General features: G+C 37.6%; 9 protein-coding genes and 1 long non-coding RNA gene across 19 annotated transcripts; 3 read left to right on the forward strand and 7 right to left on the reverse strand.

The window, feature by feature from the left end:
• Window positions 1-3,179: 3,179 nt before the first annotated feature.
• loxl3b (lysyl oxidase-like 3b) lies at window positions 3,180-19,755 on the reverse strand. Of its 5 annotated transcripts, XM_089116869.1 has the most exons (17): window positions 19,644-19,755; window positions 16,336-16,669; window positions 16,086-16,249; window positions 15,564-15,781; window positions 14,431-14,487; window positions 13,622-13,696; window positions 12,025-12,232; window positions 11,734-11,914; window positions 11,052-11,206; window positions 9,787-9,957; window positions 8,737-8,892; window positions 7,884-8,043; window positions 6,363-6,606; window positions 4,821-4,936; window positions 4,594-4,730; window positions 4,381-4,492; window positions 3,180-3,910 (listed from the first exon to the last, which is right to left on the reverse strand). In XM_089116869.1, the coding sequence occupies exons 2-17, from the start codon at window positions 16,661-16,663 to the stop codon at window positions 3,837-3,839; spliced, it is 2,556 nt and encodes an 851-aa protein (XP_088972995.1). In that variant the 5' UTR covers window positions 16,664-16,669; window positions 19,644-19,755; the 3' UTR covers window positions 3,180-3,836. The 5 variants fall into 5 exon arrangements, with proteins under 5 accessions (XP_088972995.1, XP_088972994.1, XP_088972993.1 ...); XM_089116868.1 differs by lacking the exon at window positions 8,737-8,892; XM_089116867.1 differs by lacking the exon at window positions 8,737-8,892 and having other exon boundaries at window positions 19,542-19,755.
• A 1,251-nt stretch (window positions 19,756-21,006) lies between these two features.
• On the reverse strand, window positions 21,007-27,078 carry pank2 (pantothenate kinase 2). Its single transcript, XM_039672711.2, has 8 exons — window positions 26,983-27,078; window positions 26,633-26,885; window positions 24,408-24,760; window positions 24,065-24,318; window positions 23,767-23,943; window positions 22,421-22,544; window positions 22,083-22,208; window positions 21,007-21,998 (listed from the first exon to the last, which is right to left on the reverse strand). The coding sequence occupies exons 2-8, from the start codon at window positions 26,862-26,864 to the stop codon at window positions 21,948-21,950; spliced, it is 1,317 nt and encodes a 438-aa protein (XP_039528645.2). The 5' UTR covers window positions 26,865-26,885; window positions 26,983-27,078; the 3' UTR covers window positions 21,007-21,947.
• Window positions 27,079-27,184: 106 nt separating this feature from the next.
• mavs (mitochondrial antiviral signaling protein) lies at window positions 27,185-36,265 on the reverse strand. Of its 3 annotated transcripts, XM_039672708.2 has the most exons (7): window positions 35,809-36,264; window positions 32,852-32,943; window positions 32,705-32,770; window positions 32,482-32,611; window positions 32,210-32,390; window positions 31,423-32,120; window positions 27,185-29,710 (listed from the first exon to the last, which is right to left on the reverse strand). In XM_039672708.2, the coding sequence occupies exons 4-7, from the start codon at window positions 32,602-32,604 to the stop codon at window positions 28,946-28,948; spliced, it is 1,767 nt and encodes a 588-aa protein (XP_039528642.2). In that variant the 5' UTR covers window positions 32,605-32,611; window positions 32,705-32,770; window positions 32,852-32,943; window positions 35,809-36,264; the 3' UTR covers window positions 27,185-28,945. The 3 variants fall into 3 exon arrangements, with proteins under 3 accessions (XP_039528642.2, XP_039528644.2, XP_039528641.2); XM_039672710.2 differs by lacking the exon at window positions 32,852-32,943 and having other exon boundaries at window positions 31,423-32,111; window positions 35,809-36,265; XM_039672707.2 differs by lacking the exon at window positions 32,852-32,943.
• A 3,610-nt stretch (window positions 36,266-39,875) lies between these two features.
• On the reverse strand, window positions 39,876-41,042 carry LOC120479634 (G protein-coupled receptor 151 protein). The gene has a single exon (XM_039672313.2). It carries the CDS (start codon window positions 41,040-41,042, stop codon window positions 39,876-39,878), a length of 1,167 nt encoding a protein of 388 aa, XP_039528247.2.
• A 12,374-nt stretch (window positions 41,043-53,416) lies between these two features.
• rab11fip5a (RAB11 family interacting protein 5a (class I)) lies at window positions 53,417-76,416 on the forward strand. 3 transcript variants are annotated; one of them, XM_039672520.2, is made up of 6 exons: window positions 53,417-54,315; window positions 60,125-60,636; window positions 62,941-63,676; window positions 66,257-69,100; window positions 70,394-70,523; window positions 73,409-76,416. In XM_039672520.2, the coding sequence occupies exons 1-6, from the start codon at window positions 53,939-53,941 to the stop codon at window positions 73,664-73,666; spliced, it is 4,857 nt and encodes a 1,618-aa protein (XP_039528454.2). In that variant the 5' UTR covers window positions 53,417-53,938; the 3' UTR covers window positions 73,667-76,416. The 3 variants fall into 3 exon arrangements, with proteins under 3 accessions (XP_039528454.2, XP_039528455.2, XP_088972996.1); XM_039672521.2 differs by having other exon boundaries at window positions 53,418-54,315; window positions 66,473-69,100; XM_089116870.1 differs by lacking the exon at window positions 53,417-54,315 and adding an exon at window positions 59,818-59,947.
• An 890-nt stretch (window positions 76,417-77,306) lies between these two features.
• sfxn5a (sideroflexin 5a) lies at window positions 77,307-96,613 on the forward strand. Of its 2 annotated transcripts, none has more exons than XM_039672741.2 (14): window positions 77,307-77,461; window positions 80,605-80,673; window positions 80,756-80,833; window positions 81,231-81,257; window positions 81,511-81,565; window positions 83,311-83,336; window positions 83,433-83,486; window positions 83,579-83,635; window positions 84,709-84,774; window positions 86,157-86,247; window positions 89,917-90,032; window positions 90,106-90,191; window positions 93,468-93,585; window positions 96,180-96,613. In XM_039672741.2, exons 1-14 carry the CDS (start codon window positions 77,405-77,407, stop codon window positions 96,276-96,278), a joined length of 999 nt encoding a protein of 332 aa, XP_039528675.2. In that variant the 5' UTR covers window positions 77,307-77,404; the 3' UTR covers window positions 96,279-96,613. The 2 variants fall into 2 exon arrangements, with proteins under 2 accessions (XP_039528675.2, XP_039528676.2); XM_039672742.2 differs by lacking the exon at window positions 96,180-96,613 and adding an exon at window positions 94,435-95,065.
• Window positions 96,614-98,264: 1,651 nt separating this feature from the next.
• emx1 (empty spiracles homeobox 1) lies at window positions 98,265-103,448 on the reverse strand. The gene is made up of 3 exons (XM_039672616.2): window positions 102,826-103,448; window positions 100,808-100,992; window positions 98,265-99,208 (listed from the first exon to the last, which is right to left on the reverse strand). Exons 1-3 carry the CDS (start codon window positions 103,166-103,168, stop codon window positions 99,041-99,043), a joined length of 696 nt encoding a protein of 231 aa, XP_039528550.2. The 5' UTR covers window positions 103,169-103,448; the 3' UTR covers window positions 98,265-99,040.
• On the forward strand, window positions 99,145-108,390 carry LOC120479831 (uncharacterized). Its single transcript, XR_005622975.2, has 3 exons — window positions 99,145-99,252; window positions 107,623-107,725; window positions 108,036-108,390. It is a non-coding gene; the product is annotated as an uncharacterized LOC120479831 (long non-coding RNA).
• On the reverse strand, window positions 107,432-110,071 carry LOC148977130 (uncharacterized). The gene is made up of 5 exons (XM_089116871.1): window positions 109,786-110,071; window positions 109,654-109,683; window positions 109,209-109,247; window positions 108,985-109,065; window positions 107,432-107,709 (listed from the first exon to the last, which is right to left on the reverse strand). Exons 1-5 carry the CDS (start codon window positions 110,032-110,034, stop codon window positions 107,584-107,586), a joined length of 525 nt encoding a protein of 174 aa, XP_088972997.1. The 5' UTR covers window positions 110,035-110,071; the 3' UTR covers window positions 107,432-107,583.
• An 8,114-nt stretch (window positions 110,072-118,185) lies between these two features.
• On the reverse strand, window positions 118,186-120,115 carry noto (notochord homeobox). Its single transcript, XM_039672615.2, has 3 exons — window positions 119,146-120,115; window positions 118,845-119,032; window positions 118,186-118,595 (listed from the first exon to the last, which is right to left on the reverse strand). Exons 1-3 carry the CDS (start codon window positions 119,495-119,497, stop codon window positions 118,401-118,403), a joined length of 735 nt encoding a protein of 244 aa, XP_039528549.2. The 5' UTR covers window positions 119,498-120,115; the 3' UTR covers window positions 118,186-118,400.
• Window positions 120,116-122,712: the final 2,597 nt, after the last annotated feature.

The raw sequence follows: 122,712 nt of genomic DNA on the forward strand, positions 1-122,712 counted from the left end.
CACAACTTGGGTGGATGAAGCCATGAGACCCTGCATCCTGAGACATGTGCGATATTGCACTTTCGCCCCTTCTCTGAACTGTGAAAGACAGCTCATAGAGAGCGAACGCGCTCTAGAGAGAGACGCGCTCGCATGGCAACCGAGTTCAACTCCAAACCCAGGAAATTGACATTCTGACTGGGCGTGAGATTGCTCTTGCCCACGTTCACTTGGAACCCGAGCGATGTGATGTGCGCGAGCACACGGCCGGTGTCCTGCAACACCTTCTCCTTCGATTCGGCTATGATGAGCCAATCGTCTATGTAAGTCAGGATTCTCAGACCTGTTATTCTCAGAGGCGTTAAGCCCGCCTCCGCGCACAGACAGAAAGACCGGGGACTCAAACTGAGTCCAAACAGAAGAACTGTGAATTCGCAACATATGCCCTGGTAGGCAAAACGAAGAAAATTCCTGTGCGGAGGATAAATGCTTATGTGAAAGAAAGCATCTTTCAGATCGACTGATGTGAACCAGTCGTTCTGTTTTATGGCACGGGCGAGAGCGCCCTGTGTCAGCATTCTGAAGGTGTATTTCCTCAAATGTTTGTTCAACACTCGAAGGTCCAAGATAGGGCGGAGAGAGCCGCCTTTCTTTGGAACCAGAAAATACCGGGAATAAAAACCCTGGTTCATCAGATTGGGGGGGTCCACCTGAATCGCTCCCTTGTTTAAGAGAGATGAATTTTCCTCTTCCAGAATGTGAGAAGCTTTCTCTTCCGTGTGAGAAAAGAGAATGCCGTTGAAATGAGAGGGTTTTACTGCGAGTTGCAATCTGTAACCCTGCATTATTGTACGCATAACCCACTCGGGAGCCGAACGGTTCGCCAAGCCGCTTCGTGACTCGCGAGTGTCCCCGCTCGGGACAGAGCAGAGCTGTGTCTTGAGACCAACAGAATTATTTGTGATGCAATGGCGCCATCTCGTGGGCACACTAGAGGCGACATGCGGGGGTTCGGAGGGGTTTCCTCTCTCTGCGGAAAGAGGTTTTTCCTCCGAAACGAATTTGTTAGATTCGTTATTATTTGTGTTTGTGTGTTTTGTGTTGGGCAAACACTGCGTGAACTGGGCAAACATAGTGTGGTGTACACTGTGCTAAACTTTACCCACAAGGAGCCCCTTGAAATTGGGGGGAAAAACACACATCTCCTGAACACATGAACTGGGCAGTCTCAAGTGCAGGCAGAAAATACTATCCATTTTTAAGGATATATAAGAATAGTTTGTTTAAACGTGTATTTAGTTATGTGTTGGGAAACACAATGACCAAGCCTTCCACACACACAAAGTGCACTAGAAACACATGGCTTGCAGCCGCAACTGAGCTGTGCGAGCCCAGCTGGTTGATTTGTGAGGCAATGGCGCCATCTTGAGGGTAGACTCGGGGCGACATGCAAGGGATCAGAGAGATTTGCTCTCTATGTTGACACAGATATAAAAATCTGCACGAATTCATTTGATTCGTTTAATAATAGTTTGTGTTTTGTGTTGGGAAATACTGGGGCAAGCCTTTAATAACTGGGTGAGGGAACCAAGTGTGTGCGGTGTGGTAACACTGCTTATGTACTTTCCCTCACAACAGCCCCCCTGTGGCTTGGTAGCCACGAGACGGGATTACCCGACCGTCCGAGGGAGACCCCGTGTCTTTCGGACAAGGGTTCCGGGACCGGGAGAATACGGAGGGCTCGTGGCCCGTGAACGCGGGCTGGAGGCTCTCATGGTGGAACAGCAGGCGGGCTGCTAGCGTTCAGGGCCGCCTTCCTACTCATCAAGGCCCGTGAGACAGTGTTAACAGTCTAGCGGGAGGCTCTAGGCGCGCTTGAGAGCTTCGCGAACACTGGAAAAAACGTTGAAGAGTTGTTTCCTCAGGCTGGGCGGTGGTACCCGCGTTTACCCGTCGTAAATATTCCTATCCTGGTCGGTGGCGCTCTATGGAGCTGGCCACACAATGTTGAGACGAACGGCCGCTCGCTCACAAACTTCCAGGAGGATCGACTGAGGCAAAACCGCGTGAGCGCTAGCTTAGGGTAACGTTAGAAAGACCGCGTCATCCTCGTCGCCGGAACCGTACCGGTTCGTCAACGAGAGTGAGGTTTTCCCGCGAAGATGTCCTCTTCAGGGAATGCGGATTGGGCTGAATACCGCTCAAATATTTTATTTGTGGCGCTCCGGGAGTCCCCCGGTAGCGCGTCATCATCACCGTGTCCCCCATCCGAGTAAGAAATGCCAAGCACAGTGCGCTGGATAGTGCAACTAAAGCCGGCTTTGTAAAAAGCTACATGGGCAGCAATTACAATGACCGCAATTCTCCGGGTTCTCCAAAGCTTCTTGAGCGTGCTAAGCCCAAGCGGACCGCGCAGAACGAGAGGGTCCTTAGCGGCGATGAGAGCACCACACGCGGCCGGGCAGGCTCGTCGTGATGGACTGTTCCCCAGGGGAAGCGGCTGTTTAGACGGTCACATAGCCATGGGTGGGCCAGCGGTGAAGAACTCGGAAAATACGTGGCGGGCAGCCATGTAAGGAGGAGCAGGTGAAGGACAGCGAGAGCTCGGCGGCTCCGGATGCAAAAAACACAGCGGATAGGCTGAAGAAAAACGACTGTCACTCACGTCTGGCGGAGGCTGATCTGGCGATATGTCCTCCTGTAGACTCGAAAGTGGACAGCGTAACGTTAATCCAACCGAACTGTGTCAGTGCAGAGTACAGAGGTCGCGAGAAGCGAATGTCAACTGAGGAATAGCAGCGCGCCCAGATGTTATATGCCCGTGGGTGAGGGGTGTGGCCTCATCGGGCACTGGCCGCGCGCTTCTGTCTGTCTAGCCAGACTTGGTGCAATTGGATGCTTCTGCAGAGGTCAGGTACGGATGCCCTTCCCATAGGTGGATCTCGAACACGAGATGATGAAAGAGAACTGGAAACGTGTCATCACAATGCTGTTCAGATTTTCACTCTACACAACTGTCATCGCCGATGTCGATGAGTTCCAGTCAAAACACATTTCAGAATTCTGAGATAAACCTCAGAAAAAGTCAGAATTGTCAGATTAAAGTCACAATTATAAGCTTCCGCACGTTTGTACAGTAAAAAAAAAAAAAAAAAAAAGACAATTTATGTATACTGGCAAAATATTTGTATTACAAATTGTTACACTTCAAATACTTTATTTGTCATAAAAGTTGCCTATGACAAAAAAGGGTTCATTTGACTGTATCTGAACACATGAATGCATAAACAGGACAATGTGGGGGAAAAAATGTCACTGAAGCTTTAACAAGTCATACATAAAAGACCATTTAAAACAGGATCCTACATTGAGTCAGAGCTTTGAAGCTTAACATACATTCACACTTAGCAACAGCTTTTAAACACGAATGCTCATCTGGAATACGAAACATTCAAGTACTTTAACTCACAGAGACTGCAGCACATTGGCTGTGCATCACCAAGGCTTTTTATAAACCTTTAAGAAAATAAGCACCTGGTTGCGCTGTAAACACACAGAGCAGGCTGTACCTGTGCCACCGCACGCCTGAGGCAAATGTTCATTTGCATCGAATCTTCACACTACTTAAGCCAGACTCAGTGGCCCAGAGTGTCTTTTGGAGTTCTGTTTTTGGTAATGTCAATACAATTGTACTCTGTGTTAAAACACTGGATATTGTAGCTTTTAGGGTAACTTGCAATGTGAGACGATAATTAGTTTATGGCTGGTTTGAATGAATAAATATTTTACTCTGGACTGGAGTAACCTACAATGTCAGAGTGTCTCAATATGCTAATTAGTTCAATCTGGTGACATGATTACGAGATCTGGTTGTTGAGTTGTCCTGGGTATTTCTCAAACTTCTTCTCAGCCTCCTCACTGAAAGCATCACCTTAAATGAAGACATGGAAAAAGAAATCTTTCAGTATTTGACATTCAATGGGAACACTTTGACAATAATCAGAATATCATACTACCATATTCTCTTACTATCTTCAGTGTGTTATTTATATTGCTACAACAACAGAGTACACACTAGAACTGGAATTGATATCAACCACAATCTTTTGTTTGAATCATTATTTCATTAGACTGCCAAGAAAGTTTGTCAAAATGCGAAATAACGGTTTAATTCCAAGATTATAATATGACAACACTCTCTGAATTACATACGATGTTATTGCATCACGTGAGGTCACATGACGACACCACTGTATAAAAAGGTAGCATAATTCTGTTTCTTATCCTACTTTTAAAAGTATATATTGAAAAGAATTCAGTATGTAGCAGGAGACAGTAGTATACTCTTCCAAACAGACATTTTCGAGTAATTTTGAGGCTTTGTTTGTATTCATTTCTCACCAATATGGCAATTATGGACCCAGATCCTGTGGCCGTCATATTTGCAGTTACATTTCATGGCATTGTTTGTGAAATCACTCTCAGCAACCTCATAGTTAGGATTTATAACAACCTAGGAGAAAAAAAAGCAGGTAAAAACAAGTCTGGATACTCTTGGATCAATAAAAGATGAGTTTTGGGGATTGGGACAATGATCTGCACCCATTTTCTGACCTGAAGGATATAATTTCCTGGTTTGACATCAGTGATGTCGATCCACTGGCAATCAATGTCATGGCGATACAAATCCCAGCATCCCACGGTGATGCCCTGCTCACCAAAGTTAGCACACTCGTACCTCTTGGAAACGCCTAGAATTAACACAGATTTGTTATCGCTGGTAATTTGTCTAAGTAAACAGAGCTGACTGTAAATGGTGTTTTTGGACGAGTGTGATTTACCCTCTTCACAATCAGAGTCCTCCAGGCAGAAGCTGGCTTTGTGTCCTTCTGCTACTTTTGTGCCATTGGCAGACATCAGGTCATAGTGTGTGAAGATGTCCATACTGTGATAATGCCTGTGGAGTAAAATATATAAACTTGTATATCCTTATCCCAAGCAGTGGATTTTGTGTTGTCGGTCAATTTAACCTACGCTTGATTGTTAAACTGCTTGAAACACTTAATAAACAATTTGTTTTTGGTGAAACATTAAATGCAAAGTCAAATAGTAAATTAGCTGTTTCTTCATCTAATTGATTTGCCAAAAAGTCTGTGAAATTATGTTTTTGGTTATTTTTATTTTATTTTTTTGGATCACAATTACTAGTCTGTTGCAGTGCTTAAAAGAAGTGTGATAAACCCATTTTACTCTCAAAATGGTTTGAGAACCAGGCATAAAAAGGCATAGACTATTTACACCAATTACAAATAGCCTATATTACACTAAATACAAATGTTAGATACTATTTATACTTAGTTGTAACACATCTGTGCAAATAGTCACCACAAGTAAACATAAAATAAAAACATCAAGGAAATAATTTCAACTTGTGTCTGCAGCTAATTTTGAACAAAAAATATGTAGGTAAAACTTAGCCCAAACTCAAAGGGAGGATTTTTTTTTTAACACAGTAGGAGTTTATAATTTCTCATTTGTGATATTTTTAATCTCTGACATGTTATAATAGTGGTTTTCTGTTTTTCCATGAATCCTTAGTTCTTTTTTTTGGTAGTGTTGATTTAGGCATTTATGGAAGCTTGTTTCTGCCACGGAATTAAAAATAAAAAAGGTAATAGCAATTTTTATTTCACAATATAGATATATACGGAAGCGTATTGCATTCACTTGAAGAAAAAAATCGACTCCCCTTTTCTGAATTAATGAGTTAATTATCTCAGAATTACGAGATAATTTTTACAGATAAGTTACAAGATAATTTTTCATTGATTGTTTTTTTTTTTTTTTGCTGTTTTTCTGAATTAATGACTTGATTATCTCAAAAACTCAGAAATTCAGAAAAACAGAGCAAAAACTTTTTTCCATGAAAAATTCTCTTGTAATTCTGAGATAATTAACTCAATAATTCAGGAAAAAAAGAGCAAAAACTTTTTTCCATGAAAAATTCTCTCGTAATTCTGATAATTAACTCATTAATTCAGAAAAAGAGAGTAGATTTTGTTTCCTCAAGTGAATGCAATACGCTTCCGTATATATATCCTCTCAATTGTGAGAGAAAAGTCAGAATTGCATGTTTATTTCTAGCAATTCTGAGGTATTATTATGAAATTGCAAGTTAAAGTCAGAATTGTGAAATCAAAAGTCACAATTACCCTTTTTATTATTGTATTCTGTGGCAGAAACAATCTTTCATACAAATTGTATGGAAACCAATGGGGGGTCAGTTTGACCCGCAACACAAAAGGCGTACCCAGATGTTCAACACAACATGAATAACAGTTCATTTACTCTATTGATTAAATAAAGTTTAGCAGTACGGTTACCCGTGACAAGCGTGCCACACCCACGAGTGACGACCAGCTTTGGGCCTGAAGTCAGCTCGTCCGATGTTGTGTATCTGAGAGGAGAAGCGAAGCAGGCGGCGGTGACCGTAAGGCCAGTTAGCTTCAGCAGCGCTCTTGGACAGACAGTCCTCCTCTGCCGCACAGTACAGCATGTGTAACGGCCGGTCCTCTATATACGTCGTCTGCTGCACTAATGGTGCGTTCAGCACTAGATCTGATGCAGCTGGGGAAATAAACGTGTCCATGTCAAGATCAAGCTAAAACATGAAAACTCTGTAACGGCATACTGGCAATTTAAAACGAAAGTCCAAAGATGAAAATAAATATATATATTTGGTCCAGGAATTTGATTTAGAGTTTTGTTTCTATTTTTATGGCATAGCAAGTTGGAAACTGAACTGGATTTCTGAGGTTTTAATGTCTGAACAAACAGTTTAGCTCAAAGTACAACAGTTAAGAAAATGATATGTTGTCTCATTTGTATACATAATCCAGACAGGTGTAAGTCATTTGAAGTCAAGCCTTTGCCATATGAGGTTCACTAACTACAGCCTAGTGCTCAGAGAAAGATAAACAAGACTGACCACGGCTTTAGGTCTGGCATCAGCAGCAGACTGACCGACTGAGAGGTGAGAATTCCAGTCACCCATAAAAAATATAATGACTGAATGTACTACTCGGTACTAGATTCTGAATATGACATTGCTTTTATACAACAGTTCCAGAAACTAGAAGTTTATACTGAGTAACCTACATTTTACTATTTTTTTGCATTTCCGTGCAACGCGCAGTAGTGGTGTTTCGATCCCATAATGTATCAGGGTTTTTAAACAAATCAGTTGAGGAATGATTCAGTGACTCACTCAAAATGACATACTATGCAAAATCGCATACTAAGTAGGTACTACATTTAAATAGGAACATACTTGGAGGCTGTTAATAAAAGTATGTTTTATGTACTATGAATGAACTCTGGATGTACTACATCAAGTTACTTTTTAGTTGTGTTGCTTCATTGCTATTCATAAATCATCTCCCATGGCCTCATGGGATAGTAAATTGTCCATAAGAGGCGCACTATAGAATCTTGCCAGTAGTCAGTCATCCGGGTACTTTTCGCCTATGAATGAATTCGGACATACTACTGTTTTCATGTACTCTCGTCCCCCTATTATAGAGTAGGGAAGTAGGTATATTCTGACGCATTATTCAGTGTTTTTGAATGAACCAGTTGAATAAATGAATCATGACTCGCTTATAAAGACAGTCACTTACTGGTTTAACAATGTAACCTGCAGAAAGAGTTACTCAAAAATACTATCCCACACCAAACAAAGACAGTCCTGTAAATCACACAGTTTAAGAGCTAAAATCAGTAAAAATACCAGTGCATTTGGTCTAAATACTACTACTAATAATAATATCAGCTGCTCAGCCAATCAAATTCAAAGACCTTTTAAATGGGTCACTTTGTTTCCATGTGTGCATGTGATTACTCACTTTCTGAGCAGATAACTCCTGCTGAGAATCGTGCAGTTGCTTTCTGGCAGTTGACCGTTCTGTGGTGTTGGCACTGGCTTAGAGACATCTCATCTCCTGTACATTTCACTCCGCTCATAACCATCTCTGTCACGTTACTGCTATCCCAATACCATGTTTCCTTAGCAAACACGCATCAAAACAAACACAGACAGACAGTGATAAGTAGTTTACTACGAAGAGAATGACAATCCAAAACAGACCTACATGGTAAACATGCCATTTTCAAATACCATTTTCATAACTATTTGTAGGTTGTACTGTTGAGTCCTGTACCTTTTATAATCAAGAAAAAAATGACAACAACTGTGAAAATAATGTCACAATGCAAAAAATATATTGGTCCTTAAATATTATTTCTGTAATTTCCTTATTTCAGGGAAAAACATGATTAGGTCATTCTTCCTTCTAAAATAAAAAAAGAAAGAAAAATGATCATTTAAAAAATATTATTTATTTTTTGCATTACGGTAATGTTAATTTGTGGCGTGGAGGGGATGGGGTTGTGGAATAAGTTATGAAAATAAATGTCACGGAGCAAAAAATATAGGTCCTAAAATTTTTTAATAATGTCTTTCATTTGGGGTAAAATATGACCCAGACAAAAACAGGGCAAAGCATCCAAACCGTCAAAGGTTGTTCTAGTCTATACAGTTGTCATAAAAGTTCAACTCATTTTCCTGAAAAAAATAAAATAAAAATAATACAAGAAGAAACATATTATTCTTAATCATTTATGTTGCCTAAAACCAACATTCCTGGTGAAGGAAAACAGCTGCTTCTGCGTCAGCATGTGTGTATGTCATGTACTCACTGTAATAGCATGCATGCTGAACCCCAGCCCTAGCTGCCTGCATGCCACCATGGCCTCTTTGGTGGTCCAGCCCTCACTGCATACACTGCCCCAACGCTGCCCCACCCGCACCTCCACTCGCCCTTCATATTGTGAGCGCCCACCCGACAGACGCACCTGAAATCACAACCTACGCAACGTCAAACACACTCATTTCTTACCACGCTCACCAATCTGGCTCCTGCCATTCAATGCTAACTCCCATACCAAAGACAGACGCCCCTGCTGAGAAGACCAAGAGCCTCATTTATAAAACACAGAATTTCATCTGAACCCAAATTTCAGGGATTTCACCCCTTCAAATCTGAGGAACAAATTGGAATTTATAAAGGCAACGGGGAAAAAAATCCTTATGCATATGTATATACCAGTAATTAAAATAATTCAACAATCACAATATGCATTAATTAATTAAGTAAATCTCTCTTTCTATAGTCTTTCTACAAATGCTTGCTCATTCCCAATCATGAGCGGACATGCCCCCTATTGCTGATTGGCTGCAAGAGTATTTTAGTGTTCTGTGGATTGGTTCGATCCACTTTGTTTTTTTCCTCCTATTTACACAGCCAGGGCTATGTACAAGTGTTTATTAAAATTTTCAACAGCGTTTCTCAGAAATAACTTATTGCCCCTTTAATGATAATTTTTGGGTCTCTGTGTTCATAAATCCTTCATAGGAACATTTCGGAAATTGTAGTTCCTTCACATTTAGTCATTCTATGCATGTTTTTATAAAGGAGGCCTAGTATTGAACAGCATGGCTGGTTAGTACTAGTTTGGTGCTGGTCTAGCTGTTCATTAGCAAACTGTGGCTAGAGCTGACTGATCTTTTCAGCAGGGTTTTTCCTTCTATCTTTGTACAACATGCACTGACTCTGTGTTTTCATGTGGTTTTCAAAGTTCAAGGCTTTGAATATGAATGAGGGAGTGTGTAAGCCAGCACCATCTGATTATTTTCGATGGTAGCAGGTAGCATGCAAGTGTGTGTTGCTGTTACTGTTAGCATCCTACTTGTAGACCATGGTTGGCGTACCCGAGGCCCAGCTGCCTGCACACAACCATGGCCTCCTCAGTGCCCCAGCCTTCTCCACAGATCAGGCCCCAGCGCAACGTCCCGTTGGGCTCAGTATATAACACCTCCACACGGCCCTCATAGCGAGTTCGGCCCCCTAAGATGCGCACCTAAGCAGGGCACAACCAGGGACAAGCAGTAAGAGGGAGTTCAATTAGATTTTAGGTGAGACCGGGGATAATTGTCACACTTCTTACTCAGGTTGTACTTTTGTTTGTTTTTAAATTTAATTTTCGCTACAATTTTTTTTCAGCAGCCATTACTCCAGTCTTTAATGTCACATGATCCTTCAGAAATCATTGTAATACGCTGATTTGCTGCTCAAGACACATTTATTATTATCAAAGTTTAAAATAGTGCTGCTTAATATTTTTGAAGAAACCATGATACCTTTTTTTAGTATTTTTTTAATGAATAAAAAGTTCAAAAGGACAGAATTTATATGAAGTAGATATGTGTTGTAACTTTAGAAATTTCTTTACTGTCACTTTTGATCAATTGTATTGATCAATCTGCTTGCTGAATGAAAGTATTAACTAAAGTGTATATATATATATATATATATATATATATATGTGGTTCCAAATTTTTTTAATGAAAAAATTAATCTGAATATCTGATATATGAATTTTGATTTGACAGACATAATTCTTTTTTTCTTCTTTTTTTGTGCTGTTGGACCATATATATATAAGATAAATTAGTTGAGTGAATGATTCAGTGACTCCCTCATGAAGACGTACTATCGGAAACAACATACTAAGTATATTTATAGTGTGACAACTATCCCCGGTGACCATACATGCATAAAGGAGGTTTTCTAGCAGTAAGTGCATAATTGTTAAGGTGTGTTGATCATCTGTTGAGATCATAATCACAAATCGCAAAACAGATGAGTAATTACAGTAATTGTCTCTTGATACAGACAATGATACCCAACACCCCAGTCATCCATTTTGAGTCAAAATGAATATTAAGCAGAACATCATTCATTTATTTGATCGTTGCTGTGTTCTCCTTGAATTGAGAAACAAGCATCATCAAAACATCAGAATGACAGACACATGATCTACACATGTGTTAAAATGCCATAAAATTAAGCATGTGTAAATCATGTGTTCAAATACATTATTTGAATTTGGTAAAACAAATAACAAACTAAAAGAAGAAAGGTTATGAGTATGAGTATATGTGTTGCTCTGACCGTCTTCTCATTGCCCATATATGGGACATTACAGCGGACTGAAGCATCTTCAGTGTGTTTGCAGTCCTCAGCAGTGATGTTTTTATAGCGGCAGTTCCACAGAGATCGCTCATGACCTGTGCACTGCACCTCATTCATATGGATAGGCCCCAACCCTGAGAGAAAACAGAAGAATATCTATAGTAAGATGTCAAATTCATACTGACACAGTTAAAACAAATATAAAAGTGTGTAGCTAATAACTTTACCCACGTAAACAGTGGCCCTAAAAAGTATTAGAACACAGGCCACAATTAAAAATGGATGAATGTCACTACAATGCAAAATAAATTTCCAAATGAAAGACTGGACAAAATGGATGTCCACAAAAAATCAATGCGCTTTTAAGCTGTTGCGTCCAGGGCAGATTAAAGAAATCAATGTTTTAGTTACATGATATAAAACTTGCAAAGCTATACAGGAGAATGGTTTGCCAGGGATGACGGGCAGTTATAGTTTCCTGGTCATTATCAGATCGTACCAACTGACCAAGGCAATCAGAATGAAATATTTCAGACAGTGGGGTAATAAATGAGGGCATTTATATTATTCAGTGATGGGTTGTTATCTCTGATGAGTCCAAGGCGCAGCAGCCACAAAAAAAGCCTGTGTATTACATTTGGTTACTCCTTTGGATTCTTACCTTGTCCCATGCGAGCACCTGTGAGGGCTTCTTTAGCAGAGCCGAAGCCCAATTCTCTGCATACGACGCTGGCAGAGAGCAGGTTCCAGCGATCATCGCAAACCGTCCCCCATTCACTGCCCTTCAACACCTCGACACGGCCCTCACCATGTTTCGCTCCACCCTTCAGGCGTATAGTAGACTGATGAGAAAGAGAGGAAGAAAGTTTAAAATAATTAGTATCCACAGCGCTAATGAAATGCATGTAAAAGTGAGTCTTTTGCATGTATCAAACACAAGAACACACTTTACCTGCATCTTGAGTTTCTTCCTCATGGCAGTGCTCTGAGCGTACAGTGGACCAGGTACACAGCTGACCACAGCAGGCATTCCTCCAGGGCACGACTCTGTGGCATTGCCATCGTTAAACTCTAGAGGACATGCAGCCAAGTGCACTTCTGTGCCTAAGCATGCCACTGAATGAACCAGGAAGCGGCTCTTCTGCCGCTCAGCATACAGCCTGAGAGAGAAGTGAAGGACATACTTACCATTTTTACATGCACATTCTTTTTAGATTAAGGTCCATAATAAGGTTAGGTCTGATAAAGATGTTTACACACTCAACACAATATTCTAGAGTAAATGTAATCAGCATAATTTCTAAAGTCACATATTTTCTCTGATTTTTTTTTTAATTGAAAGATGCTTTTCTTGCTGCATTTTGTTAATTTTGGACAGTGTATTTAATGAACTCATCTTATTCTCATTCAAGTCCTTAACAATGACATACAACAGCACAACAAAATTGCATAATGTACAGTATGATTCAATGGTTTGGAGTCGGTATAATTTTTTTCTGCTAACCAAGGCTGCATTTATTTGATCAAAATAGTGCAGTAAAAACAGTAATATTGTGGAATATTATTATAATTTATAACAAGTTTTCTATGTGAATATATTTAAAAATATTTTTTATTCCTGAATCTTCAGTGTCACACAATCCTTCTGAAATCATTATAATTTGCTGATTTGGAGCTCAAGGAACATTTATTATTATTATTATCAAATTGAAAAGGAGCAATTAAAAAATCAAATTTCAAAAGAGCCGTATTTAATTTAAATGCAAATCTTTTGTAACTTTATAAATATATTTAATGGCATTTTTGATCAATTTAAAGGAGCTATATGTAGAATTCAGAAACCTTTGTTATTAGCGACACCAGTGGCTATTAAGTGAACTCCAGCCAGCAACTTACGGCTCATGCTATGCCCACTGCGATATACTTACGGCAAAGTACTTTTTCACTCTTTGCTTATAAGTAAAAAGAAGTTGGAAATACCTTTGTAGTCAAATACTATAAAATACAAAATACAAATACACAACAAAAATGACAGTTTTGAGAAAACAGCAGGCAGTTAAGAAAGTATCTTATCACAGCAATCTGAATGTTTCTACTATCTCTGCCTCTGAATCATGTCAACAGATGAGGTAATTAAAATGACTGTAATGATAGTTTGGGCCTATATTTGAGACTATATTTGGTTATGTGAGACTATAGTCTTTGCATTAAACAGTGACATTACAGTACAGAATAGCTCTTTCGGCATTTAGACAACCTAGGAAGTCAGGGAATGTCTCTTTAAAAAGTTCACTGTTCACACTTTAATGTGTAATTTCTGAAATATATCTTTGACTCCAATGCTTTGAATAGCAATGTATGTCTACATATTTTTTTATTCCATTATTCCTTTTTATTCTCTATCTTTTAACCAATTTCTAAAATAGTAGTAGTAATGCAGCCTTTAGTGCCAACACATTTAGATTTAGAGAACAAAAGAAAAGGTTAGAAAGGTCTGAGACATGAAGGCATTGTAGTACTGTATGTTTTCACCTTTTTACCAAGGTTACCTTTTATCCACAGCTGATTTGCCCGGTTTAGGCTTAGAGCTAGTTTTAGTGATAGCCTTAGCTTTGGGCCCCTGCCTGTAATGCAAACATCCATTAAGCATTCACTAAAATGTCCACTGCAACATCCAGGATGCATATGGACACATATACATACCAGCTGCATGGAAAAGAGTGCAATGAGATTTAAGGTTTTTTTTTTTTTTAAAGATTTAACAAGATTTAACAGTGTATCACAGGTTATTTGGTATATAATAATTATGTTATGTGACAGAAACAGAAACTTTGTAAAATGAGAACTACAAAATATTTTGTTTACAAAAATATTGTTAGAGGTGATTTAACTTTCCCATGCCTGTTATATACACATTGAAACAAGCACATTAGAAGCGCACATATCTGAAGTGAATGTGCAGTAAGCAAGAAGAAGGGGTTTGTGTTAGTATTATTATAAGGGATTCTGTTTCAAGATATCTCCCTCGAAAGCTTTAACTCTTACACAAGCACAGCCTCATTTCAAAACTATGTGAGTAAAACTAACAGATGGTAATAAGTTCTTCATGGGGAAATCTTACGTCCACCACTCTCTCAGATATACACTCACTCACTCACACACACACACTTCACTGAGAGAGCAAATCAACACAACTCAATCACAAAAGGATAATTTACTAAAGCACGCATTAGACTGAAGTTAGTTAGAGGATTACAAACACTAATAGTGCTGCGTTTAAGATCACTACTAAAGCCACGATATGTGCTTCAGTCTTCTAGGGAAAGAACACTACTGGTTACTTTCCCTCAGAGGGTACCTGGTGGCTGTTACTTTAACTTTAGCTTTTGTCTCAGCAGATCTCTTTCTGAGATGCCTGTTGAAAACAGGGAAATGGGGTCAAGCACTCATACACACTGACTACTGCATCTTTATTTTTCTTTGTCCACTTCAGGACAGTTCATGCTGTTTGAGATAGGAAAGGTTGTGTAGCATCTGGATCACCATAACACTTACTTGATATAAATGATCATACTATTGTAAAAAAAAAAAAAGTCGCTTATTTGTATTGAATGTGCATTTGTAGTGTGCTTAAAAGTGTAGAATTAAAAAATGTACTTGCAGATAATATAATATTAATTAAATAAAAGGTCACTTATGTGTACTTAGAAAGAGTAAACGTTCACTGTTTCTTAATGCACTTTTAAAAATTGCACTTTGTAATGGCTAAATTAAAAGTTCGAAATCATTAAGTTTTAATAATCTTTTGTCATGCTTTAAATATGTCAACTTATGACATTTTTTCAGATTTCCTGAGGTTATGGAAACCTCATCAGTCACAGTGTGCAATTGATCCAGGAATGTGGGTCGGTAATGGTGCGTACGTGCCGTAGGGAGACAGATTGAGAAATGAAACCTTCATGTAGTCTATAAAACAACACATGGGAATTAAATGCAGACAGGCATAAGCACACAGACATCCACTAAGCTCATTATCAAATCTTTACTAATTGTCTTGTCTAAGTCTGGAAACTTTACAAAGGCCTTATTCCTGTAAGTGGAACATTCTTGTAACATTCCACTGGATTTGGGGGATGAGACCCCAGTGTGCTTTCTACTAATTAGTCTGCATGAATGTCGTGCACCTACGCAATAGTTTCCTTCTTCAGGTGTTTGTCTGTGGTTTAAACTGTGTGTATGCTGCTAGGGCGAAACTGCATTTCACGGATGACTGAGAAAGTAAACATAACTTCCTCTCACATTGGCTAAACAGCCACAGTATAGTGAAATGCCACACACACAAGACATATGAATACACATATGCTCAAATCAGACTATTAAGTCTAAAAAGAGCTGTGTAAAAATGGTTTTAGTGGGGGCGGGTTTTTGTAACAATGCTTCCATGGCCAATTACCATTCCCGCCCCATCTTCAACATGTAATCAACACTCACTTGTAGAAGCTCTTGTTGACCTTCTTCTCGTGGGGGAATCCCATCATGCCACAAACCACTCGAGAATTTTTGGGCGTCCAACCATTATCGCAGATCTGAGCCCACCCGTCCTTATTCTTGACTTCCACCACTCCCTCAGTGACCGGCATCCGTTTAGTTGCCCCGGTAAACACAGCACGCAAACGGACCTCCTCCACTTTTTTCTCATCTACCCGCACCTGAGAGAAACGCACAACGCAAAGAATAGAATCTATGTGGACCGTTAAACGAGCAGAAAGTGAAGAAGCATGTGCGAAAGCAGTGCTTGAAGTGCTTCCTGCATGTTAGATCAGGTTATTATTGTTTATTAAACCTAAATCTAAAGCAAAAAAAAAAAAAAAAAAAGATTGAAATGAAGCTGAAATAAAATAAAATACAACTATTAGACGATAAACTTCAAATTTGAAATGTTGCCTTGGCAACTAACTGAAATAAGTTAAAGTTGAAGCTCTCACATTTAAACACTGGTGTAGGGTCATTTACCTCTATAACGTTGGAGTCCACGTATCCCGGCAGTCTCTCATCTTTACAAATCACTCCAGCGTCCTCATCATGAGTGCAGTCACTGTTGCCCCAGCCACGAGATTTACACACCGACACACTCCTTTCACTGCCACTGCACTGCACATTGTCAAGCCAAATCTTCCCTGAAACAAACACAAACTCTCTGAGCACATACCAGGAATGCAGATATCGCTTTATATCTGGTCTGAGTGAATGTGGTCACATTTACCTGTGCCCTTCCCATACTTGGCGCTGTGTGCCCAGCCCGTGGCGGACACGAAGCCAAGCTGGCGACAGAGGACATGGGCATTGGCCAGTGAAAAGTCATCATCACAGATGGTCCCCCACTCGCCTTTGTAAAACACCTCAATTCGCCCCTCGTTGTGTTTCCTGGGGAAACCAGACAGACGGAACTTCAGAGTCTCTGGGCCCTGTGCCGTCAGAGGGGTCGGTGTGGGGCTTGAGCGTACTGGCGCTGGGGTTTGGGCAAAGCATGATTGAATCCAAGCATTATGTACGACGACAACAATGTGTAGCAACCACTGACACGGCTCCATGTGTGGCTGTACAGCAGGGAATAGAAACAAAGCGGGGAAACACGGTTACTGTTGTGTGAGTGCGAATGTTGTTTTGATTTGTGTGTGCAAAAGTGCTCACAGAACATGCTCCAGCTCACTGTTAAATTTATATTGCATGTTGGTCACTTCTACAGCAAATTCAATGAGATAGGATGAAGCTAATTAAATATGTCATGAGTCACATTTCACTGCAAAATTGGTTAAAGACAATTTAAGTCACCATGAAATCATAATGATTCGTAATAACTTATTTTTTAAATGAATATTGCTGTATTTATTGATATATTCATGCACATCTTCATTTTTTCAATTCATTTTCCCTCGCAATCTTTAACCAAAATAACTTTCCCTTCCACTTGCAACATCTCTTCTCTGATGACGCATTTAAAGGCGCATGGGCACTTGTCACTCACATGACATCACAGCAACCATCCAATTAATTCCTGATGGACAAAATCAAGTCCTGAACTACATTTTTTCTTGTTCGAGAAGCTGTTTCACGTTTAGTTAATACACGTCAAAATAGGGAAGAAAAAACTATTACACAACTTCTGATTTCTGCAGAAATTAAGCCTATTTTTAAGGGGGGTTTCTTTGCCATAACATAATTTAACATAACGTGACATAACTTTTAAGATAATTAAGCACAACCCACCCTAAATTCTCTTTATCGTGAAATTATTTCTAATTACTGTTAAAAAAAAAGACTGCACAGAAAAAAAAAAACTGGTGTAGGATTTACTGCGAAACAATTTTCATTCAGAAACTGCTAGTAAATTTTGCAAAGAAATGGCAAGTAACACACTGAATTAAATATGAAATAGAAAGACTAGGAATTTTCTTGTAAAATATACTCCATTAATAATTGTTTTATTAAAAAAAAAATATGGTGGATGGCAAAATGAGTCTCAGATGTGATTTCTTGAGATTTACCCACAGATCAAAGGTTTATGCATGTCTCCTAGATTCCCAACACACCCTGGGGTACCCGCGTATTGTAGTAAAAGTGGGTAGGAAACTGACAACTACTGATGAGGATGATAATATAACAGCCCCTCACCAGTGCGGTTATGGGATTTCACTAATGTAACAACAGCTTAACAGACAAGTCATTCTGGAGCCATGTAGGCCACAAAGGAATGTAAATCTTACAGACCCGTTACCCAAACACGTGGCCTTCAACTGTCAGCTTTGGGACTAGTCAGCATCTTTGCATTACCTTCATTTGAATATAGCCATAACAAACTTAAATCCATATAAAAACTTCACTAACCCTGCAGATCCTCATATAAGGGTGATTCCCTAATATTTCCTTTAAATATAGCCACTTTTGGCCCAGTGAACTTTAAGAAAATAGACTTTTAAAACTCACTTTTCAAATAGCTTTACATAATTTGGGCACACTTTATATTAGGTGGCCTTAACTTAACTATGTAGCTACATGTTGATGCATTGTAATTACATACTTGCATTTAATTATTAATGTCAGTGTACTGTATGAATGAGTGAATGGGTGAGGCATTATGTAAAGCGCTTTGATGGCCATTGGGTCTGGGAAAGCACTATATAAATGCAATCCATTTACCATTTATTTAATTAGCATTTGTAGATATACTTTACCTCTTACTGTAACTCAACTATTACCCCAATATTACACTCTAACCCTATACCTTTACTCCCATTATAACCATACATCAAACCCATGTATGTAAAAAAGTAAATGTGGGAATTTTCCAGAACAACGTGTAGTAATCCACAGTCTTGTAGGTCTTTATTGTTAGTACATAGTTAAGGCCACCTCATATAAAGTGAAATGTCAAAATTTGGGGGAATAAAATGGCAAACTCATTTGTTTTGCAAAGGGAATTTCATAGCATTGATATATGGTAAATACACACACTAAAATGTTCATACTTGCATAATTTGTCAACATGAAAGGTTGACTTGCTATGAATTACAAATAAACTATTCTGTTCACAAGAGATATTTAGAGATATCAATGTCTCATATTTCCTTTGTCACTTTTGTACTAATGCTGATCAAAATAGGCCAATTAAATCTTCATAAGACAAGTCATATTAGTAATTTCAAGAATGTTACATGTGCAAAACGTGTCAAAGTTGAATAGACAAACGACTTTTTTCCTTCCGTGGATGGATCCAATTATACAAGGTAGTAAAGAGACTGGCGCGCAATTGAAAACAGATTTTCGGTAGCTCAGGAACACATTCCCAAGCACACGCAATGATAATGGTATTTCAATCATATTTAAACCAAACTGACAGCATTAAGTACACAATTTTAAATCATGTCATCTGCAAACATAAAGTTGAAATGCTTAAATAAACAAATGTGCTGAGTTAACGGCGAGACTCGGCTAGATCTGGATCCCATGGTATGAGGAGATTATATGGGTAAGTTAGTGGACCAATTTACTATTTAACATAAAGTTCATAAAGTAAACATGTGACGGCGAAATACAAATGTTTATATATTTATTTACAGTGACTCCAAATCTAGTTCAGGTCTTAACGTAACGTTAACGTTACGCAAAGAAAGGACCGTTGAACACATCCTTAAGAAATACAAGCGGGTGAGGAGAAAATGAACTTCCGTAACAGTTTTCTTTAAAACACATATAAGTACGCATAGCCTACAGTTAAAAAATGCGTTGATATCTTTTATTGACAAAAATTAGATATATAATCTATAGGCTAACGTTACCTGGCGCCCAGCTGCTTTCTCAGACGATCAAAGCCTATTTGACACTTTTTTAGCCTACTTTTTCAACAAAAGAGTAAACTTTTGTGAGTCGTAGACGAATATAAAAGGCAGATCATTTTTATTTTCCCCTTACCTTTAGTTGTTAGTCGGTTACTTCCCACACAATCTTAGCACAGTTTCATGCGGTTTGTATTTATGCACAGACCTGAAAAGCATCCAGAAAAGAATGGGATACCTGTTTCAGGAGACCTGCGAGACCCTGTATGAAGCAAAGAAAGGCACCTAATGAGCGGTGATAATGACTGTAATGGGAGTGAATTGCCAGCTGGACAGTCGTGCGGGTGGGAGAGAGAGAGATGGGAAAGACGGGGGACGGGGGGAGAGGTGGAGCTGACATGTGGACGACTTCACTCGAATGAAAAAGGGGCAGGATTTATTTGAGGAAAAACACACATAGCCCTTTCACAGTTCAGGAAAAGATTTTCCTACTGTTCACATAACGGAACGTTCTTCTGGTCAGTCACGTTTTACGTTTGTAAAATTGCATGAAGGGGTTTTGAAAAAAACACGTTGCTAGTGATACAAGATTTTACAATAACGTTTCATTTGATAACATTATTTAACTATATGAACGTTATATAAGCATTCATTAATCTTAGTTAAAAAGTCAGCTTTTACTAATACATTATAAAATCAAAAGTTGAAGGGAGACTAGTAGGGACAGTGTCAACAGGTCTTATTCCTCCAATCAGAAAGTGATGACACTCATACTGCACATGCACTGTTAGATCCTCCCCCCACCAAGAAGACAGAAGACACATTCAACATCTGCATTTATTGAACACAACTAGTTTTGGAAGTATGAGAGTATGGTTAATGGTTAAAGGTTAGAGTGTATAGCTAGCACATAATGTTCTGTCTTGGTCATAGACTGTAAAAAAATGAATAGCATCTGTAACACCTGCACACTGAATCTATGTAGGCCTATGTTCTACTCATAAACAAAACAAAACTCAGTAACTGTTATTTGATAAATATGACTAAATAATACAATAATATTATTTTATAAATAAATTATAATATTATATTATAATAAAACAGTTAATATTTTCAGAATTAGTCTTTGAGGCAAAAAGCTAAAGTTAATTAGTGAAATTTAAGGTATTTTTAACATGTTGCAATGGTCCCCTGGGCTGGGGTCAGTTGCAACATCTGGCTTCTTCGATTTGGACATTATTTGGCTGCTAGATATGTGATATGTATTCATCTTTAAATGGTATGGGTAATTAGCAGGGAGATGCAAGTTTAATATATACAAATTTGGTTGGTCTAGTCCAAATAACCAATGAGTAAGAGTAACTCAACCATACCCAGTCTCCCTATCTGTAAATATTATTTGATGGACATGAGCTAACATGAACTAAAATTAACAGTTCATTTTTAGCTAACGTTAACAAATGAATACTGTATTGCTCACTGTAAAGTGTTACCAGTTATAAATTCGATTTAAATGTTTCTGCCCGACTGCCTGCCAAAAGCATGAGGAAGCCTAATTATATTGTGATTTACCCAAGTAAACCCAGAAAAGTGCTATATAATAAATTCACAAATTATTTTTATTTACATCTTTTATTACAAAGAAAATGTAGTCATTTGTATTAAAAATGTACATTTTGTTGTAGAACACAATACGCAAGGCATAATATTTACTAGTGTAGGAACAAACTGCCTATTACTAGTACAGACATGAGCAATCAAGCAAGTAATATACAAAAGACTACGAGAAGATGGTAACAGAGCACATGTTGGTTTTGTGAATGTTACAGAAACAGGGACACCAAAATTATTCCAAAGGTAAAAAACAAAACAAAAACAAAACGATATGACAGGCTCTCATCTTTGAAGAGGAGTATCCATATTGTAATATTTTTTGTTCACCTCCCTAATAATAGGTCAAAGTTTTGCTTGGTCCCTTTCTCTCTAATAGTTTTTTTTAATGCAAAATGCTGTCAAGCAACACAACACTTGTTTTCCACAGACCTCTACAGCATTTACGTTGCATCAGTTAAATAAATAATATGGGGGGGGGGGGGGAGTGCTTGAATAACATCTGTATGCTTTTGAGTAAACGGCTGCTTGATGCAAAATCAATCCAGAACCATTTACAGTATAAGATGATAGCTGACACATTTCAGTAAAGTATGTATGTGTTGTGAGTGTAAGCTATAGACCAGATCTTATTGCTTTATTCTCATATCAGCTGTTGATTATGATATACCTTAATAGAAGACGTTGAAACAGTTTAAATGGTTTAACATTTTTAAAGCTTTCAGCAATTCCTAAAACTAGGATTGCCATGTGGTTTATCCTAGATTTTTTTACCTGAATGTATAATATTATTATAGTGACTATAATATCTTTGGTATGTGGTGGTAGATGACAGGGCTTGGTCTTTATAGTTGAGGGCATGGTCTGATATTTGAAGGCAACTTTGGTCTGTTTGCATAAATATGTCTTTTGGTAAAGATTGGTTAGTAGATCAAGATCTATTTGTTAATTCCAAAAGTGCACCAACCGCACCAAAATATCCCTGAAAAACACAAATAAAATGGTTATGAGTGATTTGTTTAGATATTGTTTGAGCTTTGGATGTATTATACAGACTCACACACACCTCATGTCGAAGGAAAAGGGCTTTGAGTTGTCCTTTGCTCCAGTAGTCCAAAGCATAAGCAAGCAACTTCATGGATAACGTGTTCACTCGCAGAAAGTTCCCAACAAACACCACTCTTTCAATGTTCTAAAATAGAACAAACTCATGATAAGCATTCATCCTGAAAATGCTATTTTTTTTTAAAGAGAACTTTCCAAGGAGTTGATTGGCCCCTGGTCTCTCATAGCCCTGTACAATGCTGCTTGATCCAGATTTCACAAGGCAGCACCGTAAAGAGGCTGACAGACAAGGGCTAGGACAACATAATAGCGATTTATAGTGTGGGTGTACATGTGTACCTCGTTAAGTGCACACATGCGCGTGATTGAGCCAATGTTGTTTGTGATGGTGATAAGTGTTGCTCTAGCCAGATCCGCCTTTGAGACAGAGTCTCTCTTCTCCTTACACATCATGTTTCCAAAGCTTCAAAAAAACATACATACACATTATATTGATTATGTGTGTCATAACAGAAACATTTTAAAATGATAAGAGTATCCTATAATGAATAACGGACTGCGTGTTCCTGGGGGCAAGGTATATGTAGATTTTAGGGTTGATGATGTCACTAACCCGGGAGGAATGTTGTGTAGTCCCTACCAGCTGTTTGTTGTAGCCCTTAAAACTATTTCTTTAAAAGCAAATATCTTCCTTTGCTTTGAACTTTAAGTGTTGTTTCTAAATTTAAGTTAGAAAAGTGAAATCATAATCAACCCCCCCTTTAGCATCCATGGAACCTTTCCATTGTACAAACAGTTCTATATAGTGGAAACATTTTCTGTTTATTAAAATATTATTCACACTAAGAAAAACATGGGATCACTGCGAAATGCTCCTTTTGGAACCTTTATTTTTAGGAGTGTACCATTCAAAAGTTTGGAGTAAATAAGATTTTTTTGGAAAGAAGTTAATACAAAAAAAAAAAAAAAAAACATTTTTTAATGCTACAAAATTTTCTTTTTTAAATAAATATTAAAAAAAATATATATATATATATATATATTAATCAAAAAAATATTAAGCAGGATAAGTGTTTTTAACATTGACAATGCTAAGAAATGTTTCTTGAGCACCAAATCAACATATCATGTGAAAGTGAAGACTATTGGAGTGAAGAGTATTGGCTGTTGAAAATTTTGCTTATTTTGAATTGTAAGCCGGTTATTATAGAATAATAATAATATATAAATATATATAAATATCATATATATTATTATTCAATATTTTTTACAAATAGATGCAGCCCATTAAAGGGTTAGTTCACCCAAAAATTCTGCTATCATTTACTCACCATCATCCAAACCCGTAAGACAATCATTCATCTTCAAAACACAAAAAAAGATACTAATTTGGAAATTAACCGCTCAATTCATATAGATTAGTTTTACAATATCTTTATGAACTTCATAAAGCAACAAAGTTGCGTAGCTGTCAATGGAGGGACAGAAATCTCTCAGATTTCATTGAAAATATTTCTTCTTTTTTGTGTTTTGAGATGAACGAAAGTCTTACAGGTTTGGAACAACATGAGGGTGAGTAATTGATGACATTTTTTTTTTTTAAATTTTGGGTGAACTAACTTTTAAACATAAAAAAACATAACAAATGCCCTCAAATGTTTGAACTGTAGTGTATATGCCTGTACCTGGAGGCAACAGCCCATCCTGGCAAGCCAAATCGCTCATAGTCACCACCGTAGATGTCCCTGACTAGTTTATCTACACGTGTACTTTCCCCTTCAGTGGCCATTGCCAATGCCTCCTCAAAGGTGGAGCATCCAGTCAACAGGCAACACAGCCCTAGAAATGTACCACCACCAAGACTGGAGGGGAGATTGAGGAAAAAATTACCATAGCTTTACAGTAAAATCCATTTTTATTTTGTTAAAGTGTTTTGTTAAACCTATTAGGAAATTAATGCAAAATTATAAAGCCATGACCGACCTGGTTCCAGTGACACGCTTGTAGTTGTCTTTGGAGTATACAGCCAGTATGCTGACACCTGAGCCAATGTTGACCAGCAGCAAAGGATAGGGGTTCTCCAGGTTGTATGCCCTCTGCTCGCAACAGTCAGGTTCTGTTGGGTTCTCAAAATAGTAACATTCGGATAGACCACTTGAGACCACCGAGTCAATGTACAGAACCCCCTTTATCAGACAGTCCAGCTCATCTAGCTTCAACAGCTGCAGATTGGCTATCTAAGAGAAGAGAGACAGCACAGTGAGCCATTGAGTTTAACAGATTGCATAGAGGAGGTCAAAGTGAAACAACGTGAGCTTGGACATACTGTACGGAAGTTATTCTCGTATTTAAATGCACCGCCTCCAGTGGCACAGAGGGTGGTGTGCAGACTGGAGAAGTGCTTGTCTCGGCCCATCTGCAGGAAGGTAGGCAGCTCGTGCGTAGGGAAACGAATGAAGTGCAGGCTGCCCTTGCGACCCCAAAGGGATAGGTCAGTCAGCTCCAGGTGGACATCTCGAATACCTGTTTTGCCGTAGGCGGTGTGTGAGGTGAGGTAGTGTCGGATGCTTTTCAGACTCTCCACCTCCTCCTGCTCTTCTTCTGCTGTAATGTCTTTGGGCTCAAAGTAGACCAGCTTCACCAATGTGCCACCAATGTCCATGCCAAACCACGGAAAAGCTGGGGACCAATGACAGGTTAGTGACTTGAGTACCTTGTGCATGCTATGCAAGTAAACAAGAATAAAAATAAAAGCTTAGTTTTAAATAAATTGAAATGTAGTTTGATTAACTTGTATATTGGTTATTCATACAATCAGGGCTAAATGGTGGCACTTGACAATGTCAACACTACAATGAGTACAATTGCCAAATTTATTAATATTAAATATTAGTTTAATAGGTTATTATTACAATTATTGTAATTGTGTTATAATATCAAAACGTCTGAGATGGCAGATGCACATACACACCTGCTGTTTTGGGTACACCTATTCAACTGCTTGTTGGTGCAAATAATCTAATCAGCCAATCACATGGTGATTTAAGTGACTTTGAAAGTGGTGTGGTTGTTGGTGCCAGACGGGCTGGTCTGAGTATTTCAGAAACTGCTGATCTACTGGGATTTTAACGCACAACTATGTCTTGGGTTTACAGCGAATGGTATGAAAAAGATAAAATATCTAATGAGCGGCAGTTCTGTGGGTAAAAATGCCATGTTGATCCCAGAGGTTAGAGGAGAATGGCCAGACTTGAAGGGCAACATTAACTCAAATAACCACTCATTACAACCGAAGTGTAGAAGAACATCCAAGTCGAACGCACAACACGTCAAACCTTCAAGCAAATGGGCTACAGCAGCAGAAGACCACACCAGGTGGCACGCCTGTCAGTTAAGAACAGAAAACTGAGGCTACAATTTGCACAGGCTCACCAAAATTGGACAAACGAAGATTGGAAAAACGTTGCCGAGTCTCTGTTGCAAGATGGTAGGGTAAGAATTGGCTTTATGAACAGCTTCACTACTTCCTGAATTTCAGCCAGCTCTTTGTTTCCTGTCTGTCATTATTGGACACATTGATTAATTCAGGTGTGCTTGACCTCAGTAGTCACGGCAACAATAATCAGACACACCTGAATTAATCAATTTTGCCCAGTAATGGCAGACAGGAAACAAGGAGCTGGCTGAAGTTCAGGAAGTAGTGCATAAAGCCCATTTGGCGTAAACAACATGAAAGCATGGATCCATCCCACCTTGTATCAACTGTTCAGGCAGGTGGTGGTGTAACGTTATGGGGGATGGGTTTTTTTTTTTTGGCACACCTTGGGTCCCATAGTAACAATTGGGCATTGTTTAAATTCCACAGCCTACCCGAGTATTGTTGCTGACCATGCCCATCCCTTTATTACCACAGTGTACCATCTTCTGATGACTACTTCCAGCAGATCATCTGGTTTCTTGAACATGACAACATGTGTAATCTGCAGTAACTGTGTAACGCTATCATGTCAAGGCATTTCTGAAGGCAAAAGGGGGTCCAATCCAGTACTAGCAAGAAGTACCTAATAAAGGGGCCAGTGCATGTGTGTGTGTGTATATATATATATACAGCGTAACGTTATATACTTCTGCACAATTTTACTTTAGTGTTGGGTCGCAAATTATTGTCCAATATAAAAATAAAATACCTGAAAATTAGTTAATTTGCTTATTAAATTAATGAACTGGAAATTAGACTGTATCAATTCCTTGCGCACATTGGATTTTCTGAATTGTGTAACATTTATTTCTAAATCCAATCATACATCATCTATCATTTAAACAATATTTAATTCCAGGACTATTGCTTATTTTGTTTTTGCAGATTAAAAGGAACCTCCGATTTGATAAGTGTTAATCGATATTAATTGTGAGCGTACAAAATTGACAATCTTGCCTATCAAATATCTGACTACAGGTTTTATTTATTTATATTCGACATTTTTATCACCATGATGTGAGCATGAGCTCCGTTAACCCCGTTATCGCCATAACACAAGATGGTTCACCTACGCGGCCTGTTCTTTTTCTGCGAATCGAGCCTCAGCATCGCCGGCGTCGATTTTGACATCCGCTGCTCTATGGGTGCACTGCCACCGGCCGCTGCGCTGCTTGCTCCCGGTGTAGCAATTATGCTACATGACGTCTCCGTCTTTGATCGAGGCAGCTTGAGCGCTATCGATTCTTCCTCTTGCTCCTCGGCACATCCCTCGCCGTCACAGTTAAAGCCTCCATTCAGCTCCATTATGTCGTTTGAAAAAAATCTCTACATCGATTGTCAAGCAGAAAAATCACCGTTAACACATTTAAATGCATTGTCACTATGTCATTTTGTTATTTAGGTCGCTATAGAAAATGTTTACGTCGCTGTGTTTACAACAGTTACTCGAGTCACCAATGAATGTGCTTCTCCTGACAACTGAAATCGCATCGAGCCAATCAAGTTCTCAGTATACATTGGCGATAAAGTTATCTTCATCACCAGCAGATGGCGCGCTTCACAATAACAACACTACACGCATCATCATCGAATCAACAAGCTTATGATGACTGACCAGAAAGACACAAGGTAAAACATTTTATTTCAGAAGCATTCCTGCCTGGAGATCATTAAGACTGCACATGATTAAGAATGACCAGTACACACCCAAAAAAAAAAAAAAAAAAAAACCCGAGAAAGTTTAGCATAAGTATAAATATTTCCGTAAAATAAAGGCCCAGAGTTAATACCGGTACTGAAAAAGATCAGTAGTTACGATACCACACAGTGCATTTAAAATCATGTTCAATCATACATGTCTAAACTTCATATCAAAAAGTGTAGATACAAGTGCAATTGCTGATTAAAATATAACATGTAGGCCTAGTTTCACAGAAAGGGCTTAGATTTGGACAGGATTGGGCCTTAGTTATGTTAGAACATTTAATTAGCTAATATAAACGTACCTTTAAAAAAATATTACTCGTGTGTATTTTGAGACAAAACAATGCCACTTATATATTTTAAAGATATCTCAGTGCACGTTGCTTTCAATGAAGACAGCTTGCATTGTAGTTTGGGCCTAGGCTTAAGCCTGGTCTGTGACATTGGGCATTAAAGTGCACTCTGTTAATTATAAAAAAGTCATAAAAAATGTATGCAATTTATACAATTTAAAAAATGCATTTGACAAAAATGATGTATTGGTGGAAATGGCCTATATTTAATGGGAGGGGGACACAACATATATTTTAAAATAACAATTATGTATGAAATTTGAATAGCGTATAGAGGCTATTTAATGGATTTCCTACCCTTGAAGATTGTTCCTCCCTCCCACCAAAAAGTGTGCATGTGTGTATGCTTGGATGTTTCAGTAAAATAGAAAGTGTCTGTTGGACAGTCTCACAGGTCAAACTGCCTTCAAAGTACAGGACAGTGATGAATTAAATAGTTCACTGAGGTGTCTGTGAATGAGGTGTCTGTGAATGAGGATTCACGAGAAATAAGAAACATTTGAGAACAAAAACTGCTGCAGAATCTCCCGTGAGGGGGCTAACGGAGAGGGTTGGAACAACTGTACAGTCTATAACATAATGCTTGAGCAAGTGCTCCAAATGAGCTTTCTATTATTGTCCAATAGAGGTTATGCAACAGCTCCTTATATTCATGTCACACAGGATATATTCTTGCCATGTTATACAATTGACAATACAACCAATGGTTGTACAATGTCAAGATAGTTGTACAATGATACAATGATGATAGTCAAGATAGTTGTACAGTGTCAATACAACCAATTGTTGTACAATGTTGTACCTGTCAAGATAGTTTCTACAAATTATTTAAAAAGTACATGACACTCCATTTATTATCAGTGAATCTGATTTTACAGGTGCAACGGCAGTCAAATTCATTAACGGCCTTGCCCTGGCATGCAAGGAAGGCATGCATTAGGCACATGGCAGACAAGTACTATATATAGCCTCAAACATATAAATACATAAGGTTGAAACCACAAAATAGTTTGGTGACAGAAGTTATGTAGGATTGAAGGCAAGATTTTCAGTGAGTAACTAAAATTTCAGTCTGCTCCGGCTTTAAAATACTTGGTATATAGTGTTATGGTATGTTTTGTCATTTTTCTAAACTTGACAGCAGAAGTTACTATCCACTGTTGTTCTTTGGAAAAGAGCAGCCTGGACATTCTTCTTAATAAGTCCTTTTTGTGGTTCTTCAACAACAAAAAATTGATTTATGGGTTTCGTGAAACATGAGGGTGAGTCTATAATGAAAAAAAAAAAATATATATTTTGGGGTGAACTATCATTTTAAGACCTTTTCAGTTATTGCTTGATCTTCCAGGCCAAGAAAACAGCAGACAGAGCAATCCCAGCAGCTGTAGCAGCAGCAATGAATTGGAAGTTGTTTAACCTGAATAACTTTGCACAGCCCTCTTCTCTCAGCTCTGGCTGTTGAATAGTTGCTGGCCTAGCATTAGATTCTTGCTCTTGGTAGTTGATGTTGGCTGACTTCTTCTCTGAATCATGCCCAGATGGATCACTGGGAGGAACTACATTTTCTGTGCCACTATGGTTCAGGGTATGCTGGTCTCGGCTACGTTGCAGCATGCTTGGTGGCTGACCATTCAGATTTTCAGCAGGTGGCTCCTCAGAAAACCGGATTACGTTGACCAGTGTCCGACTATCACAGAAAGATTCGTAGTGGTCTTCCTCTGGCTGGTTGGGTGTTGAAGGAGCAGCAATGTAATTTAAGGACTGAGAGGCAGAATCAAGGGAGGTATAGGGAGTGGAGGTCTGCTCTGCAAGACTAGGAGACCGTCGAGGTTCTGTGGAACACTCTGTTTCTCTGCTGATCTCCAAATCTCCTGAAACAACTGAGCAAGGCTCTTCTGGGACGTCAGGAAGAGTCTCTGCTCTGTTCTGCTGGGGTTCTGGATGCTGAAGGATGCCAGGTTTGCTGAAATATTCCTGGTCGATGGAAGAGGGAGAGTCATCAGTAGGTGCAGATGATGTTGCCTGACCTGTTCTAGTCGAATTTGTTTGGCCATTCAAAACTGGTAATCCAGCAGTGTTGTCCCTCTGAACATGCTGCAGAGAAAACAGGCACAGGATACAACAGATTAACCATTGAAAAACTGAGAAAGGCCTACTGAGGAAGTTTTTTATATAATGGAATCATTGCGATCACAACTTGTAATAATTGCTTTAATGAGCTCATTTTTTCTGCCGAAATGAACACATGATGTTAGCTAACTACATGATTTGTTTCATCTTATAACTGTACATTCTCACTTATGGACATTACCTAGGCACACATTTTACATCTGATAAAAGATTACTCTAAATCAAATCAGGGGTGGGCAACGTTGGTCCAGGAGGGCCACTATCCTGCAGAGTTTAGCTCCAACCCTAAAAAAAAACCCTCACCTGATTGCAGCCTTAAGCCTAGTTCACACTACATGATTTTAAGCCCCGATTTGCAAATCGTTAAGCTCACCGACAGGTCAGGGTGTTATCGCGTGCAAATCGCTGGGGATTAGCAGACGATGAACGTTCGCCAATCCGTTTGTATGAACAACATGACATCATGACTTTTGCGTAAACATATACGCCACTTTCGAGTCAGGTGGCGTGTCATCTCTACGCATTTTGAGCTATCCGCATGTATGCGTATATGTCTACGCCATTAACGTCCGCGTCATTCCGCGTGTCTGTACACCCAGTCATAAATGCCATTAACCCCAGTGATGGTTAAGTTTAGGGATGGGGTTGAGGTAAGTCATACCTTTTTTTTATACCTAGGATGGTAAGGGAACAGTCATAAATGCCATTAACCCCAGACTCCAGTGACGGGTAGGTTTAGGGACGGGGTTGAGGTAAGTCATATATTTATATAACATTAAGTCGCTGAAAGGCGATTATGCGTCTTGATAGCACGCCAAAAATGGAAATACGAATTGGCGTGTCATACACACGCTACTTCATGAGATCAGTCTGGTATGAAAGAGCCAACAACGCATCAAAGATGCTCGCAGACGTGTCGCCGAGCCCAGAAAAACATCTAGCATGCTAGATATCTAGAGCTGTCGCACGACTCGCTACAGCCAATCAGAATATGGCATGAGTTGAGGTCACCGGTTAAATCAAATTTTTTTCTGTTTTTGCGGGGGGTTTTTTCTCAGAGCAAATCATCGCGCAAACAGTTTGCAGCATTGTTTCTGTCTGACGTCCATATGCGCGGGTTGTGTTCTTCGTCGTCTTCGCTGGGTTTTGGCGCACGTGCTGTTTCGCGTCATTTCCGGTTCGTTTTATCGCGTGATTTTTCGTGACAAAACGTGGTTTGTAGACAAGATAGAATCGTTGGGTGACAGAGTTGTTGTCAGCTTGTGTAGTGCGTTACCTCCTGTTGCGGATCAATCACGTTGTGTCGTGTGGTGTGAACAGCTCAACAACTTGAACACTCCTGATTTCACAGAGAGCAAGTCATGTAGAACCGCATAGTTCAGCCCGACGTTTTAAAATCATGAACTAGGCATTAGTGATCCTGAAGACATTGATTAGCTTGTTCAGGTGTGTTTGATTAGGGTTGGAACTAAACTCTGCAGGATAGTGGCCCTCCAAGACCAACGTTCCTCACTCCTGCTCTAAATTGTAATGTAGATTTTTGTTAAAGCTGCTTTGAAATAATATTTATTGTGAAAAGTGCTATACAAATACTTGTAAACTGAATTGAAAACAAACTTGCTATATCATAGCTTTTAGCGAAGAACAACAGTGGAGTGCTTTGGTTTGAGCATTACCTCGTTTGCAGTTGGGTCAGAGATCTCTTCAGGCCCCTCCTCTCTCAATGGGAGATTAGTTTCTTGGACAGGGACATTCACAGATGTGTTGGTGTCCTTGACTGCGATTGCCACCTGGATCTTCTCTGACATCTGAGAACTCTGGGAGGTGGTGCAAGGCTGTGTAATTTGACTTTGAGAGGTGTTTGAGGAGGATGCTTGAGCACTTGAGGTGGAGAGGAGAGTTTCACCAGTTGATGAGGAGTTGGTGGTTTGTTCTGTTAAAGCCAAGCCATCTGGAGTATCTAAAACAGGCGTTTTGTTCACAGCAGGCCCTGTGTGGGTTGGGACTTTGGAGACTGAGACTTCAGCAGGGGGAGGTGTTTGGGAAGGAGCAACAACCAGAGGTGCATTTTCAGCTGGGCATACTGGTTCAAGAGAAGGTGCTGGAACCGGAGTAGGAAATTTTTGCACTTGCTGTGTCTCTGGAACTTCGAGAACAGGAGCAGGAGCAGGAGATGGTTCTGGTGCTGCCATGTTGGAAAGGGTAGCTGAATGTGCTGGGACGTCCCCTGCGGGTGGAATCAGCAAAGAAGAAGTGGTCGCTGGGACAGTATGAATTGTTGCTGTGATTACGGTTGCTGGGGCACCAGCTGGAGAATGAGAAGGAGCTGGAGTAGGTGCAGGTCTGGGCACAGGAGCAGCAGAAGCTGCATTATATATAGACAAAACAAACAAAAAAAGGCATTCATAAATCATGTCCCACCTTTTCAAAATTAACTTTGAACACAAGCATGATAGCTCTTACCTGTGATTCCTCTGATCGTGTCATAAGCAGTTCTCATCTCAGCGGCCAGTTCCTTATGTTCACAGTTCTCCAGGGCAGTGATGAACTCCTCTGGCCAGTTATCTCGTCTGCGTAGATTGTCCAGAAGTGTCTGCACAGCAGTGTAGTTTCCAGAAGTTTCTTTCTTGGCTTCGATCTCTTCCTGCAAAAACAATTTAGCTAACTGAGCTTTTCACTCTTGCATATCTGGTTATAGTGGCAATGTTATGTGTGGTTAATGTGATCTGACTTACCCTATCAGTGAGTGTGAGGCATGGCAGGTGAGGTAAGATAGCTCTCACATTGACCGTTGATGAAAAGCGAGCCAAATTTGGCCTGATCGCTTTGTTATAAAATTGGTCACGTGTCAATGCCATTTTTGCACTTTGAAAGAAAGAGTGATAGAAAAAGAGTTTTATTTAGTAATTTATTGTCATCAATTACACTAACTAAAAACACATACTTGAATATAAGTACCTGTTTTAAACAGTAAAAATCAACAGCCTCTTCTTTGTTTCCTTGAATCTGGACTCCAAATTAGCCCTGGGAAAAGAAATAGATTTTTTTTTTTATTCATTCAAATCTTTGTGGTGAAACCCTTAAAAAAATTAATGTGAAGGTTACCTGTGAATTGGCTTAAATTATCATCAGCTAGGCAGAGTATAATCTACTGACAATGCGAGAAATATAATCCACCATGAATGGCACTTCTGAAACTAAAAGTGAAAGTGAAATTGGTGTATATTGAGAATTTTAGGGAAATCCTTAAGTTTCCATTTGGCCTTCATTAAAAAAAGGCTTTCAAACAGAACAGAAAAATGAAAACTCATTTGACATAACTGCAATCTTAAACCAGAAATAAATGTTTTTGAAATGTAGAGTAGATGTGATGAATGTAAAGCAGATCATTTTTGCAACATTTACTCATCAGAACAGGGGATGTCCCTGAATGCCCCCATATTTGTCCAAACTCACAGGAGTACAACATTATTCACTATATTGGGATGCCAGGGCCACACCATGCCCCACCCGACCAGTTAACCTACCCTTAAAGAAAACTTTTGCTGATAATTTACTCACCCCCATGTCATCCAAGATGTCCATGTCTTTCTTTCTTCAGTCGAAAAGAAATTAAAGGGTAACTAAACCCCTGGTCAGAGCCTGACTCCACCCACTAGCAATATTTGAAAAATGCTGAAAAAATGGGCAGACCCCAGCGGGGCTAGGGGGCGTGCACCTGAGACCCGCCGTGAGTGACAGCTGCTGTCAGACTCTAAAATAGAGCGAGACTGGAGTGACTCAAGTAGCTGCCTTTGCAACAGAGCGGCCATTTGAAGTCGAGGACTTTTCTCCCTCACCTTCACCTTCACCTGAAGTGGATGAGGGTGAATTGTATGTAGACACAGGGCCAAATCCATTCGAGCTGCTGGCTCAAACTGCGGTCTTAACTCCCGCATCGCGACCGGCATCTGATGAGTTATGTCGTCGAGTTGATCTCAATAGCGCACGCTGGCATATATTCATATTGATATTATGCCGCTATATGAAAAAATATGAAAAAATCCAGCAAAATGCACCGGCTCGTTTGTCGACCCCAGAGGATTAACTAACTAGATGCTATTATATGCTATCCTGATCGTTTTCAATACTCATAAATCCAACTCCTGACTCGCTACAGTAGTTTTGACGGAACCAGATGCTTTTATACCAGGGGCTGCCAAGGGCGTGGTGAGCTCGCACCAAGGGTGTGACAAGAGTGCGTCTGAGAGTTCGCTACGTCAGCAAGTACCCCTACTGCAGGAGCTTTCCGTTTAACCTGAAGAGGGCAGCACTCAGACGTTTTTACACCATATATTTGAAAATCAAAACACTTTATACTCAATTGTCAAAAAATTTACTCGAATCAATGAACAGCATTTATTAAGCTCCATTCTTACAGATCATTAACTAAAAAAAGTTGTTTTGGTGTTTAGTTACCCTTTAAGGTTTTTGAAGAAAACATTCCAGGATTTTTCTCCATATAATGGACTTAAATGGACCCCAAATGGTTTGGGAGTCCCAAACCCCACCCACCCCTTAATATTAAAATAAATTATTTGATGTTCTTGATGTGGATGTTTAAAGTATTTCTAAATTGTGCCATCATGTAAAGAGTACATATCTATTGTATGTTATTTTGGGACAGACAGATCAGATCATCTACCTCATTTAATATGACAGTTAAACAATATCTGTGGTAAGCTTCTGAGCACATGTACAGTATACCTGTAAATAATTTCCATTTGTTAAACATTTTACCATTTAAACATTTAAATAATTTGCACTTAAAATGGTCATTAGTAGGCATATTATCTAGAACTGCACAACAAAGTGACCTTGAAATGGATGAATAATTTAGTATTTCTGTTTGGTAGAGAGCACAAAACTGATGTGACCTGGACATTACCCAGCTAGTGGAAAAATTAATGATCTCCAAACATCAAAGCATAAACTATTGCTGTTCAAACAAATGAGCCCACAAATACAATCCTACATTAGACAAGATTGCCAAAGCAGACAAAGTCACACAAGCATCACCTGCATCTGTGACACATGGCAATATTCAGTGTGATATGTTTACGCTTTACGCATCTAGTTTTCAATTCTCCTTATAGCCAAAAGGAGCATTCAAGCAGTCAGGTTCAATCGACAGAATAACGGTGAAGTGGTCATCAGAGACTTTGGTCTGTTTGCACTTAAACAGCTCAGCAATTATAATCTGTTGTCAGATTCAATGACAGTGCAGCTCGGCACTGGCAGGTTAATCCACAGTTCATGTCCCTCAAAGGTCAAACATGAAATGTTTTTTACTGGAACAGAGCCATGTGTAGGCCTATCTGTCATCTTGTATGATAACAGGGACATGAGGGTCCATTCAATCTTCCAATAAAGACACACTAAACTAGACAAGCATGTGCTGTCCTTCCTCGGAGCTAATGTGCAGCCATCCAGATTCAAGACTATTCACAGTTTTTAATAAATTATTATACGGTTTAAAGCACGAGGTTGAGGTCACAATGACAGACTTTTTAATTGGCTTCTGTTCAAGGAAACTGGCAAACCTACTCTCATGAAGAATGTCCTCTAAACGACCGTATCGTTTTCCTGTAAAGTTTTGAAGAAACCTTGTCAAGTACTTTGAGGTCACCAGGAAGCACCTACATGTCTTGATATCCAGTATACCACACTTTAATGCAGATATGCTACATTGTGCCTGACTTAGAACAACAAAGAACAAACCTTTGAATCCCGAGCAACCATTCTAAACAAGCAAATATGCAAACTAATTAGATAACATGCAATGTAAATCGATTTTACGGGGAAACATACCAAACGCGCATAAAATTATAACATTTTGAGTTTATGCGACGGGTAATGTTATTGCAATCCGGCTGTAAGGAGAACCCTTAGCATAACTGGTGCGAGACAACGAGAGCTTTATGCATTTTACACATGAAACACAAGTAGGCCTACAGTATCCTATAAATAACGCACATAATAACTAACATTCCTGAAATGTAAAGTTTATATGAACGACTTACCCTTTAGAGGAAGGTCAGTCTATCAATTCTTTCGCAGACTGAGGCACTTTCGATATGCACGTCTTCGTTCCAGCATTTAAGGCACAACCCTCCCCTGTCATCACACGATGTTTGTCTTTTTCATTGGATCTCCGAACTGTGTTTCAACTTGTTACAATACGCCACTAAATTCTCGTATTTCCGTGTTGCTAAAATGATTTTGGAATATTATTGGAATGGGTCGACTTTTAAAACCTTATTTGTGGGCAGGTGGCAGGTGTGGTGATCTGAGGGGACAAAACTATGGTCGAAATTCGAAAGAAAACTAAAATGATGCCTGGTCAGATAGACTTTGAAATGCATGATTACATATTTTAATTATACAGCTCTTAAAGGTATGGTAGCTGTAAAAGCTGATAAAGATGCCACTGACTGATAACTCTCCGAGGGAACGACATGAACGTGATAATACTTCCAGTTATGGGTCTAAGTCCCTCAAACCAAAGTTTTTGTGGCCCGGGTGATATTGTCACCAACAAAAATATATATTATTATTAAATGTGGTCGTACAGCTTGAGTGCACTCACTGCGCAGACGCGCGTTTTCAGACATGCGCGTTTATGCTTGCACTGTCTATGCTCACTGCAGAGTCAAATGACGACCAGCTCCTCCTCTTTGGAGCTCCAATGGGGTGGGATTAGTCCTGCTCCTGCTAGTTGTGGATAGGGTTAGGGTGTGGTGGGATATTTTAGCTCCATCCATGATTAGATCTATGGATTAGACCCAAATTTGTGAAAGTGAGTGCCATACTTTGTTTTAGACCACACCCATGAAAACACCAATGTACTCTCGTTTGCGCTTATGTGCTGAACCTTTATTGAAGTTGTATGGAATTAATGAGGAGAAAAAGAATCAAAGAACTTTCATGCTGCTTCTTCATGTCTCACTTGAAAATGTATGCACTGTTAACTTAGTTAAAATAAGTTCATATTGCTCTGTTGGCATTACTATTTTTTTAGTTTTTAGGAGATTTTTGAGTTTTTATTACTTTCTGTTATATACCTGGAAATCAATGCAACTAATTTACATGCAAAAGTTGTTTTTACGTTAAAAATAATTTACGTTTAAAGCAAGGCAAGGCAAGTTTATTTATATAGCACATTTCATACACAGTTGCAATTCAAAGTGTTTTACATGGAAGAAATTAAAATAATCAAAAGAAGTCAGAATAAGTAAAACAGTTTAGAATAAAAAAAATCATAATAATAAAAATAAAATACAGTGTCAAAAATAAAATGAAGTACAGTAACAGTCGGACGAACAGTGGCACAGTGCTCATTCAGTAAATGCAATCATTATAAATAAAAACAGTTAAGAGTAAAAATAAAATAAAATACAGTAATACCCCTATCTGAGATGGAAGGGATTGAGTTGGTTTACGGTGCTACTGGGCCTCCAGCCCAGGGACTTCTTATACTCTCAGCAGTAACTTACTTCTTCACTCGCCTCATTGGAGTGAAGACTCTCCCGCTCTCCATCAAAATCTCTTCCAGTATACCCCTATCTGAGATGGAAGAGATTGAGTTGGTTTACGGTGCAACTGGACCTCTAGCCCAGTTATTTTTGTGCAGCGACAAGGTCGAACCAAGGGGGTAATCCACCAGCCGGAAACTGAAGTCTCTCTCTGGGCCGCCATTGGCTAACAAGCCTTCACCTGCTGTTAGCATTCCATTAACTCCAATTCATTTTGGCGTCACTTTGACCTCGAATAACTTTACACCTGAGGCGTTTAAAGACTCCATTTGTCCATTGTATATTTCTGTAGAAACACAACAATGTATAAAAGGCTCCATTACCTTGTATCTTATGTTATGACCCCGCAGAAGCAGTTTTTGTAAAAATAGGCTAAAGAATGCGTCATAACACACAACTATCTGTCTGTCGCACAGTAGACAAGTGACTAAACAGACAGAAGTAGAAGCTCGTGCGCAATCGGGGGCACGTGGTGCATAAAGTCAAGAGAGAAGCCCATCGAGAGTTGTAGTTGCTCCTGCTGCTGCTCATGGACAGCTAATATCACGATCTTTGTCTCTGCAAGATTCAGCAAGATAATTGTAAAATTGATTAATTGTAAAAGTTACCTCAACAGTTTTTTGAGTCCAGGAACACATAGGTCAAAAACGATCAAACTGATAAAATATAAGAGCGCGCTGTCAAAGCAAAGCAGGGCCGTAAAGACGCTGCTCAACCCATATTCTCCAGCAGGGGGCGTTCACCTCCACATGTGACTGAGTGAGTGTAGCAAACAGACTCGATGCATGCTATCCTCACGTTTGATGTGTGCATACCAAGTTAATTTATGTACTTCAGTCAATTTATTATGTTGGTTGATATTTATTACGTTGGTTGGTTTTCCATTTCTTTCCTCCATCTTGTCTCTATCCACCTGAATTCCCACGCTGACTGGTTCTTTCACCCTCTTCACATGGTCATCGCTATTATACTATAGAAAATCCATTAATAATAATATGAGAATGTCTCCTGAGGCTACAGCCACCAACTCTAAGTATGTGTCTACAAATGGGCCACTTAAGGTAGAATGCTGTGTACTAATGTAACAAATGTGCTTATGTTTAGCTAAAACAAACAAGGAAAATAACCTACTTAAATATTGTATAACAGTTCCTTTTCATACTCAAAATCTAAAGTAAATGCATTGTGTAGTGAATAAATATTTGCTGTAATATCTGCTGTAAATACTGTTGGCATGAATATCCGTACTAATATTTTCAAAAGTAGTGGCATGTTCTCAAGAAATATATGTAATACACATAGAGACTTGGCATAAACCAACAACAACAACAAAATCTGCAAAGCTACTATAGGTTATAGATTAGCTGTACAAAATAATTTCAGTTAAGGTCCCATCTAACTGAAGAGCTTCTAATTACACATATACAGTACAAATGCATTTGCATGTATTACAAACACATTTGTGGTGATTATTCATTGCTGGCATATTGTATGTCACAGTATAGTTCACTCCTTAAAGAGTAACTGAGTGTATTTTGTATAGGCTTTTAACTGAAAGAACTGTAACCTTTTAAAAGCACCTCTTGCAAAAAGCACCTAAAGGTAATCATCCATTCGGCACTAATAGAGCCTACACTAAACAGCATCCAATGTGAGCTCTTGACTGATAATACAGCATGCTCACATGGTTTTTGTTGGCCACAGTCTTTCCTTTCATCTTTTTTCATCACATATTTTGATACATATAGGTCCTACAGTGTATACCTGTATAGTCTCTGCTGAATAATCCAGCATTGTGGGTCACCAGCATAAGGTTTTGCATGCTGGGACCAGCATGAGAAGCTATGTTTCTGGTACCAAGGTACACCAGCTCAGTTTTTGCTTGAGAACAGGTTGACTGATCCACTAGTTAGACCAGCACTATACCCCTAACCAGCCTGGGCATGGAATTAATGCTGGTTTATGCTGGATTTTTTTTTTATCATGGTAAAAACAGAGCAATGCATGCAAGCAAATATAATATTTCTGTTAAACATTTTCCAACAAATCACGTTGGACGTTCTGAAATGTTAGCCAACATACTAAGTTGCATTTGGAATTAACCAACAACGGGAATAAACGACATTATCGTAATTTGTAAATCATTTTTTTTATTGTTTACATATTTTAAATATTTCGGAGTCAGAACATATGATATATTAATTAAACATACAACCACAAAGAAAACAGAAGATGACTAATGACAATAAGATTCATTACTTCAACTATCCAGGGTTAGTCAATACATGCATTAGTCAATACATGACTGCACAGTTTATTTTCCAAGGTGTCTAAAAATATTACTAGACTTCTGTCATCACTTTTAATAAATTATATTGAATTATATATTGAATTATATTATTAATGTTCCAACGACCAACGTAAGATGGAATCCGAATGACCATTTGGCAGCTGGTTTGTTGATGATTTACCAGTTTGGACCAGCTAATGCCTATATAGATACAGTGACCGTCTTAAACTGGAATTTCCAACAGGGGAACGAATGAGCCCAAGGGTCAGAGTTGAACATTACTTTGATTCAGTCGTTCCCATGGTAACGGGTCACTTTCCTCCATTACTGTGGTGTTTCGCCGTTCGCTCCAAAAATGCTCCAGGTCTGGGAGAGTTTGACAGAATGCATCTGAACGCCTTTCTGTTATGGTCACACATCCCCGCTCATCCAACACCTTCATAACCATTGAGCGCATCTCATTTCCGTTGCCCTCAATTTTCAGCCTGTGTTTAGCACCTCGACAAGCCAACAGCGAACACAGATTGCTAAGACTTTCTCTGAGCGGCACATGCATGGTGAGAAGGATGGCGGGAAAGAACATGCTGCTCAAGTAAATGCACACCTGGGCGAAAATCAGCAAACCGGCTGAAGGTTTGCAGCTTTCGCCAGAACTATGACGCATCCACACCCAACAGGCCCATTCAGGAAGCATCATGAGCGTGTTCATGGCGATGACACTTAAATACATCAAGGAATTCTCATACTGGCGTGAAAGAAAAACCTCCTCGTCGTTACTCGGTTTGATGAGGAAGATGGTCCTGATGTGGGACACAGCAGAGAGGATGATGGGAAGAACATAGATACCCAATGGTAGCATCTTACTGAACACTCGCATAGCATCTCGGGTGTGAAAGGTTAACTCAGAGACACACAGACTGATATTTCCCTCTTTCTTTAACCTGGAAAAAACGATATCAGGAGCTGGAAAGACGAGTGCAACCGTCCATATGAGCACTAAGGTGATCACGACGTTCTTTTGACGGAAATTCGACTGGTCCTCGGGATGGGTGGAAAAGTCATGGCGTGCTTGACTCGTCGCAAACAGTGTGAAAGCTTTGACCGCCAAACAACTATGCTGGATCCACTCTGAAGTTCTGCAAGCCAGTGGTCCGAGTGTCCAAGAACGGTTGTAGTATGTGAGAGCGCGCGCAGGAGCGCACAGAGAGAGTATCAACAAGTCGGTCGCGCTCAAGTTGGCGAGCATGATATATGCCTCAGATGCACTCCGGCAGGCAAAAATGTACATTAGTATCACAAGCACCAAAAAATTCCCGCCGATCCCAAGACCACTGATTGTGCTGAGAATAGCCGGTACGATTACTTTAGTATCTTCACCTTCTAATTGCTGAATGCCACCATTGAAGCTCACAAATGTGCCGTTTGCTGCCATGTCCGATGCCAGACGTAATCCAGTGGGAACTACTCTGCTGTGGATGCACCTTTTAGTGCGCGCGCTTGGCTGCACAAAACGATATTTTAAGAGATGCCATTCACTGTCGTCCAGCATCAAGGTCATAGCTGTAGGGAAACACAAACCCAGATTTGCCTGTTGTCTGTTGGATACATACTAATGGCGTTTCCCTTTTCTCACCAGTGCAGCTTGAATGAAGAAGACAATCCCAAAAAATCTTAGGCTATACTTTTTGTGTATTGTGTTTTTACTGTGCAAATGGTGACTGATCATAAATACAAAATACTAAATATTTGAGAAGACAACCATTCAGATTATCAAAACATTGACCATAGCCTAATGAATTATGAATAAATTGAGGTTTACAGTGGAGTCTGACAACTTATAGGATTTGGGGGAAACTATTTTAAGTAAAATAAAATCCTGTCTGTTATTATTATATTTATAGCCTATAGATAGGCCTATAGCATCTCCTGTGACTTACCACTGAACTTTTCTTACATACATTCTTATGTTTATTCTGGCTGTATGGCATCTTGTGGCCCTGCAGTCACTCTTTCAGACCTGCGTTTACAATTCAGGGCCAGTGTACTCTCTTCTTGACAATGCCCTTGGCTTTTCTTTTGCAATTTCTAACAACAAAGAAAGAGTAAAAATGTTTGCTTAATGTGCACAAAGACAGCCGGCCCGGGGAAGTTATTTTTTATCCCGCTTGGAGAATTTCTCTGACGTTCAAAGTAATGTTTTTACTTGAGGGACCAGCTTTTATAAGATTCTACAAAAACACACAATCTATGGCTTTTCTCTCCGATGTTAGTCAGTGCTTTTAGACGTGTATGTAATTGCCCCTGGGGCATTACAATTCTCTTAATAACCCTCTTTGACACAAACAACGTGAAAAATCAGGGGAGTATATGCAATGGAATGAATTTCAGCAGGAGAGTTTTCTTATGTATTTGGAAAACAGCAAAATATGATCTCTGAGACAAACAGATCAAACTTCCCATTCATCTATCCATTCTCCAAAATTCTGGCCATATGCAGTGGGTAGTGTGGATGGAGCATATTCTAGAATATTGGTCCATAGGCAGGAAAACACCCAGGTATAAATGAACTTTCATTTTTTCAATATAAAATATATTTTTTAGCGTTAACAAACTAAAAAACAAAACAAAAAAACAAAAAAAAAAACAAAAAACCACCCACTGGAAGAGCTATGTTTTTTGGCTTCTTGATTCGGCTTCTTAGCTAAATGTCACAACCTTTATGCCATTTTTTATTAAAAACATGAAATTAGCATTAGAATTAGCAAAAAACATTAGCATTCTCATATTAACTTAGTTTCTCAAAAGCACTTGTCTTACTTTAACCGGTGATCTCTAGGGATTGAACTTCCATTTTGCTAATTTGCTTAGTGTTTATATAATGCTACTATCCCAAACTTGAATCTTTAATGATGTTTACAATTACGAAAATAGTTACTTCATTCAGGGTTTGCATAAAATAAATCTGGAGTGCCATAGGACAGAATAGTATTACTTTTTCTTTTTTTATTGTCAATAGAATCAAGAAGTTAAACAATAATTTAAAACATTAAGTGTATTATTATTATTTGTAATTATTACATTTATTAGATTTTACATTTCATAATGTTCTCTAAACAATGAACAATTAAATGAAGATAAAATTAATTATTTTTCAAATAAAATATCACATTTATCCACAACTTATCCAACTTATTTTTTGTGGCCTAGCTAATACTGACAATTTTGCAACCAACAAGTTGAATTACACAAAAACATAAAATAATTTGGAAATGTTTAAAATTTCTACAGCACTCTTAGAAGAAATGGTTTTATTTAGAACCAGAAATGGTTCCATCCCCCACTTCATACAGTATATGGAACTCTAAAATGGTTCTATGTAGAACCATTTGTTTGGTTTAAGGTTCTATTGGCCAAGTATGGAACCCTTTTTTAAGAGTGTATAGAACCTTTTAAGGGGTTCCAAATACGTAGCGCTGATAGACCCTTTAAGGTTATATATAGAACCATTTCAAAGAGAGAAATTTGTAATACATATAGTTATCCTGAAGAGGGAGGCAGAGTCCATAAAAGCCAAATGCCATAGCGGTATAAGAGGCTACAATATGACGTAATTAGAATTACATTTGAGGCTTAATATTTTAATATTGCATGTGAAATGATTTTGAAGAGCTAATGAAGGAGTCATCGTTTTCTGACTCGGGTTCCTTTTAGTGTTAATATGATGGTTCTGAGTCAAATTGTTTCACGTGTAAGGTTTTTCCTTTTCTAGGAACAAATATTCAGTGGAGCCAGTTGCATAGCCATGTTAAAACTGTGTATTAAGTAGCCTACTAGTATGACTTACTCCTTTAGAAAGTCATTCTTAAATCTTAATTTTTGGTAAGACTCAAATTAGACCAATACGTTTTTATGTCTTAAAGACAAAGAAATGTAATGACTAAGACTATAATATTAGTGATGTATGCAACCAGACCCAGAAGTAGCAAGACAGTTGTCTATTTAAATTTGGCAAGAGAAGTTCCACTTTAAAAAGGATGTCAAGCTCAAGCACATTTTCTTCATTGGCATAATTTAAAACCCCCCTTTTGGAACCTTTATTTCCAAGAGGCCTATTCTGCAGGACTCTGCAGGAACTGAGTTTGACACAAGGCTTTAAAAACTTTCCTCACACAATTGCAGAGTAATTGTGACACAAAGTGGGACGCCATAAGCGCGGAAATGGCACATTTTTTATCTTGATCCACACGCATATACTTTTATGCACAGCAGGACCCGCGCGCTAATCTCCGCGGTTATCTGGTGGTGTATAATAAAACGCGCTTATCCCGCGCGCTGGCCGCAGGCCGGGCTTTCTCACACAAATAAGCTACTCAGCACATAACCCGGACGTTAGGTAGACTTAAAAATAAAAATCGACTGAAATTAAAAAAAGGAGAAAAGTTAAATGAAATGAGGAGTTCAATTGGGAAGAGATGAAGAATAAATAGAAGTCATTGCAGATAACGCATACACTATTTTGCTCACCTATTTAACATTCATTGAATTGAATAATCCGACCTTATTATCGTAAATAGCCTTCATATTTACTATGAATATGCTAATGCATGTTTGCTGGAAGCAGTCTGTGGCGTAATAATTTTTTCATCAATATAGGCCTATGCATAGGCTATCTCCTCTATATCCCAACATCGGCTGGCCGCAGCTCTACGGAGAAACTGATTTATAAGGAGGGGAGTATCCTTTGTCTTCAACCATCTTCTGATTGCCTCTGTTCTAGCTATTTCTAGCTGCTCGCCCGAGGCCAGGCAAGTTACATTTCAATCAGTAGATTCATTGGAAAGTCATTACCCGAAACTAGACGCTGAAAGGCATGACGTCATTAGCCGAACTCAGCGCTCATTAATTGGCTGTCACTTTGCATACGAACGGCAGCGCTCGGGCCCACGGCCAAACGCCGGTTTTATCTTTTTCTTTTACGGAAAAATAATAGACAATTTATCATTAATCTAAAGCTAGAAATATTAACAAGTTAAATGTCATTTCCTACGCTCAGTTGTGGTAATCCTCTCCTTTGCTTTCTGCCCTCAAGCGCTCTGCAAGCGTTTCCTGAAACTCTTTGAATATTCTCTGATTGTTGCTTTACACTTCTCCTATATAAAACTGAGGCCCTTCTGTGAACCATTGGCACTGTATATGGTAACTAATCTTGACAATTTGTGTTACTATTTTATTTTTCCTCCCATATTACTGTAAAATACACTCAACTTTCAGAAATATGCTCTCAAGCTCAAGCCCTTAAACTTTATTAATTATTGCTTGTTTATTTACACAATGCAAGCAAATGAGCAGGATGCCAACAGCTGCCTAAAATGATAGAAATTGAGGGATAAAATTCAGGTTCAGTGGTCAGAGACTTTTTCCCAGTCCTCTCAATGGCAAAAAGTGTCCAAATAAACCTGAATGCACCCCTAGAAATTTTCCATTGCAAAGTGAGTTTACGTGTTTACAGGGTGTCAATTTGTATATATCTTTTAAGCACAAAACATCACATTGCTAATACTTAAGCTTGGTTTTCCTAACAAAAAAAATCACGTCCTAGATAATGTCGCATTAAGGCCTGGATGTCATCCGAAAGGTAAATCCATATAGAGAAAATTTGGTTGTTTTTACCATTACTCAATTCGCTAAATGTGTTTCAAACAGCTCATTTCAAGGGCTCTGGCCTCCAGACTGAGTAGTGATGTTCACTTCCTTGTGGAATTTAAATGAGCTTTTGTTAATTAAAATGATTTTACAAAAGACTTGGTTAGAAATTTAGAAACATCTTGATTAGAAAAATGGAAAAACATATTTCTTAATAAATTTACACATTACACAAAATCCAATGACATCTCAAAAACCCATAGAAAACAAAGTAGTGAAACAAGTCTTTACTTCTATGGTCACTTAATTGTGAGATATTTTATCCAATTGTCCACTGTATATATTATGGACAACATGATTTTTGTTCAGAGGTACACTATGTAGATTTTGACCCTCAAGCAGTTAAAAATAAAACTGCATGCATTTTGCGGAAGAACATTGCTTTGGGTGTGCTTAACTGTGGATGAATATTTTTCTTTCTCATAACTAAAAAAGAGAAGAGATTATCCTACTGCTCATCAAACATTCACTATAAGAGATATAACCAGTTTAGATGGAAAGGATCTCAAGCTGACTATCTGAAGACGTTACAATAGCTTTACTCATTAATGCACGGTACTTCCTTGAAAATAAATTCCAGCGCATCGCTACAACAACCATAATGAAATTACCCTTAACAATAGATAATGCTTTACACAGAACTCTGTAAGAGAGCTAACATATGGGAATTTATCTGTTCAGTAAAACACCTCAATATAAAAATATATAAAAATGGCATCTAGGGGTGGTGATGGCGCAGTGGATAAGATACATGCCTTTTGTGTGAGAAACCCAGGTTCGAATTCACTGTGAGACACCAATGTGTCCCTGAGCAAGACACTTAACCCTATTTGCTCCAGAGGCGTGCGACCTCTGACATACTGTATATAGCAATTGTAAGTCGCATTGGATAAAATCGTCAGCTAAATGAAGAAATGTAAATGTCCTCGTCACCTTTACAACATTTTAAATCCCTCAGTTCTCGCCTTCACTAAAAAAGTCAAGCCAATGTTAATTCCTGTTTTAGTACAAGCTCTGTCGCGCTCTCTTGTAAAATATAAATATGCTATACCATAGCGTATCAATTTTAGAGAAAAACACATTTTGGAAGAGGGATTGATGATGATATTGACTCAATTTCAGAGTTGAAATTTTATTTTTATTTTTTTAAACAAGAAAAGTTACATAGTGTACCTTTAATGAACGTTAATTTTAGTCTTAATAACAGTAGCATGTTCTTTGTGGTCATCAGATTACACTCAGTTAAAAATCGAAGGCCATGCTTAGAAAGGTTAATGACGTTTGGCTTTCAAACTGCTAGCAGATGCATCACTACCGACCTGTTTGAGCACAAATCAATCAGCGGTCAAGGGCAAAGACCAAAACAACGGCAGACGCACAGTTCACTCAGATTAAGACAGCGGAGTTTAAAACAGTGGTGCCGGGCGAGCATGTTCATAAATGAACTAAAATCCTTTTGATTAATGCACAGAGATATTCGCCTTTGGCTTTGACACAACATGTAGACGGCCAGAGATGATGGTCTCCCACTAAACAAATAAACAAATGACACAACTAAACCTGCAGACGCTGTTCGATTAGCTCCAGAGTTTATGGTGCATGTAGGCCTTTAATCCAGGGTCACACTGAAGTGAAGCATGTGTGCGGGTCAATATAAACATGGGAAACTAGGAAGCTTTTGCAAGGTAGGAAATCTGTCAATCTATATATTTCTAAATCTTATTTTTTCTTAATATAAATTCACATGCAATGGTATTTTATATATATATATATGTTTGTGTATTTATATATTTAGTAGAAAATGTCCTCATATCACAGTTAACAATAATTTTTTTTCAACACTCTTAGAAAAAAAGTTTGAATAGGGTTCTTTACTCTTATTTTAAATGAGCCCTTATGGCAGAATATAAAAAGAAATGTCTTAAAAGATTGCATAATACATGATTAACTGCTTATTTTGCTTTTTTAGCGATGTTTACGAGCTTTACGTGCGTTGTGCCTCGGCACGGCACAGCGCGGATGAATTCAATGTTTTAAGGAGACTGTGTGGCTGTCAGTCACCACGAGGTGTGGATACTGTCATTCAGAATCACAGATTATACTTTTTGGAAGTGTGACCAACATAAGAATTTTCACCGGAAAATGTCATCTGAACAAGTAAGTAACATCCACTTGTTCTGACCAACTAAATGTAAATGTAAACATAGCCTACTAGCCGAGACACCTTCTTTATGTGTACTGATGTGACGTATTGACACAAAGACATGCTCAAATTTCTCGTGGAAATCCACCAGTACTACTGGAATTAAAAACATTATTACAAGCTTAACGTTTTGAATCGAGCTAAGGCAAGCAGAGAGTTTTGACCACTGTTTGGTTATGTACTTGCTCAATCATTTTTTTTGGATAATAATTTTTAACCCCACAAAAGTGACAGACTGCTGCTTTAATTAAAACTAAATCCATAAGAGTGTTGATCAAAAGCAAAGAATCTTTAACAATTTCACAATCAATATTTTCTGCCGAGGTCCTTCTCCCTTGAATTAGAGACGAGGAGAAAGGTTAATGTGTGCTTTGCGTTTCTATCCTGTCATACTCAGCCATCTTACACATAAATGCTAAATGCACACAGATGGCTAGGAGAATCTCAAATTATGATGTTTGTGGGGATATGCCACCCATGATCATGACCACAAACCCTGTGACCTTTGACCTGTAACCTCTAACCTGCTCAAATGTGTCTGCTCATTGTGGTGTCCAATCACAATAGACCTCAAGATCAAACCCAAGTGTCTATTTGCCTTGTCTAAGCTGTTAGATAAACACTGAAGATCACTGACAGATTGGACCATTATGATTCAAACACGGACACTCATTCAAACACCACGCCAGTTAGCTCAAAAACCTAAAGCAAATTGAGTCTGTAATCTTTCTTTCTCTGTTCAAAAGATCATTCTGTGATTAAAATTAAGTGATATATTCAAAAGAGACATCTGTCATCAAAATGATACACAGATACTTGGAAAAGGGTGCATAAATATGCCTCATTTGTTATTTCTTCTTTTTTCCCCCGCAACATTCAAGGCCGTTATTTGCACTTAATCAGTTTTCTTTCGTTTACAGGATTAATTAATTTATTTTTTTACATTTGAACATGATGTTGAGAACATGTCAACTTTGTAAATGTAACTTGTAGCCTAACTATATAAGTTATCATGTTTAAATGTATGTTTAAATCTTAGATTGAAACATGTCTGTTCAAACGATCTTATTCTTTATAACTGTGAAGAATAAGTGAGACGTGCACTTAGTCTCACAGCACTTAGTGCTGTGAGACGTGGTGATAAATAAAAGTTATTTAATATTGTTTCAAAATTCAAAAATGTACTGCTGAACCAGATCTGGCATTTATGAGTATAAATTTCTGTTTTGAAAACCTACCAGTGGAGGGCAATGTGACTGAATATCATGTTTTAACATTGCTAGTGGAAGTACTGCACTCACAAAAATTATTATTTGGCTAAACTGAATACATATGTATATGTATATATGTAAGTTTTTGTTGTTGTTAAGTGTTCTAATTAACTCTTCTTAAATCTTAAAATCTGTAGCATAAGTCAAAAGTAAATTAGTCTTTTTCAGTTGCTAGCAAGCAACAGTGCAGGTTACATTTCTACTATGTAATGTACATTGTTGAAACTTTTAAACCCCAACAGACCATTAAACTCTAAAAGTCTAAAAATCGCTCATCCCATCTCAAAAACACATTCTTCTTCCCATCCAGTCCAATGCAAAGCATGCTGGGAATTAGCAGTCCCCTATTCCAAATTTCAGTGAATGCAAACAAACACTATTCGTGTATAGTTCCAATACACATTAAGTGGATTACATGCAATAAAATTGTGACAGAATTTATTGAATTATAAATTAATAAAATAAATTAAACTAAAAATTTATTTCAGTGACAACACTGCAAAAAATAAATAATCAATAGCCTAAGTCATGGCAAAATATTTGTACTTAACTTTTAACTCATCAAAATTAATTAAAGCAAGTTCAACTTTTTAAAAAAGTTATACAAGATTCAATTATGACTTTAAGTAGCTAAATTTAATAGAATTTAATTGTATGACTTGTGCAGACAAATTAGAAAATGTGAGGCAGCAACTGAACTTACGTTTTTAATTGAAATAGGCTAGGTGTCATTTTTTAACAGTGAAGGGAAAATACTGAAATGTACGTTTTAAATAATCCCCTGTCGACAGGCCTATTGAATTCTGTGTTCGGCCCAGTCCATGGGTAGGCCTACACTGGTTATATCTAATCAAATTCTATAAATCCACCATCCACACTTTAGTAGGCTAATATAAAATATGTCGAAATGGTAAAAACTTGTATGTTTTATAATAGATATAATTTAAGCTTATTTTGATAAGGGTAACGTGATCGCTTGTTGAGATTATTTGTGTTCCCTCTTTAGCGTATGATTGACACGAGAGGTTGTGAAGTGCCGCTAGTTCCCACAAAATGCTTCCGCGCGCAGTTTAGCGGATAATTAAATTCTAAATCGAGTTAAACCGCTCAAAGAAAATCTTGATGCCTCTAGTTTGAAAGTCGACACCCCGAGTAAAGCCCTAGAACACAGAAAAGCGGCCAGCTGCGTCAAACAAGTGTGCGCTTTGAGCCCGCGAGCAGCGGCCACGACGCCAGACTAGTACAGGACAAGGCCTCGAGTCGCGTCTGCAGTCTCACGAGCTGTTTTGACAGGATAATATCCGTCTGAGCGAGCGGAAACGTGCATATTATAAATCGTCTCACTTGGGGATTTCGAATTAGGTTTATTCCCATGAGACCACCAGTTCATAAACAAATAGAAGAACCAGAAAGAGAACGGGACATATGTAGCTTACCTTTAGGCTACCTCAAGACTTCTGAGGCCTCACTGCCTTTATGGGCTTTTTTTAATCACTGTCACACTGTTTCACGGTGTGTACTCACCAAAAAAATGAGAATTTTGTCACTTACTCACCCTCATGTTGTTTCAAATCTGTACGGGTTTCTTCTTTTGAACACAAAAGAAGATATTTTGAAGAATGTTGGTGACAGTTGATAGCACCCATTGACTAGTAGGAAAAAACATCTTTTGTGTTCAATAGAAGAAGGAAACTCTTACAGATTTGAAACAGCAAGAGGGTGAGTAAATGATGACAAAATTTAGATTTTTGGGTGAACTATCCCTTTAACAAAGGATGTGCTAATCAGAGGCCTTGACATGCAGGTTTTCAGTTCATGACTGATCATTCGTTAAACCTTATAAAACTCTTTGCTTTCAAAATGCATTAGCCTAAGTGCAAATATAGGCTACATGTTTGACAAAATTCAACCTAGTCTATATATTTATTAAATTTCACTATTCAAATTCTTTTGTCTTATATTTTACTTGTTAGAAATGATTGACGACTCATGGTAAATAGCATGTGTGTGCGTGCAAGTGTTTATTTCTGACTGACAGGAAGTGTGTCAGTCACAGCTGTTCAAGGCAGTGTGCTTGAAAGTAGATTGGGTCAGGTTGAATATGTTCAGAAGAATGAGGAATTTCATTACGTTGAAGCCACTCTGTGATTCTGATCCCTGATTAAGGATCTAATTACCCAGTTTAGACTGTAAGTGGTCTATTTGCACTTTGGTGCTGGAGTTGAACCCTTTCCAGATAAGTATGTGTGACAGAGGGTCTGTGTGTGTGTGTTTCTCTTGGCCCAGATTTGCGCTTATGAATGTCAGCTGCACCTCTGTGTCTCCACTGTCATTTAGCAAGCGTGCACAAATGTTTAGTGTGTGTGTGTGTGTGTGTGTTTGATCGAAGTGAGGACAATGCACATGTAAGGGATTCTTTTGGAAAGAGACATCTTATCTATAAGAATAGAAGTTAATTAGGTCTAAAGACATCACTGGAGGCAGGTTATTCTATTTTTTTTAACTGTCATGTAATGTCATCAAGCAAAAACAGAGATTGAGATTATTGCATTATTAAACTGACTGGGTTAGTTCACCCCAAAAATGAAAATTTTGTCACTCATGTTGTAACAAACCCATAGACTTTGTGAAACAACACATGTGAAGATCTTTTTAATGAAATCTGGAGTCTAATGAAGTCTATTCCCCAAAAACTAAGTCTGATGCTTCATTAAAGATTGTAAAATAAATCCAAATGAATAGGGAAGCCCCCTTAAGAGGCATGAATTAATCGGCTTTTATTCATAGAAACTTTGATCAGCGAACAGTACATCTATAAACAGAAGCTCGGCTGTAATTGCATGATGCGCAAGAATAAACCTCATTGGTTCTCATGCTTGAGGTTCCGTTCACCAAATTTGAGAGAGTTTGTTTGTTGATTAATGTTTATATGTGAATAAAAGCCTAAATTAAATCAGTTCATCATACAAAGTTGTGTTTCTTAAAGACTAGTTTCATATGGGTTTTTTTTTACAATCACTTTATAAATATTTTGAAGCGTCAGAGTTTTGGGCAAATGGACTTTCAATAAATGGACATAAATCTCTCAGGTTTCATTAAAAATATATTTGTTTGTGTTCCAAAGATCAATGGACATCTGATCAGGGTGAGTAATTAATGACAGAATTTTTTTTTATTTTTGGAAGAACTAACCCTTTGAAGTTGTGGTTGTCAGTGATATTTTAGTGCATTGCTTCAAACTCACTTCATGTGTCAGAGGTCCTGACAACAGGTTTCTGGTTCATGACTGACCATTGTTTAAAATCTCCTTGGACTTAATGCAAATATTGGCAAAGGCTATATTTTAACAAACTCCACCAATCATTGCTCAGGCTATATAACCTTAGTATAGCATGTTACTTCTGTTTATAATTTTTAGTAAAAATCATCTTTCGCTACATTGTAAACAGGATGCTATCTGCTATTTGGTGCAAACACTATCTACTCTGTGACCTTTTTATACTGTTGTGTAAACAGATGCTTCATTGCTCTTCATTGTCCTGTTTGGCATTATCAATTTTGGGTCCATTTTCATTTTTTTTACTTTATATATTAAACATTAAATTTAATATTCTGTCACCAAAAATTATTTAAAACAGGAAATCTCTTGGGGATCCTTGATGCTGCCAATTAGGACCCCAAAAGGAAGCAAGACATATTTCTTTAAGCTAGGTAGAGGGTGAGTGAGTTTCTATGTATAATTAAATTTGTAATGTTTATGTGGAATGCTTAGTAATGTAGAAACTATGTCTAAAAACTATGAATATAATGAAATGTCCAAGTGCTGGTATGATACACTAAACTCTAAAACTACCTTAAACATTTTATTAAGTGTATCATAGAATTGAAATTACCAATATATAAAGTTTAACTAAAAATATGGGAAGTGTTAGCTCATAGTTCGCTATGAACACTGACGCTCTCATTGTGGATCAAACTGTAGCCTACTATTTACCATGACAAATGGGACTTTTTTTCCATCTTCAACATCTTTTCAGCTATAAATATCCAAGTTATAGAAAAAAAGTATGAAATTTGAAAAGAAATTCTGATGGTACAAGAATATGAAGGGTCTGTATAGCTCCTAAAAGCAATTTTCTCCTACAGCACAACAATAAATGTGCACTGTATATTCATATTACAGATTTATTTTTGAGGTATGTATGAACTAAAATTTAGTGTTAATAAACTAAATGCACAATAATACATAAGTTGTTATTAAATTAGATAGGCTATTATGAAAATGAAATGAACCAGGAAGAGAAACACCCTGTGCCACAGTTGTTTTTTTAACATTTCTATTTATAGAAATTGTGTCTCTCCTTCAATATTAAATGATTTCTTTCAACAACTAACACTGTTTTTGAACATGACACTTTTTCCTTAAGAGTAAAACCCTATTGCATCCTACTAAAAAAATCAAGCATTTTTAATGGTTTTCAATGCGCCCCAAAATTGATAAGAGGATTCTGGTGCAGTGAAGTTTTTCAAATATAGCATTAGTGTTAAAGTCACGTGAAATCAAAATTGAACCTATTTACTTTGTTAGCCCTGTCCAGTACCAGAGGATTCCCGGTTTAAACTCCGCGCATCCCCGTATCTGCAATATTATGTCATCGTAAGTGTTCGGCAGTGTTCGGATTCTCACGCAGGATAGCTCGCCTGTACGGCATTTTAGCAAAGTTCGACAACGAACGACTGTTTATTCAATCTAAGGTTGCCGAGTGAAACTGCTTTTCTAAAATGCACACGAGAGAACGTGTTTTAGAGCAGCACGCATGCACCATGATGTAGCCGGCGTACCGTACCGCTGTAGTTGCTTCTAGTCACTTCCTTGTCCTGCGGAGACTGAGAGGATAAAGCAGTGACGTCGGTGGACCGGTCTGCACGGTGGCTGTAACGCTGCAGAGGGAAACCTGTCCGCCCGACCCGGACACAAACCAGCCACTTTATCGTGGGCGGCTCGACGTCTCACGCGAGCTGAATCTTAAAAAATGTTTCACAGTGGACCGCGACGATAGGCTGGCGGTTACCAAGCGACGCTCGACCGGGAGATCAGCCGTTATCAGCTGCCCCACTGTCTATGTGTCCGTGTCCGGTGCACCGGTGACCATGTCCTTGGTAAAGAATGACGAGGAGCAGCGATGGGTGCCAACACACGTGCAGGTAACCGTGCTACGGGCCCGAGGGCTGCGCGCGAAGGGTAAACACGGCACCAGCGATGTGTACACCATCATCCAGCTGGGCAAAGAGAAATATTCCACGTGTGTGATGGAGAAGACTACGGACCCGGAATGGGGCGAGGAATGCGCGTTCGAGCTGCTGCCGGGGATCCTGGAGAAGGGAGGGCGAGACGCGTACCCACCCGGTAGTGGCGACCTGACCCTCACCGTTATGCACCGTGCTCTCATAGGACTAGATGTGTTCCTGGGTCAGGCTGTTATACCGGTAGATAAAGCCTTCCAGGATCGCAAAAGCATGAAAAACGAGTAAGTTTGTCTTTGCATTTACTGTTTATGTATATATTCGTCTGAAGCAGCAGTAGCACAAGGAATAATGTTTAATATGTGTCATTAGCCCAGTCGGATATGTCTTGCTCAGACTCAGTGTGCTGCAATCTGTTCCTCTGCAGTCACGCCCTCTTCAGTGGGCCTGGATGTTGACTGAGGAAAGTAGAGGAATTTTCATTGGTGTTTTCCTGTCCTGTTTCTGGAGGCTTCTCAATGGTACAAATGTTGAACATTTTGTCTCATCAAACACTGCAGTTCAACCCTCTGAGACCTGAAGATGGGTGTATCCCACAAAGGAGACTACCTAAATGTGTTAAAGGGTTAGTTCACCCCAAAATTAAAATGATGTCAGGTGTATGACTTTCTTCTTTCAGCCAAACACAATCAGAGTTCTATAAAAAAAAAAAAAATCCTGTTTCTTCCAAGCTTTACGGCACCAGGGGGTTCATAAAGGCCTCTTCTGAAGTGAATCGATGCGTTTTTGTAATGAAAAAAAAAATGCATATTTATAACTTTATAAACTAAAATCACTGGCTTATGGTTACGGCCATAAGCGAGTCGAGTTCTGGCGGAAGAGTGACCTCTGACCCGACGCATGATGTGTTGATGAATGCGGAAGCAGAGACAAAACAACTAAACAAAACACCAATCACGAAAGAGAAGAGAGGCTTGAGTTTGTTGCCCAACCCAATTTGTTTTAACCATCAGGGTCGTCAAAGCATATGCTACTCCTAGATCCTACGCCGGTACAGAGGTCACTGATGCCCAAACTCGACTCAAACATGGTCGTTCCCGGAGGAGGCCAGTGATTATAGTTCATAAAGTTGTAAAAATGTATATTTTTCCTTACAAAAATGCATAACTTCGCTACAGAAGGCCTTTATTAACCCCCTTGAGCTGTATAGATTACCTTTATGATGGATAGATACGCTGTCGTTGTCTTCAAAATCTAAAGTATGATTTACTCCCATTATAAAGCTTGGAAGAGCCAGGATCATTTTTAATATAACTCCAATTATGTTTCAGTTTTTACAAATTAGTTTCAAGCTACATTTATATGTGGTTTCAAATCTCATTTCTGGCCATCTGTCTTATGACCGTTGTGATTGGATTTTGCATAGCTTTTTTTTTCGCACGCCACGTAAACGCGTCAGATGTCATTACAGAAACAAGGGCGAGTTGTCAATGTGCAGGTCGCTCCTAAAATTATATTAAAAATGGAGGCATCACAGTGGTCCAGTGATGAGGTGATACCTCATGAGTCCTCCAGTCACTGCTAGTCGGCCTGGTCAAAACCCCTCTTTGAATTTTGAGATTGGCTCAGAGACGGCAGCATGGAATAAAGTTGCTCAAGCCAGCCTCCTAAGTCTCTGCCCTTGCTTCATTCGACTTCATTAAACTTAGTAGTCCAGTGTCGTGGCTACACATTGTAAGACACTCCATGTAGTTTTTGGCATAGGTCTACCAAACCAATGCAACACCTTTACAATCGAAACCAATGCAGATAGGCTATTTCGGAAAACGAAAGAGTGCTGCAGGACACACAGATTGGATCTGAACAGTTCCATTCGGATACACAAACAAACGGATTTGGACTGACAGTTTAAACATGTAGAGAACACCAGGATCAGTGTTGAGAAATGCTTATTTAGATGGTCTGTGTTATTCACATCTGTCTGATTCAGTAATGTGTCATTGCTTATGAACAGTCCAGTTTTGCTCTGTCAGCTTTCTGATTATGTAAGATAAAAGCATAAGCATGAAATTGAAGGCTTGGGTCATGTGCTGCTTCTACCAGGTGCACCAGGGCCCTTTACCCATAATGCCCCTTTTTTGTGTGCTTCAACACAATCGCATGGCAATATGCAACTATTCCACTTTTTGGGGAATAATTGGTATGAATTATTATTCATACTTTTTTCATTCTATCTATCTGCGTGCCGTACACTCCAGTGTGTAGGGGTGGGGTTGGGTTTAGATTTTTTATGCTTACTTTTTTCAAAAATGTTTTTTCTTTTTTAAATGTTGTTTTCTCCCGTATAAATATGTGATTGTCACCTCGTAAAATAGCTTTTTTCTCGAAATCGGGTTGGCTCTTCTTTCGTTTATGCTAGAATCTTAGTGATTCAAAGGTGGTTGACATTTAAGCTTCCTAACAAAGTAAAAGTGTTGACTGCAGTGTAGCTATTAAACTCTATGTAGCATCAAACCTTTTTAAAATGCATTTTTTATACTTGTTGCAAAATAATTTGTTGCATTGCACGACCATTTGTCAGCTACAGGATGTGCCATACTTGCCCATTCACATTTAGATATTATCCTACAGTAACTAAGAGTTTTTTAGCAACAACAAAGCATCTGTGGTTCTAGAAAACAGACAACACAATACAAGCTCAGAATAGTTCAAGATGGATGCTTGATCAGACCAGTGGAGCATGACTTCTTCATGCTTCATTTATTGATACATTTTTAAACATTTCTCAGTCATCCTGAGGCTAAAGAAAATATATTCTTATGTGTTTCACTGTAGCATGCAGAGGAAAGTGTTTTAAGATGCATTTTAACCTTTGAGTAGAGTCTCTGTGCATATATTTATGTGTATGATTCTGAGGAAATTTATTTTCCTGGGTGGTTTTGGGGTAAGTGTGAGGCTCTATATATCTAGACTCCAACACTACAGCTGTGAGAAATTTATTCACACTATACGCCCTATTTCCTGTAACTGGCCACCAAATATGAAATAATTTATTTGTAGGCCATTATATAGAGGTCCTTCAGTGCTTTTCTGGTACCATTTCTGTTTAGATGTAACCAGAACTGATGTGTTTAACTGATGTGGTAGGCCTACTCCTTCATATAAGACAAGAGTAGGTTGTAATACCTCAAGAGTAGGTCATGTGACACAATGACAATTATTTTGTAACTGTATACTAAGGCCTACATAGCGCTCCCAATTATATGTATGCACCGGATTGACATTTTATCCATAGAGGGATAGGCTAGTTCTCCCCAAAAATGAAATTGTTCCAAACCTGTATGAATTTCTTTCTTCCATTAAACACAAAAGATGATATTTTGAAGAATGTTGGTAACCAGACAGTTGACGTCACCCATTGACTTCCATAGTAGGAAAAATGAAAGTCATTGGGGCCCGTCAACTGTTTGGTTACCCATATTCTTCAAAATATCATCATTTGTGTTCAATAGGAGGGTGTGTAAATTTTTTGGATTACTTATGATGACACTGAGGGTTTAATGTTTGCTGTATATGTTGCTCACTTCTTGGTTCCTGGTGATTTCCAGATTGCGTGTTGGTATCTCCCCTAGTTTGTGTAGGTGGGTTGAGTCGGGTATATGATGAATCATGTAGTTAGTGTGTGGGTTGGCAAATTACCGCTGTAAGGCGTAATGATTAGATTACTCTTGACTCTGCACTTTATGATTCAAACTTTTATTTTGATTTGAGTCCGGCAGATGTGAGTTTTCTATACTTGGCACTGATATAAAAAAGTGTTTCCATGCATTTACAGATCTTTTTAAAGGACCACACTGAACGAGCAAGTTCCGCTGGATGCCGTGTAATAAAGACCACATCTAACCACACTGGGCAAGATTGTGCTGCTCACCTCAGAGGTGAAATGATTGTAGCGTTGAATCTGGGTTATTCACATTGATACTGGAACTAGTGGGTGTTTTGGACCCGTTGGTCTGGTGTAGTAAACATAAAAGATGCTACAAAGGAAACAAAGTACCGATTTGACTTGCTGACTAGACGCTTTTGAATCTTAAGCTCTTCAAAGACACAGGCAGTTACATTTTGTGCTTCAACCACCACGCAAAGTTCTTAATAAAGATTTAAAAAAGTCAAAATATTCAGTAACTAATTTCTAGTTCACTAGGCTCATGTTGCTTTTCTTTTGCTTAGTTGGCCAGGCATTGTTTGAGGACACCATTGGGCATAATAAAGTACATAATACCTCTTGTAACTTAATAAACTTTACAGAAAAGGTATTTTGCAGACGTTTTACTTCAGTTAAGTTCAAGTGGTAAAGGAAAAATTTTGGCTTAATTTATTTCACATTTTGTACTAATCCACAGTGCATTAACTAAAGTTAACAGATCAACGTTTGGTCTTAAAAATGTATTAGTAAATGCTGAGACATTAATTGAGGGGCCGTTTACACAAAACCGCTTTCAACTAAAAACGGAAAACTTTTTTATGCGTTTTAGCCGTTCGTCAATAGGCGGATAGTTCTAGTGACCTGGCAGCCTAATACAGCCTTTTGAATCGTTTTCGCAGATCGTTTTGACAATGTTGTCGCCTATCTCTTTATTTTATGGAATATTGTATTCACCGCTTTTATCTGGTCTTCAATCTTATCACTTAAAAAATAGCACATCCCTGTTCGACAAGTGTGTTTTAAACCTCGTAACACAAACAGTGCAGGTTTTTCTAATCCCTAACTCCATTTATTAGCCATAATGATGCTTCCCTTAGAAAACACTACTACTAGATTCTTGTGCTTGAAGGTTGTGTCAACTCATTTTGAGTATAGGTCATGAGAATGTTCATTAGTCAAAGGAACCATGCATAAATTAAAGAAAATTATATTGAAATATATGGATTTGAAAGACTGTAAAAGGCATTGTGAGGCAACAGTGAGAATGGATGGAATATAATAAGGTACTCGCATCTATGAGACCTAAATTGTGTTCATTTTTGGATGAAGTGACTCTGCTCTGTCTTTAAAGCGAGAGTATCATAAATGCTGTTGATGTACGACCTATAAGGAGACGGTTGATTTCCTGTTAGAGATTGTCATTATTCCGAAGGTCTTTGATACTTTGCCATGACATCACTAGGTTGGTATATTTTTCCGTTTGTGTATGTGTGTGAATATTTGTGTTTCCCTGATGAACTGCGACTGATATAATTTTAATTTGCCTTGGAATCAGAACATCAAACTACCCTAATTTCAAGCCATAGTCCAGTGAGACAGTGTACATGTGTCTACATGTTGTAAAAATGTACATAATGATGAATTATAAGTGAAATATACTCTGCAAAAGAGAAAACAAGAAAAGAAACGTCCTCTGTCCTTGCTTTCTGCTATATATGGATTTGGATGGAATCGAAGTTATAATGTTCATCAAATCTACACATAGTAGTGTCTGCATTCATTTTGAACTGTAAAATTATTTTAAACACTGAAAAAAAATGTATGTATCACCTTTACTAATTGCAATCTAAAACAACATATCCCTGTGTGTCACTTCAGTGTGAGTCTACAACAGCAATAGAAGTGCACTGGAGTAATGCCAAATGTGTTTATTAGTAAATGTGAATAATTAACGGGCAATCATGTGTGGGTGGATCCGCCTATCTGTTCATCTGTTAATTGGTTAATTGTTTTCTTTTAATGTGTCAGCCAAGCTTCTAACAATAAGAAAATTGTGTGTGTGTGTGCTGTCTTGTGGAGTGTCTAGAAAAGCGAATATGCTGATTGAAGAAAGCTGATCTTCTCGTCCCAGCTCTGCTTTTGTGTGTGTGTGTTTACAGGAGTATCAGGAAATCCTCAATTAATTTAGCAGGGAGACCCTTTGATCTAAGGTCAAACATAAGCTTGTGTATTTGATTTTGCTTGAAAATGAAAACTGTATGTGTGAATGTGAATGTAGGGGAAAGGGCAACATCAGATCAATTAATCTATCCTTCAATTTCAACCTTCAGTAGATTGACCACGTGTGCCTCCCTTTAACAGTTTTCTTTACTCATTATCGTTCACAGGTGGCACCTGCTGCATTCAAAATCTGGCAAAAAGGAGAAGGAAAGAGGGCAGCTTCAGTTGACGGTGCAGTTCACTCGGCACAACCTGACGGCCAGTATGTATGACCTTTCCATGAAGGACAAACCCCGCTCGGCTTTCGACAAGCTCAGAGAACGCATGCGGGCTAAGAAGCGCTCTAGCGAAGAAGATTCCTCTTCCGCCATCGTCTCTGGGGGATACGGGTCAATGGTAAGTGTGCGGGGGCGGCTGCCAAGTGATGGGGGCGGCGAGGAAGACTACGAGGATGATGAAGGCGGGGAGGTCCGCAGGAGTAAGATGAGAAGTTTTTTCCTGCGTGGGAGGTTGAGGAAGTCTTCAGACACACGCTCAAGCACGTCGCTGGGCTCCGAGAGCAGCGAGTCTTCATCGCGGGGCGGCAGCCTCAGCCCGACGGCAGGAATCAGCGTGGTGGTCTCAGATCTGTCCAACTCTCCGAGTAACAGCAGCAACCTGACTGCAGACAGCAGTCCAGGTATGCACAACAACATTTGATGTTTGTGAAAGGAATATCCTGGGTTCAGTACAAGTTCAACTCAATACATATAAAAATTGATCTGAACTTGTCTCTGGTTTTCTTAAAAAGTGAGGCACTTACAATGGAAGTGAGTGGGAACAATCCATAAGCAGCAAATATTTTAACATTAAGTAGTTATAATATATAAAGAGATATAAACAATAAGAAGTATGTTTACATGATTTTAGTGTAAAATTGTGTGATTTTATCGCTTATTAAAGGGTTAGTTCACCCAAAAATGAAAATTCTGTCAGTATTTACTCACCCTCATGTTCTTCCAACCCCGTAAGACCGTCGTTCATCTTCGGAACACAAATTAAGATATTTAAGATATTAAGATCGCTCCTGCATACAGTCCATAGGCTTCTTGAGGGACTGGCTCTTGCTGTCCTCGAAAAGTCATTAAAGACATCGTTAAAATAGTCCAAGTGACTACAGGGGCTCAATCTTAAGTTTATCAAACGACGAGAACACTTTTGTGCGCAAAAAAACAACAAAAATAATGACTTTATTTCAACTATTCGTTTATTTCTCCCTCTGCGCGAGTCAGGTTACTAGTTTAATAGCGTAAGCTTCTGTTATTGTACGTCACACGCATCACACACACATGACCAGCGTCGGCCAATAGTGAGCCTACGTGTGACGTAGCTCTACGCAATCACACTACGTTAACTGACTTACAGGCTCATGGAGAAGGAAGTGAATAGTTAAAATAAAGTCGTTATTTTTGTTGTTGTTTTTTGCGCACAAAAGTGTTCTCGTCGTTTGATAAACTTAAGATTGAGCCCCTGTAGTCACTTGGACTATTTTAACGATGTCTTTAATGACTTTTCGAGGACAGCAAGAGCCAGTCCCTCAAGAAGCCTATGGACTGTATGCAGGAGCGATCTTAATATCTTAAATATCTTAATTTGTGTTCCGAAGATGAACGAAGGTCTTACGGGGTTGGAACAACATGAGGGTGAGTAAATACTGACAGTTTTTTAATTTTTGGGTGAACTAACCCTTTAACATAGTTATGTGCATTTGTACTTTGCTGAAGTGCCATGTTATGTAAAAAAAATTCTAGCACAATAAAATTTTTGTAAAAGTGTTTAAAAATGACTCAAACTATAACTGCAGCAACGTCTCCAAGGCGCTTGACGAAACCAGTGCAAACTACCTGAAAATCTATGTGCAAGTCTACCTATGCACCAAATATTTATTTAATTTAGTTAATAGAAGATAATTGGTGAATTAAATCTATTTGTGATATTATGTTTAGGAACATGCTGACTTTACAGCATTGTTACATAAGTGCCTAAAACTTTTCACAGTACTGTAGCTTTGGAGGGAAGTTTCTTCAAGTGCCTTAGAGACTCAGTTCTTCTGGATTTAGTCCGCCATTTGAATATGCCTTACACACACACACCTAACAAAAATATATATTTTAGAAATACAAACCTTTGTTACATGCGATTAATCAATTTGACTGCAATACTAGTATACTTTTGGTAACACTTAAGTTTAGTTTAACACTTTTAGTTTAACACTTTAGTTTCTCACTTTTAACTAGTTGCTAATTAACATGCATTTTACTTGGAGTTGAGCTTTTTATTGGTACTTGTATATCTCATATTAATGCTTTATTCTCATTGACCATGGTCAACAGCATTTAATCATTCCCAATACCTAAACTTAAAGGGATACTGCACTTTTTTTTTGGGAAATAGGCTCATTTTACAACTCCCCCAGAGTTAAACAGTTGAGTTTTACAGTTTTTTTCCTACTATGGAAGTCAATGAGACCAGAAACTGTCTGATATTCTTCTAAATATCAGAAAATCGGCTGAATGGATTCGAAAACTGTAAAACCCAACTGTTTAACTCTGAGGTAGTTGTAAAATGAGCCTATTTCCAAAAAAAGTGGAGTGAACCTTACCTTTATTAAAATATAAGCTTCAAGTTTCTGCATTTAAATCCTTCAAAAATTGGCCCCATTCATTTATATTGTACGTACCACAAAAAAAAAATATTTGGACTGATCCCTCGTTTTCTTAAAAAAAAAAAACCCTCAACCTTTTAGTGAAATGACAGTATCTTTTATGATTTACACTGGACTCTCCAGTCATTCCAATCATTTCGACTGCATACTTGCCTCCATCCGATCAAGTCCCCATTCTACATTTTGTTTTTGAATAATCTGTTTCACTTGGATGTGACATGGAAAAGATGTCTATTACGGTGCTACTTTAAGAAAACAATAAAACTCTTTCTCTTTCAGAACACACAGTGGCTCCCTCACCACAGGTTTCTCCTGTCAGACAAATGATGTACGACATCAGCTTACCAGTGCCTCATTCTGTGACGTCAGAGAACGACACCCCTATTCTGCTTCCTTCAGTGTGCGTGAACGGGAATCCGGTGGAAACGTCTCCTCTCACTCACCACCCTCCGTCACTCATACTACAGCAACCTCAACGAGAGTCAACCAAACCAGTAACTCAGTCAGGTCAACCACAGGCAACCAAGCTGCCAGTTAAGCCTCAGAAAACCCAATCAATTGAACAGAAATCCCAAGAAACCCGGCTATCCAAGTCCGAGTCAAAGCCAAGGCCTGAGCCCCAGCTCCCAGCCCTCGGGGTGCTTCAGAAGGGCTCTTCTCTCTCTCTCTCCCTACAGAACATCTCTCGCCGTAGGGAAGAAAAGCAAAACGGCGGCCCCGTGGATGGCCGTCGCTGGTCGTTCGATAAACCCGGAGAGGAAGAAAAAGCTGCCATCGTAGCAGCATTAGAGCATGCTGGAAGAGTTACGGATGAGGCGGTGATGGAAACAGTGATACCTGCTGGAGAGACAGAGACTCAGAGCAAGAAAAGGAGGGGCCTGTTTTCACACGGGAGAGGTGATTCGGCTGGGAAAGGGCCAATCATGAGTAAAGAGGAAGCAGAACATGCTCAACCACTTGTAGAAGTCAAACACAAAGGATGGTTCGGCTCCAAGGACTCTTACAGTAAACCCAGGTAACTTATTTTGCCATATTTATGTTACAGTTGCTATATAGAAGTGTGTATTTGTGGTTCTGTGAGGGTAAACGCTGTGACATACAGCCTTAGGTTTAGTTTCAGCATCTGCATTGCAGAGGGAGGTGTTGCCTGGAAACCTGAACTCTTGGAATTATTTACTTGACTCTCTCTCTCGCTCTTTCTCTCTCTCTTTCTCTTTCTCTTTCACACATGTTCTCCCTAAATACCAAGCTATGATTTCTCAATTTTAATCGGAAAGTGCTATTTTTGTATTGCAGACAGATGGATCTGAATGTGTGTGTGGGAGTGTTTGTGTTCGCTATGAATGGGAGGAGTCAGTCAGTTTAAATCTGTCACTGACCTAAACCAGTATAACTGCATTCTTGTTTCTGGTGTAGGTGTGTATATGCTGTCCATTGTTTGGTAAATATTTTCTTATTTTCATTGGTGATGGTGATCACACTCTGTTCTATTTTTCTGAGCTTTTGGTTTGGGTTTTTGAAAAGTTGCTGTGCAACAAAAATGCGCACACACACATACTCATAAACTGCATTAACTTTCGGAATTGCAAATACTGGCTAATTAAACAAATCCCTGCATTAATTGCTAAAGGTTGAAATTATGTCACATCTTCAATTTTCTGCAAAAAATGAAAACTTGAGAGGAAAAAAAGAAAGCAATATTGACTAATTAAGGCCTGTGAATTCTAGGCTTTTCAAATTAGTCTCATGTTGAAGTTTCCTGCCGAGGTCTTGGAGCAAATTCCACTGTGAGCTTCATTATGTTGTACTCGCTCTGTAGGGCACTTGAAGTGAGATTACCCAAAAGAGAGCAGCATTACATCTCATATTTTCACATTTGGTAGATGTGCAAAGACGTCATTGCCACTTTATTTTAAATCCTATTAATTAAACAAAACAGACAAATAATTTTGCTTCCAATGTTGACCTTTTTGTGCCTTGGGTTTTGAAAGTCCAAGTAAAACCTTCTCCTTTAAAATGATCGTACTTGGTTTGACCTATATCATAAACTGCACAATTCCTCATTGAAATGATAGCCATCTGTACTCTTCGCTAATGGCCCTGCCCCTGAGGAAGGGTTTTTGGCAAAATTTAGTTGCTTACATGTATTTGGAATGACCCTACTAAATGCACCATATTTGCTCACAAGTGTTTGCATACTGCATCTGTCAAAGATGCAACATTCCTTTTGGAATTTGATATTTGATTATCCGAAGAACAAAAATAAACTGTTTACTATACACATTTATTGACTCATGGTTGAGCCTAGTCGGTGCGGGCTTAGTAATGCATATTCAGTTATTATGCGTAAACATATTTACAGGTAATAATTGCACTTCTGCTGTTAATGATATTAATGGCATAATAATTTATGGTGCAATTTCAATGCAAAAAACCCCCCACAAAGATTCGTCAAATAGCAGTGCCTTTAGTAATTTAAAAACATTTCCTTGAAATCCTGATGGGAGTGAGATAAACAGATTTATGCACATAGACCTCAAAGATAATATAATCTATGCTGATAGAGTTATTATTCACCCATGAAATGTCCCATAACAGACTAAATCTTCATGGCTAATGATCTATTAAATGGCTACAGGTTAAGCCTTGACCTAACAAAAACAGTTTTCTTTCGAAAATCACCATTTACAATGCAGTTTAACTCACAAGGATTGTTAATATTTTCCTTAGCAACTAGCTTCTAGCATGTTTTTATTAACTGTGACATGTGTTCAAATGATTTCATAGGTATTTCTTTGAAGTTTAGCTACTGGAACATGCCAAATACCCCAGCCAATCACATGCTCTCTTATCAAAAAGTGATTTAGTTTAAGAATGAAGTTGAACTTAACTAAAAGGGCAAAGATGTCAGTCTGTAAAAGCCTGTTGTTTAATCAATCTCTCTTTCTTTTTTCTATCGCTCACCTCCCCCTCTAGTACGGTTGGGTGATTTGTTATGGCCTTTTCAAACTCAGCGTTTCTACATGTCTTAGTGTAGTGCAGCCAGACACTGTTTTCAAAATACTATCCTATGTCATACTGCTTGCCACATCACAAGGCACTATTGCGTGGTTTTAATTTTTAAAATTTCATTTGAGTACGCGTTAGTGCATTTGTAAAACTGTCATATATTTAGTAGTTGTCATGGTATGTTATCATGTGTATTTCTAGATGTTTGGCATTGCTTTTTTGGAAACTATCTGACCTTTTGCACTCCGATTTTATACTGCACATTTCATCATAAAATTAAGATATCACATATATACAAAAACAAACATACTATCCACAGTATGTACACTGGAAACACTTTGCTTTAAGGAATTTTAAGAGAAATATGTTAGTTTATTTTAAGCACAATTATTTAGTGTCCTCTATTTAGAAGTTTCCTACAGCAAACATATTTTTTGTTTAGAATGCATGGTGCACAATTGTTCGTTTTTTAAGGGATTTTAAATGGTTAAGGTCACTTGGCCATCGTTGTTTCTCACTGTTATAAAGGGTTTAATGGAGGTCACAGTTTCTAATGAAGTGCACTGTATATACCTTCCTTTCACAGCCCCCTGGTGTCTCATTGGTCACTCTCAAGTCCCATTGCACCCTTGAACTTTAATGACCCTTCACAGAGTATGGCTGACAAACACGCTAATCCCTTCACTTCTCTCCCACCCTTTTCTGAAGCCAATCCCTTCCTCCCACATGCACAGCAGAATCCTTTTTTTCAGGAGCTTCATTCTGCTGCTCCTTCAACTCCTGATGTGCCCTCTCTCTTTAGCTCACAGTCTTCCGGTAATGCCACCCCAGATTTGCTAAGGATTGGAAACAAAAAAGGACCTTCCCAAATTGATTTTTCATTTGATCCTTTAACTTCTCACTTCGAGGGACCGACAGAAAAGGATGAATTTGAAAATTTTGCTGAGGATAGACTTAAGTCTTCAGATGAGATGAATGAAACAAAGAATTTGGTTACACCCCCTCCTCTCCTTCTGAAAACAAATAATCAAGAGCCCTTAGGTGCTTTGGGCGGCTTAATGGTGTCGGATACAAATGATCTAACTGATTTAGGGCAAACTGCTTCAGCAAGTACTGTAGAAACACCCAAGGAAAGTGCCGCAGACACAATTCAAGTTTCAGGAAGTGATGTTAATTATATTTGCTCTAGTTCTGACAAGCCTGACCCAACCGATCACGGGGCACATGGCTTCCCAGAATTTGACATGAATTTATCCAAAATCTCCTTGCCTGAAAATTCCAGTTTAGATTTTTCTGAACTGAATATACTTGAATGCCCTTATCCTGCGCTGTCACCTCGATCCACGAATGAAGACCGTTCTGACGCCGCAACGCTTAAAGACCAACCAAAGATGTCCCTAAACTCACAAAGTGCCAAATCAGACGCCACAGAGCCATCATTATCAGAAGCAGACACTGTTGACCTTCTTCATGGTGTCGGCATTGAGTTCTCAGAGGGGGTGTTTGTGAATCCTGAAACATCACAGAGGCCCGAAGCACCTGAGTCTGCTACAGATATTGAGTCTGTGATAGTCCATGAGGATCCTTTGCCATTCAGCTCAGGTGACAACCTGGAACAGTCCACTGTGAAATCTGATTCCCTAGGTGGAGTTCTAGACCACCAGTCTATTGAGGCCTGTCTTTCTCCAAAGAGTGACATAATTCCAGGTAATATAATACAATCGGATGAAGAATTTTGGAGATCAGATGCCTCACTCATTCAAACTGTGGCAGTAAGTGGAAAGTCCCTTGAAACCACTGAGCTTTCAAGAAGCCAGGTTCAATTAGCACCGAGTTCCCTTCTGTCAGCTACTTTGCCAGTGAAGAATGGAGAGAAAACTGATGCAGTTATGGACACCGTGATTCAGAACGAATCAGGAGATGGTCTCTTAGAGGGTGGGAATAGTAAAGATGTCTGTTCTGAAGTCGAAGAGTCTGTTCCTGAGAACCTGTTTGATGGTCATTCCTTTCCAAGGCTGTCTTATGACATGCAGGAGGACAAACAGAAAGTCAGTGAATTGCCCACAAGTCCATGCAAGAACGACTTAACGGGCAATCTACTCGCCAGCATCAGTGAAGAGCAAGAAATAACAAATTCTAATGGGACCACACATCCTGTAAGACATATCCTTCCCGCCACTGGAATTAGAACAGGGACAGATCCAAACTTTGTGCTCTCACATGGCAGTGTGCTCCTCCACAGCATGTACAAGAGTGCAGAATCAGACCAGTACATTACTTGTGTATCTCAGCAGGATTCAGTTTCCCAGAGTTTAGAGCTCACACAGGATGTGAAACCCAAACATAATTGGTCTGTAGAGGACACTTTGCCAAACCATATCTCTAATGCTATGCCAAAAGATGACACATCTGTAAATGTTGTACCAGAAATGGCTTGTAAGCAAAATCAGGTCATTGAAGAAAACATTAAACCATTTCAAGAAGTCTTGCCAAAGCCAGAATCCCCTCAGGATGTTCAACCAAGAAATTGCTTATTGGACCTCCAGCCAGAAACGCATACCTTTACACCAAAATTAGCCCCCTCATGCAATACATCATCTGAGAACATGATAAAGTCTGATTTTGATAAAGCAATGGTACAGTGCAACCCTTCAGGGGACAATGGTGAAAAATATGACTTTTCCAAAGATATGATGCCAATTGTTATAACATCAGATATGATAGCAGAACTTGAGGCTCAGCTTGCACCATTAGATACAGAAACATGTCTGGTAAATAACTGTAAAACCTGCCCAACCAAACAAAACGATTCCCAAGAACTGCAAAAAGACGAATCCCATAATATTAAATCTGTTGGCATTTTATCGGAGGGCAACCTACATTTAGCCCAGCTGAATGAACCTAACGTGTTTGCATCTGATTGTGGATTAGAACAAACCTCCAGTATCACACAGGACCTAGTCATAACTGATTCTGGACTGGAAAACATCTTTCTACCCCAGCCAACTGAAACGCACCTTCTTTGTACTAGCACAAGTCCAGTCGCAAACCTTGAATTTGCAGAGAGTCTAGACAGAAATGCTGAAATGTGGACAACCCCTGCTGATCAAGATTCAGAGGCACCTGTCTTATTTCCAGTGAGCTGGCCCAATTTACCCCAGCCATCAGCACCTTCACTCTGTGAACAGCCAATGCTGGCTTCAAGGCATGACCACACCCTTAACTTTACATCTTCTTTGTTCGACCTTTCACCTGTAGCTTCCTCAACACCACATATAGCAGTATTCCCATTTCCCATAATTCCCCCTACCACAGCAGAGTCATTACCACGTCCAGGACATGCTCCTCTTCCTACTGTGCAGCCTGTGAATTCTACATCATACAATCCTTTTATCCAGGATAAACCACAGACATTTGATCATCAGAGCAGGTGAGGTCTCAGTTCGTTTTGTTGTGGTTGTTATGGGAGATCGGCACATCTGGTGCACATCTAATGGGCACATCTGGAGATCTTTTTATTTTTTTCTTGGGCTTTCCAGTCACTTCCATTCAGCTTTACAAATTATTGTCTTCAATGATGTTTAAAGGTCAAATCTATAGTTACTGAAACGGGTCATTTCCATAGTAATATGGAAATTTTGGCTAATGCTGATAACTAATAATTATTGATAGGTTGGCCAACTAGAAATAGTGTTGGGTCCCATGATTATTCGACTATGTATAGGCTTAAATATATTGGAACATTAAAAATTCTCATTTATTGAAATTATTTTGGTGTTGGGGTATGCATGGACTACAGCATTATAAACCGATGTTCCGCATAAATCTACTATTTCTACAGTCTTGCCAGTTTCAATAACTACAGATTTCCTGTTTTAGCAGATACAGTATGTGGTGCAAGGTTTGTTTCTCGTGAAAATGGTGTTATGGGGTTGGGCAAGGCGTCTTTTGGGACGCCTTATTATATCTGCAATCCATGCACTTTACTTTCTCTGGTTTCAGGGTGACTCTGTTTCCCTTCATCCACATCTTCTTTCTTGTGTTAATTTGTTTGTGGTAGCAGCATGTCTACTGATTTCTCCATGGACAATCACACATAGGCTCACACTCTCTTGTGGATCCTACAGTTGGGATGGGGGAGCCTCACTTCAATTAGTAGGTGTTAACCAATTGAGTGACTTGGTTCGGTCCACAGGAAGCTTGCATGAGTAAATTTTATCTTCACATTTGTTTGCTTGATTACCCTTACTGCAGCTAGTCTAATGAGTCGTTGGATGATGACTGAAAGTAACCTTTATTGTGTCCTTGTCTTAGAAGTAAAGGCTGTTCTCACCAAGAACTATAACTTTAAAGATTATTATAATGATATGAACTATATTAGCATCCACACCAGAGGACAATATCAGTGTTCATTCGTCTGCTGTTGTAATTGGTTTAGATAATTGTTTTTTTTTTTAAAGTAATTCCAATTATATTGTTTCTCTGTGCTGTTATTGTTATAGTTGGGGTGTGGACTCCCATATTATCCCAACCTTTCATATTTAGAACGATTTTATCAATATAGATATCTTTCTTAGTGTGAATGGGCCTTAGGAGCTTTTCTTGATAACATCTTAAATGGTGTGCTGTTGTTAATAAATTGATTGACTTATTATATTAAGCTGTCACCATTCTTTTTTGCACTGTACCCTGTCTAATCTTGCTGTGTCAATATGTCTTTTAGTCCACACCCAGTGAAGCCATTGACACCCCCTGATGAGAAAAGGTCAGAGGGTCGCTCCGTACTAGAGAAGCTTAAATCCACCATCCACTCAGGACGAAGTCACCACTCCGATCAGGATGCTGACAAGAAGGTACTGTATGAGTATAAAGCAGTCTGTTTTGGGGTTTTTTATGGTAAATTTGCCTTTTGAGTAAACGATTTAACACATTTAATTAATTGACACTGATGAACCTAAAAACATTTTTATCAGCTTTCACTTGTCATGTCTCCTTATTGGCGTCTATACAGTTCAATACAATGCAAACATTTTTCCTACTCTGTCATTATTTTAGTAAAAGTAATATTTCCGCACTGTTTATTTCAAAAGTATTAGATATAATTTTCCCACATGTTCTTCTGATCACCAAGACTGCATTTATTTGATCAAAAATACAGTAAAAACAATACAAATGTGAAATATTACGGTTTAAAATAACCATTTTCTATTTCTATTTTCTATTTATTCCTGTAATGCCAAAACTGACTTTTTAGCATCATTACTCCAGTCTTCAGTGTCACATGATCCTTCAGAAATCATTCTAATATGCTGATTTGGCGCATTTCTTATTATCAACGTTGAAAACAATTGTGCTATTTTTGCAGAAACCATGACCTATCATGCTCAGACATGACGACAATTTTTATTCTTTTATTTAGATGAACATTCTGTAAATATTAATTTACTAACATTAACATATTTAAATGTTAATCAAATTAAAACAAGCACTACTACTAGTTACTACACTGTAAAAGAGTACAACTGTAAACTAATTTCAATTGAGGAAACCGACTGCCGATTTAAGTTTACAAACCAATAGTTATGAGTACTGTAAACTTATTTCAGTTGAGTTTACTAAAAAGAATATTTCCTAAAATACAATTAAACTTCACTCAAATATTTTACGTTGCTGAAACTCAACTGTATTGATTAAAACTATTAAATTTAAACTTAATTGATTCTATTAGTTACCTGTTAGTTAGCTACTTGGCAGGCTAATGCTTAACATGTGCTAATACCACAAGAGACTATTACTACGTCCAAAATTGAAAACTTCTCTATTATATATCATTATATAGTAGTATGTCCAATCCAAATACATAGTATTCGAAAAACAGTAGACGAAAAGTCCCCGGATGACCTACTACTTCCGGCGAGATTCTGAAGTGCACATTCAATGGACACTTTACTATTCCACGAGGCCACGGGAGGGGATTTATGAATGGAAGTGAAGCGACTCAACTGACGCTGGTAGGTCACATGATAATGATGGATGGCGGATGTAGTACGTCCGAATTACATTCATACTACACACATTCATACGATATAGAACATACATTTTCGCGAAGTATGTTTAAATGCAAATGTAATATCTACTCAGAGAGTACGTGATTTTGGTGGCACCGTATCCTTGAATTGCTAAGTGCAGTTAATACTTTTAAACAAAACAGTCTTAACATGCTTTGGGCCATCCTCGAGCTAACCACAGGCTCTACTCTACTCTGGTAACGCCCCAAAAACTAAATCCCAACATAACAACAGTAAACACTAACAAATCCCTACCTGCATTAATCTTGTGCAAAAGCATAAAATAGCATTTAGGTTAACATTTACTCTCTCTACAGAGTCTGAAGCAAAGTATGCTGGGAACTAGAAATATGCCTTAAGCTTGTGATTGATTCAGTTTGAGTTCTGCTTAATATAATCAGTTATTGAGTTCACATAACTTTTTCTATTAAGTGCAATGAACTTTCAGTAATATTTGAGTGAATTTACCCATTTCATTTAAAGGGTTAGTTCACCCAAAAATGAAAATTAAGTCATTAATTACTCACCCCCATGCTGTACCAACCCCGTAAGACCTTCGTTCATCTTCGGAACACAAATAAAGATATTTTTGATTGAATCTGAGAGCTGGATCAGTCCTACATAGACTGCCTAAGGGACTGGCTCTTGACGGCCCATAAAGTCATTAAAGAAAAGGTTTAAATATTCCATGTGCCTACAGCGGCTCAATTATAAGTTTATCAAGTGACGAGACTACTTTTTGTGCGAAAAAAAACATAAATAACGACTTTATTCCACTATTCCATTACTTCCTTATGGGCGCATGCGCGAGAACTGAGACGACGACGTTCTCATTCGTCTACTTCTTGTTACCGGCTGCTCACCGCTTAGGAGTTTTACCGCCACCTACCGTATAAGATGATGTGCTGATATAGCTGGAAGCGCAAAACTTTCTGTTTACAAGCAGAGGGAGATGCGCGCTGTACATACGCTTTTCAATTAGCGTATTTTCCGCACTATAAGGTGCACTTAAAAGCCTTTAATTTTCTCAAAAAACGACAGTGTTCCTTATAATCCGGAGCGCCTTATATATGGATCATCATTTTATACGGTAGGGGGCGGTAAAACTCCTAAGCGGTGAGCAGCCGGTAACAAGAAGTAGACGAATGAGAACGTCCTCGTCTCAGTTCTCGCGCATGCGCCCATAAGGAAGTAATGGAATAGTGGAATAAAGTCGTTATTTATGTTTTTTTCGCACAAAAAGTATTCTCGTCGCTTGATAAACATATAATTGAGCCGCTGTAGGCACATGGAATATTTAAACCTTTTCTTTAATGACTTTATGGGCCGTCAAGAGCCAGTCCCTTAGGCAGCCTATCTAGGACTGATCCAGCCCTCAGATTCAATCAAAAATATCTTTATTTGTGTTCCGAAGATGAACGAAGGTCTTACGGGGTTGGTACAGCATGGGGGTGAGTAATTAATGACTTAATTTTCATTTTTGGGTGAACTAACCCTTTAATGAATTTGACTGTTAGGTTTTGCAGTGTACTACTTTACTTCTATGATAGTTCTGTCATTTAAATCCATTACCATGATCACAAATCAAAATATAACCCAGAAGTGACATTTTGTTTCTCGACTTAAAAATAGTCTTCCAATGTAAAATTGGCTTTTCTTTCTTGTTTTAGCCACTAGTGGAGGGAGGTGGCTCGTACTATCACCTGAACCACAGTGATCTGGTTAAATTGCTGATCCAGCGAGATACCGAGCTCAGGCAGGAGCGGGAGGACTACGAGAAGCGAAGGGCGCTGCTGGAGAAACGTGAGACGGAGCTAAAAAAGATGAAGCTTCTGATCCGAGATCTAGAGGATTACATCGACACGCTGCTCGTACGCATCATGGAGCAGACCCCCACCCTGCTGCAGGTCCGCAACAAGATGAAATGATACGACAAACGCCTTCACTACCCTTCCATAAATCCCAGGTGGACGTCACAACCTTGCACTGCTACAGCAACCATATAAATGTAGAGAGGTATCTAGAGCTAGGTGATGGACATGGAGGAGAGGGTGTAGATGTGCTGTTCTTAACTGTGTCTGAACATACCTGGGCTTCTATGGGGTCTGTATAGTACTACAGGTTTGCATTTATGGTTAACGGTCGGCACTCTGCTGCTAAACTTCAAAGCTGGTAGGATCCATTCACTCACCAGACATGTCACTAAGATACATGATAGTCCAGCTAAGCACCAAAACCACCTGTCAGTCGAAAGGAAGGCAAGACTGTGACATGCCAGTCTTCTAGTGCTAGTGTGAATGGTTTTTACTGCACGAAGAAAAGCATTGCTTTTTTTTCTATCACGTTTTGACATGCAACGCTCAGCTGCTTAAACAAGAGAACAAGTTTGAAAACTCGAGGTGGCTTGAGAGGGAGCGTGAGACGAATCAGACAGTTTTGAATCTGCTTGTGCCTCCCTACCGGTCCCTGCACTTTACTTAAGAGCTTAAGGGCAGAGGCTCACACCAACTGACCTTCTAGCTTTGTTTTGTTGGTCGGTATCCTTCCTCTTCCTTCCTTTGCTTGAGCCAATGCACGTACATCGCTGCCAGTGCTTTCAGGTGTAATGAATTGGATACTGTATTCATTGCATATATGCCACTCGGACAAAATGCCAAATGCTGCCTTATCATACAGTATTTTCTCCATTCTGTTGTCGCTAAACTTATCACTTTTAATTAAATTGCACATTATATTACAAAAAAAGGTGATGAAGTGTTCAAAGTTTAACTTTCCCCAAGACTGTTAAATATCAAAACGATCAAATTAGGGCTGTCAAACGATTAATCGCGATTAATCGCATACAAAATAAAAGTTTGTGTTTACATAATATATGTGGGTGCACTGTGTATAATTATTTTATATATATAAATACGCACACATGCTTGTATATAGTTAAGAAATATTTTCATGTATATGCTGTATATAGACTTATATATAATTTATATAATATATATAGATATAAATATTCTATATATAAATAATATTTTTTCTTAAATATACATGCATGTGTGTGTATTTATATATATATACAAAATAATTATACACAGTGCACCCACATATATTATGTGAACGCAAACTTTTATTTTGGATGCGATTAATCGTTTGACAGTCCTAGATCAAATGGATCTGAAGAGAGAACGAAAGCCATGCAAATGCCAGAAACTATGCTCTAAATTAACGATGCAGTAGTGTCAATACCGCAGTGGGTCTGTTAATGTCACTGTAATGTTATTCTGGTGTTTTTAAGATGTTGCCACTATCAGTGTTGCCACTGTCTGTGTACAATGTAGCACTATATGTAGATATGTGATAGAGCACTTTTAAACCTCACACTGAGGCATTTGCAACGATTCTTTCTCAACAGCTTAGGAAGTGCACACAGTCAAGTGCACATGTACATTGCACAGACTAATAATCCTCTAAACACAGGATATTACCGCTGTTTCAGTGCTAGTCCCTGCTAGAAAGCTTGAGATTTATCAACATATTTCTGTGATTAGAAGCAGTTGAGGACTTGTGTGTTTTGAAGGTTTGTCTCTCAGACTATTGAAGGTGGATTAATGAATGTTCATTTAAAAAGGATTAAACTTAAAAGTTTACAAGTTTTCATGAATATGTTACGTTTTAATCATGCAAATATTTATGGTTTTTATTGTATTTTGTTTTGGGGGAAGGTCTTCTGTCACCTTTATTTTGGGGTGGTATAAAGTTTGTACAATCTTTTTTTTTTTTTTTGCTCATTTTTTTAAGTGCTTTTTATGTACATCATGATTACTAAGCCTAGGATTCCCTATCTAAAGGTCAGTAGTAACAGAAAGCAATAGATGTGAAGGCCAGGCTTTTGCTGAATTTAAGAGATTCATACTTTTTTAGGTCTAAACAGATGGAATGTAATATGAAATATTCGCTTAGGTTGCCACTGTGTCGAACAACAGTTTATATAATAAATATTCACAAACACACACAGCCTGCAGCCTAATAAGAAAGCGTTCAAGTGCCCTTGGCTGAATGATCTCATGAGATGTGTCATGAGATGTGTGTGTAGAAGAAGATTTGTATGCTTTTAATGGTGAAGTTGATAATCAAAGCTACATTTTATGTAGTACAAACTCTGGAACTTGCAAATAAAAAATTGTGTTTACTAGACTACATTTCATTTTATTTTTAGAGGTGTGGAATGTCCTTTTTCTTTTGAGGTAATTTATAACCTAGATATTTTTTAAAGAATTTCAAAGGGTTTATTTTAAAGTTGTAAGAATGCAATGGAAAGAATTTTGATGCCCGAATCCTCATTCTTAAAAGTATAGGCTCAATTCTTCCTTCTTGGTTGTAAATTTCAGTGGATGAGAATGGCATAAATTAACCTCATATATTAAGTAGCGTATAAGCACCGAACATGATGGGAATGTTCAGATGAAAAATTTGTTTTAGGTGCAAAATATTTGAAGTGCTTCCCTGAGGTGCTGTTTGGTTGGATGTTTAGGGTGTAGTTATATGAGTGTCCACTGGAGGTTGTGATGTATATTTTTTTTTATTCAATGCCTCATCTGAGAGATGTTCAATTGACTTTTGGTGTACTCTTATGCATCTCTGCTAGGAAAAGGTCTCTGTTGATGAAATAAACTTTTCACTTTGGGATGCATCTCTGACTGTCCTTATTTGTCAAAAAAGACAAGGCACTCATATGTCTTTGTATACAATGATATTGAAAATGAAACCACTATTTAAACACAACACTATTTCAACTACACTACTGTAATTATATACCCTCCTAAATTAGATTAGCCTCAATGATTACTTAATATATTTATATTTCAAGCAATCATTAGTGAAATAACTGCTAAAAAGATTCCCCAAGAACATTTGTGATCAAGTGTTTTGATGTGTTCACACTGAGTGAGTTTATATTTTTTAGAGCATGTTGGGAGAACATAATTTTTAACACAGCTTGTAGACAAGCAACTTGGGGAATGACTATCTTGTATAAACAAATTATGTAGCTATATGTCACACCCTGTACAATAACAAGGTCATGATGAGTAAACTGACCACATGATGTAGCCTAGTTAAGGCGGTTTAAATTGTAATGATTAATTTATTAACTAATTTATTAATAAAAGGAAAGCAAGGTTTTACTGACGTTTATGACAAATCTTAAAACTAGACTACTCTTCAAACGTCATCCATCTGTGGAAGTTTGTTTGGGGGTTCACTAAAGTACAGGGGTTTCAGTCCCGTGACGCACACGTCGTTTCCGAGTAAAAATAAAACAAATTCGGACTTTTTTCACCCTCAGAATTGCGTATCACGCATTTTGATTTTATAACTCGCAATTACATGAATTTAAATTGAGATTAAATTAATATATATACTTTTTTTAAAGTCACAATTGCCTTTTTATTTTATTTTGTGGCGGAAACGTACAGCCAAAACTTCCATATTCATCACACCCACGGGGTGATTTATCCATATTATTTATCCATTGACCTGTTAGAAATATAGGTTAGAAAACGACATTACCCAAAATGCATCGATATGTTGACTAACCGTCGCGCCCGCTCTGAGGGAAGTCTACTCTAGTTTCAGAGCTCAGTAAAACAGCTTTATTGAATGCAAAACCTGCCATGGCTGAATCGACTGTGTGCCCTCCTTTTAGACTCAGGGAGTCTCGGTTTGATCAGGTAAATATCAACCGGACCCAGTCTATATACGAATGTGAGACCTTCGTGTTTTTGTTTCTGGTGGATTTGTTCAGGCTCACTGCAGACGGGGTTGACTATGGAGACAGAATACTTCAAGTGAATTGTTTAAGGGGAATCAAATTTTGCTGCTCGAATGAGCTGCCGTTTACTTTTACTCGCTAAAACTAAACCAAACCAAACCAAATCAAAACCTAACAGTCCACTGCAGTGTTCGCTTGTTGTTCCGCCTCGATCCGTCCCCCACACTCTGGTTCAGTCCAGTCGCATGAACAGTGACCTCTGTTGGTGACTCAACTAATTTGCAAAATGGGATAAATTATGTTGTTGCCTAGAATTATCATTTTTAGATTATTGGCAGAAATACAATAGTATAGCCTCAAACAATGGGTCAGAACTTTAAGTTAATTTATGTTAATGTATTGTTCTATACCACCCAAAATGCCATATAGCTTCAATATATTTTTTACTTCATGTGTAAAATAATGACAGTATATGCATGTCTTGTACCAATTGCATACTTATGGTTACTCCATAAGGTGTAGTGCTACCGATTTAAGGACCGTGGTTGTAAACGGCTCAGACTAGTCTTACAAGTTAGTCATACTTTTTTTTCTTCCATACCGTTGATACGTAAAAATATTTTAATCTAGTTTACATCTGGAAAGTAAGACTGATTACACCGTGGCATCGGCACTTCCAATTCGAAACGGAAAAAAGTTGCGGTAACTAGTCTTTTCTCCCAGCTAACGTTATTCTAGCTAAATAATGGTTCCAAAAGCGGCGTTTCGCATCGCCATTGATTGAAGAATCATTTTTGTTTTGCCCCAAAAAACTTTAAGTGAACAGGTGAAAAAAGCATTATGAGAATCCTAAGAACATTTTTTTTCCTGTATAAAGAATCTTTTTTTTTTTATGGAATGGAAAGGTTTTTTTTTTTTTTTTTTTTTGGAATGGAAAGGTTCCATTGAACCATTTTGTATTGTGACGTATATCCAGTGTGAAACGGCTTTGCGAACTAGAAAAAATGTAGTGCAGGACTTGATTTTTGTCAGAAGCACCAGAGAGAATGTTGCTGAAAGAGGGAGTGAAAGGTATTTTTGACTAAAGATTAATGAGTTTTGCAGATAATAATGAAGTCTATGGTTAAAAATATTTTCTAATAAATACTGCAATATTCCATGCAAAGGAAATCTATTTTGATTTCATTGTAACTTTAAGACACAGTATAACTTGGTGGTTGTGTTTATGCAACTGGCCCTTGTTCGCAACTTCTGTCTAGTATGCCCTGGTTAACTTGAAATCTTACTCTTGTGGCTACATTATATAGGCCTATCTTCAACAAAACATAGCCACAAAAGTAAATATAGTAGGCTATACACAAAAAGGTACACGCACAGTGTTGGGGAAAGTTATTTTTAAAAGTAATATGTTACAATATTGAGGTACTTCCAAAGATAACAAACTTCTGCTTTTACTTTTATGAAAAGTAGCTAATGTTAGTTTTGCATTAATTGTTCTCTGGGCTGGGCTTGATTGTTCGTTTTTTTTTAATAACAATATAAAAGGGCACAGCTCAAACAAACCTTTCAGTGGTTCTGTCATTCTGAATTGCAAAAGAATAGGAGACTGGAGAAGACTTAAGAAATGAAAAGGACATTGGTCAATTTTTAAGTTTTTATTAATTTTGAGGAATACTGAATCTGTTTTTGTGCAAGTGAGGTGAATAAATGCATGCTTACATCTGAAAGAAAAAGTAATCTGATTATAACTTGCATATATACAAACATTCAGCATCAAATATGAAGAGATAAAGCATCGTCAACTGTTTTGTGCCAAGTTCATTAGCAACACTACTCTGTTAAAACATGTGGAAACTCGAAAATTCACTGCATCAAGAAACAATTTAAGCCATTTTATATGCATTAGTTACTCAATAACTTTAACCTCAGAGGAAGAGGAATTGAAAGGTAATTTATTTATTCATTGATTTATTTATTTAATACAGACGATTCACATCTGCTGTTATTGCTCTAGCGGATATACCGTCCTTCATATGTGTAAAGGGCCGCCAGTTAGATGTGATAAACAGAAGAATATGTTGTGTGCTGCTTAGAAATCTTTCTCTCACACACATATTTGAATATTTTAATTGCATTTGAAGAAGTTTTTTTAGGTCTACAGATCAGCCAGCAGCAGTTGGTGCGCACGCATAATGAGGCGGACACACCTGGCGTGCGAAAACAACTGGTTCGGCCCTGGAGTCAGAGTCTGCATCAGCAGCTGACTCCCGCATCTGGGGAAAGTTTCTGGGACCTGAGAAATAATTTGTTGAATAATTTAAAGAAATTGTGAACATATGATTATTAATAATCATGCTTATTATTCTCGGGAGAACTGTTCTCGTTCCACACAAACCTGCCCCTCAAGATGACATGCCTGTAACTTAGTATTTTGTGAATTCATTGGATTCTTTTGGGGGGAATCAGTTTTTTCTTCTTCACACAATAAATAAACAAATCAATCTAAACAATTACAAGCAATAGAAGATAGTAATATATGGTAGTTATAGGTTTTGTGCAAATAAGCTGAGACAAATATCAGATTATTTGTCATTGTTGTTTTAAAATATGATGCCAAATGGCTTAGATTATCACACAATGCCATTTTAAACAGTTAAATAGATCCGCTACACTATACTCAGTAAAAAGGAAGACATAAAATACAACATTGTCTTACTTTTCCTATATTTCCAATGCTGCATTTATCTCTATTGCATTTTTAAACTAAAAACAATGGGCCGTCTTAAACCAGGTATGCACTGCACTGCAAATGTTTAACTTATAAAATATATTAGATAATTTTATTAATATTCTTTGAACAAATGTGTTTTTATGATGATTTTACTTCTTTTATTGCATTCTCTCCTATTTTACAAGGTGACAATTTCGTATTAAACCGTTCCATGTGATTCGTATGAAAACCAATGATTTTTAGGGGAAAAGCAAGGCTAAAGGTCCTCCCCTAATCCTAACATTTAGGGGAGCATAACCAGATTGTATGAAAAATGTTTATTAATTAGGCATTTTATTGGTTTATTTCTTGATGTTTCCTTGTCACTTCAGGGTTCATTTTTTGGCAGATTAATGCACTTCTTGAATGTGATCGACCCGCGAACGCTCTTTGTTTCAGAGGTAAGCAAGAGACTCCTGAAATGTAAGCCTTAATTGATTTGAGAGTTCATCTGTGAATGCTGTTTTCTCTTTTTTATTTTAGAAACGTTTAAATGAATGTTTGAAACTCCTGGATCAATTCAAAAATGGAAGTCTGCCTCCAGGTGTGACCAATGTACAGGTAAGATTAGTCCCCATTAAAAGTACATTTTTGGTACACTCCTAAAATAATGGGGGTTTTCACAGCGACGCCACATAAGAGCTATTTTAGATTCCCCAATGATCCTTAATGCAGATCCTAATCCTAACAGATCTTAAAAGAACCATGTTTTTCTTATGTGAAGAACATTTTAATAATCTAATAATCACTATGAAGATTGAAAAGGTTATGGATTTAAAAGGCTATTCATGGAACCATATATGCCAATTAAAGAGTGTATTTAAAGAGTGTGTATAGCTAATTAAAATGTAAGCAGAATAGAGGACATCAACCAATCAAATTATCAGAATTTGAGCGTTCAGTTACAAAGAATGTTTTATGTATGTTTCATGCATGTTTCTCTCTATTTTTCGCATAGCTTTGGGAAGCACAGAAGATTAAACAGGTGAGTGTGAACAGTGTTGAAAGCCTTTTTGACAGGTTCCTATGATGAAAGAACCTGCTCAAATCACTCAACATCTTCATTCGCAGTGTGACACACACTCGCAAACTGTGTTTCTGAATAGTGGTGTAATGAGAGGAGAATTGCGGAAAACCTCAGCTTGGTAATTCTCCCATCAGTCCGATCTCACCTCTTATTCTCTTTCGTTTTCTCCTCTTCATCCTGTCTGCTGTCTGTGGATTCATTATGTCCTCAGGCCATCATCCATCCAGACACAGGAGAGAAGATCCCCATGCCCTTTCGCATGTCAGGTAAGGGTGTGAGTGTGTTTTCCGTGTGTGTGTGTGTGTGTGTGTGTCATAGGTGGTAGGCAGTTTTCTGCTTGTTACCAGCTCTGGAGACTAGAGGTTGGTGGTAGGGGGTCTCTCTGGACCGATCTGTTGGCAAAGGTCACACTCAGCTGGGCTCTGATTAAACCCTCTCCCTCCTGCTGTCTGGAAGTGTTGTTGGGCCACTCAGAAATAGGAGTATTTTAGTCTTCTGTTAACACTACTATTTAAAGAGAGAACAGATAGAGAGAGACCTGCCTGAAAATTATGATGGCTACCTCTGAACAATGCTATCTTTATGAGTAATGAGGATTTTGTTAATCTGTTAAAGGTCAGTAATAAAGTCATAATGTCATATGAAAGACTATAATTCTGATTATTAAACCAAACATGACTCGAAATGTAGTTCTGTGGCCTGATCCAGCATATTCACAAATCTGTCCAAATCTGTGTTAGTGAGCACTTCTCCTTTGCCAAAATAATCCATCCACCTCACAGGTGTGGCATATCAAGCTGATTAGACAGCATGATTATTGGGCTGGCCGCAATAAAAGGCCACTCTGTGCAGTTTTATCACACAGCACAATGCCACAGATGTCGCAAGTTTTGAGGGAGCGTGCAATTGGCATGCTGACTGCAGGAATGTCCACCAGAGATGTTGAATTGAATTGAAGCCGTCTCCAAAGGTGTTTCAGAGATTTTGGCAGTACATACAACCGGCCTCACAACCGCAGACCACGTGTAACCACACCAGCCCAGGACCTTCACATCTAACATCTTCACCTCCAAGATCGTTTGAGACCAGCCACCCGGGCAGCTGCTGCAACAGTCTTTTTTCAAAACCAAAGAATGTCTGCACAATCTGTCAGAAACCGTCTCAGGGAAGCTCATTTCCATCGGGGTCTCGACCTGACTGCAGTTCGCAAATGCTTAAATTCAATGGCATCTGGCACTTTGGAGAGGTGTTCTCTTCATGGATGGATGGAAGACAGCATATGTGGCGTTGTGTGGGTGAGTGGTTTGCTGATGTCAACTTTGTGGATCGAGTGGGGTTATGGTATGGGCAGGCGTATGTTATGGACAACAAACACACACCCATTGAGCATGTTTGGGATGCTCAGGATCGGCATATACGACAGTGTGTTCCAGGTCCTGCCAATATTCAGCCATTGAGGAGGAGTGGACATTTAGCTGACGCTTTAATCCAAAGCGACTTACAATTGCTATATATGTCAGAGGTTGCACGCCTCTGGAGCAACTAGGGGTTAAGTGTCTTGCTCAGGGACACATTGGTGTCTCACAGTGGATTCGAACCCAGGTCTCTCACACCCAAGGCATGTGTCTTATCCACTGCGTCATCACCAGCCAATAGTGGTGGACCAACATTCCAAAGGCCACAATCAACAACCTGATCAACTCTGTGACGGAGATGAGTTTCACTGCCTGGCAAAGGAGAAGTGCTCACTAACACAGATATAAACAGATTTGTAAACAATATCTGAGAGAAAAAGGCCTTTTAGATACATAGAAAAAGCCTAAGATCTTTGATTTCAGCTCATGAAAATTGGGGGCAAAAACAATAATGTTGCGTTTATAATTTTTGTTCAGTGTACATTCTTAGTATTATTCCATTATTGAATCAAGGATTTTTTTTCTCCTGAAATCATCTAGTTCCTATTCTTTGTGTTGGCATGTTGGCAAGAAAATGTTTTTCCTTTTTCTTTCAGGTTTTGTGCCCTTTGGTACTCCAGTGGTAGGTAAATGTGGAAAAAAATTCTAAATTTACTTGTCTTGGTCACTAAATGTTAACATGAAATCAATGTCAAATCACTCACTCCTCCATTTATAGGTTGTGGGACTTCTTTTACCCAATCAGACATTTGCTTCCACCATCTTCTGGCAGGTATATGGTACACACGTGTTTTTCTGGTCTTTATGCTTGACTTTAACCTCAAGCTCGCTTTACTATGAACTCATTCTCACTGTTTTTCACAGTGGCTGAACCAGAGTCACAACGCCTGTGTCAACTACTGCAACCGTAATGCAACTAAGGTACGGTGTAACTAATGTAGTTTTGACCAGTACATACGACATGGCATATTTTATGTTCACATGCAAACTAAAGTTATTAAAAAGCAATGAAACGAGTGCTGCAGAGATAATTTATTTTGTAGGCCAATTAACCCATAAGTTAGCACCACCCCGGTTCCCTCAACAAAACTGGATTGGTTTTTAGATTATTGCAAAAAATAAGCTCTGTGACCAACACAAGTTTATGATTCTTACGCATTTTGTTCATCATAATATTCTTCACGTATGAACACAACTTTTTGAGGCCTAAATACAAGTAAAAAGCTAAAACTGGGCTATAAAGTAACTGTACTACTGTCATATGAGCTTTTGAAGACTATTTCAGTCTTTAAAAAAAACAAAAAAAACATTTTCCCTTAAACTTTGAGGTAGAATAGTTTGCAATTGCGTGATTATAAACACACCGAGACTGTGAAAGCAGACTAGTGAGTAGATGGGTTTAGAAACACTTGTTAGAAACACAGTTTAAAAAATGTAAGCATTAAAAAAAATCACAAGATGGTATTATGGATACATTTTATGTCATAGAATAAAACATGAAAATGTCTTGAGATTGTTAACCACTGACCTTATTTCAGATATTTAACCAAAAAATGAACTTTGGAGCTGGAAGTACTAAAATACAATTCATGCTATGTTGTATCATCTTATGAATAAAATCACAATGAACACCAAGTTATAACCACTTAAATTATAATGGATTATTGTTCCCATAGTTTGTTAACATCAGTTAACAAACTGTAAACTGAACTGTGATCAACGGTTGTATTTTTATTAACTAACATTAACAAAAAGTTATAAATGCTGTAAAATTACTCTGATTAGTTCAAGTAAACTGATGCATTTACTTTAACAAATTAGACCTTATTGTAAAGTGATACTCATTTGTTTTGTAAGGCATTATTCATGCATTATAATGCTGTAGGAGTACACTTAAAATGCATTTTGAATACAGGTTCATGGAAAGTGTTACCAAAAATACCCTAATAATTCGGTTTTTAATTAATTTATGTTTTTTGTTTGTTTGTTGACAGCCCACACCAATGTCTACATTTTTCCAGGGTTATCTTGGTGCAGTCAGCAGTGCAGTTACTATTGCAGTGAGTTTACATGTCTACTACTCAAAATTGTGTTACGTAATTCGATGTGTAGAAAGAATTGTCTTTTGAAACGTATATTTTGAATTGCCATTTCACGCAGAGATTATATCCATGACTTTTCTAGTACTATGTGAATTTAATTTTAATAAGCAATCTGAAGGAGCCTAATAGCATCACACAGGCACACAGAGCCCTATGCTGTATTTGACTTTGCTGAATTGCATATCCTTGTAGTCACGCCCATGTGTCCTCTAGAGCCAATTAGCTGCCCTGCTGGGTGGCAGTTTGATGCCCAGGGGCATGACAAGCAGAACCATGGTGACGACAACTACAAATGGCCCCATGCCTGTGAGAAATGCGGGAGGGGGGTACTAATTAAAACTACAATCCCTCTGAACACCCCTGCTGAGAAGGGAAGGGATGTGAATGGGTCATGTTCTCAGATGTTTGTTAGACGGGCTCTCAGAGATGACCAGAGACTCACAAGGCAAGACCAGAAACAACTTAGCACAGCCTGTCACGACCTGTCATAAATCCCACTGGGAGTTTTTTATGGTCACTATGAAAACAAATGTGTATTCATTGTCACCATAATGTCTTTGATTTCACATGTTATATTTGCCATATTAGATATAATGTAAGATTTCATTGTTTCATAAGGCACATAAGGCTTGATTAAAAATCAGTGGAACAGTAACATTGTCAAATATTATTACAATTAATTTTAAATTTTCATAAATGTTAAAATGTATAATTAATTCCTGTGATGCAAATCATTACTCCAGTCTTCAGTGTAACATGATCCTTCAGAAATCATACGAGGATTTGCTTCTCAAGAAAAATTGGTTATCATTGTCAATGTTGTAGTAGTATATTAGTAATAATAATAATAATTTTTGTGGTACATTTTAAGGTCTCTTTTATGAATAGAGAGGTCAGAAGAATAGCATTTATTTAAAAAAGGAATATTTTGTAACACTATAAAAGTTATTACTCTCACTTTTTATCATTTGACATACCTCTGCTGAATAAAAGTGTTTTTTGTTCATTTTTTTATCTAAAAAAATCTTAGTGACCCAATATATATATGTATGTATACGTATATAATATATATATATATATATATATATATATACATTTGTAGTTTTGAGTCAGTAAGATTTTTGTTAAATTTTTAGTATTTTTAAATGTTACAGTATATATATATATTTATATATAAACATTTAAAAACACTAAAAATCTCACCACATGCCATAGATGATAATGCCAGAAAGTAAATCTTTATTCTAATAATTTTTATGCTTGTAATTCATGTGTTGAAAAAAAAAACATATATTTTTTTAAAATAAAAATACTACAATTAAATGTAATTATGTGCACAGGTGGGGCTGAATATTCTTATTAAGAAAGCGGAGCATTTCAGTCCGGCTACAAGAATCCTGGTGCAGAGGTTCATCCCGTTCCCTGCCGTTGGTATGTGCATGTGTGTGTGAGAGTGTATTTATGTACGTGTTAGCGATTAATGTGAGCTTGATTTTCAACACCACTTACTCTTATGTGTTTACGACAGAAATCAAGCAGCAGCTTCCCGTCATGTGGTCTTGCTAAACTGCTGATTAGTAAAACATAAAATGATTGATTCAGTAATGTAATATATTAATTAATTAATGCATGCCGTTTTCTATCAGCTCTTTTGCTGTCTGAAAGCTCACGTCTTTGCATTTGTAATGACACTCAATTTCTAAATGAGCATTGGTTCCGACTTTCATTAAACCTCGAGCGTTTGTTTATTGTTGTGTGTTCTCATGTTGTGTTTTGACTGATCCCGTTGTCAGATGGAGACGCTGCTGAAATGTTATCTCAGTGTTCCATTAGCGTGCTGAGGCTCAAACAGGTCCAGAGGGGCTGAGGGAGACTGTCCCACAATGCCTTGGGGATCCTTAGCTGTAATTAAATTGTTTTCGTCCCCCACCTCACCCTTTTAATTAAATCAGCAGGTTACCCCCTCACCTCTCTGGACTGGAGTAACGGGACCTTGTTAGCTCTCGGCTGCCGCTCTCTAATTGGTTAATTAGGCCTAAAGTGCTCTCTGTGTTAGCACTGTCCCTGTCTCCAGGCCGCCAGGTTGTTGTTGTTGTTTTTCATTGGTAAGTTATAAAAGGCATTTAAGCACAGCTAATGAAACGCAGTGGAAACATATTTGCCTTGGATTTTATTTTGCTGTAGTTTTTTGCATTCACAATGATATACATTTGATGTGAAACAGCATTTGTGTATCATTTTTATTAACCTCAAAATGACACACTTGGGATCAGCGCCTATATAAAGACAGTTTATAATGATTTTTGGCATCCATATGGTGACCTAAAGCAGGGCTTCATTCTTTGTCAAATTTAGTATGCATATGTTTTTAATTGTTATCCATCCATTGTGTGTGTGTGTGTGGTTAATTGGCCTGGGTCTGAACCCCTCAGAGGTGAATAGCTATTTACTCAGCCAATTAACTCAGCCCCACAACACTGCAGCACTGAACACTGATAACTCACAACACAAGGTCTGTAAATTAAAAATGCTTCAGGCTTTCTTTATTTCTCTGTTCACACACACTCACACCCACACCAATCTCACCACATGCCACAGATGATAATGCCAGAAAGTAAATCATTATTCTAATCATTTTTACGCTTGTAATTCATGTGTGCACTTTGACATGACCATATGAAACTATTTGTTTTATATCCAGTTAACCCCTCTTAACGCAGACCTTCCAGATCAAGAATGTTTTCCAGTTTTGATTGCTTTTATTTCAATATCCACAGGCGGTGACTCTCTAACAGATTATAAGTACTCTAATTTGTTCTGTTAGTTCTATAGTTTTGTTGTTCTGTTAGTTTAGTATATAGCAGTGGGGTAAGATGTGTCACCCCTAATCTAGCAAATGTATTGCTAAAAACTCTTTGCATATATATAGCTGTAGCATCTTATTGAATATGACAGTGTTCATTTGGTCTTGGCGGACTAGATCTGCTACACTGTTGCTGGGCAAGTATAGATTTTCTACTGCTACTAGATACACAGTCATGCTGCTGTGAGCATGTAAGATATTTTGCTGCGGTATAAACATACATAAATACCATAGCAGATCTACTGTAGGCAGGTGGAGCTTGGGGAGGTGGAAGGTTTCTGAGGAACTCTGAAAGGACTTAGCGCCTTACAGCAATGAATAAACCAGATTATTTAAAGGAGTAGTTCACTTTTAAAAAACTTTTGCGGATAATTTACTCATTCCCATGTCATCCAAGATATTCATATCATTCTTTCTTCAGTCGAAAAGAAATTAAGGTTTTTGATGAAAACATTCAAGGATTTTTCTCCATATAATGGACTTCAATGGGAACCAAATGTTTCAAGGTCCAAAAGACAGTTTCATTTGCAAACTGCAAACTGTTCAAAGGGCTTTAAACGATTTTAGACGATGAATAAGGGTCTTATAAAACTTAAACTTTGTTATTTTTTAAAAAAAATAAGCGATAGTTCCGCTTGATAAGCTCAAATGGTCACCTTGCTCTGTTCTGTGATGCGCATTCGTGACTCTCCTATTCGAACTCGTTCATCAAAATGAACAAATCTTTTTTTGTGTCATTTGGTTCATTCAGCGAACGAAATGAACGAGTTCGAACAGGAGAGTCCCGAAAGCGCATCACAGAACAGAGCAAGGCGAGCATTTGAGCTTATAAAACTTAAACTTTTGTTATTGAAAAAAAATAGCGATCGTTTCGCTTGATAAGGCCCTTATTTATCGTCTGAAATCGTTTAAAGCTCTTTGAACAGTTTGCAGTTTGCACTGAAACTGTCTTTTGGACCTTGAAACATTTGGTTCCCATTGAAGTCCATTATATGGAGAAAAATCCTGGAATGTTTTCATCAAAAACCTTAATTTCTTTTCGACTGAAGAAAGAATGACATGGATATCTTGGATGACATGGGAGTGAGTAAATTATCAGCAATTTTTTTTTTAAAGTGAACTACTCCTTTAAATGGTAGGCAAGCAATCTCTTTGGCTGCAGGATCAAAGCCAATCAGCTTGTAGCTTGTGGTAATTATGTGAATGTTTGCAGATTGCATGTAAAGGATCTATCAGCCTGTGCCCTCTAGAGTTTTATGACTAAACTAGATATGGTAACATTTTACAATAACATTCCATTAGTTAAAGTTAGTTAATGTATAACTAATATTCTTTAACAATGAGCGATACATTAATTAACAAACTTATTAATATTTGTTAACATAATAAAAATAAAACTGTTCATTGTTAGTTTGTGTTGGTCCAGGTTCATTAACTAATGTTAACAGAAACAACTTTTGATTTTAATAATGTATTATTAATGTTTAAGAGTAACATTATCTGAGATTAATAAATGCTTTGGAAATATTTTTCATTGTTAGTTCATGTTAACTGATGTGTGACAGTAAATGGTAAGTTGTCTTCTGCTCAATAAGGACTTATGTTTATATTTTTTCATTTCAAATAGAAATTGTTAATGTCTTTCCAGTCATTTAACTTTCCTTTCACGTGACACAACTTTTCCCTAACTATTTTTTTTCTATGGTCCAACTTTATAGAAGCTTTCTTCTAATTGAAAGGATATATTCTGAAATATAATTTGGTATATTAGTTTTGTCTCATTTCTCCTGGCCAAGAGGACAATTTAAAAATTAAATTGCACAGCTTACCCCATTATTCTCTTCTAAGTTAAAAAAAATGCACTGCAACACTCCATCCATTGACTGCCTCTTACATTTGTCTGTGTGTTTCAAAACGTATCAGGGATAGTGACAGTACTAAGAGAGTCAAGTTCACACACTCTAAACAATGCTGGGTTGTTTGAACCCAAATATGGACAAACCCAAATGCTGGGTTAAAAATGTCATTTAAAATTTTAACTTCAACTGTACATTTTTAATGGCATTTTAAACCCAACATTTGGGTTTGTCCTCATTTTACCCGAATTTGGGTTCGAACAACCCAGTGTGCACGATTCTCAATCATAATCCGTTGTCTGTGTTGGATTTAAATGAAGCGAAGTTGGGTGTCAAATGGAAGTCCCTTTGTTTTCTAACTGTAATTCTACCTTCATTTAGCAAGTGCCAATGTGTGTAATGTTTTGCTGATGCGTCACACCGAGCTATCAGAAGGCATCAGTGTACTGGACGACAAAGGCAATGTGGTGGGCACCTCAAAGCTGGCTGCCAGACATGTGAGTATGGAAATTTGTGAGCTGAACAAATGACAGAGCTGAGTTCTGCTCTGATAAATGTCTTTTTGTTCAGGCTTTGATGGAGACATCCCTGACACGTGTCGTGCTGCCCATGCCTGTTCTCCTGCTGCCGCCTTTAGTAATGGCCATACTGGAGAGGTCAGAGAAAATCTCTTGAATTTGATATTTCAGACTTCAGAGTTATTTTTACAGCACCGTCACCTCGGGAATTCACACACACACACACACTAGTATGAACCATATGTCCTGGTAATTTTTTTTATTCCACAGTTTGAAGTGAACACATTTGTGTATGTGTTTAAAGGAGCAGTTAACACAAAAATTAAATGCAAAATGACGCACAGAAAACAAAAAAAACAAAAGATGTTTGGATGTCAAACTCAAAATATAATTTATAAAAGTTCCTTAACAGTGGACAATTGTATTCATAAACATACAATATGCTTCAGAAGCCATACAATCAATAAAATCTTGCCCCTTTAACACAGCTCTTAAATATACCTTGTGCAACTTCAATATTCTTATTTGATTGGTCAAAATAGTCACAGGTCACATTGACTACTGTCAGCATTCTACAAAATTTGGTTTTGTAGAAAGGTGCATTAAAGCATTAAATTAATAAAAAAGTGACTGTAAAAACATATAATGTTACAAAAGATTTCTATTTCAGAAAATCAGCATATTAGAATGATTTCTGAAGGATCATGTGAAACCGAACATTGGAATAATGTTGCTGGAAATTCAGCTTTGCCATCAAAGGAATAAATTACATTTAAAACAGAAAACCATTATTTTAACAACATTACTGTTTTTACTGGAATTTCAGTATGATAAATACAGCCTTGGTGAGCTTCAGAGACTCCTTTCAAAAAAAAACTGAAACTGAGCACATTTAAATAGTTTATCTACTTTTACGTTTCCCCGAGGAAAGAAAATCATAGACACTTTGGAATGAGATTTTAGCTCTTAGGTTAACTAAATATATAGCGTCTGGCTATCTGTCCTGTTGTAGGCTATGTGACATTGGAGTCCAAATTAAAGATCTCTGAGGAAATTCTCCCATTTTAGGGAAAATGTTTGGGGGAAAAAAGTTTTATAACTACTCAAATTGCTATGCTGATAATATAATTCCTTAAATATCAAATTAGAAAAGGCAAACGCTCATTTTCACTTGGGCCTCTTCTGGGCCTCATTGAATGTACAGTATGGGATCGACTCTTCAACAGAATCTGATAGGCTTTATGACTGATGGACTATGTTGCAACCTCCTCAAATTCTTGCTGCTCCGATTCACAGGTGTGTACGGTTATGTGTGTGTGTCTGTGTGTGAGCAGCAGTAAATGGTGAGTTGTCCTCTGCTATGCTGACTGTCAGCTCACCCTCACTGGCTCTCAATGGAGCAAGAACAGTGATGCAGGAGGGTCACTGCTTTAAGAGTGAGACCGAGTGGCAGAGGCATCCTTGATTAATTAGAGCGCTGAGAGGAGTCTGTGTGATATATGGTGGTGTTTCAACCTTTCACTTATTTCTCTCGCTTTGTCCGAAGGCAGCTGCTTTGCTGAACAGTCAGTGGCTTTATTGACGGCAGTTTTACATGAAGGTACCGCCTAATGGTGCCTTCAAGTCATGCCGGAAAGATCGTGGTTACGAGTTGAGCGCACGTGAAAGCCAAAACAAAGTCGGAATTATGAGTGAAAAACGTAAGATTTTCTTAGGAGGAGTCGTACGTGAGAAATATTGCGGAATTAATGGAATCAACATCTGTTGACGGTACATTTTCATAAATTAATCAAAAACATAAAAAGATAAATACACCGGATGAGCATTCTTTATTCTTCATTTAGAGTAGAGTTTTAAAAAAAAAAACCTAGCTATATTTTTGTGTTGGTAATTAAGAGAAGGAACACTGCCATCTTACTCCGACAAAAGTGACTTAAACGTAATTATGAACTTCCCAGGACACATCAAATGATCTAGAGGAAATTTAACTGAGCTTTAACCATAATCAAGCCAATATTTAATTACTATAATGCTTATTTGTTAAAAAGGAAAAAAAAGTATATTTGAAGTATAAAATAAATGTATTATAAATATAAAAAATGTATATTAATGATTTAATTTACTACTTTCAGATGTTTTTATAGGGATTGACTGCAAATATATAATATAGTAATTTGTACCATGTCAAGATAATCCAAAAATATTAATTAAGAAAATAATTGATTTAATTGTGAATGCCATTTTTACATTGAAAAAAAAAAAATACTTTGCCATCTAATACCCACTTAAAAATAATCTTCAAAAACACTAATAATTTAATAAATCAAGTCAAGTCACCTTTGTTTATATAGCGCTTAAAGGGATACTCCACTTTTTTTTTTTGGAAATAGGCTCATTTTACAACTCCCCCAGAGTTAAACAGTTGGGTTTTACCGTTTTCGAACCCATTCAGCCGATTTTCTGATATTTAGAAGAATATCAGTAACCCGACAGTTTCTGGTCCCATTGACTTCCATAGTAGGAAACTTAAAAGTGGAGTATCCCTTTAATACAATACTTATTGTTTCAAACCATATTCACAGTGATAAACAGGAAGACAATAATCAAAGATGCAAACTAAATTAAATTCCGCTGTTACGAAATAATAAAACTGTTAAATGTAATCTTTAGCTAATCTCAAGATGAATATCCAGTTTTTATACTGCAAGTTAACTTGTAGCATTTATAGAAATGGAATTTAGTAGCCTTTTAGTTTACATCGTTTAAAAAACAAACAAGAAATTTTACAGCCATTTAATCGCCTCTTGTTCGTAACATGAAAATTAATATCGTGCATCCAATATCATAAGCAGAAAAGGATACATCACCCTGATCAATTCGTCTTAGTAGATTAAACATTGAATTCCTATGTATATCTGGTGTAAAGTCAGCACTACTGTTTTCTCTTTGTCACTTTAGATTGGCTTTGAGCTCTTCACATAAGTGTGACAGATGAGTGATTTATTTAGAGCAGTTGATGGACACGATAAAAGGTCTTTAACGTACTTTGATCCTTCCAACCGCAGCTTTCCTCTCCCTAACATACACACAAGCATGCGCACACAGAGAGTGTCTGGTGGCCAATTAAAGCTCATCATGCGTATGTGTTGATGAAGTCATCATTAAGCAGTCGCTGGCTTCATTAAAACAGGGCTACTCTGGAGAACTCCTGCGGAGCATGCTATCTCACAACCCCCCACACACACTGCGGCCAGGGAGGGAAGGGGGAGGTGTCAGAGACCAATCACGCACAGCAGTTCCAAAGTGTCAGCGAGCCACTTCAATAACGATAATGGCGGGAATGCTCATGATTTTCAGAGTTCGGTGTGTGTTCTGCCAATAACGTGTGCGTTTTTGTTGGTGTTTGTGCATTAGGCTCCCTCCACTGCAGAAGCACCCTCGTCTTGCGCTGCCCGTTCATAGCGTTGTGTGTCTCTCTGCATTCGGCCTGGCGCTGCCTGTTGCCATCAGCCTGTTTCCCCAAAACAGTCAGGTGAGCACTCGCACTCGCACACGCCTCCCTCCATCCATCCATCCATCCACTCTCACTTTCTCTCCGTCCCCTCTCTTTGTCTGCCATGAAGACGGTTATGGTTTAAAATGGTGTTTATTAAGCTGTTCATCCATATGGTTACTGAACTGCAGACATATGTGCTGCCAACTACTTCTATTCCTCTCCCACCCCTCCCCTCCTCCTCTCCTCTCACTCTCTCGCTCCCACTTTACACTTTTCCGAGGGTTCCAGACGAACGCTCCCAAAAAACTCCACTCCTGTCCCCCGTCCCTCTCCCCCCCCCCCACCTTTTCACACCCCACAGGATGTCTGTTTCAGATTCTGCCTCACACACTCACACACTCATTGCCATCTGTTTCTGAGCAAAATATTGCAAGTTTTGGCCCCGGTTTGGATATTTACCAGTGCTCGCTGCTTCATTTTAGCTTTTTATGATGGCAGAAGTGTCAGTTTTGACTGTGAAAAATGCTCGAGGCTGGAAAGACATGGCACACTTTTAATTCTCATTTGATGAAACATTTTAAACATCTTAATGACTTAACGATTGCTGTGAATGGTTGTCTCACTGTAGCCAAAAGATCTGAATCTTAATGTCAGTGCAAAAATAAAAACACTCCGTAATCCTATATGAGGCATTTTTATTTTACAACCTTATCCTGCCGCTTTTTAATATGCGTGTTGTTTTTCTGTTCCCGTTGAAGCTGAATTAAGTGAATATAATTGAGAGATAAATTAGCATTTTAATAAAGATTTAATGGAGCTGTAAACGCTGACCTGAAGCGTGTGTTTCTGCCTGTGTTTTGACTGCACCTGCTCTCTGTCTCTCAGATCCACGTGTCAGAGCTAGAGCCAGAGATCTCTGCTGCAACTGAGTGCAAGATCCTGACCTACAACAAGGGTCTTTAACCAGTAAATGCTCGACACCTAGCAACTAATGTCTTTGTCTCTCACTGTAAAACTCTGAAAACATGCAAATTTTGATTGCGTCTCACTGGATTGTGCCTGCTGTGTGTGAATCCTCTCCCAGCCACACACAGAGGCAGACTCACTCACACCAGTGCTAATCATCCTCTTGCCTTGTACTTGAACATGGCAGTGGCAAATAGAGGATATCTGAATTTCCCTTTGATCTACTTACAATTTTACATAATTATCAGCCTTCTCACACAAACAGTTCTGTACTAACTGCCTGTAACTATAATGATTGCAAAGTAATTGTCTTAAAACAATAAATAACCCGTTTTGATATTTTAAACTATTGTAATTAGGAAAAAAATGTTGTTTACACAAAATTCAGCTGCCTTTGTGTTATTTTCTCATAATTCCTTTGCGAACCATAAATCATTTTCAGAATGAATAGGAATGAAAACTGAAATGTAAAAAATATAATAATGCTATATGATATATAAATATATATTCTCTTATTATCTATATTACTTAATAAACCTTATTTGTTACATTTTTGTCATTCATTATAATTTTTTTTTCTTTTTTACTTCAGCAACTACTGTAGCCTGAAGAATGCGTGAGTGTGTGTCTATAATGTGTGTATATACAGTATATATATATATATATATATATATATATATAGTGCTGTCGAATTGATTTATTGGGAATAATCGCGTTTAACATAAAATTTTTTAAATGTGTGTATATATATATATATATATATATATATTGTTATATGTATAAACACACACACACACACATACGTGTGTGTATATACAGAAAAAAATACACACACAGACTTTTAATGTTAGATGCAATTAATGCGATCACGATTAACCGATTTGACAGCCCTATATATATACATATTAGGGCTGTCAACCGATTAATCGCGATTAATCGTATCCAAAATAAAAGTTTGTGTTTACATAATATATGTGGGTGCACAGTGTGTAATTATTTTACATATATAAATACACACACATGCTTGTATATATTTAAGACATATTTTCGTGTATATACCGTATATAGATTTATATATAATTTATATTATATATAAATATTAATATTTTATATATAAATAATATTTTTTTTCTTAAATATACATGCATGTGTGTGTATTTATATATACAAAATACTTATACACAGTGCACCCACATATTTTGTAAAAACAAACTTTTATTTTGGATGCGATTAATCATGATTAATCGTTTGACAGCCCTAATAATATATATAGCAGAATGGCAGAATATGCTCCATTGCTACAGAAAGATTATTGTATAACTGTTTAATACAAGTTAGTACTAACATACTTTATGAGACTGTATTTTATCTCGAAATCTTTCAATGCATTAAGTACAAGCACTCAAATGAACGATAAAATCACATGCTTTTGCCCTTTTGGCTTTGTTCGAGGAAATACATAGAAATCCTTTAAAATATTATTATCGTGGTTAATGAATGGAAACAATGCACACAAGTCTACAATTCCAGCTTTATTTTCTACCTTTTCCATCCATTCGTTCTATTGTTTTTAGATGATTACATCTCTTCTTTTATTTGGATGTGTTTGAGTTCCTTTGACAGGGCTGTAAAATGTTTCCTGTAAACCTCTATTTTATCGTTAGATCCATCGCTACAGTGAGGGAGTTGGCCTGTGTGTTTTTCTACCTGGTTGTCACGGGAACAGATCACAGTGGGCAGTAGTGAGGAGAGACATGACATGAAGCCGCATGTAGAATCATTAACCATGCTAGACTGCCATACACAGAAACAGTTGCACAACATGCACCAGACCGGATTAATGAAGGTAACATTGGTGCTTTTTCTTACCCTTTTGTTAGCTTTTGCTTTAATTTCATAATCAAGATAAAAATGGTTTTGTTGGGTTTTGCCTAATTCAAATTGGATTTCATGTGAGCACAACAGTGCCTTGTAAAGACAAAACATCTTGTCAAAAATCGAGTTATGACTGAATCAGGTCTATGAGAATGTAATTTGTCCTGTGACGGACAGGTCTGGCTAATCTATTCTCATCTGAAAAAAACAACAATAAAATGATTATCTAGATATTTCATAAAAAAGGTTACTTTTCATAAAATACCATTTTCGTTGTTCCAGTGTTGGTGTAGTATATGCACCCTCTGGGTAATTGTCACTCTCAGCAGCGTGCAGTGTCAGGATGTTGTTATCAGTATATTACTCCAAAGGTATTACTTATAGCAAAGAAATTTCAAGAACAAGAACTTCCTGGTGAGTAAATTAGGCCTTGAATCATGTTCAGTCTCTTGTATGTTATTTGACTGATTTGGCCATCTGAGACTTACTCGTATTACTATGGAGGGTGTGCATGAGCTGCAGTTCACTTAACGACCACCAGTGTCGCTAATAACAAGGCTTTCTGAATTCTACACGTCCCTTTAAATAAAACAAAAACAAACTTGTTCATGGTGAATCACAAATAGCTTTTCCACAAGTTGAGGTAAATACTAATACATAAAATGTGCACACAAATGCAAAACACCATATTGGTAACACAATACTAAAATTATGCAATGGACATAACTTTAACAACATAAGATGCAACAAAACCCCAAAGAGCTTCCACAAAATTCTGGGAATGTCTGTTTACATTTTTTATTTTTTTTTAAAACGGAACATTTGACAATATTTTAATGTTAAATTACATTAAATATCTCAGTAGATATATTACAGTTTTTCATCATATTATAGATGAAAAGGAAGATACAATCATCTTTTTTTCCCTATTGTGATCCTATAAACAGCTTCTTGAACAAGAAAATAATAATGTAGGTTGGGATTCAATTTTGTCCATTAGGAATTGATTGAATGGTTGGATGGTTGTGGTTTGTTATTGGTCGTTCTCAAGTAAGACCGTTTACCCCGCCCTCGCACCAGTAAACGCATCATCAGAGGAGTGAAGAGATATCCTTGTAAGAGGGAGGGGTAGCGATTTTGATTAAAGATTACTAGAGCACATTAATTAAAAGTATTCTTATAAATCATTTGTAACAACTGAAATATTTTTTGTAAAAAAATATATTTTTTGATTCCATGATGACTTAAGTTTTTACTGTAGCATGATACATTTTACATAGATTATTCAATTTTTGCAATGAAATGCGTGTTCGCACTCTTTTCTGTTGCGTGTGCACAAACAAACATCCATCTTTTTCTCAGTGTTTTTACTTTCTCAGAGGAAAGAGTGCTCTTGGGAATGCATGGAATGCGTGATGTAAAGCTGCAGAGGATGTGATGTGTGCACCTGCACACAGGATTGGATATCTAATGGCCTCAAAACAAACCTACCAAAACAATCTTTTTCACCCCGTCTCAATTGGCTCTTGTCGTACTTGACAGTGATACTCGGGTGTCATCAGTCTGTGCGTTTCACTCTCACAACCCTTGCTCATTCTGCAGGCTCAGGGTCAAATGTTGAGGTGAAAGGTCACCTGTTCGTTTAACACAATCTTCCTCCGTGTCTTTTGACAGGAAGTTAGCAGGGTGAGATGAGAGGAAAATTGCCGGCAGGCGTTATCCCTTTGTCCGAGTGTGCAAACATTTTAAACGAGTAAATAGTTATAAAACATATATTTACAATCAGTATATTTATATATATATATATATATATATATATATTATTTTTTTTTTTTTTTTAATTTAGAACAATAAGGTGTGAGCTACAAATGAGGTTTGTCTCTGAAACATCTTTATTAATTATGGACATTTTGATCATGTTTTTCTTGAAAAGTATAGGTGAATGAACACTATAAAGAAGCTAATGTGTAAATTGGCAAACATTCATTTGTTTATGACTCCAGTAGAATGATCAAGGACCTGCATACATCAGCCTGTATTTACCAGTAGGCCTGCTGAATGACAGCAAGCAAATTACTCACACATACACACGCGCGCGCACACACTCAAACGCTTTAACACAAATTCCTACACTTTTTTAGATACAGAGACCATTATTTACACAGACACATACACCCTTGCCGTACAAGATGGCTCATGTTAAAACTGGCTGGTAAACTGATTCCTCACATTACTTAACTTATTTCAGGTTTGTTGCATTTAAAATAATTATTATAAACTGCCCTCAATTTCATTAGCATGTCTTAAAGCATTTCAACACAGAAACAACAAAATAATCAGAATTAAAATTTGTTAACTTAACTTAATTGTTAATTTTAAATACAATTTAAAAAAAAGTGAGAGAAAGAAAATGATTTCTTCTTACAGGCGAGGCATGTCTCAAACATTAGATTCCAGCAGAGGTGTTAAACAACTATAGTGTTCAGTCCTGGGTTAAGATTACTTCCTGACTGGTTTAATTCATCCATAACTCACATGGTCAGGTCCTCTGCAGTTAGGATTAGAATCTGAAATGCCATGACTAATAACATTAAATAAATAGTGCTTTTCTTGGTCTTGTGTGTTCATTTGGGCAGTGTTTAGGTTGGTCTTAGGCATCAGACATGACATCTATGTCCTCAGATCCGTTCTGTTTGGTGGCAATCCTCCAGCGGTTAATGTGGTGGCTTCCCTTCTTCTTCTGTGTGCACTCCGGGCCCTCTTCCTCCAGCTTCTGTCGCTTATACTTGGTCCTGCGGTTCTGAAACCACACCTTCACCTGAGGGGAGCACAAGACAGGACATCAGAGCCATAAACGTTTTGGTGAGTAGGCTGCCGCTACACAGTTGACAGTTGGTCCGTCATAATGGTAAAGAAAACAGAGTGAACCATCACGTTATGATACTATGTAAATGTTTGTTACACTAACTATGTTGTATGCCTATCAGAAGAAATCCAAAAGAATAGGCTACGTTTCTTCAGATAGAAATGACACTCGTGGTATAGATACGCATCTTCATGAGACTGTGTTGGATAATCCCATATAAAACGTATAGATTTTACATTTTAATTTAATTCAAATAGCCTAAATTCCACTAACAGATTTTCAAAATATAAAGCAGATTTAGTGTATTAGGCCTTCTAATTAAAAAGACGGGTTTATTTTTGCAACAACGCCGGTTTACATTTCACACAAGAGATTAAAATGCCTACTGGAATTTAGGATAGCTAAAAACAACCGCGCAGAAGCGGAAAAAAGTAGCTTAAAGGCCCATTTTTATTTATTTATTTATTTAATTTTTTCTGAAGTGGTCTCATGCGCTATAGGCTATAAATTCTCAAGATGCTGACTGTGTTCTGAATCGCTTTCTATAAAACATATATATAGCCTACTAAATAAAACAATTCACAAACGTCACGTGGCTATGGCCTATATTTATTGGCATATTTTACCAAAATTGCCTCTCTCCTTAGATGTGTGAATAGCCATGTGTCAAGCCTGTTCGGTGTATTTTCGTTAGGTTAGTTTTTGCAATAAAACATAAGTATAGGTATACAAAGCAGCAAAATAACATGATAATTCCCAGCGTCAGACCTAGATTTTGTAAATTAAAATCTTTGTTGCGATGCTTCAAACCATGCCAGTTGACGAGTTCGAAGCATATGCTATGTCAAATAGGCCTAGACGAACATAAAAGAAAACAATTAATTTGCCACCGTTTAGATTTTTGGAAATGTAAAACTCAACAAATCAAATAGCCTATATTTCTTCTGACATTTATAACGTTTTAAAAATAATCTTTGCATCATTGTTTTAACGGATCAGGTTGAATGGGTTTATATATAGTGGCATCTTTGTAAAAGCAACTACAAATCCCTCTGAAGTCTTGGCCTAAAATAAAATTATCACAGTCATAGCGCCGCAAACAACTGACACATGGCCAGCCAGCGTCCTTTCAGACTCGGGGATTCTGGCCCGTTTCTGGATTTAGCAAGCAGCCCAAGTGTTGTTTACATTATCGTGTAGGCCAACAGCAACAGCTTGTCAGTGCAACATTAATCATTAAAAATAATATAGGCTAGTCCCCAGTTTCCTATATTAGGCATATTTACTGTTTAAACATATTTATATCTTTTTGAAACAAACATGTAGTTCTGCTGCTCCAATAATTTTAATTAGCAATAGCCTAGGCTACTTTTTATCTGTAATGAGGCTACTTGTGAAATAGTTATCTCCACGGGGCAATTTCTCTATTGAGCGGCTACCATTTTACTTTAAGTATTTTATACGCGTACAACAAAAACATGCTGTTCATGCGCGCGCGCATGAACAGCATGTTTTTGTTGTGTGTTGTAGCATGCGTTTCCTCGTGTTTACCTGAGTCTCAGACAGGCTGAGGCTGTTAGCGAGCTGTTTCCGTTCGGCTCCGACTACATAATGGTTCTTCTCGAAGGCGCGCTCCAGGCGCAGGAGCTGAGAGGGCGAGAACGCGGTGCGGATCCGTTTGGGCTTCCTCGCGAAAGGGCCGTGTAGTAACAGCGTGTCCTGTGAGACGTCGTTCCCTGAAATTATAATAACACTAATCAACATAAGATAACTTGATTATAAAAATGTGATTCTTTTTAAGCTATAGCACGGGACAACCTGAAGTAATGTTAATTAAACCCAAGAAGAAAACTATCCTAAGTGGGACCATGATCACTTTCTGATTTTAGCCCATATTTCAACAAAAGTTAACATATCAACTTTATCAAAAAGTGTCACAAATGCAGACTAGCCTACCCTGCTTTAATGCATTTAATTATTTGGCCTGTAATTGATTAAATATGATTGAAATATAGTTTATTCGTTATAATTTTAGAACATTTTAATTGATTAAATATGATTGAAATATAGTTTATTCGTTATAATTTTAGAACATTTTAATAATGTTTGTAAAGATTATGCCATTCCAGCTTTTGTAATTTTAGGCTATTCCTGCGATTTATGAAAGCCTTATTCTGTAAGAAAAGTCTAAATGCTTTACATAATTGAATAGGCCGACTATTTTAATCTATTTATTTGTAACTGACTGAATATATATATATATATATATATATATATATATATATATATATATAGGCCTATATATAAATCATGGTAATTGGCGGACAGTTGGCTACCGCGATAGGACATAATAAAATAGAATAAAATGTTTGACTTTGTATATATTTGTCTATACAATATAAAGTCCAAATAATGTAAACAGTTTTTATTATTAATGGCCAATTCATTAAACACTCATTACGCATAGCTTTGCAACCTTATAATTAAGTAGCCTAAAAATAGTATGTCGATTTTAAATGTTCTCAGTTAAAAAGGTTTCACGATCATGAATTCATTTTTAGGAACAGCCAATATTTAGACTTTTTTTATGCACTTACCCTCATATTAGATTCTTCTTTAAAGGTCATCACAGTTAGCTAAATTATTAACACTGTTAGCTTAATAAATATTTGACCTTTATACAGGCCTACCCGTTTTGTGGCCAATTAATTCAATTAAAATTCTACATTCGTTTACTTTCATCGTCTTTAGACAGCTTGAACACCAGAAGAGGACAATTTATCGAATGACTGGAAATTAAATAGCCTAGTGCTAATAATGAGCTGTAACGAGTTCATCAGAGCAGATTCGTCATCTGTCATTATCTCTCGATGCAAAGACAGTGATTAAAAGGCGATAGCGTGGAATAGAAAGCTGATATAACAAAATAACAATAATTAAGTCAAACAATAAGGTAAAAAACTATTAAAGGTTAGACATTAAAATAGAGGCAGTCGAATATTATGTTTAAAAAAAAAAACTCCCAAACGACATTACTGACTATAAAACATATCTCTCATTTTGCCGTATAGGCAGCTGACAACATGAAACGGGGACATTCAGAATTCAAGATCAAGCAATAATGTTATCAGAGCTGTTCTGCTGCTATAAGCTTATACGAATATAATGCATTCATTTTGGAAGATATGACATTGAGCTTTTGTGCGTGGCTTTGTCTAAATCTATGTGTCCCTCTTTAAGTATCGCCTCAAGGCATGGGCAAAGCAAGCATATCATTTGTGATTTTCATTTGCAGCTTAACCGGAATTATCTCCCAATCCAAACTCCATCTATCAGTGTTATCCCGCTCCACAGTGGTAGCCTAATAGCCTGTTGCCGCGGGGGGCATTTATGAGAATTGGCCATTTCAAGAAAAGTTCAGAGACACGCACCGGCGCACAGCAATGTATTTTACCTATTGCATTTACGTGTAAAAATTATGCATAGGCTACTTTGATATTTTTATTTAGGTGAAAAAGTTGTTTAATAATGCGTGCGTGCTTGACAAATATACAGAGTTGGATTCTTACCTTGAAATCGATGGCCAAAAAACCTGTTCCTTAAGACCCACGGGTAAAAATTGAGTGGCTCACGGTGCTGCGTGCCAAAGAAGTGCGGGTGCTGCAGGTGTGTGCTGCCGAGCGGGTGTGGGTGCATGCTAAGAGGAGCGTGGTTCACAGTCTCCGAAAACACCAGTTCAGGGTTTGGATAGAGCGCGCGGCCTGCGGGGCTTTGATACCCGTTAAGAAAACTGTCAGCAGGCGTCGAGTAGCTTAGGGCGGTGGGGCGAATGGGGTCTTCTGGTGTTAAAGGGGTTTCCTTCGCCACCAAAGACTCAATGGTAAAACAGCGCTTCCCCGTTGCCGAAAACATTGTCCGTGACGGTACCAGTACAGTCCAACTGATGAGGTTCGCCTTTACGTCCTTTCACAACTCCTTTAGTGACCTCTATCAGCAGCAATATTTAAGTCAGACATAAACTAAATATAAAACACTTTAATGTTCCCTACTTTTGCCAATTGCCGTGTAATCCATCGATCCACGAGTGTCCATAAATCATGAAAGAAAAAGTGAGAATAGAAGCTCGAGACCCATGGATTTGGATTTGAGGGACGCCGCACAGTCACAGTGTCGTGTGAGACTGCCACTCATTGGCGCATAGAGCTCGGGCGGTGGGCGGGTCCTATGTTCATTTGGGTCAGATAATGAACTCTATTAGTTTGATCATTCACTTCAATGGGGCTGCTTCCAACAGGTCAGTTCCTACGCTAGTAGATCATCAAGAACTATTTTCCTTGTCACACTTCCAACTATGGGCTACGCAAGCCTTCAGGGTGTAGACTGCAATCTGCAGTTCATTCCAGCCTTTCGTTAAAAGGAGGCTATAGCAAAATGTTTGCTTTTGAACTTTACTTCATTTAACTCATTTAAATATAGATATGGGCCAACAAAAATCCTATTTTTTCAATTAGGCAGCGACGATGCTGTGCCGAATAGCAATCCAAAATATTGCCAAGTAGCCTACAATAGTAAAACCGATTTTTCAATTGTTTTTTTTACCACAAAAACCACAAGAGCATTTATATGAAACAAACATAAGTTTTTTTTTCATTTGAGCAAACCTAGAATACACATCACTAAATTTGAAATCTTAATAATGTTGTCGTCTACAGATTTGAGTCTACCTGCAATGAGTTTTATTTATTCTCATTCATCCAGCTTCAATAGGCCTAATTTAGGCCTATATTATTTCTCTAGATGATGAATTAGATAATTTCGGTATAAAATTATTTTTGTTTTTTAGGCTACTGAGCTAATAGCTTAATAAAATTCATAATAATTACCATGCCGTTGGGATATTATTATTGTTATTAATATAGCCTAACTATATTACAAATAAAACTTTTAATACAATACATAGCCCCTATATAGGCCCTACTAGGCTAATAATATAATTAGTATTACTATTTCAAAGCAATAATTTTATTAGAACAATAGAATAAAGCACTTAATTTAAAAAAAAAAAAACAAATAACAAAAAAAAAAAAAAAGGAACGAAAAAAAGAAAACACAAAACCGAATCAGCTCTGCACAATGACGCGGACATTACTGACCAGCCTCAAGAACTAAATTCGTCTGTAGGCTATACACAAACTGTTGGCTGTTACAGTCATCGTTTTTGTCTTTAACCATGTGCCTGTCGATTAAAATGGGAAATCGTTGACCCGTTTACGCAGTAACCTATTAACTTGGTCACTGCGTGTTTCCAGAACTGCACATCGATAAGATCTTATGTCAGGCAGAGCTGCACCTGTTCCCGAACCTCACCCACGGGCAGCGGAATGGCCTGCTACAACACGGCGTTATGAGGCTTATGTGACTGAGTGGGTAAATTATTGAAAATATTCCGTCTCAGCTCAGGGTTTGACAAGAGTTGTATGCGCAAACATTGGGAAGAAGCCTTCAAGCGGCATAGCTCGCAAACTTCTGACTCGCTATTAATTTACAGGCCCGTGTATTTAGGGACTTGAGTGGCTGTTCAGCGACCGTTTCATGTTGTGTTTTTAAAGGTAATGATTAGGCTAAATGTTTGACTGGCTCGTTAACTCCAGTGCGCATTAGAAAATCATTACAGCGGGCAACAACATGTTGAGCGCCTATTTAGAAAGCAAAACCCCGTGAGTGCGCACAGTCATGGACCTCTTTGCAATATCGAATGAATAAACGGTCATTTTCGTTTATTGTTCAAATGTTTTTATTAGTTGTTGTACCAAGAAGATCATTCAAAAATTTGTTAAAGCTCGTTAAATATTGAAAAAATTGTATATGCACTTGATAACTGACAAACAAGAAGCATATTTATAATGCCTATATGCCAAATAAACAACAATCTTCTAAATTGGTCTATGTGGATATATTCCCCCGTCAAAACACAACTTTAGCCTTTGCACATACCTTTCCTTCAAATATGTCCTTAATAATTCAGACAGACCACATGTTAATTTGAGTCTAAATTACGTACTTTAAAGTACGTCCAGTACTTTCAAGTGTCCTTGGCATTTAGTGTTTTGATTGGATGAGTGGCAATGGATCTCTGTTGCAGCAGTCTGCATGCTTCCTCCAGCATATAAAATGAGTAATAATGACTTAAAAGATATTCTCAATATCTAAAATTAAAGTGGTAGCATTCACATCTCTGTTCAATTACTAGTTAATGTGTCTGTTCAATGTGCAATGCTGACTTTTTGAATGGACCATCATCGTTGACAAAAACTCAGCATTTTAGTCTAACAGAGCTGTGTCCATGGAATTGGACAAAGTGAGCAGTGAATTATAATTTGCACTAAATGTAACACAAATTATATTTCCATATTTCATATCTACCCTATATAATTCCCCATGCACTTGAAGAACATGGTATTTTGGCATTCTGAAAAAAAAAAAAAAAAAAAAAAAAAAAAACATTTTCATGGATCTTTTCTGTGCTATACACGGACCTAAAGGTGCAATGAAGTGACGGAAAGAGAGAGAGACTCAATGTTTCTGTCTGCCACTCTTCTCTCTTGTTCCATAATTAAGTGCTCAAGGAATCTGTAATGAATGCTAATGGGGCAACCAGCCATCTGCACAAACACAGAATTAAAAACTACCATGCTGAGAGAGAGAGAGAGAGAGAGAGAGAGAGAGAGAGAGAGAGAGAGAGAGAGAGAGAGTGATGGGAGGATGGGAGACAGACTTAAACCTTTCTCCAAAAGGAGACCTATAAAGGCAGGAAGGCAGCTCTCACTTTCTCTATCCCATCCCCGGATTACAAGTGAAGCAAGACAGATTCACAGCACCTCAAAATAAATAAATAAATAAAAGAACTTAACCATAGGACACAAAATGCACTCTTATGAAAGATGTACTATATTTGAACATATTTTAAACAGCCAAAATTACATTCATGCGGGTGGACTAACTTCAAAATATTAATTATATATTACAAAACAATATTATTTGACAGTTTTTATAATTTATGTTATATTGCGGCCTAATAAATTATTATATTACATTATTATATTAATATATTAAACAATTATTATATTAATATATTACATGTATGTTTTTAGTTATATTTCAATGTTTATATTTTATGAATTATATATACATATATTTTAAATAATCAATATATCATTTAAATGTATGTAGCTATGTTCTGTTACAATTCCCAAACCCTCACATTCATCATTTTCCTCTCACATTTGTCATTGTCAAGCACAAATTATTTTCTCAAATTTGACCAGGTTACTTGTGTTTGGAGTTTCTATTTGTCTGTCCTGCTGTCCGCTGCTTCCCTCTAGTGGTGGAAAATGTGTATTTGGAAATATTTAGGAGAAATTATTGTCATATGTATTTTAATTAGTGGATGAAGGTTTTGTTTTAAGAGCATGTATTCTGTATGAATATTATAATATTGTTTAATTCCAGCAGCAGTTTGTACAGCATTTAAAATGGGCTACATATAATTTTATTAATATGGCTTGCTGCTTGCTTAATCTTAACATGACATGGTGAAGCCAGTGGACAATAGTGATTTTTGAACATCTTAGATTCTGGTATATTTATATTTCTGTCTTTGTAGCGTAATACAAATTAATAGTCATGTAGAATATGTGCTGACAAGACAAGACAACACCCTGCCTCTAATTGATTTCAATTCAACTCGAGGAGCATTTAACACATTGGTCTAATATGTATTCTTGAACAGTTTTGTAACAAGATATTTGCTGAATTTTAACACAAACATCGGAGAATTTGTTGAAAGTGGACTTTATTGTGTAATCTGTATTGACATTTAGAGACCTTCGTACTGACATGAATAAATAAATAAATAAATAAATAAATATATAAATAAGTCATAAATTAAACCAACAATTATAACCTCAATATTTGAAACATTCATACTGACAGAATAAGTAAATGAATACATGAAGAGTTCAGATGCAAAAGCCTCTAAATTTTATTCTAAAATACTCATTTTTATCAAGCTTGTATATTTAGGCTAAGTTCAGTAATTTCACTTAAATGGCAATGAATATTACCTATTAATTGTCATTTAAGTGAAATTACTGAACTTAAATATGCAAGCTTGATAAAAATGGTCATTTTAGAAGAAAATTTCAAATGGCATTTAGAGGCTTTTGCATCCGAACTCTTCACATATACAAATATAAATAATTCATAAATTAAACAAACATATCATTTTAAATCATGTCACAAAGCAAATAAATAGATCATTATAAATATCAACCTCTTTGCGCATTTAATTTTTGATCTTGTTCTAGGATGTAGTTGAGGAAGCGTCTAGGAGACACCGGTGTGTGCCATTGCTGTGGGTCTGCTGGTGTTGATTTCAGGCCAGGAAAGTGAGCCTGTCAAATGGATAAAGTACTTTATTTTCTTCATCATTCAAAAAAATAAAAAATAAATAAATAAATAAACAATTCACTTTATTTAGCCTGCATTAAATCAGTTTAGTTGGGTCAACAAAATTCAGGATTGATTTACTAAATGAAATTAAATTACTGTGGTATGATAAATTACCTTCCTAACATTTGTCAAACTAAACGTTTGACTAAAAGAAACACTTATGAAACCGCTTTTGTTCAAAATTTACAAAATAAATGTACATTACAAATTTACATCAAGATTATTATTTGTGTATATTTTGATTTGTATTTATTTTTGTGTTTTTAAGGGTCCTTTCCTTAAATAGAGAAAGGTGCTCCAGATGATGTGGGAGTGGCATAGGTTAGTCTCTCACAACAAACGAGAAAAGTTAACATGGAGCAGCTAAATCTCAAACCTCAGGGGAATCATATAAAACGCAGAACAGAGGAGTGTCTGCTCGCAAAAAGCGAGGGTGACAGAGCTCGTTATAAAACAAGAATGAACATTGGCTTGGCTTTTCGGAGATGGACAACGGAGTGATTTGAAATGTCGTAAAAGCGACGCAGAGATGACGTTAGGCTACTCAACTGGTGAGTAAGGTAGGACCTATTTTATTGAACATAAATTGCCATATAGCTCTCTAAAGTGCATTGTATGATCTGTTAAGAAGGGTCATTATGGTTGTTATAGAGCTGTGCTCGAATTTATTTTCAACGAAGTAGGCCTACGTGTCTTAATGTGTAGTTATAGTTACAGTAATGTCTTCGGCTTGTCAGCTTGAGTCCAGATCATTTTCATCTAAACTGGTTATGTCTCTTAAGCTTTGTGAACGTTTAATGAGCTCTCTTTCTCTCTCTCTCTGTTGTAATGAGAAAGAAATATATTCATCCGATTCCACAGTCACGCAGAGCCGAATCACAACCAAAACAATGTTATTCCGCAAAATGAATGTAGCCTATTTTTTTTACCACTAGAGGACCAAAATTATTTGAAGACTGGTACTGAAACAGTAGCCTATTGTTATTACTCACTAAATCACATCTCACACTCACGAAACCGATCTCATAACTATCACAGCTCCACACAAAATCCCAAAATATTACAGAAACTCTTCTAAATATCCAACATAACTGAATAGTACACATTGCACATTATTCATGTCAGTTAACTGATAATCATAACAGCTTTTCCTCCCTTTAGCATAATTTCATGTAATTTTAGGGAAAAAAATGTAATGTTATGTTAGGCAAACATACCAGTCTCTCGAGAATTTCTCCTGAAGAGGCAAAGTTGAGCCTATGAAGGCCAGTTGAAATGCAGGTGAAAACTGTGCTGTTCTAAAAAATGGAAAGACGGTTTAAGCACAATTTAGTAATGAGGAAGCCTAAACAAAGCACATGGAAGATCTAATCATTAATAAATGACGCACATCAGCTAACTGAGGCGTGTTTCAGCATGATGTAAATTAAACATCTCTTACCATACAATGGTCGAATTGGACACATTGGCATGCTGTTTCCTGGATGAGAAAAAGAATCCACTGTTATTGCTTTATTAAAGTAGACTTGTTGTCTAAAGTATTGTCTGTCTAAAGCAAAATCTTTCCAAGTCTAGCAGAGCAGGATGTGAATTAATAATGAGAAGACCTGCTGTGTCAAAACAATAGGTATTCTCATGGTGGCAAAAGGATTTCAGTTTATACAGATGGAACGATCATGCAAATGGAAAGGAAGTTTGAGCAGTGCACAAATGTGATACCATCTCATGTTGTTCTGATAAGCATTAGTCTGTGGTTCAACAGCATGTATGAGACCCAGCGTATTAACGTCTATATGATTCAAGTTGTGCACATTCTGGAGCCCAGCACTCACTCTACAGTAAAAGCTCTGAATCAAGTAGATCAAAAACAGGTCGTGAGTACTTACCTTTACCTCACTGCAATCTTCTGAGCAGCTCTGCAAATGAAATGAAGTATGTCAGATTAGTTGAACATTTATATTAGAAATGTGTGCTTTTTTGCAAAAAAGAGTCTGGTTTGTAGCATGAGTTGTACTTACCAAAAGTGTTCCACCGTTCTGCAGTTTTATTTCTCTCACCAATTCATAGAACTCGAACTGGAACTCTGATGTAACAGAACGAATCGACCTCTGAGCAGAAAGACCAACGGCCAGCAGAAATACGAAGCATACGATGGTATCCATAATCTCTACGTTGACTTGTCGTGAATACGTTTTAAATCGATCTGATTGATGTGTTTTCAGCGCCTCAGCTTTTAAGCTCATGAATACAATGGAGTAAAATTCCATGGAGGGAAATCCCTCTCAGGCTGGGTACTAGTCTTCATGCCCACAAACATGATTTTACCCAATGGCAAATGGGCGAATCTTTTGAATCTCTTCTGATGCATTTATCAGCATCATTGTGAGAGTGTCCATCAAATGGGTTTTAAAAGGGACTTTTGATCTAATTTTCTTAACCAGCTTTCCTCTTTGTTTGCATGTGAACAACATATCATTTCAAAAGCTCCTATAAATTGTTTAAAATATTTTCCTATATACTGCTATATGAATTACAATTTTATGAATGTCTATGATGACATGCATTACATTATTGTGGTAGTTTAATGTTAATACCCCTTTAACAGCCCTTACAAAAAAACAAACAAACAAAAACATTAATATTAAGGTGGGAAGTGTGTAACATAACTTATAAATAATGCCGGGGGGGTTTCTCCCCCGTCTGCCATTGGTTGGATAAACAGAAAGTCCTGCCTCAAACTCACACCATAGGTTGTGCCAATGCAGCTGTGTCAGGTGGTCAGGATGAATAATTATCCTATAATTGATATGAGAAAGAATTTAAGCATAAAAAAACTGTAAACTTCAACTTGCTTGTACACCTATTCTTTCCCTATAAAATCCATACAGCAACACACTTTATTGAAGAAATGAACATGTTCACCTAAATCCAGATTATTAAAAGACAATGCTTTTAAAGACAATAGTAATACACTTGAAGTGGATTAATAAACAAATGAATCACTTTAACCAGAGCTATCAGTTGACTTAACTTAAAAAATTTAGGAAACTCAAAATTTGAAGTAATGTGGAATTGTCAAGTTCATAATTTAATTTTTCTTTTCAATTGCACATGAAGTTTATTACTTAATTTTAAGGCAACGGGTGTCCTCACTTTTCAAGTTAAGTAGTCGAGTTTAGTTTAAAACAAATTGTCACTAACACATTGAACTTGACGCGTAGAAAGACTGAATGTAAAACATAATCTTTGTGTTATTTACAACATCAGAAAATCGTAAGTCACATTTATCAGAGCAGTGAATCAACAATAAACATCCTTTGTAGCACTAATATCCAGTGAGATTAAAATGGCAAAACTACTTGGAAATGGAAATTGACAATTGTTCTGATTGTTTTTTGGTTTAGACTATTGTTTATGACTTATGTCACACTGGTTATGGAGACAGAAAGTTACTAGTCTAGCTCTGGTCTTTGTGTTTGACTGTTGTTTATAACATAATAAATGAGTCGGACTGTTTTTAGCCATATGTTTCTGCTGGCAGGCTGTTGACATGTGAAGTGAAGAGCTCTCCAGATCCTGTAGAAGTGTTAAGACAAAGGCTTCTGTTCAAACCAACTGGGAGAGGGAAATACTAAAATAGCTTCCCAATAACCTTTTTTTCTGGATTACAATGAGAAGTGAGAGCAAGATTAGCCGCTTTCCTATTTAAAGAGGAGTCTTTAATGCGGAAGGAGTATTTTTGTATAGAAAGCGAGCACCGAGCGAGAACTCATGGGGTTATGCTCCAGTAAGTCTACAGTTGCAGTGGCTCCCTATACTGGGATTCAAAGCACTGATTCAGGAGACCGAGCTGACAGCACCATGCAAGCTTCAATTTGGGATGATCAAACCTCCACGGACCAGGCTGATAAGAACAAGGCCGACCATGTGTGGAGCAAGGGCGCTAACCGTCCCGCCAAACGATACCTGGAGCTGCAGACATCCAGGGAGGAAGAGGAGGACAGCGGTGAAGATGAAGTGGTGGAACTGCTGCTGAGTGTCTCTGACAGTTTAGGGAGTCAGTATCTGGATTAGTATGAGTATCAATATGCACCATAAGACTCCACAAAACCGGTTCAGAGTCGCCGAACAACGCGTATAGAGAAACGTCTCTTGCGAAGAGCTCATCGGTCTTCAATTTGTGGATCCAAGATGTCAAATTTGGTTTGAAATATAATTTCAGACTCAACCTTAAAACTCTGCGTATTATTTCTTACAGACGTCCAGTAATCTGTATCAATGCACGTGCGTTTCTGTTTCTCATGCCTTCCTTGTGAATATAATATAATTAATTTATAGTAAATTAATTAAGTTGAATATATTTTTTTTGTGATCTTATATTTGTTTAAACCAGCTAAATCAATTTCTCCTAAATCTTATATAAGATCTTTTTTTTTAGGTTTTGTGACGGATAATGAGAAAAAGAAAGGTTCCACAAAGTCAGCTCATTCGTCACACAATGGGTTTTCTCTTTCTTCCCATAATTATTCAGTCTCGTGGGAGATAGGGCCAGGTTGTAATTACTCATACGAGTATGCTTGTTGAACTTCTGAAAATAGATAAACATTTTGCTTGAATAATGGCAGAATGAATGAATCATGACTCGGTTGGTGACAGATAACAGGGTTTCCTTTCCTGCAGCAAGAGAATCTGATTAGATTTTTTTTCTGTGAAATCAGGGGAAACCCATCGCTGGCATTTGTCAACCTATACCTGCATTTTCTCTTTGGGATATCTGTCTCTCTCATGACATTTACATGCATTGGGGCAAATTGAATTTACAACCCACAAAAAGTATAACAGTCAAAGTTAATTTAAAAGATAATATTGTGAACTAGATTGTAGAAGTCGCAATATTCATTCAGATATCAAGGTAGACTGAATGAGATATAAGCAAATATGTTAAAGGTATACTTGCCAAGAACTCACCATTTTATTAAGACAAAATTAAGTTGAAACATGCTTTAGTGATGACAGAAATATGTTGTTTGTGCTTCTTATAATTATCATGGATAGATGAATTAATGTCCTAGATTTACTTAAATATGTAATCTTTTTTTTTTTTTTTTTTTTTTTTACAAAGCATATAATAGGTTTTATACTTTTGTGAAGTAGGATTTCAACAAAATGGAGCCAAATAAAAATGTCTCTTTATTATTATGTGCATAATACATTCTGCAGTATGGGGCCCTCAAGTGGTTGGAGGCATCTGGGCACTTGGTATTTTGCTGTGTTAGATAATCTATGCCTGGGTTACCAGAAAATAAGCAATAGTTTAGTAACGTAATCCATTACATTACACAGGTAATATAATATAATACTTTTAGATTACTTTTGACCAAATTCTTCCAAATCCAATATTATCACATCAAGTTGAATAGGATAATATTGTACCTTACTGATAAAAAATACACAGAGAAAGAAAATAAATTCCGTTCTGTGCATTAAACATTACATTACATCAGGCTTTCCCAGATGGGGTTCATGAAGGAACAGGGGGTTTTGAGTTTAATGAAAAGTTAGGCTACATAAATCATAAAAATTTTAAATAAACAATTGTAAAATAGAAAAGCTCCCAAAGACAGCAATACATGGTTAAATTACCTACTTTGATAAGTCAAATAATATGTGTTCGTCAGGAGTTTATTCCATATATTGCAATGTTGAGAAATAATGGGATCCTTAATTGGATAGTTCACTCTTAATGGAATAGTTCACTAAAAAATGAACAAATCACGTTGACTACCATGGTGATGAGGGGGTTTACCATCAACTGTTGTTATGTTCAACAGAAGAAAGAATCTGTAATTGTGAAGAAAGTGTAACTGTCTGATTACAAGTAGGCCTATATTTTGAAACAATATATGAACTAGGCCTACTTAATTTTTGAAATATGATTATGTAGGCTAGTCCTGATTTCTTGTAATCAGTACCCAGCACTGCTTGACATTATATTTTTCTATATATAGCAATACCATTATATTTTTGCTATAGCTTGCTGTTAGGAAACACTCAATAAAACAGCATTGTTCGGTCGGGCTCACACTTCCTCCAATTAAAAAAAACACAACCTAATGGACCATTTTGTCACATATGACATTTGTGTGTTTAGCTAATCTGTTCTCATTAAGTAGCTGCAGATTTTCACTCAATCTGAACGAGCTGGGAAAAGTCACAAACATATGCGCTACTGCCACCTGCGTGTCAAGTCAAGCAGTTCGCCACCTGCACTCACTCATTTACTTCTATCTCTGACTGTTACACTAAGCACTGATATTAACAGTTCAGCTAAATTTGTGAATGTATCTTATTTCTCGGTGTTTACTCTGGGAATCTCCTGCTGCGCACATTCTGCCCAGAAACCGTCTTTGACTCGAAATGGCACTTGCGTCGGTCTTAATGGTCGTTGTTGTCGTTGAAAGCTTCGGAAAACAGGAACGGCTCAATTTCCTGAGTAAAAGGCCTCATTGAAATGTTGCACAGAGCGTCGCATTAGCATAAAGTGCTCGTTTTAAGTAGGGCCTCGCCTTGTGCTCCTTTCAGTACATCTTTCAGTCAACGCGTTAGAAGTCATTGTGTTCACATACTAAACCTTTCACAAAGACACAATAGCGTGCGTGTACTTCAAACGCTAGTGATTAATGTTAATGACCATTAGATGGAGTGGACGCACATTTCGCTGCAAATAAAATGCAAAACCGAGCGTTTTACCTTTTCCACGCTAAACTCAAATCATATGTTCCTTTTTTAACTGTTTAGTGGCAAGAGAAGGTGTTTTTTTCTACATGTAAGGTGAGAATCCCGTAATTAGTTTGTCATTTTTGTCAGAGACTTGAAACTAACTGTAGGCTACTCTAAAAAAAGTGGTATAGTCTGCAATTATTAGCTAGCCTACATTATTAGCTAGCCCCACTTATTATTTTTCTTGAGTAAAATATCTAAAATTTTGGTTCTCCAAAAAACCTTTCAGCTCTTGAAAGAACCATTTTTTTCTTGGTTTTGAAGAAGATTAATTAGGCTAATCTAAAGAAACCTTTTACACAATAAAGACCCTTTTGTGCAATGCATGCTAACCGTTCTTGGAACCATTGATGCTGTATTCTGTATTCTTAAGAGTAGACATATAACATTTAGGCTATTTGTAGTCCTCAGTATAATTAGGCTCAGTAATATCAGTAAACATGGCTTACACACAGACACATGCTGTATTGTCTGTTCAGGATTTCACCTGTTTGTTTGTGCATGATTATTAACCAATTTTATCCCTTGATCCAAGGGTTTAAATTTGTGTTGTGAGGATGAAGGGAACTGCTGTAAGCTAAGGGGTGTTAGATAAGAGGATGATGCATCCCCGAAACAGTGAGACACTGTGCTAATACTAGCAGTGGGGGGCACGCGGATGCCCTGAAGGTGGTTTGTGGGGGTGAGAGATGACTAATTGGAACGGTGAGCTCTCCTCCCCTTTTCCTGCTGCTTCTGTCCTGTGGCTTTTCCCAGGGTTCCCCTCCCTGTAGGAAGTCTTGGCCTACTGCAAGATTACATCAGATCACATCATAGAAAGTCTGTCTGTACATAAACAAACACTTGCACTCAGGTAGTCTACATCCACACAATCAGTGACGTGGAAGAGAGATGGGTTCTTGCTCTTACTCCTCAAAGCTCTCTTTCTTTTTTACTCTCGCCTACTTTATCTTTATATGTTCTGAATGACATAGGGGGCAGCCAGAAGTACCTGTTTGAAGAGGATTTAGGATTAAGGAAAGGAGGTCTCCATGACAGTGCTCTCATAATAGGCTTTATTCATCTATAAAGCTAGTAATCATGTGAAATGGAACCCATGGGCCAATGATGAGTGTTGCTGCACAGAAATCTTCTTGTAAACTCTCATACATACATCATCAAAGCATTTTTTCTTTACTGCAAGGTGAACATTTTATTGGTCCAAAATGTATGCCTTGTTTAATTTGAGGTTTATTTTTAATTCAACATTTTAAATGCACTCTACCAATAGGCTATATAAAAAAATATTTAAATTGTGTTTTCATGTTTGTCATCACAACATTATTTCTTTTTTCAAATTAACTTTATGTGATTCAGAGAACATAATATGTTGAGTTTATGTTGATTAAACCAATCTCCTTCATTGTATTAACTTATTTCAATTAACTCTAAATGTTAAGGCAACCAGGTTATCTACTTTTTTGAGTTAAACTAAATCCTTTACAAGTAGGTTCCATATCCAACCTTAAATGGTTCTGTCAGGGTTCTGTTTCACATCTCATCATGGGATTGTTTTAGTTTTAATTAATTAATTTTTTTTAATTACATTTAAAAAAAAAATCCCATACAAGAAAAAAGGATTCTAGAACCTTAAAAGGTTCTGTCAGGCACTTCATTTACAGTAAAAATATAACCAGGGGTTCCCATTTGAATTAAAATTTAATCGGTTAATTTTGTTTTAATTAAATTTTTCACTGTAACAAATTAAAAAAATTTAAATAACATGTTAAACTTGAAAGGATTATGCAATCATTTAACTCTGGTGCTGCTAGTTCATTTTTGATAGAAAAAGTTTTAAGTTTTTTTTGTTTTGTTTTTTAGAATTTTAATTTTTAATTTTAAATCATTTTAAAAAAGTTCCAAAACCTCCAAGAAAACAATTTTGGACATGATTAAAAAAGGTCAAATGGTCCTGACAAAAAATAAAATAAAATAAAAAATAAAAAATAAAAAATATCCACACATACTGTTTGTGGTTAAAAATGGCTGCATTGGAAATATGTATTTGATATAAAAATTAAAAAAGGTATTTTTTGTGCATTTATCATAAAAATAACACTTCAGCGATAGTCTGCCACGTCTTGTCTTAAAAAAAGAGACCAAAATGAAGTCTGTGCTCCAAAGCATTCAACACTCTAAAAAATGCTGGGTTGTTTTAACCCAACTTTGGGTCAAATATGGACTAACCCAGCCGTTGGGTTAAATTTTTACATTACATTTTTAACCCAGCATTTTGGGTTTGTCCATATTTGACCCAAAATTGGGTTAAAACAACCCAGCATTTTTTAGAGTGAAGATTTACAGTTTAAGTTGGAAATTAAATTTTTAGGTCTATGCTCAAAAAAAGTGAATAATGGATAATAACTACTGCATAAAAATAATTTAGTAAAATAAAATACAAAATATTAAATAAAAATAATAAATTTCCATGAAGCATTCCATAAAATTGAGTCGATAAACCCCACTGAAACTTATGACTTGCATCATGAAACAAAAATCCACAAAAGCCCATGTCTTCCTGCTGGCTGAAACAGACAGAAAGGTCACATCATATTTTTCACTCGCTTGACTTTCCTTATCTCTGATCATTTGACTCAGTGTTATTTTAGTGATGAAACTTTATTCATTGAACAGATTTCTTTAGGCTTTCTGTATTCTTGCCTTTAGGGCTTAACTGGATTAAGAGAGTGGAACAGAAACATTGTGACGAGTTTGTTAACTAGTAATCAGTGTGTTCTTAGAGCAGGATTACTAATCCATCCTTATCAAGACTATTAGGCCAGCCACCGCACAAAGCCGCCATGCTAACGGGCTTTAGCATGTCTTAGTCTGCTGCAGAGCAGAGACAACAAGAACACACAACCATGTCTAAAAAGCTCTGCCTGGCTCCAACAGCTGCCCTTGGAACTCAGATTAGCTCTTTATTGTCTTCTCACCCAACTTTGTCACATCAGCAAAGTTCAACAGTTCCAAATCGAATTGTGCTCATGATTTAACCCGTGGAGCTCTTATAGCATCTTGTCTTAGGAATTATGATTATTGAAAATGTGTTGCAAACTCCAATTATCCTCCTGATAAAAAGATATGTATGCTTTTAATTACTTATACACATGCATGAATTTGGATTTACAATATTTACAGTCTCATGTTATCATTCATTTGATCAAATTTTAGATTATTACTGCTGATATTTTGTGTTATGCAAGACAAGTATATCAATATAAATTAAAATAAGACATAAGAATCTTATAACTTAGTTAGTTACTTTAACTGATCACATTATACTGGATATTGCATGACATAATATACATCCAGTTTTTTGCTTTTGCGATGGACACTTAATGTTCACATTTGTTGTTTTAACTTAAAAAAACTAAGTTGCCTTGTTGCCTTAATGTTAAGTTAATTGGAATATATTTTTTTAGTTAATACAATGAATGAGATTGGTTTAATAAATAGAAACTCCAAATATCATGCTATCTGAACCACATTATTTATTATTTATCTAAGTTGATTTGACAAATAATTAAAAAGTTGTGATAACACATCATGGAAATATTTTTTTTTTACAGTGAAGAGACGCATAAAAAAAACACGAATTTGTTTTTAAAAATATATTTCCTTTATTTCTTCCATATACAAACGTTTTAACGAAAACAAAGATACCCTTATAAGAGCAATGGTGTGTAATAGAAACACCTTAAATATATATCTATTAATTAAATATTTGTACAAATAGAGTACTGTGTCATCTAGAGAAAATCCAATATGTACAAAAACATCCTGTATAAAAGTAACAGCGAGTGAGATGTTCTCAGTCTTGAAGTGAATCGTCGATGTCGATGTCTACATCAGACTCTTCTGTGAAATCTCTCTCCTCGTCCTCTCTTCCCTGTGACCCGGGACTCTTTGGCGGCACGGCGAGTCCCAGTTTGGCTAGTTTGGCTTGTTGTTGCTCAAGACTCTGTTTTCTCCACTTGATGCGTCTGTTCTGGAACCAAACTTTAACCTGGAGTTTTGAGAAGAATGTTTAATGTCTGATCTATACGTGAACTAGATGTTTAACAAAGTGCATGAAAATAAGTTAAGCAATTTTCACCTTTTTTTTCATAGGAGTTTAGCAATACAAGACTTAACTAATTTTTTTAAACTCAGTTTAGTATGATTTAAGTTGAAATGACTTAAATATCCAAGTTGAATTTAAGTAGGGCTGTAGCAAAATAAATGTTTTATCGTGTGGCTGATGATGTGTATTTACCTGTGCTTCAGTGAGTTGGAGAGCAGATGCCAGGAGAAAGCGCTCTGATCCCACCATGTACTGCTGCCGTGCGAACTCCTTCTCCAGTCGGGACAGCTGCTCATTGGTAAAACTTGTGCGCATGCGCTTTGATTTTCCTGCTTTGTGTTTATAGTGAGAGTGGACTGCTGCTTTGGCAAGTACAGCATCTGTGCGTGGAAAAAAAAAAGTTGCATTGGTTAACTTAGGGCATTAAACATTGTTCCTTTATCTTTATAAAAATGATTCCTAACAGTAGGCTCTATCTGTCAAACACACATACCTTGTGAGTACATAGCTCCACGACATGTCTGGTAGCTGTAAGGTGGGTAGCAGAAGACGGGATACCCACTCTGCGTGTGCATAATATTCTGGCTGTACGCAAAGTGCGGTATTTGCGAGTACATGTGTGCCGCTAATGGGACCGCAGAGCTCGAGGCTGGCGCTTGATTGGTTATGGTCCGATACACACTTGTCCTGTCTCTCTCCAGATGATCAGGTCTCGCGAGCAGAGCGTCGATTGTGAAAGATTTTCCTGCGCTCTGCTTCGATGAAGTGGCATAGTCCGGGTTGAAAGACGCGTGAGGGCGCATTGATTGTCCAAAGTTTTCATAAGCTCTTCCAGGCGTCTGCATGGCTTCTGTTTATGTAGGTAAGTCCAAAAAACCTGCTTAAAAGTTATCCGCCGAAGAGATGTTCTCGAGCTTGTGAAGAACGGAGTAGAATGAAGCTTGGAGAGCCGGTGGCTCTTTTATACCTGCTCGGGGGCGCGAGGTGTGAACGACCCCCAGCGCGCTTTTGTCTTTTTAAGTGGCAGATGAGTCAAACGAGCGGCTCTACAAGGGATCCAATTAACTGATGGAGTTGTAACAAGCTGAGATTGTCAACTATCCTAATGGCCCTCTGCACTACATGCCCCCGGAGGTAGCACAGAAACACATAGAGGGGGTCAAGAGCCGAGAGCCAGGAGGTCCAGATTTACTACAAATTCCTACATGGCTGTGCGCCACAGAAACGTCCTATGTGAGAGCGCATTGATGTTACCCAAATCATCTTATTCCATGTATTCAAAGGGTACCGCCGAATGCGACACACAGCGGAACCAATACTCTCACATTCAGAAGTCAAAGAAAAGGAAAAAAAAAAGAAAAGAGAAAAACTACTAATCACATTACGCTCAGCCCGTACATCTCTATGAAAGCCCGTTGCCAGTCTTTAAGGCTCCAGATTGTCACCCAAATATTTGATTCGTGGTTAGTGAACTAATTCATAATTTAGCCCATATTAAATTAAAACCTTAATTGCCTAAAAGTGGTGCTGATGTCGTGAGTTCAGTGAACTTATTAACCACTTTGAAGTTGATGAAGAAAACCATTAGTTGAAACTCATTCAGTCAGATAGAACCGGCAGAAATGATTGTGATAAGTTAATTGGATTGAAACTAAGATGTTGTTATGGCATACTGATGAATGAAAAGATGTTTTACAGAGCAGAACACGGTAGCATCACACCTACGTGTTGTGGATAATGTTATAGAATTCACTTCCAGTTTCAGTCTCGAGGTGTCAAATGAAAGTAGGTATAATAGTGAAATCTCTTCCACTGTGGTTCATGTAAACACATTGATCAGTTCTCCTCCCTCAATCAGGCGCTGGCGTGTATTGCACCTTGTGCCAATTGTGCTTTTGTCCGTTTTGGTGTTGCCCGAAAATTGGAGAGGAGATTTGCCGCACCTGGGCTTCAGTTTTCTCACTCTGAGTGCGAAACACGCTGCTTTTACTTGTGTGTCGGGCGAGTAACTCAGATGAGCACATAATCTATTCGACATTTCCGCTGCAGAAGTCCACTTAATAAGATAGTGATGATGATACGTGACCTCTAAGCTTTTTAACTCCTTCAACTCCTTTTACTTTTTGATATAAGGAATAATTAGGACGGAACTGCATGTTGACAGCCTGTCACACACAGCTGAAACTTATGTCACAAAAATACAGCATTGCATTTTTTAATGCAGGCATGTAACTTTTATATCGCTTTATGGACACTGTAAAAGACAAAAAAATATATATATGTGTAACCAGCAGGTGCTTAGTGAAAGGCTAAGGCATCATTATCTGTGTTAATTGTCAATATTCTAGTTTTTTTCTATTTCCAACTATTTTCAAAAATCGATACACACACACACACACACACACACATATATATATATATAAATAAATATATATATATATATATATATATATATATATGTATATCACTGCATGTAAAAAATATTTTCATGATTTGTAATCACAGCATTTTTTCTTTTAATAAATTTAAATCTTAAGGCAACCGGGTTACTTTTTTTTTTTTAAGTTAAACCAACAATATATATATATATATATATATATATATATAAATCTATAGATTAATAGATTCGAATCTGAATGATGAATCAGAACTGTTGACCATAAAAATAAGCTGAAAATGTCTTTTAACATTTAAAAAAAACTTATTATCACTTATGGTTGCATTTGTGGAAATATTGCCTGGAACAGAATTCATGTCTGAACAAAGACTGATGTTGAGGACTGATGATGGGAGGAAATCACTTATGTAAAGAGGGAGTCCCATTACTGGTTCTCAATTAGGACATGAAACGCCACAGATGAAAAGCAGCGGCTTCACTAAAGGAAGTGATTTGCTTTCTAACGCTGCTTTAGAACAAAGACGCGCTCTTTCAAGGGAGGATTATAGTCAGCTCAGCAAACTCTTCGTGCTCATTGCTAAAAGACAAGTCCAGTGTAGAGGACTTGCTAAAGCACAGTTAAACAGTTCTTCCTTTGACCAGTGCGTTTTCTAATTACAGCAGCGCACCTGACACCAACGCGTCTAATGGACAGCGCAAATAGCGCGCTCAGCCACTGACCACCAAGACGAAGTTTCCCTTGTTTGTTAACATGTTTCTCTGAACAGGCTTGAAAGAAGGGAATCACGCCGTGCGAGGCGGTGTTTACATATGACAGTTTAGTCCTCACGTCTGAATCCTCAGCAAAGCACATCTGTGCAGCAGCGTTTGCGCGCATGCGCATTATGTACAATTTAGGGCCTTTTTATTATCATCAACTAGCACTTTACTATTTTTGGGTTTCCGTTTAAAGTTTTAACAACAGCCTGGCCTGTGACCTCCATAGCAATAGAAATGTCTTTAGAGAGAGTGTGCTTCAAAGTAATAGTGTTCACTGTTAAAAATAATGGTTCATTTTTGGCATCAATGGTGGAAAACCTTTAACAACGCACAAACCAAAACTCATCCTTGGCAATATACTTTTATTTTAAATGATGCATCATAAACAAGAAGGGAACCTAGTTGATACAGTCATGTGTGCAATCTATTTTAACCCTCAAAGTAAACAATAAAACAAGGTTCAAAAACTCTTAAAAATAAAGGAGTTTTCACATTGGATTCAAGTTTTTAAACATATTACCATTAACATTGCTGAATTAACCTAAATACTTGGTTACACCAGGAAAAATAATTATAAAATCCCATTTGAAAAGTCATCTCTATTTGTATACTTGTTTTTTGGGGTTTAGTTAGGCTATGATGGGTTCTGTGTTATGTCATGTGGCTACTTGGAGATATTTGTGAAATTATTACTGTATAGTGAAATATATTACAGTGAAATATGGTTCTTGAAAGAAATTCTTTGCTGTGAAAACCCCCTTTTGAGGCCTTTATTTTTGGGAGTTTGAACCTATGTTTACTCTTAGGGTTAACGTGAGCAAGGTTTTCTTTTTAATTGTGAGGAACATGATTTTATAATGCATCATTTAAAAAAAGAAGCCATATGTTTTGCTATATGCCTAG

This window comes from Pimephales promelas, chromosome 11 (genome assembly GCF_988280905.1).
Source record: "Pimephales promelas chromosome 11, fPimPro1.hap1.1, whole genome shotgun sequence".
Classification (NCBI taxonomy): domain Eukaryota; kingdom Metazoa; phylum Chordata; class Actinopteri; order Cypriniformes; family Leuciscidae; genus Pimephales; species Pimephales promelas.

Coding starts and splice junctions, on each gene's coding strand:
- mavs (XM_039672707.2), bottom strand. CDS start 32,604: ATGGCATTGACACGTGACCAATTTTATAACAAAGCGATCAGGCCAAAT. Junction 32,121..32,209: donor CACGATCAGAGGAATCACAG/GTAAGAGCTATC, acceptor TTTTGTCTATAT/ATAATGCAGCTTCTGCTGCT. Junction 29,711..31,422: donor CTGACCCAACTGCAAACGAG/GTAATGCTCAAA, acceptor TTTTCTCTGCAG/CATGTTCAGAGGGACAACAC.
- sfxn5a (XM_039672741.2), top strand. CDS start 77,405: ATGGCTGAATCGACTGTGTGCCCTCCTTTTAGACTCAGGGAGTCTCGG. Junction 81,566..83,310: donor CATGCCCTTTCGCATGTCAG/GTAAGGGTGTGA, acceptor TTTTTCTTTCAG/GTTTTGTGCCCTTTGGTACT. Junction 93,586..96,179: donor TGTTTCCCCAAAACAGTCAG/GTGAGCACTCGC, acceptor TTTTATCGTTAG/ATCCATCGCTACAGTGAGGG.
- noto (XM_039672615.2), bottom strand. CDS start 119,497: ATGCAGACGCCTGGAAGAGCTTATGAAAACTTTGGACAATCAATGCGC. Junction 119,033..119,145: donor TGGAGCTATGTACTCACAAG/GTATGTGTGTTT, acceptor TTCCACGCACAG/ATGCTGTACTTGCCAAAGCA. Junction 118,596..118,844: donor TCCAACTCACTGAAGCACAG/GTAAATACACAT, acceptor TCAAAACTCCAG/GTTAAAGTTTGGTTCCAGAA.
- LOC148977130 (XM_089116871.1), bottom strand. CDS start 110,034: ATGGAATTTTACTCCATTGTATTCATGAGCTTAAAAGCTGAGGCGCTG. Junction 109,684..109,785: donor AGAACGGTGGAACACTTTTG/GTAAGTACAACT, acceptor TTTCATTTGCAG/AGCTGCTCAGAAGATTGCAG. Junction 109,248..109,653: donor AAGATTGCAGTGAGGTAAAG/GTAAGTACTCAC, acceptor TTTCTCATCCAG/GAAACAGCATGCCAATGTGT.
- pank2 (XM_039672711.2), bottom strand. CDS start 26,864: ATGGAGCTGAATGGAGGCTTTAACTGTGACGGCGAGGGATGTGCCGAG. Junction 23,944..24,064: donor AAGCGTGTCACTGGAACCAG/GTCGGTCATGGC, acceptor TCTCCCCTCCAG/TCTTGGTGGTGGTACATTTC. Junction 22,209..22,420: donor GCATGTGTGCACTTAACGAG/GTACACATGTAC, acceptor GTTCTATTTTAG/AACATTGAAAGAGTGGTGTT.
- rab11fip5a (XM_039672520.2), top strand. CDS start 53,939: ATGTCCTTGGTAAAGAATGACGAGGAGCAGCGATGGGTGCCAACACAC. Junction 60,637..62,940: donor GACTGCAGACAGCAGTCCAG/GTATGCACAACA, acceptor TTTCTCTTTCAG/AACACACAGTGGCTCCCTCA. Junction 70,524..73,408: donor ATCAGGATGCTGACAAGAAG/GTACTGTATGAG, acceptor TTCTTGTTTTAG/CCACTAGTGGAGGGAGGTGG.
- LOC120479634 (XM_039672313.2), bottom strand. CDS start 41,042: ATGGCAGCAAACGGCACATTTGTGAGCTTCAATGGTGGCATTCAGCAA.
- loxl3b (XM_089116869.1), bottom strand. CDS start 16,663: ATGGAGCCGTGTCAGTGGTTGCTACACATTGTTGTCGTCGTACATAAT. Junction 8,044..8,736: donor TCAGCATGCATGCTATTACA/GTGAGTACATGA, acceptor GTGTTTGCTAAG/GAAACATGGTATTGGGATAG. Junction 4,731..4,820: donor GGACTCTGATTGTGAAGAGG/GTAAATCACACT, acceptor TGTTAATTCTAG/GCGTTTCCAAGAGGTACGAG.
- emx1 (XM_039672616.2), bottom strand. CDS start 103,168: ATGTTTTCGGCAACGGGGAAGCGCTGTTTTACCATTGAGTCTTTGGTG. Junction 100,993..102,825: donor TTTTGGCCATCGATTTCAAG/GTAAGAATCCAA, acceptor TTATAATTTCAG/GGAACGACGTCTCACAGGAC. Junction 99,209..100,807: donor TCAGCCTGTCTGAGACTCAG/GTAAACACGAGG, acceptor TGCTCCCCTCAG/GTGAAGGTGTGGTTTCAGAA.